Raw genomic sequence first — 106,905 nt, 5'->3', positions numbered from 1 at the left:
CTCGGTCAAACTAAAGTGAGAACGCGCTTGTGCGCCCCCGTGACCGCGTGACAAGGGACATTAGGATGGAGAGAGTAAAGACACTGAAGTAATTCCAACCAAACGCACACCAGCTGCGAAGTTGCTTGTCCTTTTCTTTCTTTTTTTTTTTTTGATCTGGACACGTGGCAGCGTTTATGTGATTGGCTAAAGCCAGCTTTTAGCTGCCTTCTGTAATAATTAGTGGCCTAACACGGGCACACAAGGCCAACCGTAACACAGTCAAAGTTTCGAATCCTATCGAAATGTGTCTTGTCTGAGTGAAACTTGGCCCTAGAAAAGCCAGCGATCTCAAAAGGTGGTAGCGTACGTACCCATCTCCAATATCACTGCAACCCGCCGTGGTTGCTCAGTGGCCATGGTGTTGGGCTGCCGAGCACGAGGTCGCGGGATCGAATCCCGGCCACGGCGGCCGCATTTCGATGGGGGCGAAATGCGGAAACACCCGTGTACTTAGATTTAGGTGCACGTTAAAGAACCCCAGGTGGTCGAAATTTCCGGAGTCCCCCACTACGGCGTGCCTCATAATCAGAAAGTTGTTTTGGCACGTAAAACCCCATAATTTTTTTTTAATATCACTGCACCCCTCCCTTCAAAAAAAAAAAAGAGAGTGGCGCACGAGACCACGTGGTGGTGCCACGGTATTTGTAATGTGATCGTACGCGCAACGCTAATCGTGTAGTTCTTTCTGGAAGCAACGCGGGCACCACCGATTGCACTGGAACCTTCGACGAGTCATGTATAAAAACCGATAACGCTTGTCGCTTGACCGCGGATCAGATTTCCGACCATCACCGACTCTGTTCGCCGCTATCGCTGTGCTTCAGTGCTACTTGTGCGACGCTTGGTTCAGTTAGCAACGTGCCGTACGAGGCAGATTTTCCGCGCCAGCCGATATATCGCGCAATGAAAACATGTATCGAGCTGCGCTCAAACTTCGCATTAGGGAGTATCGTAAATCGTCGGTGAATGTTTTTTTTTTCCACGCCCATGTGTATAGTATTTTCTCCGGCTAAAGCTCTTTGAAACAGCCCGCCCGTTACGACAGAATTAGCCACAATTCATCATCAGCATCGGTACTCGACGGTACTTACGCAACGGTACTCGACGTTGCGTAAGTACCGTCGAGTACCGATGCTGATGATGAATTGTGGCTAATCCTGTCGTAACGGGCGGTACTCAACGCAACGGTACGCAACGGTACTCGACGTTGCGTAAGTGACCAGATGTTTGCGGACAAGCCGAGACCGACCAAAGCTCCCTCACAACCGATCCGCGCACCTCTCCACGCAGGCCATCCTGGTGACGCAGCTGTTCACGTACAAGCCGCTGACGTTCGGCAGCTACGTGTACCCGCGCTGGGCCGAGGCCGTCTCCGTCCTGCTCGTGCTCGGACCCGTTATCGTTGGCGTCGCCATGGCCATCCGTCACCTGCTCAGCTGCGGACTGGTAAGCGCGCGACCTTCGCGCAATTTTCGACGCTCGTAGGCAAATTTTTTTCCCGAGGTTTGAACCTCAGAATGGCCGCTAAGGGAACTTCATTAGGATGACCATTTGGGCTGATTCGTGATCCAGTGCGAGCAGCAGACGTGGCGAGTTGCGAACGAGGGCAGTAAATTCGGGCAGGAACCATCACGGGATAAGCGGCGACGTTAATGGGATTTGCATCGAAGCAATGCCGCGACACACCGTGTGTCATCATCATCATCATCAGCAGCAGCAGCAGCAGCAGCAGCAGCAGCCTGGTTACGCCCACTGCAGGGCAAAGGCCTCTCCCATACTTCTCCAACAACCCCGGTCATGTACTAATTGTGGCCATGCCGTCCCTGCAAACTTCTTAATCTCATCCGCCCACCTAACTTTCTGCCGCCCCCTGCTACGCTTCCCTTCCCTTGGGATCCAGTCCGTAACCCTTAATGACCATCGGTTATCCTCCCTCCTCATTACATGTCCTGCCCATGCCCATTTCTTTTTCTTGATTTCAACTAAGATGTCATTAACTCGCGTTTGTTCCCTCACCCAATCTGCTCTTTTCTTATCCCTTAAAGTTACACCTATCATTCTTCTTTCCATAGCTCGTTGCGTCGTCCTCAATTTGAGTAGAACCCTTTTCTTAAGCCTCCAGGTTTCTGCCCCGTCGGTGAGTACTGGTAAGACACAGCTATTATATACTTTTCTCTTGAGGGATAATGGCAACCTGCTGTTCATGATCTGAGAATGCCTGCCAAACGCACCCCAGCCCATTCTTATTCTTCTGATTATTTCCGTCTCATGATCCGGATCCGCCGTCACTACCTGCCCTAAGTAGATGTATTCCTTTACGACTTCCAGTGCCTCGCTGCCTATTGTAAATTGCTGCTCTCTTCCGAGACTGTTAAACATTACTTTAGTTTTCTGCAGATTAATTTTTAGACCCACTCTTCTGCTTTGCCTCTCCAGGTCAGTGATCATGCATTGCAATTGGTCCCCTGAGTTACTAAGCAAGGCGATATCATCAGCGAATCGCAAGTTGCTAAGGTATTCTCTATCAACTTTTATTCCCAATTCTTCCCACTCCAGGTCTCTGAATACCTCCTGTAAACACGCTGTGAATAGCATTGGAGAGATCGTATCTCCCTGTCTGACGCCTTTCTTTATTGGGATTTTGTTGCTTTCTTTGTGGAGGACTACGGTGGCTGTGGAGCCGCTATAGATATCTTCCAGTATTTTTACATATGGCTCATCTGCACCCTGATTCCGTAATGCCTCCATGACTGCTGAGGTTTCGACAGAATCAAACGCTTTCTCGTAATCAATGAAAGCTATATATAAGGGTCGGTTATATTCCGCACATTTCTCTATCACCTGATTGATAGTGTGAATATGATCTATTGTTGAGTAGCCTTTACGGAATCCTGCCTGGTCCTTTGCTTGACAGAAGTCTAAGGTGTTCCTGATTCTATTTGCGATTACCTTAGTAAATAGTTTGTAGGCAACGGACAGTAAGCTGATCGGTCTATAATTTTTCAAGTCTTTGGCGTCCCCTTTCTTATGGATTAGGATTATGTTAGCGTTCTTCCAATATTCCGGTACGCTCGAGGTCATGAGGCATTGCGTATACAGGGTGGCCAGTTTCTCTAGAACAATCTGTCCACCATCCTTCAACAAATCTGCTGTTACCTGATCCTCCCCAGCTGCCTTCCCCCTTTGCATATCTCCCAAGGCTTTCTTTACTTTTTCCGGCGTTACCTTTGGGATTTCGAATTCCTCTAGACTATTTTCTCTTCCATTATCGTCGTGGGTGCCACTGGTACTGTATAGATCTCTGTAGAACTCCTCAGCCACTTGAACTATCTCATCCATATTAGTAATGATATTGCCGGCTTTGTCTCTTAACGCATACATCTGATTCTTGCCAATTCCTAGTTTCTTCTTCACTGTTTTTAGGCTTCCTCCGTTCCTGAGAGCATGTTCAATTCTATCCATATTATACTTCCTTATGTCAGCTGTCTTACGCTTGTTGATTAACTTCGAAAGTTCTGCCAGTTCTATTCTAGCTGTAGGGTTAGAGGCTTTCATACATTGGCGTTTCTTGATCAGATCTTTCGTTTCCTGCGATAGCTTACTTGCATCCTGTCTAACGGAGTTACCACCGACTTCCATTGCACACTCCTTAATGATGCCCACAAGATCATCGTTCATTGCTTCAACACTAAGGTCCTCTTCCTGAGTTAAAGCCGAATACCTGTTCTGTAGCTTGATCTGGAATTCCTCTATTTTCCCTCTTACCGCTAACTCATTAATCGGCTTCTTATGTACCAGTTTTTTCCGTTCCCTCCTCAGGTCAAGGGTAATTCGAGTTCAGGAGAGCACGTTGTTGGGCGAGTCGGTCGTACATACTTAAAGAAGGGAATTGCGCTAAAAAAGACACGGACGAGTAAGGTCCATGTCCTTACTCGTCCGTGTCTTTTTTAGCGCAATTCCCTTCTTTAACTAATTCGAGTTCTTACCATCCTGTGGTCACTGCAGCGCACCTTGCCGAGCACGTCCACATCTTGTATGATGCCGGGATTAGCGCAGAGTATGAAGTCTATTTCATTTCTAGTCTCGCCGTTCGGGCTCCTCCAAGTCCACTTTCGGCTACCCCGCTTGCGGAAGAAGGTATTCATTATCCTCATATTATTCTGTTCCGCAAACTCTACTAATAACTCTCCCCTGCTATTCCTAGTGTCTATGCCATATTCCCCCACTGCCTTGTCTCCAGCCTTCTTCTTGCCTACCTTGGCATTAAAGTCGCCCATTAGTATAGTGTATTTAGTTTTCACTCTACCCATCGCCGATTCCACGTCTTCATAGAAGCTTTCGACTTCCCGGTCATCATGACTGGATGTAGGGGCGTAGACCTGTACAATCTTCATTTTGTACCTCTTATTAAGTTTCACAACAAGACCTGCCACCCTCTCGTTAATGCTATAGAATTCCTGTATGTTACCAGCTATATTCTTATTAATCAGGAATCCGACTCCTAGTTCTCTCCGCTAAGCCCCGGTAGCACAGGACGTGCCCGCTTTTTAGCACTGTATATGCTTCTCTTGGCCTCCTAACTTCACTAAGCCCTATTATATCCCATTTACTGCCCTCTAATTCCTCCAATAGCACTGCTAGACTCGCCTCACTAGATAACGTTCTAGCGTTAAACGTTGCCAGGTTCATATTCCAATGGCGGCCTGTCCACACCGTGTGTAGCCACCGCCAAAACGCGTCACGTGCGAGGCGTGTGCTTCATCCGGGCTCCTCTCTCGCGCTTCCCTCCGGACACGTTGCGCCATCTAGCGGCCCCTCTGCGAAGTCCGCGCGGGGCTCGTGTCTGCACATATGCCGTATTGGCGCGATTCTAACGCGCACCCTTTCTTTTATAAAAAGGGCTTTGATATTTGCATGCGCATTACAATCGTAGCTAATTATACTCAAAATCTGAAGGGAAGGCGAGTCGTCGTCAATCAACTCTTGCTGATGAGTCGCCTCCCCTTTCTTCCTTTTTCTCTTCCAGCCCGTTGCGTGTAGTATACGTTAGTGCACGTTTAATAACCGTGTTGACGGATGTCAGCGTTGGATCTGGTCCGTGTGTCTCTTGGCGCTGTTTAAAACGAATGATCCGTACCAACTAGCTCGCGATCAAGCCCTTCCAAGTATTGTGTTCGTGTTTGCATCTTCTTTGCGTAACAGAGTGCAGAGTAATTAATTGGTGCGGGGTCTTTTATTGCGGTCGGACCTTGTGCTCCGAAAACAGCTTTATTTCGTCATTAATTGTATTAATCTTTGGCCCATAAACCGCTTTCAACTTTTTTCCCAATCCGTTATTTTTTTTTTAAAAAACGTTGCTTTTTTTGGTGGATAAAGTGGTTAGGGCGTTGCGCTACTAAACTGGAGCTCGCAGAGTCAGCCCAGGCTGCGCAATTCGATGGGGACAAAATGGAAAAACACTTGTCTACCTATCTTTAGGTGCACGTTAAGGAACCCCGTGTGGTGAAAACTAAACTGGGTGACTCAAGGCCGGGGTCCGACCTTCTTCAGAATTTCATCACATTCTGATGAAGGCCGGACCCCGGCCGAAACGTCAATAAATCACTTCATACGTACGTCTACTTCACTGCATATATTTGCCCGGAGTTTGTTTGTTTGTTTGTTTGTGTGTGTGTGTGTGTGTGTGTGTGTGTGTGTGTGTGTGTGTGTGTGTGTGTGTGTGTGTGTGTGTGTGTGTGTGTGTGTGTGTGTGTGTGTGTGTGTGTGTGTGTGTGTGTATGTGTGTGTGTGTGTGTGTGTACATCGATTAGCAGTTGAAGTAAAGCACTATTTCAAGAGTCTACATGCGCAGTTCGTCTCAGCCATTAATCTCCACTATAGAAGGGAGATTCGGTAGAGGCCAGTGGTCTCAGCACCCGCAGTGAAATTACGTTGAACATGCCGCGGAGGAGCGCGTCCCCGCCCCAATCAAGTTCGCCCTCAGCGACCTCGAGAGGTCGTTTAATACGCAAGCATTTCTATGCTTGCGTATTAAACGCAAGCATAGAAATGCTTGCGTTTAATACCAAGCATAGAAGGTAACACCACACTCTAAGAACAGTTTACACCCTTTGGCTTGCCCCTTCTGCCACACAAAAATAATCGTCATCTGCCTTGATGCGTTTCCTTTCTTTATCGCTGCAAGCCCGGAACTTTCCAGTGACGAACGGCACGCGCGTTATCAGAAGGGGCACTCCAAAGGGTGTAAACTGATCTATGCTGATAACGCGCGTGCCGTTCGTTACTGGAAAGTTCCGGGCTCGCAGCGATAAAGAAAGGAAACGCATCAAGACAGATGACGATTATTTTTGTGTGGCAGAAGGGGCAAGCCAAAGGGTGTAAACTGTTCTTAGAGTGCAAGCATGGTCCGGTACCGCAAGCATATAAATACTTGCGGTGCTGACCTTCCTGCTGCCTGTCGCTGCAACACAAACGAAGGGGCGAGAACAGAGAGCTTACGAAGCTCTCTGCACACCCTGTCCGTTTCGTAGATCGCTTTGAAAATACGGTCCGCGCGGCCATGCCATACGCAGCTCCCACCAGAGTACGTTTGATCACGGTTCATAACGGCTCGACGCGGACGGACAAGGCGCTAAAGAGCGATAACGGCGTATAGTGATCGGAGTGACATCAACGCACCTGGCGCCGCAACCTGCAGTACACTTTGCTTGCGTCATCAATGCACCTGGCGCCGCCGTCTGCACCAGTTCGTGTCGCCGCAACGCTGTCGTTCGTGCTGGGCGAATCAAGTTTCATGACATTCGTAACGACACCGCACTTCGTGGAGATAAGCAAGCGACACAATGCTTACGCATACTTAGACAATACCCAGAGGAGTTCGTGCGTTATTATTATTATTTTTTTACGAACGCTGCGCCTCAGCGGAAGAGCACCGTCTTGTCCGTTCAAGCTTATTCTAGTACACTGTAGTCTGAATTTAGCCGCTGTTACAAATGCAGGCGAACCTGGAAACAGAACAACTCGTGTGATCATAGTTTCGGAATTGTGGACGTTTGAATTTATGCTGTGTCCAGAAGTAAAGGCGGACACGCTCCGATTTTCTTCGATGAAGCAACGCCGTTGGATGTTTGTGCAGTTCAAACGAAACGCTCGCTAGTACTCGCGGGATTTTTACGATATAAGAGCTTCCGTCGAGTGACGGAAACGAATCTCGAAGGTTATGCGTCTGCGGCTTGCGTGCATCGGAAGCAACTGCAGGAGCCGAAAGCTTCTCATAGCCGCAGGTCTCGGACACCACTGATTTCCGGAGAGAACGAGAATTCGCCGTTGGCAATCGGTTCCTAGAACCTGCGCAAGAGTACCTTCGTCCACTCCAATTAGTCACATTCGAGCCGGATAGTGAGAAGGAAATTTACAGCATGAAAATAAGTTGGAGCGCAGACTGCAAACATTACCAATTGATGACGGAGAGATTACCGTTATCGTTGAAAAGAAAACATTACAATCATTGCATTACACCGAGCAGCGGAACGAGAAATTATAGGGGTAGCGTTAAGAGGCAAGAAGAGAGCGGTACGGATAAGAGAGCATGTAGTCGTTATTCTAGTCGACGTTAGCAGGAAGAAAGTTGGATTAGGCATAGAGTGGAGGGCGGATAGCCAGCTGTACTGACAGAGTCGCCTGACTCAAGACAGGGGTAATGGAGTTCCCTGCAAGAGGGCTTCGCCTTGGAGTTCAGATAACACAGGTGGACTACGACAATGGCAATGCATTAGTAGTTTATTCAGACATTTACAAAACTGTGCAGCGGCACCGGTACTAAAGGCGCACAGCTTCGTCCGACGAGTTTTCGGGTTCCCGATACGCGCTCGTACAGTCAAAATAAACAATGCAGCTTTCACATACGGCAACGCGAAGCAGGTGCCTCAGAGTCACAGTGGCACACAATAAGAGCATACTTTGTGAATTATCAGCGTAACGTGTGAATGCAGTGATATTGCTTGAATTAGATTTCATTGAACGTTTCAATAGCTTGACACACGTGTCTCATCATTAGGTATACAAAAGCGCAGACAAAACGAAAACGACCGCGATAGGTTGCGACGGCGCGATTTCTGGCTTCTCCTCCTAAACCACGGAGCAAGAAACATTTAGGAGTGGAAACTCCGCAGTTTGCGGCGACCAGAAAAGGTCACAAGCCCGCGGAGCCGTTATCATGCTGGCGGCGCCTGGCGGCCTGGAAAGAAATTACCGCCGTTGAGAGCGCGCCGGAGCTACCGGAGCCGCCTGCCCGAGCGCTGCATTTTTTTTTTTATGCGAAGCATACTAGCCGCACAACCGCGCTCTTCCTTGCTGCGCCGCGCGCGGCCGCGTAGCTACCACATGACGTCATAACAGCTGCAAAAGCGGAGGCTCAACTCGTGCGCTCGCTTGCGGCCGCGTAGCTACATAGCCGGGTCTCAGCTCGCGCGCTCGCCTGCATGAGTTGTAGCCGAACCAAATATAGCCAAGCAACAGCTGTTCACCAGGCTAAACAGTGGTTCAACAACTAAAATAAAGGCTAGTATGCTTCGCATCCTGGGCTTAACCTTACCTAAGCCGCAGCCATTTTTTTTTTCGCTGCAGCTTCTACGACGCGCCGCATGGCGCCGCCACTGTATGCAGCCCCGTCGGCGCATACAACAATTGTAACCTTATCTGGTCGCCCGCTCTCGCTCGCTCTGACGGGAGTTTCACCTCCTAAATGTCCTACTCCGTGTCCCAAACGCAGGACCTGAGCAAGGCGCTGCAGCCGCGGCCGACGTGGGGTCCCCGAGACCCCGAGACCCGTCGCGCGTACGAGAAGTTCCTCGCCGAACGCGGCTACGGTGCGGCCGCGGTGCCGGTGCTGCCGCCCTCGGCCGCGGACACGCTCAACCTGCTGCTGCCCCTGATCCCCCCGGAGGGGGTCCCGCCCCCGCCGCCGCCGGGAGACGCTGCTTTTGGCCAGCCCGGAGCTCCGTGGCCGGGCCAGCCGGGCGTCTAGGAGGCCAGGCCTTGGCGGCGGATCGCACGAACCTACGCCTGAAGAATAAGAAATTGAGAGGCGAAATCCATCTGGGCGCTTTCGAGCAGTCTTCGTTAATTTCCGGCTCCCACGGAGCCAGTAAAACTGTAAAGTATAAGCGCATGTTTACGTGATTTAGTATGCGTGCCACACGGCGTCAAAAAAAAAATAGAAAGGGGGGGGGGAACGAAAAACGAGACAACTTATCAATGTCTTAAGGAACACTAATGAGCGGCACTTAACCCCTTATTCTGAAACGATTTCCAACTAGCCCTTTCTCCTGTTCATGATGATGATGATGATGTTTGTGACGACGTGGTGCCTTTCCCTTTGTAACGGGTCACCGCATTTACAGCGGCTTGGCAATAAAAAAAAATCAAAGAAAGAGGGAGGGAAGGCGGGAGGGCAGGTCACATTATGGGGGAGCCTGCTCACTACGCGTACTTCTGTAGTGTTTATCCGTCTGCGCATGCGCAGTACTGTCGCCCCTAGTTCTTGCCTACGCAAGCCGCCTGTGTCCCCTAAACTAAAACTCTGTACTGTCAATCCTCCGTTGACGCCCCAGCGTGCGCAGTGCCCCAGCTCGTGCCTCGAAGAGCGCAGCTCCCAGGGCCATTCTCAAAGATCGGCACCACGCCAATGGCTTCCTCGTGTCGGCCATATAGAATCTATGTGGTCTTTTCGATCGCTAATCGCTCGCAGCCATAGTGCCTCCTCCTTTTCCTTGATGCGGTCGCGCACCTCCCGGATATTCCGCCTGCGTGGGTGCCGTGAAGAAGCCGTATTTCTTCTCAAGGCGGCACATGCGGTTTGTCCAGTCGGTGCGCATGCGTGTCGCTGCCAAGTATTCGAAGACCTGCCTGGGCCAATCGCTCCTTCCGCATAAAAAGCAGGCGGCCACGGTAGGTATACGCTGGCTTGCCGCCTCACGTGCTTCCGAGTTGACCACGGCGTCGCCCCTTGGCTAATGATGACCGGTGGCGTAGTTAGGTCGTCTGGCACCCGGGGCCCATAGGTCTTCTGTCACGCTCCCCCCCCCCCCCCCCACGGGTGTAGTCGAGGAAGGCGAGGATATCGACAATTTCCGGGTGTATTCAGACGTATATGACACCCCCCCCCCCCCCGCCCACTGGCCCCTTGCACCCGGGGCCCACGGCCCCCCGGCTCCTCCCGTTGCTACGCCACTGATGATGACGCTACGATTGTCGCGGGGTGTCAGTGAAGCGCAACGTTGGTGAAGCGTAAGTGACCACTTCTGTCGAGTATGGAGGCGGCCGCGCGGCCGTTATTCACCTTCTCGAGTCGAGGTGGGATGGGGACTCGTGGAGCGAAGGAGCCTTCTAGAATACGGAGGTAAATTTGTCGTAAAAATAATAAAGCATTAACTTCAAATGCCTATTTTTTCGGTCACTTGAAGGGTAGTTAGGTTCATCACTCGCAGGAGCAAAGAAACGAAGGGTACCCCACTTGGATTTCGTGCCGCTGCGACATTGTGACGCCACGAATTTCTGATGCGCGATCGAAGAGCTGTCAAAATTTCTGGATCGAGTGCTTGACCATATCAGAATGCAGTGTAGTGCACCTTTGGCGGTGAACAACTGCCTGGACTCTAATACAGGCGCTGTCAAAATCCTTGCCCTCGCACCCGTCGCGGTGGCCCATGTGGCTCCATGGCGTTGCGCCGCCGAGCGTGAGGTCGTGGGTTCGGCCCCGACCGCCGCGGTCGCATTTCGAAGGGAGAGAAAGGCAAAAAAAAAAAAAAGAAACGCTCATGTATGCTTAGATATAAGTGAACCACTGAACTGCCGTGACAATATTCGGAAAACAAAAAAAAAAGTGGGGAATTTCTTTAGACCTGTTATTTAGACCTGTTATCATCTATGCTGTTATTTCGCGCTAATTTTTGTTTTAAAAAAATATGCTAACAGGAACGTTTATTGCATTTTTCCACTGGTCTTGTTGAATAGAAGAACAGTAGTAACAGCCATTGTGTATTATTTATGTGTTAAATATACAAGAAATTTCACGTATACAGATGTCCAATAATTGCAGATCGTTCACGAGCTTGGTTTAAGTAACACCAGCTGTAGCCAAATTAATCCGTGTCCGCACAATTGTTTTCGCACTCTGTTCCCTTAGCACAGCAGCCTGATGCACTGCCCATTCGACCATGGACTACCCAGTGACCCAAGTGGGTAGGAAAACAGTTTGATAGAAAGGCAGATAGGCCCCTAAAAGTATGTTAACTTCCCAAAGAATGCTAATCGCATTAAAAAGAATAACCACCACCGCTAACCGGGTGAAGTACCATGTGACTGCATAGGCAATGGCGGGAGACTGTGCGGCAGACGGCAGCTAGATGAAAGATTGGCTTTACTTTGAAACTTCTTTATTCATCGACCTTAACTGTACAAGCTACTGACACAAGTAAAGTGCCACCTGTCAGTGCACATGTAACTATTCTAGCAGTAAAATTTCTCAGTAAATTACAAAATTACTTATTGCCAGGCTAGTTGCATTCAACACCAGTAGGTGGCATTCTAGCATCACTCTACCAATTACTGACACAAGTAGCGCCTGTCAGTGCAGATGCAACCACTGTGGCTATAAAATTTTTCGTTAATAAACAAATAGCATCTTTCTAAACATTTATGTGCACACCAGATTTTACCACAGTCCATATACTCTTTGAAATAGTGAAGGCCTATTTTTTCAACAGAATAGACACAACAGACTAAATTCATTCTAGGGCTTCGAAAAAGCAAATCAAAATAAATAAAATGAAGATTAAATCACAAGGCTGCTGGAGAGGATAACAGGTTTTACAAAACTGGCATGATACCACATGATGTACGTGAAAGTCAATTCCGTAAAGTGTAAAGAGAGTGGCTTCCTCTTATATCGAAGAAACAACTGCATCTTACATTTGCCTAAGTGAACAGAAATCTTTGGGTAATATTGCCATCCTAAGCAAATGCGCAAGAAAGCTTGACCATGGTGCCAATTACCTTAGAGCAAAAACAAAAGTCTTGAGCAAGGGTCATACTGTGCAGAAAGCATTGTCATGAGGACACGCATTTCACAACACAAATGACTCTAAGGACACGCTGAGAAGAGTTGGTCAACATGTCATGTAGGGGGGCATGTATGTAGAGCAGTGCGTACAATCTGTTGTAGTGTTTTTACACAGTCATGAAATGTATGAACTGAATACAGTGTTATGAAACTTGGGAACTACAAGAAAAATTAATCAATGCCTGCTCTACCATTAATAGTTGCTAGATACCTAACTTCAGGCATAATGCACAATGTTCACATTTGCAGCATACCCGAGTAAGTCTCAAACAGAAAAATTTTAAACAGATTAGTTTCCAGGAACTCAGCAAACATTGACACCAACTATCAAGAACAGAACGACACCACATAACTAATTTTCTTCATTTCACTGCTTTCAACATCAATATTACTCTGCTTTGGCCTGAAAATTCAAGGCAATGTAAATAGCGCCTATAAAGCACCAGTAAAAAGACATACACAACAAAATAGGCAGCAAAGAAAGCATTGTAAAAAGCCTTATCATAAATCAAGATAGTCATTACTATAAAAGCTCATATGTCTACTTCAAGCTAAAAGAGCCAACAGGTGCAACACAAGAACAATATAAATATCAACAATGATAAACTAACAGCAGCACAGAAAAATAAAGAGCAAACACAGTTTACCTAGTATAACAAAATAAAAAAGACTAACAAACTAATCTAGCAGAAATCTAAATGAATTGTGCGAAAAAAAAAGTTGTGCAGGGCCGACACTGGTGTTGAAACCGTGAGAATGCGAAGTTTTTGAGGCGTTTGGACAGACATCGTTGCCCGACGCTAATGCCTGACGTCTGCTGCATAGCGTTGATGATATCTTTCGATTTTCCGCTTCTCTGGTAGCTTTGCCTCGCCACCACTCAGATTTATATCACAAAATTGCCCATAAAGACGTGAGCGCGTTGCTTGGCGAGACTGATGTGTTGACGCTAGAGCCTATTGTCTTTGACTAAGCGTTTTGTATGATATAGGCATTGCGCTCGAGAGATGCAAGACTTCCATGTGGGCACATCGCTTAGCATGATCAATGCGTTTATGCTCGAGCGTCTTTGTATGCGTTGTGCTCGAGAGATGCCAGACATGCAATTTCCACGTGAGTGCACTGTGCTCAATATATCGCACACAACGACCATGCAAACACAGTAGAGTGTCTAAAGAAAGCTTTGCTTTAAAAAAAGAAAAACACAGTAGTACACTTTTGCAAAGAGTGAGATCGGACCTTTTCCTTCCCATCAACCACATAAATATAGGCAGCCACAGGGAAATGTGTATATAGCATGCACCAGCAAATGACCTTGTTTGATTCTCTCTACCTTCGCTTTGCCTGCCGCAGTGGTGGCTCAGCAGTGTTCAGAATGCACTACCTTTAAGCCTAACTACATCAACAATGCTGTTTGGCAGTGATGTGTAAAAGCCCCGCACAAAGTCTGGAGTCTTCCTCAGAACATCCCACTCCTTCTTGATGAGGTGCCACAGCTTGTCGGGCGAAGCCTCCGACACGCGCTTGCGGCAGATGCGCTTTTTCACCACTTCCCAGACGCTCTTGATGGGGTTCAGGTCCTCGCTCTTTGGTGGCCAGTCAATCACGGAGATGCCCAGCTCTTCGAGGTGGTCCTGCACTTCCTCTGACGTGTAGGCTGGTGTGGTGTCTTGTTGCAGAATGTAATCACCATCCCTGAATGGCCCATCCAACAGGTACGGCACGAGGGTGTTGCCGATGATGTTGACGACTTTCTCCGGTGTGGCGCTGCCGGTTATCCGAACCAGCGGTCCTAGCCCAGCATGAGTTAGTGTGGCATAGACGTTTATAGATATGTGGCCGCTTGTGGCGAGTTGTAGAATGGATGCAGAGTCATTCCTAGAACAATGAACAGCACGTCATGTAGTTGCATGCTGTCTCATAACAACAGTGCAATGTGCTTAATGTCACCAATTGGCATGTGCATCATTCAGTACATCTTGTGTGCGTTTAAAATGAGCTTGCATATACTGCGTACCAGCCAACCTGAGCACTTCAAAATTTATTAAAGTTTCGCAGATATGACTGGGGGAGGGGGCGGGGATAATAGCAGGCCCTGGAGCACACACCTTTTGTAGAATACATACACATCTTACTAACAATGAACCTGCCATGGTTGCTCAGTGGCTATGGTGTTGGGCTGCTGAGCACGACGTCGTGGGATCGAATCCCAGCCACGGCGGCCGCATTTCGATGCATGCGAAATGAGAAAACACCCATGCACTTAGATTTAGGTGCACGTTAAAGAACCCCAGGTCGTCGAAAATTTCTGGAGTCCTCCGCTACAGCGTGCCTCATAATCAGTGGTTTTGGCATGTTAAACCCCATAATTTTAATCTTACTAACAATGACATACCTTTAGAGGCAATGAACAATTGAAAACTGCAGAGCCGCCAACATTGAACAGCAGAGACAGACAAGCAACACAGTGTGTTTAGATTGCATTGACTTTTTCAGTGATATTGCTGTGCCAACTCCACCTGCTTCAGGAACGTGTCTGAATAAAACTTGCTCGGTGCAAGCCCCCGTCTGTCATCTTGAGCTGTCACAAAAGGGCAGCACATGTAGTTACCAAGACACTTTATTTCTTGTATGTTTTTTCTTTTGAGTTTTGAGCCGTTTTCATCAAGGCTGACAAAATAGACAGGTGCACTTGTTGAAATGCTGGCTCCAGTCTGAGGCATCCTTTATCCGGCCACTCGTTATCATGTCTCCATCTTCCTGCGATCTCCTTGTATGGATTCCGTGAGCACTGGGAGCACTGCAACAGCTATGGTGGCTGTGACCTCAGGTTCTAAACCACCACCTTTTGAATTTCAATGCAATGGTAGAGTGTTAGCCCATCTGTATGCATATTGCCATTTACACAATGCAAGGCTATTAGACACATACAAGTGAGTAACCATGCTGGTGGTGCCATCTTATGGCATAGAATTTAACCAGAGAGGACACAGAACTATATTGCAGTGGTCAACCATATTCTGCTACTTAAATGCTAATGTAAAGTGACAGCAATGACATAGTCGTTACCATACTGTTTTTATTTTTGTTTTGATGAGAACACCCATGTAGCATAAAGGTGTTTTTTAACATACGGTGGTCGGCCAGAGTGTCACGCAATGGCACTACCAGTATTGTAACTGCCACCCAGATTTCTGGTAGCGCAATATATACTGTGAAGGGTGATACGCATATGGACAAGCTAAAACTTGCACCTCAAATTTGGAAAAAAGGAACACGCTCATGTGAATAACAACTTGAAAGTTGTAAGTAAATGGCTCACCAACAATGCACAACCCTCCACGCTCGCCTGTTGGGATCCCACTTGAGACTCATTGCGCTCTCATTAGTGAAAACCACTTTCCGCCACTGCTCAGCAGTCCAGTGAGCGTGCTCTGTGGCAAATGCCAGCCGAATCTCCTTGAGTTTGGGGGTGAGGACGCGCCGCATGCTGCTGCTGAAGCACACTAGGCCGGCTTCCCGAAGTCGCAGCCGGATGATCCTTGGACTTACTTTCAGCCCTGCAAGATGGAGATGGGAGTACTATACATAAAGTTCCAAACTCTCCTGTTTTTCTGCCAGCTTTTTGCCTGTATTGCCAGTTGGACAACCTGACCACCAAGCGTTCACCGATTTTCTAGCACTGTCTGAAACAACAATTTAAAGACTGCTTCTTGGTAACAGGCGCCAGCACTCAATATCAGTTAGAAGACCAAGTCAAATGAGGGAGTTAGAACGTCCGACTCCTCTGACACAAGTTTTTGCTGAAGTGCATGTACATTTCATGTTGTGGTGTTCTCAACTGGCAGGTATGTTACATACAGTCTTTTACAGAAAATGTTCTTCTTTAGTTATGTTGCATCTGCGAGTTGGGAAACACTTACATTTTTTGCTTGAACGTATAGCACCTTTTCATAACAAATCTAGTCACAATCACAACCAGAGTAGGCAGCCTTTTGCATCAACAGAAGTGGCGACCATAGATGCAAGCAAGAGGTTTACACTATACTGTGTACTAGGATACCTGTATGGCTTTGTACATCATACTTACGCTAAACTTCATGCCATCAGGGCCTGAAATATCACAACAGCACAAAACTTAAGCAACAAAAACATAATTATCACTGTTTTCCAATGCTCGGAAATCATGGTAAAAAACAACGTACCGCGCGAAGGACAAGGACTGCGCGAGACAACAGTGCAGCGTTTGTCATCTCTCGCAGCCCTTGTCCTTCGGGCTGTATGTCGTTTTTTACCATGAATTACCAACTAGCCCAAGTAACCACCCTTGCTCAAAAATCAGTATAAGAGACATGCCAACTTTGAACATAGTCGAAGGTAAACAATGTGTAATTCTGGTGAAACATACTAAACATAATTTTGTTACTCGCTGTCTTGGCTGTGCATTAATTTATTCACGGACATTGTTCTGTAGGGTGATGTAAACAGGCGGTAAAAATGAATAAGTATGCCATGCCAGTGATCTTGCGCACGACAGCAACAAGTGATGCGATGGAGGTGGCTGTCACGATTGCTCGTCGCCTTCAAGTCATACATCATGCAAATGACGACTTTAAGCGACGTCTTCCCAGTGTTGCTGGTAAAAGGGCAGCAAATACACTTCGAAACTGGCATGACACGTGCTTTATTACCTTAAGTTGATAAGCTTCACTGTAAAAAGCAGCAGAAAATATTTCTGAAGGTCTGGCAGTCTGTGCTTATCCTTGCACATATAAAAAATTTAATCGTTTGCTCATTCCATGGGACAATACGCAGTATTTGAGTGATGTACATCTAGTTCCGGCTTCACACTATTGGCTAGTCATGAATAGCACTTCGGGGTGACGAGCGATGAATTCTAGATTTCCAGAACCGAACGACGGAGCGACAAGACCGAGCAATCTTTCAAACGACAGTCCCTTTCGTTGCTCGAAGCCGTCGCTCATCGCCGTCGCTTTCATGGGGTTTAGCCTTTATTCCACAAGCAAGACATTATATGTGGCACCAAAATTAGTCTCAGAATATCTATCAGAAACTGTGTCTTTATTTTTTTAAATAATTTTTTTCCGAAATAGACACACACACACAAAGAGAGTAAATTAATTGGAGTCTTCTGATAAATACTAAGCAAACTCTAGAAACGGGCCAATCTTACGATAAAACCGTAAAAGTTAGCAGGCATTAAGGTGTCCCCGTGCAGAGTGCAAAGCGCCAAAGCTAAAGTTGTCTCAACAATTAGAATACAGGGTGGAATCATCTACACATTATCACCTCATGCATATACTGTGTCGTTGCTTTTACTTAAACGACTTGCGTTTGAAGCTGGAAGCACACCAGGTCCGCAGAAATTTAGGCTCTTCAGCCACATTCGGTCCAATGGAAATTAAACAACTGCTGTAAAACGCGCAAAAAAAAAGGGGGGGGGGGGGATCAAGAGAAATTACGCTTGCGTAACCAACCCCTTGCAACATTCTTAAAAAGTCATTCCGACATGCAGATGTCCCCGTGCAGTTTGCGCTGCGCTATTACAGCGTTTGTAAACAAAAACACACAATGCGCATAACACAATCTCAGTTTTATGTTCTGAACTAAGCTTGATACGATGGCTGTGCTACGGACCACACTCGGATATTAAAGTGCGTATATCACAGTTATGCATTTACGCTTTGAAATCGTTGTCACGCGTGCACTTTCCCAGCTACGAACCAAGTTCAACTTTAGAAAACAATGTATAGATCAAAGAAGAGGGCAACGCTGCTTTTAAAGTAAACTCCCAACGTTTGTATCTACTCTGCGCTGATGCGAGCTTAGCGTTGTTACAAATGTGTAGTTTTGTTTGTGTTTGTCCAAGCTGCGCAGGTGCTACGAAAGTGATTGCAGACCTAGTTCTTTGCGAATCTCGTTGGCCGTGAGAAATGGTTCGTCCACCACGGCTGCGACGATGAGCCTGTCCTCTTCCTCGGTGGTCAGTCGTGACCTTTTCTCGCGCGGTCTGTCGTTCACGGTGCCTTCCTCGCGGTAACGCTTTATGGTGCGGTTCACCGTCTGGCATGTCGTGCCCACCAACTTCATGATGGCTCGCTGGGAAAGACCGTCTTTCGAATACTGCACGATCTGGAGGCGCACCTCCTTACTTACACGACGCATGATTCTCTGTTTCTGTACTGCTTACTGTCCGCAACTGATATCTGCATCTAACACATTGTTATGGGTCTACAAGCGCCAGCTGCGCCCGCGTCCGACAGCGTCTGCCATTAAACTTCGGATAGGCTTGGCTAAGTTAGGTCTGATGTGGCTCTCCGTGTGTCTTTGACTCGACTGTGCGAAACTGCCTTTTTAAACTAAAACGCTCTCAAAATAAAATTAAAATTATTAAACTCGCGAACATAAATAATACAAACTGTTAGGATACATCACTAAGCCATTTAAACTTGCACGTTTCCAATTGCAGATCATGCCCACTCCGTGTCCCTTATCGTCTGCTCGTTCCGTTCGGTAAACACGCATACTTTTTTTCCCCTTTCTTTAAATTGAAGTATTTCGAAAACAACGAATATGACAAGCCCGGAAGTAGCACTGCAGTGTGCCACGCGGGTTGCACGGTAATCCTTACACGCTGCATTAACCATAAAAGCGCTCTCCAGGTTTCGCTGAAGAAAAAACAAGGAAAAAAGGAAGAAAAGAATAGTCCCCGACTGCTTCTTGTGACTCCCGGCGACTGCAGCTTATGTAACCGTTATGTTTAGCAGAAAACGCTGGCGGCGAACGCTATACACGCAGGCGAGCTCCCTGGTATAAACGCGGCCTCTTGCGAGAACCAACAGCCGCGTCAAACACACACACACACACACACACACACACACACACACACACACGCACACATTTTTAGGTTTCTGTTTCGCACTTTTAAGTCTGAGAAGATGTAACATAAAAGGCATGCGCTGTCGGCGTTTTGTTTCATGACATTTGTTTGTGGGCTGTCATTCTCAAAATTTTGAAGAATAACTGCCAGGAATGTAACTTATTTAGTGATGAATGGTGTGGAAATATAACTCGCATATACCGCATGTTAGCATATAGATATACTGCCACGATCGTTCGAACATTACGCTCTGAAAAAGGGCTCCGAAGGGCAAGAATTTTTAGAATGGAGCTGTTTGAACCTCGCTGGGTTTCTCATTGTGTCCGCAGCTTCGCGCGAAGAGGGCTGAGACAGAGAGCGAGAGCAGAGTATAAAAATAGCATCGCGCCGCATAGCGATGCGGCGAGGGTGAGTGGAGCCTACTGAGAGAGAAGGAGCGGCGCGCACTCGACGAGCAACGCTGGAACGCGGCCCAGATCCTTTCCTGTGGAGACAACCGCGGCGTCTACTACGGCGTTCGCCACGCGAATCGCGGACGCCGTGGACGCCCTTGGCGGACGTCATAGGGACGCGTTGCCGGCGCTCGTGTGTTTTGTGTGCGGCTTGGTTTGGCACTAAGTTACTGGCCTTCCACCAGCTCCACTAGTCTGGTTTTTGCGATAGTAGAGCCATGCAAAATTTTTTGCATTGTGTATCTATAGTCACATATGTGAATTTTACCTCTGTATCTGCCTTTGCCCCTTCCCTCTGCAATGTACAATGAATATGCCTAATGTGGCCCATCTGAAGAAGGCCAGAGTTCTTCTAATTGTTGTGCAGAAACATTTACAAACCTAGCGCTTATCAATCATGTGAAAATGTGCGAACCCAGTGGGACTCCAGCAAGCAAGCGGTGAGCTCCACACGGACGTGCATGACCACCGCAACAACCCTAACTGCTGATCCCCGAGGCCCTGTGTTGCACCCTCACGACTCCTCTTGCCAGCAATGACTCTGGGCCGCAGCCGGAGTCAGATGATCCTACAGCAGACCGGAGTCCAAAGGCTGACTCTGGAATTTTAACATTTGCAGCACGACGTGAGCATAGCCTTTGAGATTACTTTTCGTTGCTCTGAAGGAGTGCAATGTGAAACTTAGTAGTACACAGGGTCCTTTTGGCCTATTGTCTACGAAAAAGGATTTCGCGCTTACTGCTGCACTGTTCTTACTGAAATTTTGTAGGAGAATCGCATTTTGTTGTCCATAGTGTTCCGTGTAACTCTGGTCAGTTAACTGCCTGGTTTTTAAGAAAAAAGTGCAAATTTGCATTCTCTTATGAAAGTGAAAATCTGCTGCAGCGACGTCGCAAGCGTGAACTTGTTTCACAGCCTGCCGGCAGCTGCAGAAAGCAGCGTTTCAAGGCGGGCTACCACATGTTCTAGGAGTGGACAACACGCAGTTACCCTCGATGACAAGCTGCTTTCTGTAGCTGCCAGCAGGCTGCCACACAAGTTTATGCTTGCACCGTTGTGGCAGCAGTTCACATTCCCATTAGTGAAAGCAAATTTGCACTTTCTTTATTAAAACCAGGCAATTACCTGTGGCAAGTGTTACCCTGAATGCCGTGGACTCCAATATGCAATCCTTTTGCAAGATTTCAGCAAGAACAGTGCAACGGTAAGTGCAAAATCTTTCTTTTTTGAACACACTAAGCAACATATCTAGGAGCCTCTGTATGTGTGTATGTCTCTATATATATATATATATATATATATATATATATATATATATATTGACCCTTGTCATGGCGATACCATAGGTGCTTCCATGTTTGATCACGTGGCGACGCGTCCATTGCGTGCCTCAACTGCCTCCGTTGCCTCCACGTTCACAATGGATGCATAATACGACACTGGTGCAGCTCAGCAAATTTCTGTTTTGGGAGAGATTGCAGGCGGTGACTGGGTGGACGACACGAAGCTTTGGCCACAGCCTCAGAGAACATGCAAAAGCACTTTGGAAGCTGATTAAGCCATGTCCAAACGGCGCAAGCAGTGTATATGTGGTGCTTGTTTTAAAAGCTAGGTTAAATGTATATTCCAAGCTATCCAAGCTTTCTGCTCACAAGTTGCACCAGGATTGGTGTGTTTTGCTCTTCAGTCTTTATTTGGCAAACATATTGAAGCAGCGGCTTGTCACATTTCCGACTCAGTAAATTTCCTTGGTGTGGTCACTATCTGATTACATCTATCTGACTATTGCGATAGATTTGATCTTGCTGTGTGCATGGCTTGAAACATGGCTGTTTTGTGCATTGTAATACCTTGTAGCAAAGATGCATTATCACTAATAACTTGCTTACTCTTGTGGACCATCATGAAAAATTCAACATAGACCCTTCGTGCACTATCGGTGTAGTCCATCATTTATTGTGCATATATGGTGCGCATATATTCAAGTGTGTGACCATTCACTTATTGACACGTTGGCAATAGAGTGGGTGTAAGATTCTATACCGTTTGGGGTAGTTGTGTGCAGATACTGTGTGCAAAACGTACTATGACATGAAGCAACACTACTCCCTTTTTCCGTATCCTCGAAGAAATCTGTACATCTTGAAGTGCCGATAACACCTACGGAGAGTTGCAGCAATGGTCCGCGAACTTGGCTCTACAGATTCATCCCATTCCTTAATATGCCAGTCACTATTTTTGCAGCCAACTATAGTGCACGTCTTCAATTCACATGATTCAATCCAGCATGATTGGAGCACAGTGCGTTAGTGAAAACTCAGTTCCATTTCTGACAGCTGATTACACAGAAGCAAGGTGGAAGCGGTAATGGTTTCGTATTCGTGCACCGTCAATGAGGCGACACGTGCCCTGCCGCCAAAAGCGCCATCCCGTTTCTCTAGAACAAACTGTTCTGCAAAAAGGGTCAATATATTGCCTTCAACATTTGTTTCCATTACTCTGAGGAAATTGAGGCAACAACTTGTAATGGTAGAAAGAGCAGTGCATCCTGAGGTGGTATTCTTGGTCATTCAGGGGATACTGTCACTTTCGCGTTCTTCTCTATGGCTGCGCCAATTGGTGTCCCCGAAAACCCCCCAATTTACAGACCAAAAATACTGCCATACCTACTGGTCAATAAAGCAACAGGCCAACAGGACTTACTTCTTTCATTGCTTCCATGCCTGGACCACTGAGGTAAAACCACGCATTAGCCTTCTGCGTGATAACAAATCATACATTCTCCTTACTTATGCTATAAATAACACAAATAATAGCCAAGTATGGTAGACTTTCACAAGAATATCAATGCTTTCCCACAATTTAATAAAAATATGACTTAGGTACAAGAGGAAAAGTGTGAAAGAGGGTAATAATAATCAGTCTCTTGCAAACTTTCCAGTCTTCATGTTACTCTTGAAAGATGTCACAAGAGTATATCCTCATGTCTTTCACCAGGCATACACATGCACAGCTGCATTTGCAGCTATCCTCAACAGTAACAAAGAAACCCCATCAGCATGTTAATACGCATGGAATTCTTTGGATCATGTCAGAACATAACTACCATTCTGACGAGTTAAAATGTGTGTCCGTATGAACATTCTTTGGTCAAACTTGAAAGCGACCACAGAGAGCTTGTTTTCGCATTTATATAACAAAGGCATGACAGCTTGCAAGCTAACTCATCCCAGCAGTGTTCACTTTCACTGGGCCAGCGTGCCTCAAATAATTCACTATAATTCATAAAATGGGTGAAGTACTAAGGGCTCCTCATCCAAGTACTTGCACACTCAGCTGGTCACTCACACGGTCAGCTTGAAAACAGAAGAAACAAAAGTACTGTTCTCTATTCTGGATTTCAAGTTTTGTCTTCATAGATGCAATCATATGGATCAAGTGATATAAGGTGATGCTCTCCTGCCTCCACAGAGCCTTTAGAAGCATCTGCGTCTGCCGGACTTCTGTCTGGCGAACGTATGTCAAAATTTTCTGAACTCATACCTATCACTTCAGCGCTGGAATCCACATTTGGCAAACCAAGTAGGGACTCATCGGTGGCAACAGGCTCCTTCTGTGATATGGCACCACCTTTAAGGTCAAGGACTTCCTGAATTTTCTCGGGAATCGTCACGTAGAAGCTGCGGACTAGGTTTGGCATGGCCCTAATCTTGTTCCACTCTTTCTCAATGAGAGCCCACATGTTGTCGGGCGACGGGTCGCGCAGGCGTCGGCGCCACAGACGTTCTTTCACAAGCCCCCAGGCACTCCTAATGGCATTGAGGTCTTCGCACTTGGGATGCCAGTGAAGCTGCTGAATGTCGTGCGCTTCCAAGTGTTTAAGCACAGGTGACGAGGTGTACGTAGATGTCGCATCTTGCTGGAGGATGAAGCTGCCGTCGCGGAACGGCCCATCGAGAAGGAAAGGAACCATGACGTGATCCATCAGTTTTATGTACTCTTCAGGCGTGAGTGATCCATTTCGAACACGGATAATGGGGCCCAAGCCCTGGTATGTGACCATGGCCCAAACATTGATAAATGGCCGATTGCTCACAGTCAACTGCCGGACAAAGATGGGGTCATTCCTAGAAAAAAAGAAGGTATGTGGACATAAGTCTGCAATGCACTGCTCACTTGGTCACTATATGCTGACAGGTTGCATGCTAAAATTGCTTTGTATGTTTCTACAGTTATGACATTCCAAAACTGCTCAGCAGAGACAAACCAAACAATGTTCAGAATGATTCTGCACATTTCCTACAATGTAAAGCTATTCCAATCTGGTGTTATTCCAGATTAGCCATTTGCCCTCCCTGATGGGTCAGAATGGCTTGGGTCCAGCACATATGGGCGGGTGCCACACCCATGTAGGCGAAGCCCGAGCCATTCTGACCTATCACGGAGGGCTAATGGCCGATTTGGAATAAAAACAGATTGGAATAGATGTATGTTATACCAGCCTCGTTGACTATTTTTTTTACCATGGGTACATTTCAATTGTCATGGCGAGGTGCACTAGCATGGCTATTCAGGAAACTGACTGGTTAGCACTGCTTTAAAGAGAGAGAAGTGGTTCTTGTGGGGAAGGAGGAAAGGCTAGCACTATTTTCTGCAACCCATGCAGGAGCACGGCTCAGCGCCAGCAGGGTGCGGAGATGGGATTAAAAGAGAGAGAGGGTAGGAGGGGAGAAAGGTAGAAGGTCGTCCTAGCAGATCAGAGCAGCCCGGCAGGGAGAGCCCAGTGGTTTCACAGGGAACTGATTAAACTTTTCAGCTCTCACAAGGTAACATTCAAAAGTCTGCCATACCTACTGCCATACCTACTGATAATAGCCAGATTTTTCATTGCATTAGCTGACCATTCAGTACAAGAGCACAATCAATGGCTATTAATGCTGTTTAGTAACAAATTTCAGGATGAAAAATAATAATGATGATGGTGAATTGAAGGTGACGTATAGAGTCGGAGTACGGAAGAAATGCCAGGAATATTGAATGTAATGCTGTTTAGAGTATTCCTATTAGCATAGCGTATGCCTATGTTGCATATTCCTATTGTCATGCATAATTATTTTATAGCAAAGCTGTTAGCCTATTGGTGGCCGGCATTATTCATGTCTGCCCGTGAACAAAAATTATCAGCAATGGCTCATACCCTCTAAGCAAGCAAAAATGCAATGGTTCCTCACCCTCGTAATGCAGAAGCTACAAGTACTCAGCAAAGTGAAGTGAACAGTGCATACATTCATTGGAATCACGCATAAAATGTGCAGAACAGTGTACGTTTCAATAAATAGCAAGCTCAAAACAAGTATGCAAACTATCAGTAATGCATTGCCTAGCCCCCTCAGCAGTTGTAGTGGTGGTTTCACAAGAGCTTCGCTGGGCTACCACTTTCGCAGGGCCTAGATGGTGAGTAATTTATATTTTATTCATTACATGTCTGGTTTTTTTTTTGTTTTTCTGGTTACATTTGTGGTTCTTCATTTTTTTTATTTTCCAGCTATACTCTATTTGCATTCATTAAAAAAAAAAAATATTCTGAGGTTCTTACGTGCCAAACTCATGATTTGATTATGAGGCACTCCGCAGTGAACGACTATGGATTAATTTTGGTCACCTGAGGTTCTTTATTGTGCACCCGATGCACAGTAGAAGGGAATTTTCGCATTTCACCCCCATCGAAACGCAGCTACTGTAGGACTGCAGCCATGTTTCATAATGATGTAATGCAAAATAAGTGTGATTTGCTTAGCATTGTTGTAGCTTGTCACGTGGCTAACCTAGACGCAACAAAAAGCCAAAAAAGGATGAAAGCAGGATGAAATTCTTCCACTCGCAATTATTTTCAGTATGGGAGTTATCCTGTTAGGCATATATGAGATATGCTTGATACTAACATCACAAATACAAGCTTTTTGTATCTTTTGCTACCACTTAGATCAAACTTATGATAAACTGAATACTTTATTTCCCTTTAACATGCTAGGTAAACAGTGTCAACTGCATTTAGGAGGTACTCGAATGGCAGTCACAAGTTCAAGGGTGACTATTCCATAGCATCGGAAGCACATGAAGATGCGTAAAGGCACTGATGATTACCAGTTCTGCAGGACTCTCCATGATTTCTTGCTTTTGTCCCACTTGCAACATACTGTCGACTCGTTGGTGAACACAACTCGTTGCCACTGCTCTGCAGTCCAGCCTTTGTGTTCGTTGGCAAACTTCAGCCGCATGGCCTTGAACTCTGGAGTGAGGGTCAACCTGGTGTTGCCATTCCAGCATGCCAATCCAGCTTCCTGCAGCCGGAGTCGGATGACATTTTCACTGGCCTTCAGCTTTAGTTCCCGCTTGATGTCGGCAGTGCTGAGGAAGGGCTCGTCCACCAGAGCAGCCACAATCATGAGATCCTCAAAATCTGTGGTCACCCGCTGCCGACCTGAACGGAATGCGTCACCTATGCGCCCTTCTTCGACATAAGCATGGACAATGCGGAGTGTCGAAGACCTAGTGCAGCCAACAGTGGCGGCAATGGCACGGTGAGAATAGCCCTGCTCATGTAGGCTGATGATCTGACGTCTCCTTTCTTCACTAATGCGTGGCATGGCTTGTTGCACTCTTGTGCAGTTGTTTAAATAGCCAAGTCAAGGACTAGAGCACACATTCGGGAGTCGGGATATAAATATTCTGCACAGCCATTACGCGCAAGTGACTTAAATGATGGCCACGTATTGCAGCTTGTCAGTGCACGGTCATTCCACCGATGCACCTGCATTCCCCACTGCAGTTTCTTATGCAGTCTTGCACGGAGGGCAGCTGTTCATTCATATGTCAAGTTTTCCAATGTGTCCTTCATGCAGTAGGACATTTTTGTATGACTGGACCACTTATCAGCCAAGTCATGGAATTGAAAACCTGCTGTGGAAAGGAAAGAAAGAAAAGGTGAGTATAGCAGAATGCACAGAATCTGCATGAATGCATTGTGTGTAGTGTATTTACTATGGTAGGATGTCCAGGAAGGCGGGCCCGATATTGCTGCTATCTTTAACTTGCAGATAGTACGCGATCTTATGTTTCTGTGCAGTCAAATACACGAATCAACCACTCCTGCCTGCACAAGCTATGCCTCCAAAGCTAAGTCGAACGCCAAAACTAATCGGAACAGCCAGCGCACATATGACTGCGAAGAAAAACGAAACCAATAACAGAAAGAAGGCCTCGCAGGTAACACCATCACCGTAAGATAATCTAGCGACAAATACGGCTTGACATACTGTTGATTAATTACCGTTGCCGATTTATGACAGATTTTTGGATACCAGTACGTGATTGCGCAAACACTTGATACCATGCATAAGCAGTTCGTGATTGCGCTTGATCGCATGCGCCTTCCACGAAACTTACTTAAATCACAGTTGCAACTTAAGATCGCTTCACCTCGCATTAACACCAAAAAACTTTAACGTCCTCCTCTGAGAGTAGCTGTTGACACTCAGGTCGACGCGATGCGTCTCGGCATCGCAATATGATCGCAACATGAAGCTACGCCGGAACTCGATGTAGTGAAGTATGTATATATTTTTCTAAAGAGACAGGTATCTTACCGAACCGCCTTCCGAGTTGCCACCGATTGTAGGATTAAAAACGCAAAACGAAACAAGCGATGCGATAAACAGGAACCAATGTACTTCCGAAAGTGTTTCACTACAAGCGGGATCGAACCGAAGCAGTGAAGTCGTGTAAAGTGCAGTCTGAGACACCAAACTTCCGGTCATGTGAACCCCCAATTCCGGCTTTCTTTCTTTTCTTCCTCGCGCGCTCGCGTTTTGCAAGAACTGCAAAAGCGCGGCCTTTTCAACTTTCTGTGCTTGTTATGGGACGCATTATCTGCGATTCCAGTTCGTAATTGCGCAAACGACTGCAATGCGCGGTATTACACAGCTTCGGTAAGTTTCCAGATGCACTGCTGTCGTAGATTCCAACTCGGAACAAGTTTAATACAGGCGTCACGTGAGCACTTCCAATCGCGATTGGCTCATTTGCGCAAGAGAAATTCGGTCATTTCGGTTCACGACCTCCTCTTGGTTCAGTTCCGTGCTTAAAAATCGCCTACACAGCAATTACACGCCGCATATCTGTGCAATCAAATTACGTGTAACACGCATTCCGATCATCTATTTCCTCTTTGCGTTTCAGTTTATGCTGGCGGTACGTGGAGCATTATGTCGTGCCATTACAGAGGTGACCAGATGAAATGGCAGTTGTACTTAATGTACTTCAGCGTCGTGTTTGTGCTGCCCCTAAATTCTTACGAGCACTGTACTCATGTTGTAAAGAGCCTGTTTTGTTTTATGGCAAGCTTGGAGATATATACACCCACATTGACCCAAGCACAGTGTAATCGTCTCTTGCAGTTTATACAAGCAAACCTGATTTTTTTTTTTTTATGCTTGAGCTGCTACGTGGCATAACTGCTTCTTGTATATTATTATGTTGCCATTGCCAGACTCCATTCAGGATACAACACTCTGAAAGTGTAAAGCAATTCGTGAATTTTCCAATAGCTGACTGCGCTTGCATTGTATCCCAACTCGGAGCCTGTAAGGGTTGCTGCACATGGAACTCATTTACTGTAACACACATGAGGAGTGCTGTTTACCTCACAGATCCCAACCACAGTATTGTTTCTGTCACCCTGCTTCCACTGAATTTGATAGACGATGACGTGGACGTAAACTGCCAAAATGTCAGGCTATGCACATTAGAATCAAGTAGCACTGTCCTTTGCTTTAATATGTTTGAGTCAAAAGGTGAAGTGCAGTGGATGAAAATGCTGAAACTACTTAGAGCTAGAGCTGCTACTGCCAAAGAATCACTGTTTCCGTTGGCATTGCTTTCTTGTGGGCTCAAAGCAGTATTAGAGCAGTCCTTCTCATATTGCCGGGTTATTCGGATCACTGTGGGCATTAAGCATCTGAGATACCCTGCAATGTGTCACTGTGAGTGGCCATCCTTGTGCATATTGATGATCTTCTGCTTTGTTTCAAGTGAGAGGCGTGCCTTTGCACTGCTCCGCCACTGTTTTTTGGGCTGCAATTCTAGAGGCTCAGATTTAGCTTTCAGTGTGCGCCGGGTCATGGTGCCAGTTCTGTGCTTTTTCTTTGGCTTCAAACCATCAGGCTTCACATTCACTATTCATGCACCATCCTGAAAGAAAACATCATCACTATCATAGTGAGCTTATTTAATACCCGTGCACGTGAGCATAAAGAAGTTACAGTAACTACACATTGCCGCTTGCAGCATAGTACTGACAGTTCCTCACATTGAGCCATTTCCAATGACTTCTATCTCAACCAAACCTCAACATGAGGCAGTGAGCAAAAGCAAACAAAATTACCTCTTTTGGCTACTGTGTTACGCAAGTCCTGAAGACGCAATTTTATAAAGATATGCTCCACACATTTGTAGCGTGTATATCCAGGGAATGTTTTTAAACCATAATTAGGAACGTCACTGGAGATATTCAGAGCATTAGCTAGGTGTACACATTCATACCTTTAAACAAGAATGCTTGGTTTATTGACATTATTTTGCACAGCTTGCAAAACAAAAACAGGAGGAGTAACCTTTACAAAACAACACAAACTACCAATAAATGTTTATAGATAGTTTAGATTTGGGCTTGTTCAGTACCTCTGGAAGAAACTCACAGCCCAGCCTATCACTGCATCTTTTGTCTTACAAACACAGTAAAGATGCCATGCACTTTCATGAGGCTGAAACCCATAACTTGGCCAAAAATATAAGAAATAAATTGTCTTCATGATTTCAAAACCACATGAAAAAAAAAAGAAGAAGCAATTTCGTTTCTTGATGCCTGCAACTTCTCTTCACAGGGACACTATGTCCACAAACAGTGGGCCTTTAGTATACAAATGGTCCTGCTTCATTTGCAGTAGCACCACATTCAACATTCGCACTGTCACTGTCATCACTCTCACCATATAACTCAACGTCCTTCAACAGAAGCCTTTTCTCCGCACTATCACAGTGATTTCGAAGTTTCTGTAGTTGGCTGCTGGCAACCGGCTCTTTCGCTGTGATGAGCGCTCCTTTGCTGGTGACAACCTCTCGCATCTTTTCCGGAAGCGAAGCGTAAAATGCACACGCCAGGTTCGGCATGTCTCTCAACTTGTCCCACTCCTTTTTGATGAGAGCCCACAGGTTGTCGGGGGACGGGTCCGCCAGCCTTCGGCGGCAGAGGCGTTCCTTCAGCAGTGCCCAGGCATTTCGGATGGGGTTGAGGTCTTCGCACTTGGGTGGCCAGAGCAACTGGGTGATACCATGGGCCTCGAGATGCCCTCGGACACGGTCCGACAAATAGGTGGGTGTGGGGTCGTGCTGCAGCAAAAATCCGCCGTCACGAAACGGCCCGTCGAGGAGGAACGGCAGGAGCACACTGTCAACAACATCAAGGTAGTCGTCGGGCGTTAATGAGCCTCTTTCAACCCTGTGGATGGGGCCAAGACCCTCGTATGTGACAGCAGTCCAGACGTTGATGAACGGGTGGCTGCTGGCACCGAGCTGACGCACAAATAATGGGTCATTCCTGTGCAGAGGTTTCAAGATAAGTAACTGGAATGTCTGTCATGTGTCTACAATAAAATGATTGAGAAGGCCAAGCTTTCTAAGTTACAGTAAAGGCCAGCTAAAAATCAAGTCAGTGAATGATTTTAATAAAAATACCCATGCATGAAATATTGTTGTGAAATATATTGTTTCCCATCTATTCTATTATGAAACCCTTTGCATAGTTGAAAGTACTATGAAGTATGCTTGAGCTGAATGAAACTGAAAACTTTCTTGAGTTGAGTGAATGCCACGTGTGAAGAAAATTGCACGTTGCCAAATTTCTCTTCAGAACACAGTTCTGTAAATGCATACTACGCATACTCTGTCAGTAGTGATTTGTTAGATTTCTCTGTTGTCATCACATGGCCGATTACAGAACGTTGAAATGCATTGTCCGATAGATGCTACCTACTGCTGTCAAAGCTTCTGTACCACATATTGTCATTCAAAGCAGCACGTCAGATAAAATGATTAATTTTATAACAATGCTCACGATTCATAAAATACATCATGCAATTCTGCAATTTCTCAGTTTTCTGTATAAGGGTCACCACTTCATCAGCTTTATCAAACACCCAAAAATCAAGAAGGTGCAAAGAGGCAAATGCACCAGATGCACTTTAAACATGTTCTGGACTTGGTGCTTAAACCTTTTGTGGGAGAAGGTCTGATGGTGGCAGCTATGTCGATCATTAAGTTCCTGCACCTTATAGCCCCACCCCTTTTCTAACCCATCAACTCCAGATGGCTAGAGCTTAGAAGGCAGCCACAAAATTTCTTGCCAGCACCATGAAGGCTCACATCCACAAACAAAAGTAAATGTAGCATGCGTCACTGTAAGTGTGATAATGCTTATCATTGCAGGACCAAAAGTCACAATGAGCTTACTTGCATAAGCCAAATGCTCTTCTACATGAGCACATAAGGCATGCAATTTGATTTTGAGAATGCGACAGCTTAAAAGCACGACAAGAATAACCGAAGCAGACCCTCAGGTTTACAGGAAAACGTTATTTATGCAACTTTTTAGCAGAGCACAGACCAGTGGAAGTAGAATGCTTGAGTGTGCTCCATTTGCCCCTGCCAATGAATGTGTAACATTAGAATCAAAAACAAAAGTTAGCTCTCACTTGTAACTGCAGTGACATTCAATAGACTAATTTCACCACATTCTGAGAGCACCCGGCCACATGGTGACAGTAGCCATCTCTTGCTGTACTTAGCTTTAAACAATGATGAGAGGAATGCCGAGGAGAATGCCATAGTGAATTTTTCCTCAGGATATTGGGGGGAGATAAGTCTTATCAACCCCACTCCAACTGTACATTTTTCTTATTTTGACCTTTTTGTTTCTTGATGTAGAGGGCTCAGCAGGTTTCTTATGTCACATCAAGCTGCTTATCCTAGTACCTCTTCAGCCCAATAAAAAAAATTCCTATTAGCATGCTCTGCAGCAGTGTTAATGTAGCAAAACTCGTCCTGAAGCGAGTTTATTTAGTGGAAATCGTAAGGTACAGTGTTTTTGATGCAAGTGCAGGACAGACAAATGTATTTAAATAATTCGAGTTCACAAGTCGAAGCACCACAACTTGAAAACCTTTCCCACAAGCTTACTATATTTAAGCATTTAGAAAGCAAGCAAGAAATTGTTACCAATTTTGAAGAGGTCTCCAGGACCGTTTGCTCTTGTCCCACTTGCAGCAGATTGTGGATTCGTTGGTGAACACCACAGACTGCCACTGGTCAGCAGTCCAGCTGCTGTACTCGCTGGCGAAATTGAGCCGGGCATTTCTAAATTCGGGCTTCAGTGATCGCCTTGTGTTGCTGTTGATACAGCTCAGGCCTGCTTCATGTAACCTGTGACAAGAATCATATGCACACATAAGGCAGCGGTTGGCTATAAATGGCAAGTAGACCACTCGAATAATAATCATCTTCATCAGCAGCAGCAGCAGCAGCCTAATTTATGTCAACTGCAGGACGAAGACCTTCTACAGCGATCTGCGATTACCCCTGCTGTGCGTCGGCTGACTACATGCTACGCCTGAAAATTCCCTAATCTCATCACGCCACTGAATTTTCTATTGTCGTTGGTTGCACTTCCCTTTCATCATTATGCCATTACGCCACCCCATTACTTTATTACTAATAACCTACCACAGTGGCCATGTCATTGTGCTGCTGAGAACACGGTCATGAGTTCGAATCCCGGCTGTCGTGGCCATTTAAATGGCGACACTATGCAAAAACATTTGTGCAATTAAATGTAGGTGCACATTCTGCAAGTAGTGGCAGTTATACCAGAACCCAGCACTACGGGATCTCTCATTGTCCCTGTGTTGGACGTTAAACCCCATGGACCATCAATCACTCCAGTAGACGAACAGTTCACTGCTTAACAATGAGACAGCTCCAGCTATACTTATACCATGTGCACGACCAAGCGTCTTCAGCGCGCAGAAACCACGGACACAAGAGGGATAGGACAAGCACTAACTTCCAACTGAGAACACACGGGTCCTCGGACCCGAAACTAAAACGAAGCGCCGCATCATACCATGTGCAGAAACCACGGACACAAGAGGGATAGGACAAGCACTAACTTCCAACTGACAACATACGGGTCCTCAGGCCCGAAACTAAACCGAAGCGCCGCGTACAAACACAATTCCGTCTTGCCTGTGGCGAATGGTCTGCTCGCTGACCGGAATGCCCAGCTCTTGCTTGATGTCGCCGGCGCTGAGGAACGGCTCGTCGACTACGGCCGCTATGATCATCAAGTCTTGGAAGTCGTCGGTCACACGCGGTCGGCTCGAACGCGACGCGTCGGCGATGCGGCCTTCGTCGCGGTACGCGTGGACGACGCGAAGCACGGTGGTGACAGCGCAGCCGATCTCGGCGGCGATGGCGCGCACGGGCTTGCCCTGCTTGGACAGCTCGACGATGCGCAGTCTGTTTTCTCTGCTCACGCGCGGTGGCATTTTCGGCCCCCGGTCGACGTCTCGGCTGGACGAACCTCGCCGGACCGCATTGGACGAGCGGCCGACAACTGTTGGATCTACCACGGTCGAAGAACACAGCGCCGGTGAAACTCCAGGGGCAGCTGGTTTCGAGAAGTGTGATTGGCATCAAGATCATGTAAACAAAGCCAAGGCGTCTTGTCTTGCGCCGACTTGCGTTTGGCTAAATTGTTTGGCATCCCAAAAAAGTTTGTCACAACATGGCGACGATGACGTAATAGCGCCCAGAGTAATCAAAAGCATGGCCTTCAAGATCAATTTGTGTTACCTTTGACGTGCAAACCAGCACAAAAAGTTCCTAAAACTTATAACCACCAACTTTATTAACTTAGGCATACCTAAACTTATAAGTGGGACTATAAAGAGAGAATTCTGACTTCAAATTTTTAAATTAATAACGTGGTCACGTGGTTTCGTAGTAAGAGCGGGTGATTTAAATCTCACCAGCATAGTCTACATTGAGACAGAAAGGTTTGACGAACACAACGAGGTGAACTGCCCATGAGTGAGTATAGCTCGACACATCACTCATTAGCAAGAATAAGGAGTACTGAGACCCGGGCATCTCGATTTGTTTTCCGTTAGTTGCAACCATATGGAGCAGTCATAAATGCATGCGGCTTCATGCAGTTGCATTCAGTCATTAGGTATTTCCTTTCGTTTTTTAAAGCAAAACTTCCTTTGCGTATACATGATACAACGCCTTCGTCCACGTGACATCGCTTCGTCGACGTCTCGCACTGCATCCGCTTTACTTAGTGGCTGCATTTCCGTATACCTTGTGAAAGGTGTAGTCCGTAAGCACTTGCATCGCATTACATGTTGTGGAGCAGGAAAGAAAATACAATTATACGCAAGTCGCATTTAGCTACACAACACTTAATTAAACGCTTCACGAAGGCTCCGCTTCACATAGATTTCAACGTGCGCGTTGCATCTGCGTTATTATTTTCTCGTTCCTAGTCACTCTCAGTCCCTCGTCAACTGCTTTCTTTTCTTGTTTTCTATTGTTATTTATCACTAGAAGACCAATCTTGTGTTCTTACGGTGTATTCGACACCCCTCTTTGATGTGTGCCAAATAATCCAGGGCGCAAACAAGTAACAAAAAAAAGGAGACCGATGTTTTGGGCACAACTCGGCACGGACATTATGATTGAAGTCCCTGCGCTTCTTTTTAATTATTTTTTATGCGAAGCATATTACGAGAGCTCAACCCAGCTCCTCAGGCGCGGCGGTGTCGCCTTGAAACCACGTGACACCGTGACGTCACGACAGAGGAGAAGTGGCTTTGGCTCAACTCTTGCAAGACGGGCTGGGTGCGAATCGAACCAGGGTCTCCGGAGTGTGGGACAGAGACGCTACCACTGAGCCACGAGTACGATGCTTCAAAGCGGTACAAAAGCGCCTCTAGTGAATGCGGTGTTGCCTTAGAAACGAGCTGTTTCTAAGGCGTGCGTCTCTTGCTCAGGCGCACATTTCGTTGCCGCGCCGAACGCTGCTTTGCTCGACGTTCACCGCGTCCAATGCGGGGCGCGTAGTCGCTGCCCTGTAGCCCATTGTCTTACACCCCTTGGCGGGTCGACGGGAACGCTGTCGCGTTCCACTCTTGAAGGCGAAGCAGTAATGCATGAGTTGTTTCTTCGTCTAGCCGAACCAAATATAGCCAAGCAACAGCAGTTCACCAGGCTAAACAGTGGTTCAACAACTAAAATAAAGGCTAGTATGCTTCGCATCCTGGGCTTAACCTTACCTAAGCCACAGCCATTTTTTTTAAAGCTAAGTAGTACGGATGCGCGAATATTCGAAACTTTCGAATAAGTAATCGAATATAGTCCTATTCGACTCGGTCTCCGAAACGAATAGTCTGTCACTATTCGAAAACGCGAGTATTTTTCGAATATTTCAAAATGCCTACTACGCCCAATTAAACACAATATTGGAGCAGAAGTACGGTAAATGTTCACCCCCGCAGGCATAGTATTGACATAAAACATGAGAGCTTGAGTAGTGGAGCACGCTACGTCGCTTAGATACTTTACAGGCTATACAGTGATAATTAGAACTCTCTAAAGAGTCATGCACACGCAACAACAAAAAAAAATTGCTTGTTTACTCTTAGTGTTCCGTTTATGCTTTTAATAAACAACGCTTCATAACGTACTATGTAATGACAGAAAACTTGCCAACCATAAGAATACTAGGATGTGAACATCGCATTATATCAATTGTGATAATAGCTGTTCATTATTCGAAATCTATTGGATTCGACTCGCTTCTGGCACTATTAGATTTGTATTCGATTCGGTTTAAAGAAATCACTATTCTTACACCCCTACAAGTAGTGAGAACATTTGAACTCGCTGTCGACGCATCCTATTCATCAGCTCTAGAGGAGCTGTTTCCTTTCCTCCCTCCAGGAAATGAACTGTCAAATTAATGCAAACACGCATTTTCACCAGGGGACGGTCGAAAACTCTTTTCGTCCGCTAAGTTGTTCCTAAAATGGTCCGATACTGTTGACACCGAAGTGGGCGGTCATGTCTAATAACGTGTCTCAAATACAGGTGGCCTAAAATGATGCCGTGAGATATCGGACACGAACCGTGTACTTCGCTGACCACCGCTAGCACAAAAAGCGGTTCTCTGTTTTGGCACCACAGTGCTACGCTTCTCCCGATGTATTTCGTAGCTTTCTAAATTTTTCTACAGCGAAGCTGTATATGGCTAGCCACTTCGCCCGTACGTCCATCTGTCTGTCGCCTGTGCACCGAAAACTCCTCCGACGCAACCTCATGCGCATGCGCGAGAAAAAAAGAGAGAAGGAGACGTGCGATTGGCTGCTACAGTAATGACGTCGTTGCCCTCCGTTGCAGCCGAGCGCGCGCGCAGCAGTTTCTCTCCGGCACCGAAACGGGCAAGTTGCGCGTCATACGTACTCCTGAGGAGCAGGCAGCTTTCGATCAGCAACGCCGCGAGCAGCACTGGGAACGAGCTCGTCTGTGTCGTACCGATGCCGCAGCCCGGGCACAAGGACAGGCTCGTGCAGCCGAGCGCAAGCAGCAACTGCGTACCGAGAATCTGGCAGCCTATCAAGCCGTCGTTTAATGAACCGTCAGGATTAACCCAGTGATAAACACTGGGGCCGCACGTTTCAGCTCCGCTGGTTAACCGTCTGTAAGGAGTACTTGGGCGGTAATATTTTTTTATTATTATTTCTTGCTCCGCATTATCTACCGTGATATAGAAACGGCTGTCAACCACCCAAAGCTGTGTACTCCGCCGCTCTGTGAACATGCAAATTAGGAAGAACATGGCGGACGACACTGCCTCCGAGGGGAGGACGAAGACGTCGCTACTTACCAAAGAAAGGAAACCATATCCAGAGATTTTAATTACGATGGTTATTATTATGACTCTCAAATATTTCATGCGCCCACAGTGGGATACAGGCAGTGAGCAAAACATGGCGGCCACGACGCGTTTCCATCTCTCGCAATCGCTTCCTGCGCATGCAAGAAACGATTGTACAGACATCGTGTACATGGGCGCACTTGTTTGTGAGAAATAAATGAAATCAAAAGCATAGCCTTCCGAATTCGCTCCTGCTACTCATAGTGAGCCTTCGCTGGGGTGTACAGTACTGGGGCGTTGCTTTGAACACCACCTGAGTATAGAGGCGGAAATTTCGCATAGGAAGAAAAAGAAGCAGACGTTGCGTTCTCGTGGGATGCGTTGACGGCCGGGAAGCACCGTCTGGTCTCGGGAAGTCCGGTCTGATCCCGGACAGCGTTCAAAGGCAGCGTCGTCAAGCGACTTCAGCAGGTGTCTGCAAAGAAAAAGGTTAGCAAGAACGCGAGACAGAAGTGCGGGTGGCAACGCCCACTAACCCAATCACTCGCGCTTCTGGCCTTTGGCGTCGTGAATTTTTACAGCGCCAACTCTGCATGGTCTTGTTGTTGTTGTTGTTGTAAAGAAAGGATTACAGCGCATTCTGAAGCTGGTCCCAAGCAAACAACTTTTGAGAACTGTTCCCGCGCGCAGAGGTACCGCAAGTACGAGAAAATATAATTGCAAATCCGCCGCGTCTCACTGATCATGTACCGCTGCTGAGATCGCGACACGAAATTCAAGAAAGGGATGTTTGGCCATCCGCTTTCTCCGATAGTAGTCATTCCTTTTCCGTCACTTCACTAAACAAAAAATAAATGAACGGATACAGAGTTTGGAAGGAATATTCTTGACTGGTTTAGTGTAGCGCGTGTATATATATATATATATATATATATATATATATATATATATATATGTATAGTTCCACAACCGTCTCGCGGTGGCTCAGATGACTGTGCCGCTCTTCTGCCGAGCCCGAGGACCTGGGTTCGATCCCTTACCGCGGCAGCCGCATTTCGATGGAGGCAAAATGCAAAAAAGATAAAAGAATCTCGTATACTTAGATTTAGGTTCACGTTAAACAATCAGAAAAAAAAGAGTAAAAAAAAAACTCAGGTGGTCAAAATAATTCTGGCGTCCTCCTCCACTGCGGTTGTTCCTCACAACCTACTGAGCAGTTTCGTTTCGTCTCCCCCTACTTTCATTCCCTACCCCCTGTGCAGCGCGGTTGAGGTGTCCTCTGCTGAGAGACAAGTTACTGCGCTGCACTTTACCCCAACCTTTCCTTCCCATCATTAAGAATCTCCTTCTCTCTCTCTCTGAGCATCTTCGTGTAGATATCGTTATTGAATTTAAACGGCGCGCCCTCGCGCTATGTTCAGCGCTGAAAAAAAAATTGAAACGTGAACAGCAAGGAACGCTTTTTACGCGTAATCACACGGAGGTGTGACGCGTAATCTCTCAGTCGCCGGTTCCTAAGTACGGGCTAGTCGTCTCTAAAGTGTGCGCTTTGGAGCCTGTGTTAATTAGCCACCGTTACGAACACAGGTGAACCCGGAAACGGAACGAAGCATCGCAGTAGAGTTTCCGAGCGTTTGAATTGACGAGAACTGCACACTGCGTGAGCGTGTGGTGGTATTGAACTTTCTGTCGAGGTCAGACTCGTCGTCGAAAGCCTTGGCCGTCGTCTGTACGCAAACGTGTACAGTATCCTGCCACTGATAACGCTGGGATCGCAGCTGAAACCATGATTTGTGAACGCTATAATATTCTGCCTGCACACAGTAGTATTGTAGTAAAACAACCTATTGGGCTACTTGGTGCATTGTGTTAAGGAATAAACCAGCCAAAAAAAAAGGGATGCACACAACAGACATACAAGACCTCTTTCCTGTATTCTTGTATGTTTCCTGCGTGCGTCTTTCTTTTTGTTTTTTTTTTAATACCACAGTAGTATGTTAGGCTGTTAGGCGTTTCAGTTTTTTATCACACACTCTAAAAACAGTTTGCACCTTTTGGGGTGTGTATTTGTCCCACAACAATAATCGTCATCTGCCTAGCTTGCGTTTCCTTTCTTGAAAACCCGGCGCTCGCTACTTTCCTGTCGAGAATGCTGCGTCACACTGATAACGCTCATGCCGTTCGTGACTGGGAAGTACCGGGCTCGCAGCGTTAGAGAAAGGAAACGCGGGCAAGACAGACGACGATTATCGTTGTGGGACAGATATACACCCCAAAGGGTGCAACTGTTTTTACACTCTTAGAAAAATTTACACCCTTTGGGGCGTATCTTGTCCCACAACAATAATCGTCATCTGTCTGGCCCGCGTTTCCTTTCTTTAACGCTGCGAGCCTGGTACTTCCCAGTCACGAACGGCATGCGCCTTATCAGTGTGACGCAGCTTCTCGACAGGAAAGTAGCGAGCGCCGAGCTTTCAAGAAAGGAAACGCAAGCAAGGCAGATGATGATTATCGTTGTGGGACAGATATACACCCCAAAGGGTGCAACTGTTTTAGAGTGCAGCACACACGGTGTGATTCTGGCAGGTGCACATGTCTCGGAAGAAAGAGCTCGCCGTCGACGACAGCGAATGCGAAGACCTCGGCTTGACGGTGGTCTACGTCTTCTGCGGCTTCCTCGTCATCTTGGCGCTGCGAAAGCTGGTGCTGCTCATCGTGACCTACGCAGAGGCGATCGTGATGATGGTGGCCGAGCACCTGCTGGAAGAGCAACTGGACAGGATGGCGATGAACTTCGCGCGCCCTTCCCGTGTCGTGGGTCGCAAGAACGTCGCCTGCGATGCCGACGAGAAGGACGTCGACGAAATCGACGGTGGTCGCGGCAAGTATTGCGAAGGTATTGCGGTTAATTGCAGCCACGCCCCAGAGAGACGACTCCCTCTGGGCGAAGACCAAGCGGATCTCGGAGGCCGTACTTTCGCTTAATGCGGGCACCGAAAGCGATTGCGGAGCCGGAATGACGTCATAGACGCCATATTTTGAGCATTGTGGCGGGATTTTTGAAGCGCGAGGCACTGTAGTGCGAAAAAGAAAAGAAAAAAGTACGAAGGATTAACAAAAGAAGGACAAACATTGCTAACCCTTCGCTCTTTCTCTTCGGCTTCGTGCTGCAAAAATTATGCCGTGAGCTGGACCAACGCCAGCCCCAAATTTATATTCCTATCCACTATATTATCTATCGTTATTGACGCATGCGGTCAAAAAAAAAAAAGCGTGGCCGTCGAGATTGAATTGTGTTGACCAGAGAGAGTCGTTGCAGGCGCGTGTATTTGACCCTACGCCTTTAACTATACATCGGGCTTGCGGTGCTGATACGTGTGATGACGCTTGTGCGCTTGTGACTTAGTTTTGTCCTTCTGGCCTCCTCTCTCTCTCTTTTTTTTTCTAGCTGTTGCTTTCACGCTCCTAGCTTGATTATATGTTTTCTTGTTTATAGTTTGTTTTGTTATAGCTCCTTGTCCAACAGCGTCGGTTGTTGTAGCTTACGCATCGTTTAAACTGCTCGTTTTCATTGTTCGCGCGACTGTGAGCTTACGTTTAGGTGCATTTAAAAAAAACCCAGGGTGGTTAAATCTAATCCTGGGTCCCACACGTGCCTCACGGTCAGATCGTGCTTTGGGAACATTAAACTACAGAATTTAATTTTTTGTTATTATTGACTTATATTTACGTCTGCAATGTGCCAAAAATAGAGGTCATTATGAATGAATGAATGAATGAATGAATGAATGAATGAATGAATGAATGAATGAATGAATGAATGAATGAATGAATGAATGAATGAATGAATGAATTATATTACTGTTGCCTCGGGAATTGTTTCTAAGGTGCCTTGAATGACCACGGTGCTGGTTGTAGGCCCCATGAAAAGCGAACACGCGTGGAATTCCGGCGAGAGGCGACCCACGCTTGACGAGACCTTCGGCAGGCCCGTGCAAGGGAACGACGACAGTAGCGACGACAACTTGGACGAAGACGCGCTAAGTGACCGGGAAGGATCGACGCTCGTAAGTCCAGCTCGGTTCCGCTAAGCTTTCAGCGATTCGTTATGTGCCATATTCGACTGGTCGGCTTTCGAGCGCTCTCGTGATGCGCTTTGCATCCGGCTATAGTCGAAATCAATCGTTCGGAACAAATTCGCCTGGTTCGTTCAGGACACTCCAGAGTGCACCGCTCCAGCTGGGAGCGCTCGGAGGCGATTTCGTTACCCCCAACCTGTAAGTGTGTGAGAGCCTACAGAAATACGACACAAACTCGATCACGGGGCTTACCCCGGTTGCTCTGGGAGCAGCCGTAGCGCATTCGGCCGGGGCAGGCGTTCTCTGGCTCCGATCTCGAGAGAGCTTCGCATTAGGTCCGCACCCCTGCAGACCGAGTAGGAGCGCGATAGCAACCAGTCGAATGTACCATTAGAGTGTCGTGCGTCTTGTGTGTTGGCGATTGTGTACGTTTGTGTGCGTGTGCACGTAGTTGGCGTTTGCATTGTCGTTTTCATTTCCTTATTTTTGCCCGTCTATCCTGCCCCCGCGTGCATTTTTTTCACTAATAAAGACTTGCCAATTGGGTCCTTGTTATGCTGGTGTGGTTCCGGGCTTGCACACGTGCGCCAGATACTTTTCAGCGTTGAAGGAAAGTAACACGTAAAGCTGGCTCCTCCTCATAAACCGTAGCGTGGAGGAGAAGCCAGAGTTTAAGAAACGCGGGTGCGCGCTTTTAAAAGCGAGTAGCTTTCTCTGGCTGTTTCGCCCATTTTGGTCGTGGTCGGCGGTGGTCCGCGCATTCGCCGTCAGCACAAAGGCGCCGACGCAAAGGGCGCATGCGCAACTGATCTGCGAGGGTGGTGTCCAAAACCGGACGTCTATGACGTGCAAAGGCGTAGCGTTTAATATCCCCATTTCAAAATCAAGAGGGCGCCTGAAGACAGCACACATATGTCGGGTTGGCCTATTTGTATAGAAACCTATACAACAGCTACAAGTGGGCTGGTTAACGGCTCTCTTTTCTCCCTGTGGAAATACGCGATGAAACAACTAACGATACCTAAAATAGTCTCACTACGACAAATACTGGCTACGGCGACCTTTCCTTTAAAAATCTATTCCCCGTTTGCTCCCCCCCCCTTTTTTTTTTCGTCCGAAGGACGGCTTATCCAACATCGTGAAGGTCGTGCTGGACTCGTTCGCCGAGAGCCTGCAGGCGTCCCACCCGGCTCTCGACACGCGCGACACCTCGCGGCTGTTCGGCGAACTGCTCGGAGCCTGCGGCCAGTTGGTGGCGGCCACGTTTGCCGACGTCCTAGACCGCACGTGAGTTCGTCGTGCGTGGGTCACGAGAGTTTCGGTTGTTCGTGTTCTCTGTGTCCCGTAGACAAAGGCTGCAGAGCGCGACGTCACGAAGATAGATGCGGTGATGCCTTTGTCACATATTCAGTGCAAAAGAAAGGTTCGACAAGCTTTATACTGCCCTGTATTTTCTCTCTAAGGTCAACATAAGCACACGCTGCTCCAACAATGTAAATCCAACTGTGGCCACCAACGGGGCTTGCGACGCGATGCCCCACGGCGTCGCGTCACCGTATATGCTCCGTCGAGGCGCGTTGGTGACGTGGCGTCGAGGCGCGCTGGTGACGTGGCGCCGTGGCGAAAGGGAATTTAGGTGTCGTTTCGCTGCTACAGACGCCGCCGGAGTTCCTCGCTCAATGGGTCATTTGACGCTTTCGCAGCAAAAATGTTATGCGTGAAGTTCACGAACATGAACAGGGCAGTAAAGATTAGAGATTTGTGGAAACGACGAGGTCAGGTAGGTCGTCTACAGTTTATTGAGGGCTTCCGAACCAGGGCACGGCGTCCGAGGAGGAGTGGAAGAAGGCGCTGTCTGTGTTGCGGCCGCATCGTACCGGAGTTGGATTCGTTCTCTATCCCCCTGTGCCTCGCGTTCTGCCTCGAGCTGGTGGCAGTGGGGTTACCACGTTCATAACTCCGCCGCCCAGCGCGAACGCATAGTAAACCCTGATTGTGTATATATATATATATATATATATATATATATATATATATATATATATATATATATATATATATATATAAAGGCTGAGTCACTATTTGTCGCCGCCCTGTTTTCGAAGGTGATGCCAATAAAAATCATAAAAATCATCATCATCTAACGAGCCCTCCCGAACTACTACTTAGTGAACGCGGAGTCATCAGAAAGCACATGGTTATAAATACAGAGATGGTAAATTGGACGCGAAGATTGGAAAGCAAAAAAAAAAGTTCGCAGAGTTTTACAAAGACGCCAACCAAGAAATCAGGAAATAAAATGTAGGATCATGAACACTAATGCCAGTGCCTTGCTTTTTGAGTCCCGAGATAGCTGCTTGAGGAGAGGAACACACAAGAACAAGTATTCGTAACAGGGTGAGCATGTCTCTGTTGCAGAAAAAAAAAATTCGGAGATCACTCAGCACATTGTAATGGAATGCAAAAATGTACACGCAGCCCGAACCGTACACTGTAAAATAATTTACACCCTTAAAAGTGAAAAAAAGGTGCAAATGTGTCTATACAGGTAACTCACATCATTAGAGGGTCGGTTATTTGAACAACACCCTAAGGGTGTGAGTTATAGGCGCAATTACACCCTTTCTTATTTTAAGAGTGTAAATTATTTTACAGTGTAAGGATCGTGCACCTGCCAAAAAGCGCTGGTATTCAAAGCGGATGGGAGCATTAGCTGGCCAGTGGTCAAGATAAGCAAGATAAGTTTAGAGTGTTGTTGGAAGAAAGGCAGGGAAGAGATGGTGGTGATATTGTTAGAGGCATAGGTATAACTTCACAAGATAAATGTAGAGGTAGAAAAAAAATGTTAGGCTGAAATCGATATAGTAAAACCTTATTAGCTCAGGCGGGCTAAGTGGCTACTTGTAGTCACGCTGTTTCAAAGGGTGTTTGATTAGAAATCATCGTCGTCGGAGCACAGCGTAGAGAACGTCCGCATACCAGAAGCGCTGGGCTTAGAAGGTGATGACGGCGTTAACTGGTCGATGGTGGATGTCAGCAAGGGATGATTAGAGTGAAGAAAAAAAAACGCAGGGTAGAGATGGGGATCTTCACAGGCCAGTGTTACGCAGGCCTGCGTATAGCATTACGAGGGAAGGGAGAGATACGTAAAATACTACAATACGACAGGGTGACGCGTAAGTGACTCACACAAGCTAAGCGACTGTCGCCACCGCGATGAAGAGGGGATGCCATTAGCGAATATCATCATGATCATCATCATGATAATCATCGTCGTTGTCGTCGCGGAGTCTAGATAGAAGTTGAATTGATGCTCGCTCGTGAACGCTTGGCTAAGGCTATACCACTGCGGCGGCCGCAGGGGTGCGCGCAGCGTCTCCAAGATGAGCGAGGGAAAACACTCCGACGTGTTTCGGGTCAGAACGCCGGGCGGAATCGCCGTGCTCAAGGTCCTGCACGTCGAGTACATTGACCGTTACGCAAAGCAGCTCTGCAACCACTTGGTGGTCTCCAGGTGAGCACGCAATAACTCACGCGCCCTCTGTGTGGGGGAAGAAAAGCAAACCACATGTGCGCGTTCAGGCTTTGGTCATTGTATAATATACAACGTAGTTCATCTTTACCGTTAAAATAAATGTCGCGGTTTCTCCCGAAAGGTGAAGCATTCAATCTCATAGAAAATTAGTGGACAGTTATACGAAGTATGGATAGTTGTTTCATCAGCCGTATAAACTTGTAAACATAGGCATACTACCTAAATTAACAAGCATGGCGTCACGCTTGCACAAGCAAGCATCAACACATCTCACTCGATGACCGCAGAAACTCGCTGTCCAAACGCTGGAGCGAGTAAGCGCGGCAGCAGCAGCGAGCGAATTTACCTTCGTGCTGCACATCAAGGCGAAATAAGCCGCGGAAACACATTGGGCGTTAACGCGAAACAGATCTGCAACCACTTGCTGGTCGCCAGGTGAGCACGCAATAACTCACGTGCCCTCTGTGTGACAAAGAAAAAAAAATCAAACCACATGTGCGCATTCAGGCTTTGGTCATTGTATAATATACAGTGTAGTTAATCCTTACCGTTAAAATAAAGCTCGCGGTTTTTCGCGAAAGGCGAAGCATCCATTGCGTTAGCAAATTAGTGGACAGTTGTACGAAGTGAGGATAGTAGTTTTATCAGCCGTATAAACTTCTATACATATGTATACACTAACTAAATTAACAAGCACAGCGTCACGCACGCAACAAGCAAGCATGAGCACATCCCACTCGATGACCGCAGAAACGCGCTATCAAAACGCTGGAGCTAGGAATCGCGGCAGCAGCAGCGAGCGAGTTTACCTTCGTGCTGCCCATCAAGGCGAACTAAGCCGCGGAAACACATTGACCGTTAACGCGAAGCAGCTCTGCAACGACTTGCTGGTCGCCAGGTGAGCACGCAATAATTCACGCGCCCTCTCTGTGGCAAAGAAAAAAAAACGCAAACCGCATGCGCGTGTTCAGGCTTTGGTCATTGTATAATATACAATGTAGTTCATATTTACCGTTAAAATAAATGTCGCGGTTTCTCCCGGAAGGCCAAGCATCCAATGCGATAGCAAATTAGTGGACAGCTGTACGAAGTATGGATAGTTGTCATCGTATAAAATTGTAAACATACGCATACTAAATAAATTAACAAGCATGGCGTCACGCACGCAACAAGCAAGCATGAGCACATCTCTCTCGATGACCGCACAAACTCGCTGTCCAAACGCTCGAGCGAGTAAGCGCGGCAGCAGCAGCGAGCGAATTTACCTTCGTGCTGCCCATCAAGGCGAAATAAACCGCAGAAACACATTGAGCGTTACCGCGAAGCAGCTCTGCAACCACTTGCTGGTCGCCAGGTGAGCACGCAATAACTCACACGCCCTCTGTGTGGCAAAGAAAAAGAATCAAAGCACATGTGCGCGTTCAGGCTTTGGTCATAGTATAATATACAATGTAGTTCATCTTTACCGTTAAAATAAAGCTCGCGGTTTTTCCCGAAAGGCGAAGCATCGAATTCGATAGCAAATTAGTGGACAGCTATACGAAGTATGGATAGTTCTCATCGTATAAAATTGTAAACGTAGGCATACTAACTAAATTAACAAGCATGACGTCACGCGCGCACAAGCAAGCATGAGCACATCTCACTCGATGACCGCACAAACTCGCTGTTCAAACGCTCGAGCGAGTAAGCGCGGCAGCAGCAGCGAGCGAATTTACCTTCGTGCTGCCCATCAACGCGAAATAAGCCGCGGGAACACGTTGAGCGTTAACGCGAAGCAGCTCTGCAACCACTTGCTAGTCGCCATGGCGAGCACGCAAAAACTCACACGCTCTGGGTCATCTCTGTTTAATTTGTGGGTGTATTGCTCGTTCGCAAGATAAATCAATTCGTTGTTCCAGCCTTTAATGAAACGACCTCGATCGACTTGTGTGAAAACCCCTCTCTCCCCTCTTCCCTTACCCCAAACCTGCTGATCCGGTTTCCTTCTCCGTCGTCACTGGCATGGCATTCTGTAAATCGTGCGCAAACATCACTCGCCTGACAATTCTTGACATAATGACAAATGTCATAATTTTTTGACACAAGGGAACCACTTTCATTTTTTTTTCAGGGCTCTCGAACGCCTAACCGATGACAGAGGACACAATTTCACCACGGGATTCGTTCTTTTCACGAGGTAAGTACGTGGCATCTGCTGTTGAATCTGAAGAAAGACTGCGCACGTTCCCTCTTCACCGACAATAAGAATTGTTATCGCCAGACTAAACACTCATTTCGTAAGAAAGACACCACGTCGAACTTTGAACGTTAGCACAAAGCCGCGATGGGTAGGCGGAGGTACAGGCATCACAGGAGATAGAATGGAATGCACTGTAAGATGTTGGGTGGTGGTGTGAGATGGAAGGATGGATGAGGGCAAATACACGCCAATCTCACGGCAGCTTCGGTGGGTGCTCCGTATCAAATCGTACGTGTGACCGCAACACTGTCGCAGAGGGCTCGTCGTATCAAAGCTTTTGAGAATTGTCCGCTGCTTAAAAAATAATACTGTCATTTGGTTGCAACGTAATAATTCCGTCGTCTCAAGGAATCACGTCGCTGCACACATTTGAACGAACTTCGTACGAAACCTTTTCGTGCATAAAGAATAAGAACGTACGCGTGGACATCGTATAACGCTTGCGCGATGGATGCTGATTTCCGACTCCCCGTTTTCTGGACAAATAGGGCTCTGTGCGTATGGGACGGCTACCCGCGAGAATTGAGCGATGCCTGCCTCAAGTTCGCCGCAGTCCGCCAGGACGCCAGACCGAGGAGCGCCGACCCCATAATCGGTGAGGGAATTAACCGAGGATTGGGGACGAAACTGGCCACTGCCTCCGAGAGTCCTCTTCCCGCGATCCCTTCGTTCCCGTCACTCCATCCCCAAGCACTTCCGGTCCCGTCCCATCTTTCGTTCATTCTTCCGTTATCATTTCTATCCCCAAATTCATCCCTCCATTCGCTCTGTTAACGCATATCTCAAACGTGGAGAATAGACGGCGTGGCGCACTAAGGTATACAAGCACTCTCTCTCTCTGTAATTGACAAGCACTCTCTCACTGTAATTGACTGTGCGTGAAACGCTTGAATGCAGGGCTAGTTACCAACTGATCCGTACCATGAATGTGGGAGCAATGACACCGTCACCAAAGGTTGGGGGTGGGGGGTGGGGGTGATGACTTCTCGCGCCATTTTGTGAGGTCCAAATGCCTATATGGCAAAGGACCCACAATAGCAAGCACAATCCAGGCGGTGTGTGACGTGCGCGGAGAAGGTGCCAACGATTCCCCAAAGGGGAGCAGCCCAGTTGTCGAAAGCCCACAGAGGCCAGCGCAGTGACAGCGTATAGAATTCGACAAAACACGCTTCTCCGACGGAGCGCTTGTAAATTGCCGGTGTAGTACCACTTCTGGTATCCTATGAGAGCGGGCCTGCGGGCAAAATCCCGCGAGAACGTGACGACCGAAATTAGAGCCACCCAGGCTGCGAAGAATCGCTAAGAGCGTGGGAATGCTGGGAAAGAGTGCTGAATGCTTGCTTAAAGTCTAACAACTCTGCTAACCAGATTAGACACAACCCAGTAGGTGGTGGCTTAAATTAAGTTGTAACCTCGTTGACTTGGGGAATGCCGAGGCAGGCCAGCGCTTGCCACATCCTCTTTTAATTGTTTTACTGAAATGTATTTAAAGGCTGTATGGAACCCATTCTTTTCAGTCTAGGCTGTAGTCGCTAAACTGATAGATCAGTAAGACTCCGTACGTTGCCATGCTAGTCTGGGCTGTAACCACTTGGTGTTCGAACAGTGAGACTCGGTTGGTCGTGTGTAGGGACAGTTGTCCTATGCTCTAACTTAGGAAAGGCAGAAGAGTAAGACGCTGTTCACTTCTGTGTTTATCGTCAGCGTTCATCTGCAAACTCTGTATTTGACTGTGTAAATATTTTCGCTGCAATGTATCTCCAAGTTTGTTACCTCGAACCTGCCTCCTGCTTCATCAACGCCGATTAGCATCTTGGAGAGACTTGATCAACTTCAATGAGAAAGAACGAACTTTGCTCTCTCTTCTTCGCTTCCCTATTTGATCGTCCCGTTATAATTTTTATCGCTAGTTTCATACGTACATTCGCTCGCATTCACTCTTCGGTTGTTCTTCTCTTCCATCCATAAATGCATTGATTCCCACAGTGCGTAGGATCTGCATATCATTTTATTGCCTTTCGTATTGTTTCCTGCGACCTCCTTTCCCTGACTCTCTCCTCCTGTCTTGCTTTCTCTCCCTTGCGTCCTTCTTAACTTCCTTCTCGTGTAAAAGAAGGTACGTTCAAATGTCAAAGGCGAAAGATGGGATGTTCACTTACGTCATCTCCGACGCAATTTCCGAATTATAATTTTTATTGGGAAGAAGGAGTTGGATTGTCACATACCATTTTTTTCTCAGCTAATAATCATTTTCTGATTTTCCTTAAAGCAAACGTCAAGATGGTTGCAAAAAAGGCTAACTTAGCATTCCAGCCTCGTTATTTTAACGTTTGCCTTATAATGCACATTGGTTTGGCTACTTTATTAATGTATTCAATTGCTGTATACCTACATCTCCTTTCAGCCTATCGTCAAGTACCTCAGCCTTACCTAGTGCTGCAGATGGACTACGCCGGAATTCCACTATCGTCAATGAAGGTACGTCGCACTGACTAAGACGCGCTCATCACGTGACCCTCTCTGTTTAGCCAATGAGTCATGACAGGTGCTGACAAGGAACAGTACGTTCCTTAGCTGAAACGGGCAAAAAAACAAATTTCTTATTGAAACAGCAAATAAATAGCAAACCTTCCTTACAGTCAGGTCACGACTACAACTAACGGCACTCATCATACGTCGTATTTCAAAAATTTAGTAGCTGGAAGAGCTGATTGGTAAGGCAAAAAAACGAAGCTAACAGACATTAACATGAATCGATGTACAGTCACGTGAAATATGAGCTGGAACTAGGTGCACGTTTTGGAAAGCGCCCCAAGACTGCGCAGCGATGCCGGCATACGAAAAATTGGGTGTAACAAATACCGGTAATTGTAAAGCGTGGCTTCCGAGACAGCGCGCCCTCGCGAATCTCGGAGGCCACGTGTTAAGGTGTTTACTTCGATTATTCGTTTGTCGGCACCGCCGTGCGGTATTGTTACAATGAACTTGGGGCCATTTTAATCACGCGCACCGTGCTGCAGCTCACATTCCATGCGACTGTTTACTGCCGGGCAACATTGCTTTTCTGCATATGCTGTAGTGTATGTTACCATTGTATAACAACATTTTTAAAAATATTTTTTTTTTCGTATAAGGCCGCTCGTGCCTCGGTAAAAAAACATTTTAAGCTTGTAATTGTTCAGGCTTTGGTCATTCTATAGTATACAATATTTTTACCGTTAAAATAAAGTCGCGGTTTCGCCCCAAAAGCGAAGCACCCATTGCGATAGCAAATTAGTGGACAGCTATACGAAATAACAATAGTAATTTACGTATAAACTTGTAAACATAGGCATAATAACTAAATTGACAAGCATGGCGTCACGCTTACACAAGCAAACATGAACACGCCTCGCTCGATGACCACGGAAACTCGCTGTCAAAACGCTGGAGCGAGGAAGCGCGGCAGCAGCGGCGAGCGAATCGACCTTCGTGCTGCACATCAAGGCGAACTAAGTCGCGGTAGCACAGCGCACGGCGGACTGTGTCCCCGTCGAAGATAGTTATCGAGATACAGCGGCCCAGGCGGGCGCGCGCGGCCGCCCGGCTCGCTATCTATCTATCTATCTATCTATCTATCTATCTATCTATCTATCTATCTATCTATCTATCTATCTATCTATCTATCTATCTATCTATCTATCTATCTATCTATCTATCTATCTATCTATCTATCTATCTATCTCTGCCAGGCGCAGGTGTTGAGCACTGGGCAGGCGGTCAGCATCTTCCGGCAGGTCATACTCACTCTGGCGGCGGCCGAAGCCGGACTCAACTTCGAGCACCGACACCTCAGCCTCGACAGCGTTTACGTCGCGACTACGCAGAGGGAATCGGTACAGTGGAAGGTAGACGGGCAGTGGTTCGACGTCCCAACCCGAGGAGTCGTCGCGTACGTCGCCGATTTCAGCGCAGCCCGCGTGGATATAGGTGAATTTTTCTTCTTTTTAGAATAGCCTCCGAGATCGAGCAACGCGCGATTGGGTGTGTCACCCGGTTTCGGAGGTCACGCTGTCATTGGGTTTCAGCTTTCTTCTTGAGGAGTTTCTTCTGCTCGAGTGGGAAGCGCGAAACACGTACGCGCGCGTAAGAATACAAAACAAACACAAGAAAAAGAAGAAAAAAACACTCCGACCCATCGCATGACAAAAATACCGACATCCAACATGTTTTCTGACATACTGTTCCAACATACATGTTTTCCGACATACATACCGACATGTTTTCAACAAGCTCCAGCAGTCGGAGCAGCCTTCTTGCCACGTCGCCTGAGTGGTTCGATGACGATTATGATTGATGTGTTCACCATTGCTAACACATTCGCGCATGCGGCTTTGACGTAAATGTGCCTACGGTGGGAAACACATGTGGTCTCTTTGCTTACCGCTGTTAACACATTTCGATCGCACGCTGAGATCGGACACGTGAGATTGCAGAAGCAGAAGCCGTAATAAAATTTGGAGAGATATGCGTGAGTTCTCACCGTCTGTCTTTTTTGTCGTGCGTGGAATATGCAAATTTCTTCGTCTTCTGTAGGCACGTGTTGAATGAGCTGCGTTTTTTGTCGTCCTGTTCGCTGAAGTATAAAAGCAATTCACAGGTGTCACTTCAGGTGGAATTAAGTGCTGCCTGTCTCCTAGCAACTGTTTCTTGTTTCTTTACGTTTTTAAGTATTTTTCCTTCACCTATTCCTAGTGGCACTACTGTCAAGAAAACGTCATGGAATATCATCTCGCCCAAATCGCCACCATTGTGGAGTGTGTGAATCGTACCCTTGCTGGACTGCAAGATTTGGTCGAATTATCCGAAAGGTCGAATTAACAAACGCCGGAAATTGAACGAATTCATGTCTATTAAGATCAAAAAGGAGTCCTGAAGAATTTAGTTCTTGACCTCGATGGGAAGCAGCGCTGTGCGATTGCCACGCTACACCACGCTAAGCAGACAAAGCAGTCTGCTGAATATGGGGTCATGACGCGACATTAAAGGGACACTAAAGAGAAAAATGATTTCTTCTTCATCATTAAATTACCCTTCTACAACACCAAGAACACCACTCTTACAACGATAAGACGCTTAGTAAGCAAGAAAAAGCGCAAATGCCAAATATAGGTGGCCACACCTCCTTGAAGTGCCCGCAACAAGTCGCTGCGACGTCATGAATTTTTTATAGCGTCTTCTAGGGCCTACTTACTTACATAGCAGTGCAGATTGACTGCGTTATGTTCTAAAGGAACCAAATATTAAACATGGCAAGTTTGGAGAACCTTTACTTAGCCAACGCGGCCCAAATACGATAACATACCTTGAAATCCCTGACGTCACACTGACGTACTGGTGTCGGGCTTTCGGCGCGAAATTCAAGTACTGATACTTTGACCTTCAACTTTCTCATGAAATATTCTAACCATTAATTTTAAATGTCCGCCTGCAGAGTTCTCAAACAATGCTTTATCAGTATAAACTGGCTTATTGTTTTGGTTTAGTGTCTCTTTAAGCAAGTAGCAACGGATGGCTTCGTGGGGTGAAGGAGTGCCAGCTTCACCTCTAGGGAAACAACGTCAACGCTAGGGAAGGAGTATCGCGGTCTGCTGAGTTTTTTGGGTTTTTAAGCCTTCAGTAACCGCTTCCCGCATGAGAGCGGGGGTCTAATTAACCGAAACGGCATGCTTTCGCGTTCGAAGTAGACGAGTTTTCCTTCAATAGCGATGCATAGTTTCTCGCCAGGACTTTCCACTGTATTCGAATTAACCGAGGTCGTATTAACCGGATACTGTAATACTTATTTTGCTTTTACAAACCAGTTTCGGTGTGCACGAGGCGGGTTCGTCATGGCGCCACGATACAGTGACTTGCTCCGGCTGTCACGCATGAGCAAAGCTAAAAGAACCGCGAGCAGCACTCTTGCTATTTTTTTTTATGAGCAACGGCATAAATATCTAGCCTTATTGCTACACGACGTCAGCAAATTTTACATTGTGTCATGACGTCACGATATGTGGATGACCTAAGGTGCGACATTTCGAGACCAACCTTAGTATCCAATTAAAATATCTTATAGCTGCTTCCGAGCCTTCAAACCTGGTAAGTGTCTTCCTTTCGCTTGTGAGAAGCGTTTGTTAGAGTGTCTACAACTTTAAAATATGTGTCAGTGCTCCTTAAACGTTCGAAACGAGAGCGGAGCGATTATACCGTTTGTCTCTTCGTGTAACGGGCGTCCTCTTTCCACAGACGGAGAAACCGAGTTTACCGATCCGCTGCCGCTTTGGCAAGACTGCGACAACGACGCCGCGCTGAAGGACATTCACAGGATGATCGGGGAAGACATGAGGTAGGCCAGTGTCCTGAACGTGGCCATTGCATTTGCTGATGCGTTTGCATCTCTAAGCAGCGCATACCGCTTCCAAATAAAGAGTTGGTAATATTTAGATCATTCTAGCCTGTCGTCGCGGTTTCGTGACGTAACGAGTGTGAGTTGCCACAAATCTGAACGCGACGACGCTTGTATGCGGCTGTGAAGGCATTACCCGTTTCAGTTTTTCATAACGAGCCTGAAGAGGTCACCCTCGGCTTGGCGTTAAAGTGATTTCTGACGTTCTAACTTCACTAAAAGTATTTCTAAGCGCAAGTGAGATGTTTTTCTTTTCAGCCGCCTATAAATCCAGGCTATGAGAGTTTTAAATGACAATAATATATTCATGTTTAATCCCCTTGCGGTGGTGGACCGACCTATCTTCACGACAGCACCTTTGTATCATTTAGGTAGAGAAAGAAAAACACGCAAGAAGAACGAAAAGACAGCAAAAAAGAAAGGAGAAAGAAAAACAAGGGACAAGACAGGGCAAGAAAAAAGAAAAAAAAAGAAAGTTGACCTGTCTTTCTTGTTTGTTTGTTTTTTCTCTTCTTTTTTTCTGTCGTTTCGTTCTTTTTTGCGCGTTTCCTGGCTTCAATTTTGTTGCGCAATGCTCCACCTTAGCGCTTTCCTTTCTTCTTGCTTCGTAAATAATGACGGTTGCCGCGACGAGCATGTGATGCCCCCTCGACGTGACCTTCGTTGGCCCGCCAGGCTCGGTGGGCCAACGAAGGTTATGCCGAGGGGGGCGTCACATGCTCGTCACAATGGTGACGGCGCGTGTTGACAGCCAGGGCATTACCAGAGTGCAAAGGTTGAAGAGCGGGCGATCTGGATAAGGTTGCATCTAGAATACGTTACCAGCACACACATACCTATATAGGAACACGAACAAGAACAGTGAAAGGGGGCTCGCGGCCCGTCTCTTTTCCTACGTACAGTCACCCGCAAAAGTTTACGAGACGCAGGATTTGCGAAAGGGCCAGATTTTCCGCGAAGCCTGTGCACGTGGCCTCTTAAATTAAACGATTTGATCCGTAGCAATTCTTGCGAACTACAATGCGATCCACTAGATTAGAAGCGCTACGCCTTAACAGATACTAAATCTGAATTTGTCGTGAAACCCGTGCCCCGTAAACTTTTGCCGGTGACTGTACTACATGTGTGCTATGTATACATATTCAAGATGCAATCCCGGAATGTGTTGGGACGTTGTCCCGGACATACACAAACCCCCGTACATCATGCGGGGTGCGAACTGACGTCATGCCCCAGACACATATACACCCCATACAGCATGGGGGTGGGGGTGGTAACAATTTTATTGAGACTCTGCTCAGTTACGATCTGGCAGGCCCGAGTCCTAGGATGGCCCCTCACGAGGAGCGACCCTTTCGGCCCAGGCAACGAGGGTTTTTTTGTCGTTTTTCATCCGGCGTTCTGAGCAGCTACTCCCACGTCTGTTGTGAGGGAGCTGGCAGGAGCGACCTGGGAGGGGGTAAGCCCTCGCTCCCCCAAAGAATGTGATTTTGGGTAGCCAATGTGTGATTTGTGCAATTTTGACATATTGGGTTCCATTGCCCGTTGCTAATTAAGGCCAGCCACTGTGGGCTGGGGCACGACTTAGTTTGGATTCGACGCAGGATTGAGGCTTGCGCTCGCGTGAGGCTTGCGTGGGGGGGGGGGGGGGGCCGAACTGACGTCACGCGCTCTTACCGCTTGCTGCGCGACCCTCGCAGCGACGGCTGGGGCTCCCACTGTCCGAGGACGAACGTGCTGTTCGCCTACCACGTGACCCGCGAGCTGGCCGAGCGTGTCGCGGTGGACCGCCACCGCAGCGGCTACGAGGAGGAGGAGGCGGAGTGGAACGCGTTCCTGGAGTGGAAGTTCCGGCTCCCGTGGTTCCCCAGCGTCGCCCTCTTTGCGTGCACCGCGTTCGCAAGCCGGGACGACACTTCGCGAACGCGGTGTTATTCTACAGTCGTAGCGAAGCTGGGACGCTTCGTGACGAGGTCGCTGTCGTCTCTCGTGGGCGAGAACGGATAGATAGACGCACGAGCCTGACCTTGCTGAATGTGTATGCTTGAAAGTGTCCGGCATCATAAAACCAGTTTCGTTTCTCTCGCTCTCTCGTGCACCCATTTAGAATAAGTGCACGTGATGTCGACCCCTGTAGCCACCCGTCTGTCGACACGCCAGGGCGCGGGTTCGGTGTTATTCTGCAGTCGTAGCGAAGCTGGGACGCTTCGTGACGAGGTCGCTGTCGTCTCTCGTGGGCTAGGACAGATAGATAGACGCACGAGCCTGACCTTGCTGAATGTGTATGCTTGAAAGTGTCCGGCATCATAAAACCAGTTTCGTTTCTCTCGCTCTCTCGTGCACCCATTTAGAATAAGTGCACGTGATGTCGACCCCTGTAGCCACCCGTCTGTCGACACGCCAGGGCGCGGGTTCGGTGTTATTCTGCAGTCGTAGCGAAGCTGGGACGCTTCGTGACGAGGTCGCTGTCGTCTCTCGTGGGCTAGGACAGATAGATAGACGCACGAGCCTGACCTTGCTGAATGTGTATGCTTGAAAGTGTCCGGCATCATAAAACCAGTTTCGTTTCTCTCGCTCTCTCGTGCACCCATTTAGAATAAGTGCACGTGATGTCGACCCCTGTAGCCACCCGTCTGTCGACACGCCAGGGCGCGGGTTCGGTGTTATTCTGCAGTCGTAGCGAAGCTGGGACGCTTCGTGACGAGGTCGCTGTCGTCTCTCGTGGGCTAGGACAGATAGATAGACGCACGAGCCTGACCTTGCTGAATGTGTATGCTTGAAAGTGTCCGGCATCATAAAACCAGTTTCGTTTCTCTCGCTCTCTCGTGCACCCATTTAGAATAAGTGCACGTGATGTCGACCCCTGTAGCCACCCGTCTGTCGACACGCCAGGGCGCGGGTTCGGTGTTATTCTGCAGTCGTAGCGAAGCTGGGACGCTTCGTGACGAGGTCGCTGTCGTCTCTCGTGGGCGAGGACAGATAGATAGACGCACGAGCCTGACCTTGCTGAATGTGTATGCTTGAAAGTGTCCGGCATCATAAAACTAGATTCGTTTCTCTCGCTCTCTCGTGCACCCATTTAGAATATGTGCACGTGATGTCGACCCCTGTAGCCACCCGTCTGTCGACACGCCAGGGCGCGGGTTCGACCACGTGACCGCTGACGACAAAGCTGCGACGAGCGAAGAATACTGGCGGCGAGCACGCGATGCGAACAGGCTGACCGTTATTGTGGTCGTTCTGTGGTTGCCTTTTTTTTCTCTTTTTTTTTTCGCCAGTTCTCGCACCCCCCCCCCCTCCCCTCCCGGGGAAAAGATGGCTGCACCATAGAAGCACTACGATTCTGGTTTTCTGGGGTTTTACGTGCCAAAAGCACGATTTAATTACGAGACACGCCTTAGTGGGGGGGAGGGGGGGAACTCCGGATAAATTTTGGTCACTAAGGGATCTTCTAACTTGCCCCCACTGGGGCTATACATGGCTTCCACGTTTAGTTCTGACCGCTGACTATCTAAAGCTTGATAATGGCGAGCCGAGAAAAACAAGTCGTCCTTATACTGCAAGCCTGCTCGGCATAGGGCTGGGCATCGATTTAAAATTTTACCCTCATTATTAACAGCGGCGTTTCAAGGTATTTTTGCCGAACCGGGCAAAGCCAGATGATAGATTCCTCCTTCCCATTCTACCAGATTTACCTGTATATTATCGAACATTCTTAAACGTCGCTTTGCGAGGCGTAATGCAATTGCCAAGGAAAAAAAAAGGCGAACAGGTTTTTCGAGTATCAGCTCATTGTGCTGTGCGTTACTACGGACCGTAAAAGAGGGAGTGAATAAGAATGCCAAATGGAATCCCGTTTGCATTAAACGAAATGTAACGTTCTCTGTGACCTGCTGTTGAAGCTGGGTAGCCAAGTGTACGCCGAGCCCTCCTCGAAGTGCCGCTCCAGGCGGCAGTCTACTTTGCCTGGAAGAAGAGACAATCACTCTTTTTATCGGTTGCTGTAGTATTTGCATGCGAGAGTTAAAAGAACTGATTATTATATATTTTTTTCTTGGTGCATGCAGGTACTTTGAAGAAAGAAACAACCGTGCTTTTCGTATGAACATTTTCCTTAAAAAAAAAAACTGTTTGCTTGACTGATAATACCGAGTATACATTTTTCCCAGGCGCAATCGTACAAGCCCAGCCGTAGTGACAATAGAGATGGCTTGCTACTGACGATATCGTAAGCCGCCATGCTGGCGCTCTGGCACGATGATAAGCAGGGTCCGTGCACGTATACGTAACGATGAAACTTACAATTATTCGCCTGACCACTTGTCCCGCTAGCTTGAAGCGCAGCCCGCATGGACGGCTTGTGTTCAGACTCCCAGTGATGCATAGAGGGTGCCTCGATGCGCTAGGAGGTCGCGCGCATCGAGGCACCCTATTGATGCGCGTGCACGAAGGTGCCGCCCGATAGTCATTATAATCTGTTGTAACAGACTAGTGCTTAATTACAGTCTATGATGTCCATTCCGTTAAGTGAAGCAAGAACGTCGGTGCCGACGCTCGCGTGTTCTTTTGCTCATTTGTATGAGGATGTGCGAATATTCGAAGCTTCAGAATAAAGAAACCGCCCAATTCGATTAGGCCTTCGAATTGAATAGCCGCTATCCGAAAGTTGGCACGTTTAAATATTTTTTTTTCGAATCGCCTACTAACGCTAAATATTGCCACCGGTGCGTGATCAAACATGAAATAGGAAAGAAATTACCACGAATTTTATCCCGGCGACCGTAGTCGACAGAAAAATGCGACAAGTTACGTAGTGAATGACGCCACGTCGGTTAGAGCCAGAGGGAGTGTAAACTTCTATTTTCAAATCAACGAGGTTTGAGTCCGGCGTCTTTTCAGTGCGGCTGAACACTCGCCGCGGTTCCGAGACCTTGTCAGATTTTTTTTTTAGACGAAACCGCTATCATTCGCAATCGCGGCAGTGTCTAGAGTATGCGTACAAGCCGCTTTTTTTTTTCGTAGCGTTACGTTTGTGCTTTTGAAAGCCCTTTATAACGTGCTGTGTAACGACAACGTTACGAATGTGACGATCGTTTTGTATTAATGATGAAATTGGCGTTTGATAATTCGATATTCCATTCGCTTTCGAAGGTGATACCATACTCGCACACATGCAGTGCGTGAGACCATGCACCTCCGAAGCAGCTTTATGTTTTGGCATTGAAATAAAGGTTTATTACAATTGCACTACTACTGGGGTTTGTTTTCTGGCCGCAGTGTCTAGGCAACAGATTTTAAATGCCCGCAAATCAGTCCGTCTGCAAAGGTTTTTTCACGCGGGCCACAAAAGCGATAGCCTTCATGGGTTGTGCACAGGCAGCTGTACCGGAAAAAACCTTCGTTCTCGCTTTGTGTCACGTTTCGCTGCGACGAAGAGGCATTAACTCAGCAGCACCGCACATTTGCGAAGATCTACGCGAAAGAAAAAGCAAGACAGCGCGGATAAAACATTTTATTTCATGAAAAAAAAAAACGAGTAAAACGCCTGCGATAAAGCGTAGGCCCATTTTATATTTAGACGCGTGAAAGTATATTAACCGTCACAGTATTAAGATCAGCGAGTGTATGTAATGAGTGGACGCAAGCTCGCACGCGTGCGGTTGAAGGTGTCACGTGTCCGTCACGTGGTTGAAGAAGTAGGCCTAATGCTGGGTTCGGACCGGCACACCGTGCACGCAGCGTCGGGAGCAGCCGACCAGGCAGCAGAGGTGGTTGGCGCTCTCGCAGTCACTGCTGTGGCGGCACTGGTCTACCTCGTGCTTGTAAGGGGGCATGCAGGGGGCGTTGATCCGGGGACAGGTGAGGTCTGCAGGGAGAAAGCATTACGTTTACAAACTTGCTTCCAAGCCGTCGGCAGTAGTCAGAGGCTCGGCATAGTGTAGGAGCGTTGGGTCGCAGTATGGCATAGTAATCATGCACTACAAGAAAATGGAGGAAGTTAAACTGCCGGTCGGTAGCAACCGCCTGCAGAACGCGCCACAGGCACAGCTACCGTGGTCAGTAAAAGGAAAAAAAAATGGCTGTGGCTTAGCTAAGGTTAAGCCCAGGATGCGAAGCATACTAGCCTTTATTTTAGTTGTTGAACCACTGTTTAGCCTGGTGAACTGCTGTTGCTTGGCTATATTTGGTTCGGCTAGACGAAGAAACAACAGGAATGGCCAGGCTCTTAGCTTGGTTAAGCCAAGAATGCGTTGCATATTGCGCGAGTTGGGGCCCAGCTTTTCCTCCGCGGCTGTCGTGACGTCACGTCACGTGGTTGCGCTAAAGGTCAGTGCTGGCTGCCCGGCCGCGCCCAAGGGCTGAACTGAGTGATTGCAATATGCAACGCATAAAAATAGAAGCAACTTAATAACAAACATAGCAAGCTTAAAAGAGAATATACCCACATATGAGACGCGCAGCAATGAACGATGACTCATACCCTCAATGGTGGCTGCGCGGTCGCGGCCAATGGCTGAACTGAGTGATTGCAAATATGCTTCGCATAAAAAAATAGCTCAACTAGCTTGGTAACGTACAGACGTGCCATTGATGAAGCAGGCTTTCCCGAACGCAGCCTCACCTGCATTCGTCTCTGCCTCGCAGCTGTGATGCACGAAGCACTTCTGCACGCAGTAGTGGAGCCTGCGCTGGCACCTGCCGCACTGGCTCCGACGCACTTCGTCGTGGTCCTCCATGTGGCCGGGCTGGCCGTGGTAGAAGTAATCCTCAACGTCTCGGTGGCGCTGAGGCACGAACTCGTGCACGCCGTGTTGAGTGATCGGTCTGACGTAAGCGTCGGCCGTAACCGGGGGCCTCGTGGTCTTCGGAGGGCCGACAGGGGGCGGAGGGGGAAGAGTTTGTTTGAACCCCGCGTTCCTCGCTGGCGTTGCTTGTGCCACCGGAGCTTCGGCTTTAGGTACGGTTGGAAAGCCTCGCGTCGGCTCCGCGGTTGTGGGGCTCGAGGTGGTGGTCGTTTGTCGGCGCACGCCAGCGGTTGCCGCTGGGAAAGTTTGGCGTAACGTTGAAGACTCGACGGGCCGCGTGGAAGTCCCATTGCCGTCTTCTACCGGAGCTCGCGTCAAAGACGCAGTGGTGCCGTTTTGCAATTGCCTGCCGAGGGCAGTGTTGGTGGTGGCAGGCGAAGTGGTCGTCTCGAGGCGGTCAGACAGGAGTCCGGCGATTTCAGAGACTGCAGACGAATTCGTAGTAGCCTGTGTAGTCGTCAAGTCCGAAGATTCGTTTCTGAAGACCACATGTTGAACCGGGCTTAGCGTCTCTCGCGGGGACGTCGCAAGCTTGGGCGTTTCGGTGCTTTCAGGAAGTCTGGAAGGTAAAGTCTGCGACGCGTTGTCCGGAGGCGTGATTTTAGAGGCAGACTGCGTAGCTGGAGTCTCCGTTTCGTTCGTGGACGTCTCGGGGTGTGCAGGACGGCTTGCGGTTGTTGCGTGCGTGAAGACACGTCCAGTTGTGGTCTCCACGATTTTGTCAGCACCACCGCCTGCTTCGGTCGGAGTGGCAAGCTGCGCAAAGCCGCCGGCGGGCTTCGAAGTCGAAGCAACCGTTTCTGCGGCGGCCTGGCGCGGGACGAAGTCCTCGGGCGCAGGAGCTGGGACAGTCGAAGACGTGGCTTCAGCGCTAGCGCCGGCGGCTGTTGACGTCACACCTCGAGTAGTGCGGGCAGCTTCGTCTCCGTCGACGAAATTCGAATCAGCATCCGCGAAACTGGGCTCTCTTAACGCAGCGGTTGTCCTCGAAACGTCCGGGACGGCTGCTGCACCCCGAGTAGAGTCCGTCCCTCTCGGCAAGTCGGGTCGAGTAGGCGTTTCCGAAGAGTCTTTAGCGACGCCCATTGCGGTTGACGTGGTCCGAAGGAAGGTGCCAGTCTCCCGACGTCTACCCAGTCTACCAGTCTCCCGAGTTTGAGTAAACTCATTACCGACAGTCGGCGAGCCTGGGTTAGGAGTCTCGGTGCCACCGTCGCGGTGTTGCACCAGAGACGTACTCAGGTCTGGCGGATAGTTTCCGGCCGCCTTGCCGCCCACGTGGACCCCGTACGATTCGCGTCGAACAGACGTCGAAACGGCGTGCGCGTCTTCTCCGGGCGCGGTGGTCGCGTTTCGCGAGCCCTTGTCGACGGAAGAGCCGACGGCTTCGGGCGGGGAAGCCGCGGGCGGAGAGGACTTGCTACCGTCACCGGTGTCCGGCGAAACCGTGAACATACTCCCGAAAAACGAGTGGGTGGGGTGGAACTCGGAGAGGTCGACGGTCTGCCTGCCGGCATCTGTCGAGAGCGCGCTCGCGGGTCGCTTCGTCACCGTCTCCTCGCCGTACGCCTGCCAGAACGACGGTGCCGCGTCGACGTCGTGAAAGGATTGAGGCTGGTGCCATTGGGGGTAGTTCCGATCGTGCGGCGCGTAGTCGTAACTGCCGAACGCCGAACCCGGGTGTGGCTCGGGCGGGAAGACGGCGCTAGGATCGCCGCCGTCGCCGCCGTGGCGGTGCACCTTCGAGGGGGAACCCTCGTCGAACTCGAGGTGCGTCAGGGCCGGAGAACTGTCGAAGTTCGCGAACGTTCTGCCGTGGCTCGAGGAGACTTCCGCAGCGCTGGCGCCTTTGGCGAGACCGCGTTCGGCGCGACGGCCGCAGACGACGGAATCCGACAGGAGCGTCGCTAAAAGTAGGGATAAAATCTTCGACGCGCCCATATCTTCGAACTCCCCCGGTTACCGGCGCCCGTGCGTTCCACGTGCGATGACAGCGGTGATGGGTACCCGCGCGCTGCGGTTATATAAAACGCTTCGCGAGCGGAGAGGAGGAAAGGCGGCAGCTTGACCTTAATTCCACTACTTTTTTTTATTCTTCCCCGCTGTCACGATTGGCGCTAGCGACGAGCCAGTACGTGCTGTGTGTCCCGCCAAGTTTGCCAGCCGTACGGGATGGTGAAGCGGGCAAATTAAAAAAAAAAAAAAACGCTGTGTGCGTGCGTCTGAACTTTATCTTTATTTATCTTTTTTTAAACCTTGAGCTTAACTGTGCCATCGCGTCATCCAACATTTTTATTTTCTTTGTTTATCTGATTTCTTCGGTAAAAAAAAATATGAAATAGCTGGAGTGGCACGAAGCGCGTGGCTTTCAACCTCACCACCTGATATATCCGCCAGATAAATTTATCTGTAGATCGAACAGGTTTGTGTTTCTAGAGGCTTGCCGCAAGGCATATGTAACAAATAATCTTTGCAACTCTAATAATACCGTGCAGACATCTGTGACGTAGGCGCCACAGCAGTGACTGTGCGAAATTTCTGACCGCTAATCGGTGAGCATACTGCACTGAAAGAGTATAGGCTCGAGCCTCCGAGCGTCTTGTGCCGGATTTGTTTAGTTTTCGTTATCCATGACTTCTTGACGTGGGTACGATTTCTTTTTGAGCACGCGATAAGCGTTCAGTGGGTAGACAACGTGCATTTCCTCGTCCCTGTGCTTGATCCTGTCAAGGTGTCAGTACCCCTCTGTTCGGCGCTGAACAGAGAGGGGTACTTTCATCTAAGGGAGGCGACTTCATGATAGGTTGTTGTTCAGGTGCGTGCTCTTTACAGACGGTTTTCTGTTCGCACTTTTTGTGTCCTCAATCTCACGTAAATAAATCATTTGGTCCACCATTTCTTTTGATGCGTTGGCACTAGGAGTGTCAAAGTGGAAAAAAAAGTGTACGCATGTGAAATGTTGGAAGCCGGTCACGTGGGTGAAGTAGAGAGGAAATGGCAGAGCTCAGACGAGCGTGTATATATACTTAAAGCAGGCAGTGAATCCAAGGAAAGCATATGGAGTAATTAGAGGGGCAATTAGGTGTGGTTGAAATAGAAATGTATGAAATAATTAAGAAAATTACAAGGAAATGAACGTGGACGAAGAGATCAGTTGTCGCCGACACACACACATCCGCCGTGGTTGCTCAGTGGCTATGGTGTTAGGCTGCTGAGCACGAGGTTGCGGGATCGAATCCCGACCACGGCGGCCGCATTTCGATGGGGGCGAAATGCGAAAACACCCGCGTACTTAGATTTAGGTGCACGTTAAAGAACCCCAGGTGGTCGAAATTTCCGGAGTCCTCCACTACGGTGTGCCTCATAATCAGAAAGTGGTTTTGGCACGTAAAACCCCATAATTTAATTTTTTTTTTTCGCCGACACACATCCCGGATTCATGATTTTGACATCGTTCACCACATTGCGGAGTGTCGTTCAGGAGCTCACTCGACACACGCCCTGTCGCTTCGAGGAGCAAGTTGCAACTGTGTGTGTGTGACACACACACATACACACGCACACACACACACACACACACACACACAGACACACACACACACACACACACACACACACACACACACACACACACACACTTCGCAATGTGGTGAACGAGGTTAAAGTCACGGATCACGAATGGCTGGGCGCCATTACGAGCACGATCCACGCTCTTTGAATGCAGAGGTTATTAAATATATACATGGTGAGCGCGATGTTTAACTGTAGTGGTGACATTGGCGCCACATCTGAAATATTGCAGCGAAATCAACATTTTTTGTAGTGACGTCGCCGCTGACGGCGCACAATTTAAGTTTGTTGCGAACGGAACAGGCAATTAATGTATGCACCCTTGGCAATCAACTGTACTCACCGTAAAATATTACCTCTGTGGGAAGTTTCAGCGCGAACCAACCGGCAGTTAGTTGGAAGAGACGTATGTATACTTGGCGCTCTTTTTTATGTTACAACCCAGAAGCGTGCTTCTCCACACGTAGACTCTTGCAGCGGAGAAGCCAACTTACAAGCGCGCCACGGACAAAGTTTCATAGAAGGCACAGTAAGTTGCCGCGAAGGAAGCCACTTAGTGAGAAAGATAACGGCTCGCATATTTTGCTCCTCATCGTTCAGTTTAATCCCCAGCTTCTTGACTCACCTGACGTGTCCTCCAGCCCCCCCCCCCCCCCCCCCCAAAAAAAAAAAATAACGAAGAAAGAAAAGCTGCCGGTGGCACGAGCACCCTGACCACGGTCGGAGAAGCAAGGTAGCTGTTGCAGAGACGTGAACTGACTAAGCTGTCACCAACTGAAAGCCCGAGAGGACCCAGACAAATAACGATGCCAAGCGAGTCCCTCTTTTTCATTTCTTTCTTTTTTTTTCTTTTGCGCAGTTCTGAAAATTTAATCTTGATGGAGCGAAAACAAAGGAATTAGCGCATAATCTTCTGTTATCATAAAACGCTTGATTATATACTATGCAACACCACACTGTGACTATTGAAGTGCGCCTTACTGGGAATTTTTTATTTGTGGTTAAATTCGACACGGGTAAAATGGTTCATGCAGCCGGTAACTTGATTAAGTGACGTACGCAGTACAGCGTGTGCAGAATACTCTATCCGCCTGTGTTAGTAAACATATATTGCTGGCCTTTTTTTCTTTTTTTATTAAGATAGGTTACTGCAGCGCCCTCATAATAATCATTGAGTCAAGCGGGACCGAAAATCAGGCGAGTTGGTATTTGTTCACACTTAACAAATTAAAATAGCTGGACAGATTTTAGCTCTGTTACATTGCAGCAGTCGTCCTCTGTTATCGCATGTGTGACGTCCTTGTATAATTAGAGTCGTGCAAAATAACTTTCAAAGCATTCCAGAACTTTCGTTGCTTAAAGGCAGCTACCATGTGGGGAGACTAAAACCCAAACCGGAACTGAAAACCTAATGAGGTTTAACCAATATGTTAACGTACTGATAATCTGAATTCACCACAAATATGCTTGGCTGTAAGCGAGTGCAGTTATTGCGTTAACCTCCTATGTTTTCTTTTCTTTCTTTATTTACTGAAAGAAATGAATGTTTCGAAGTTGGTTTGCGCAGCGCTCACGAGGGGGCCAAATCCGACGTCATGGATACCAAGACGCCGCTTTGAAAACAAGTGTGGGCCCGTGAGCGGTGCCTGCGCGATGAGGCGCTTTTCTCTTAAATTTCTAAGTTGTAGGAAAAGATGACTCGCCCAACAGCCCCTAGATGCATTTCCTCTTGTGTAGAACTCAAATTGCCTCGCTTCGGCGTCCGATAGTTATGGAGGACGGCTAGCGCAACAACCCCTCCTCCGTTTCTCCAGCATCCGCCTTTTGAGTTTCGTTTTGCTTGGCTTCCGTCGCTGTGGGGGGCTGTCTTCGGCGGCATTTTAGCCCAGCGATAAGTTTTCAGCATGACGTTTAAGTGGGACGACTTCGCCAGGGAGTACTATTGGGTAAGCTCAGCGATTGCGGTGGCACTGAATTGCACCCAACTACGGGCGCCAGTGCGCTTAATGCACGGCACCCATATCACTAATCTTCTTCGAGTTCAAAAGTTTAAGCGTCCGACAGTTTCCTTGCAAAGCTAAAAGAAAGAAAGTTTGCAGACTTAGCACACGTCTTTCTGCAAACTGTTTGTCCGACAAGAGATTGCCACACTCGCTTCGCGGAGTCGAAATATCAAAGTGTGGCCGCGGTGGCCACGCGCACCGGCTTACGAGGGCAGCTCGCGGGATAGTTGCACCGTGCTACTGCTAACTGCGCTTGGTAAAACAACTCCTCTCGCGGAAGATAGTTGTGTGCAACAGAACGTGCCCGTGTTGGCTATCTAGTGCGCTGAAATGCAGGCTGGTTAACTAAATTCTCGAGAACGTGTTATGTCTCGCTCGATCCTGTTGCGGAACCTGTTGCACGCAATTCGAATCCGCCCGCTACCTGAACGTGCGTGATTACGAAACGAATCTACGTATCTCGTGGTATCTCAGATCCAATATGGTATAATGAACGCTGCTACGCGCAGTTTCAAGACAGGGAAAGAGAAGACACCGACACATAAGACACACAAAGACACCTATATACACACGTACGGGACACATGTGTTACCCGTGTGTCGGTGTCTTCATTTGTCCCGTCTTTGAAACTGCGCTTACCAGTATTCATTTATTAGCGTGAAGCAACTAGCCCGGCAACGAATTTTGTTAACCAATATAATAGGTTGCATCACTTAAACCTCTGGTTGCTGCTTCCGGTGAACTTCGCAAGTACGAAATATGCAATCCCCTCCCCCTCCCCCCTGTTTTTTATTCTCTATCTGACGCAGGTCATTCTTCTAGCGATATTTGCTGTAATGGCACTAGCTGCCATAGCGATTTGGGCAATACTTCGGTGCAGGTACGTGAATATTCGCATAATTGCTCTGTTGTAGGCATGCTGTAGTCTGCATTCATGATCAGGATTTTCATGTGCAGTCGAAGTAGAGAAAATCAGCTAAGCAGATCAATGACCAGCACTTCGGGTGCAATCACGTAATTGTTATCCAGTATACTGCAGTCTCCGTTGACAAAATTCCCATGCTTACACCAGTTAAAGTGCAGCAAAATTGGCTGAGCAGGTTAATTATCAGCTCTTTGGGAACATTTGTGTACTATTCCCCAGCACACCATATGCACTCCGTTGGCAGGGGTCCTGCGTTCATATCAAAGTAAATTAACTGAGCATGTTAATGACCACACGCCTGAAAATGTGTTGCCTTGGTATGCAGATATCCTCGACACGAGTACCTGGCACTCGACAACGAAAGCAGCTTCATCTTGGATCGGCTTGAACTAAGCCGGAAACTACGTGGTGATATCGATCGCAGTAAGCGTCCATCATAAATCACTGCACGTGGTAGTAACTGTAATGCTGCTGTGAAACTAGGATCATTTAGTTAGCAGCACGTAGCTGATTGCTTACTTATCTTATTGTAACACATATCACGGCGACAATCAGTGTTATTGATATTGGATACTTTGCATGGAAACTTACTCGTTGCCGTGATGACGACATTTGTCAGAAGTGTAGTGGGGATTTCTCTTCTTTATGAACTTTCAGAAAAAGAACTTGAACTAACTTTTAAGCAGAGATTCTCGCCAAATAATGTGACTTAATTTGCTGACCAAGCAGCAATATTGTTTTTTGAGTGTTCCAGGTTCTTTACTTGACCTTGTTTAATTATTGTGAAGAGCTTCATATTTTGACTCACTCAATCTGCTTTCAAAACTCGTTATAGCTTTCACATGACCAAACACTGTTCTAGTGTGCACTTGGAACATAAAATTGAGAATGTAAGTGTCTGAATTTGAAAGTTTGTAATAGGATGATATGAAAACTTGTAATGTGAGGTCAACAATTGAAAGCAGAAAATATCTTACATAAACTAACCATGACCAGGAGGTTTAACTGTGCCAAAGTGTCCTGTAAAGACTTAATGGAATCAGCAGACAAAAGCTGATTTCATCTGAGAATGAATGGATAAAGCTTTATTCCAAGCATACCTCTGTTTAGCCAGGAGTGTCACTAAAGATATGTTTAGCTGGTTCATAATATCTTCATTTGAGCAATGCATGCTGTTCTGCATTGCAACATTTAGTAATGTAGTAATGTTAAATAATGTATGAGTTGGTGACAGTAAAGCTGTGTCTCAATATGATCTTCTCCTTGCCTTTCTCTTCGCATAGTGTACAGTTGGCCATAAGCGTTTGCTGGATACGGTTTCCACAACAAATGGAAACTTTCACTCTGTTAAAGTTGGGTGCATCTAATTTAGCAGATAACTGTGTAGGTTGCAAAAACTATTACAGATTGAGACTTTGAATTAGTGGCCGCATGCCCAGGGTTCATGGTTATTCGTTTCTTTAGGAAATCTCATGTTCCATAAAGTTTTGTGTCCAACTGGGCACTATAGGCTAAACTTAGAGAGAATACAGTTTTCAAGCAATATTTACTTCTTTCATCAGTTTTACTGAGCACGCAGAAAAAGCTCATTATTATTCATCAGGCAGTCATCTGATAAGAAATATCTTAGTTACACACCTTTATATCTTTCCTGAATTGTAGTCCACACTGAAATGCTAATGGGTAGGTTTTTGACAGGCAACTCCAGCACTTTTTCTCTGTAAATAGATCTCAACAAAGCTTCTACTGCATGTTCTCTTTGGCACTCTAATCGTGTGTGCCAAATACTATGACTGAAAGCTATGTAGTTTCGCTGAAAATGAACTTAGAGGTTTTCATAGATGATCCTTACTTGTGCCCGTAAATGTATGTTTTTTTTGCTGACCGCCCTGTGCTTGCTGACATTTACCTCTTCGCGAGCGGATGGTGACGACCAAAAAGTGGGCGCCTGTGCAGTAGTGCAGCTAAATGCCCTGCTGTTCTGCATAATCAAAGAATGAATCAAGACACAAAACCTGTACATATAATGTCAGTTCATAGTTATCTCTAAAGCGCACATACCCTTTTATGGAATTGCCTATGATGATGACCGGCTTCATTGGCTTTCCTAAATTTCTTATAATTGGTCTTGATAGAAGCTTTCAGGCTAGGCTCACAAAACCTGGCTATAGTAGGCGCTTGAAAGAGGACACTGTATTGATGCTCTTTGCATTTGCCAAAGGCAAGTGTCAACATTACCACTCAACATTACCACACAAAGTAGTTCTCCAAGCTACTCACTTTACTGTTAGTATTGATATTTTGTTTTCTTGATTATTGAAATTATTTCCAAGTTTCTACGTGAATCTATCTACCCAACATGTGACAGGAGGATCTATGCAGTTTGAAAAACCTCTTATTATAACATGGTAAAAAGAAAAATGCTAGTATTGCCCTTTAAGTATGGGCCATATTGCTTGTTACTAAGCTTATGTATTCTGCTTTTCCAGATGAGGCCTTGATCAATTGCCAGTACTACCTTCGGGGCTCAACAAGGTACTTCCTGCGTTACCAGCTCTGCAACATAGGTGAGTTGGGCACATATGAGAAGTTCAGCTCTCGTGGCGAGCTACTACTCTTTCTGTTCTTTGTCTGCCATCTTGTTCAGTCGAAGTGTACCAAAAAATGGGTGCTAAGTCTGCATGTCCATGCTCTCATGAAAAAAATATTTGAGAACAGAACAATATGTTTCTGCACAAACTCCAGTACATTCAGAATGACAGCTGCAGTCTTAATCACCGAAAACATTTTCCTTAATTACCAGTTTGACTTGAAATCACCTGATTTTTTATATATGGGATGAGTTAGGTGATTTACAAGGGGCCAGTCAAGGAGAAAGAAAGGTTGAATTTGCTTTAGCAGTGAATCATAGCCACAGATTCATCTTTCACAACGAAGCTGTAATTGCAACCAGAACAAACCCAGCCAAGGACAAGGAAAGTGTGATATTTAAAGACGTCAATACTTATCTGAGGAAGAACTAAGAGATGTAGTGTGCTGAAAAGAGAGAGAGAAAAAAGGGAAGAAAGACAAGGAGAGATTAGCCACCATAATGTGTGTAGTGTGCTGAAAATGAGGCATTGGAGTGACAGGGATGACGGTTGGGAAAAGTTTGGAAAAGTTTGAATGAATTGGGCGCATCATGGGAAGTTAAGTTTTATTAATAGCTTGCTCATGCCATTTCCCAGTGTTCAAGGAAGGTTTTGTGGGGGAGCTATCGTCAGAGTGCAGTAATTGCCACTGCATTTTACATGTGAGGGAGCAGTATGGCCTAGAGCATGCCTGCTATGTTGGGATGCGTCCTACCAAAACTTCTGCGTACACTTTGAGCATGGGACGTCTTTCTAGGAGGGCGGGATGTTGGGCCTTGCACAATGCGGAAGAGTAAAGCCACAAGGGCACTGCTGTGGTTTCTAACGTGAACCGATTGGACTGTGCGATTGTCTATGAAGCAGTACAGAACAGGACTGTTCTGCCCAAGAGAACGCTAGTTAATTTACACTTTCAGCATGCCTGAACTCTGTGCTATCTCCTCGTTATCTCCCTGTCCCCTTTCCGTCTCAACCAGTGCAGGGTAGCCATCTGGGGTTTGTCCTAGTTAACCTTCCTGCTTTCTTGTATCTGTGCGTCTTATCTACTCCAAATGAATGAGCATGGGTCATGTGAAACAGTGCATATCATCGAGCATCTGCAGCACATGAGCAGCCAACTTGAAAGGCCACATAGGACTGTCATTGTAAAGGAAGTGGTGATGCTTGTGGACTGCAGGCAGCCGCATGGACCGGCACTGGTTCGTGGTGCGCGACAGTGCGACGCGCACTGAGCGCCTGCTGACGGTGACAGCGCTTCCAGATGCGTGTCCACTACGCCACTCGCCCTGTCAGGTCCGACCGGGTCTTCAGGAGATCTTCCTCGACCTCCAGCACCCATACGTCCACCCAGTGCTCGACATCGACATCAAGGTACTTTGTCCACAGGCTTCGGCAAGAACTGTGATTGCTTTCTGTTTGAATATTCATCATCATCATCATCATCATCATCATCAGCCTGGTTGCGCCCACTGCAGGGCAAAGGCCTCTCCCATACTTCTCCAACAACCCTGGTCATTTACTAATTGTGGCCATGCCGTGCCTGCAAACTTCTTAATCTCATCCGCCCACCTAACTTTCTGTCGCCCCCTGCTACGCTTCCCTTCCCTTGGGATCCAGTCCGTAACCCTTAATGACCATCGGTTATCTTCCTTCCTCATTACATGTCCTGTCCATGCCCATTTCTTTTTCTTGATTTCAACTAAGATGTCATTAACTCGCGTTTGTTCCCTCACCCAATCTGCTCTTTTCTTATCCCTTAACGTTACACCTATCATTCTTCTTTCCATAGCTCGTTGCGTCGTCCTCAATTTGAGTAGAACCCTTTTTGTAAGCCTCCAGGTTTCTGCCCCGTAGGTGAGTACTGGTAAGACACAGCTGTTATATACTTTTCTCTTGAGGGATAATGGCAACCTGCTGTTCATGATCTGAGAATGCCTGCCAAATGCTCCCCAGCCCATTCTTATTCTTCTGATTATTTCCTTCTCATGATCCGGATCCGCCGTCACTACCTGCCCTAAGTAGATGTATTCTCTTACGACTTCCAGTGCCTCGCTGCCTATTGTAAATTGCTGTTCTCTACCGAGACTGTTAAGCATTACTTTAGTTTTCTGCAGATTAATTTTTAGACCCACTCTTCTGCTTTGCCTCTCCAGGTCAGTGAGCATGCATTGCAATTGGTCCCCTGAGTTACTCAGCAAGGCAATATCATCCGCGAATCGCAAGTTACTAAGGTATTCTCCATTAACTTTTATCCCCAATTCTTCCCAATCCAGGTCTCTGAATACCTCCTGTAAGCACGCTGTGAATAGCATTGGAGATATCGTATCTCCCTGCCTGACGCCTTTCTTTATTGGGATTTTGTTGCTTGCTTTATGGAGGACTATGGTGGCTGTGGGGCCGCTATAGATATCTTTCTTTTTTGACCCATCATTGAATATTCAATGATGGGTCAAAGGTCATGGTGACAGTGTTCTGCTGTTGAGCTTGAGGTTGCAAGTAAAATGCTGCTATACCAAGGTTTGAGTGAACCTTAAAGAATCATAGTTGTCAGAATTCAGATGGAGCCACTGTGGCATCTCTCATGACCAGTTTGTGTCTTTCAGATGTGAAACCATATCATTTAGTTTTAACAATGACCTGGCCACGTGTCATCTGTGAAGAATGTCTCGGGAGAACTGTTCTCTTTATTTATATAGAGCCCGGTATTGAATGGTATTTATGCGCACATACAGATACAAGTGTCTAAAAACAAGAAATAAAAATCCAGCAGCTAACCACATGCAACGATTCTGAAATAGTCGTGATCTATTGTCATTACAAAGAAAAGCCTCAAAGAATCTTGTTCTTTAGTTATGCCCAGTCATCACAGCTCTCACTACTGCTCTCCGGTAAAGAGCGCTGCTGCTTCATGGCAATGCTTGCCGCATTGATGTGAAGCTGCACTGGAAGATGAACTTACATATGGTTTGCATCCCCACTTTGTACTAGTGCTTCTTGAATTTTAGATGCAGATAATATGCAGTAAAATTCAGTATCTGCCTTGTGCTTGGCTGGGTGCTTTATTTTGTGCATATCACTCTTGGGAATCATCCTTGCTGCATACAAGAAACTTGTGGCCTGGGGCATTCAATTCCTGTCAGTGTCGTTTTTATGTAACGCATTTGTTGAGCACATTCTATAATTCGTGACATTTTGGTTTTTCATTCACAGATAAAAGTTGAGGCTGAGGTCAAAAGCTGCAATGAGTGCCTTGAGAGGTCTCCAGTCCCATGCCATGTGCCTGAGGCACTACTAGAATGGGCCCCATAAGTATCGGTGAATGCCTATTGCTACATTGATTCATGGTGCCTGATGTTACACCGTGTAGAAAGTAAAAGTATCAGTGAAAGTCATGTATTGGTAATACAATCCCTGCACCCTTGCTGGGCTGCACTGCAATACACGTTGTGGTTGCATGGTGAAACGAAACAATGTAATTGTGAGCCTGAATTCTTTCTAGAATTATTTTGCCAAGACAGTGCATGATGCTACATGGATATGTCAATTCCAAGCTTAAGAATCGTGCAAAAAGGTTACGGAAGAGGCGGGCATTACAGGTTCTAACTTCAAGCTCAATTTATTACAGGAAACGATGCCAAAGTAAATTACGGATACATGCACATGCAGACACACAAAAGCAGCAGCTACACAAGCTTCAGTTTTCATATCGTTATTTGGACAGCCACATCTACCTTATAGACTCGTGTAAATGCTGCACTTTCTTTCCCCAATTTTGGCGTGGTGCAGCCCTTCCGGGGTACTGAACCTTTTGGTCAAAATGGTGTTAGTGCAGCCTTGACTTTGCACACCCCGGATCCCTGGATGTGCCATTACATTAGAGGTCAATGCGCAGCTCTCGCCATCTAGTACTGGCACGTGGAAGTACGCAGCATGCAAAAATTTGTCGATGTAGGCTCACGGCATCGGGGCATCAAACGCGATTGCTTCTGGGCTGGAACTGTTTTTTTTTTCTCCGAATTGTGGGCTGCCAAGTTGGGGGTGCGACCCTTACATGTGTATATACGGTAAGTTTGATTGTTTGCTGTTATTGTCTGTGCATGCTTCCAAAGTTTACACTGATGTAAGTTTCCTGTAATAAATTCAGTTGGAAGTTAGTGCCTGCCCAGTCCTTGTCATCCATGTTTTAACTGTGCTATTCTTAAGCTTAAATCATGGATCAACTAGCCCAGCAGCACGTATTAGTCATGTATATCTTAACATGACTTTGAAGACTTCTAACTTGCAGGTCTTGGCTGAGCGCCCACACGTGGTGGTCGTGTCTCCGCTGAATGATGTTGGGTCACTCAAAGATCTCATATACCACGTGAGTGCAGTTTTGCTTGTTCTTAAGTGTCGGAAGGAGTTATGAAGAAACAGTGGAGGAAAATGTTAGCTAGTAGCTAGTTATGCAGAGCTTTGACTATTGCATGATGCAAAAGGATGTACTCGCATTAGAAGGGGCAGCGCCATCTATGTTGCGGACCATGCATCTCGACCCGACCAGTGCTGCTTCCTGGCCACGCGCAGAGCAAGTACAACGAGGACTGGCAGGAGAAGTATCGTCCGCAAGGGACGGGCCTCCCACAGGACCAGGTGCAGCGTCTGGCCAAGCAGATTGTTGAGGGCCTGCTTTTTCTACACGAGAAGGACTTCCCGGCATTCTACAACCTACACCTGGGCAACGTCATCCTCCAGAATGGTGTGGCCAGGTGTGTGTTGCCGCTCCATCTGTTCTTCTTTTCTTTTCTCTCCAAGTTGCCAGAAGTTAGAGCTATTCAATGGCGAAATAAATGTGGTTCACTACAAGATCGTGGTGCATTGCAGCTACTCAAGTGTTACGTAGTAGGAGCGCGAGCTATACATGAACCTTTGAGGTAAACTGTTGACTGACTTCAGCTCAAATTTTGCAAAGCGGTTTTACTCTTACACAACATTTGTGAGCATTATTGCCTGTTTCGTACACAATAGAATGTAAGTGTACATCATTTTGTGGAGCTGGCACTAAAAAAACACGACAGCTTTTCTGCAGTGGAACAGCAGCGCCGTCTGTGACTGCTACAGTGAAAGGAGTGTTCCACACGGCACTACTGTTGCGGAAAAAGTAGTGATTTCTTGATGGTATTGCCACAGATAACATGCACTTTGGCTTTTTTATGAATGAAACAGGCAGATAACACTAGCAAATGTGGTATTGAACTGAATCCACTACAAAGCACAAGTCTCTGTGTGAAATATAAGCAATGAATCGGCACATGGTTTAGCTGGAAAGGTCATGTATACCTTACTCTCCTGCTTACGCAACACTCACTATAATATTCTCCTCAAACACGAAGACAGCTCAGAGACGTAATTGCTTTTATAGCCAGTTCTTATTGTCGCTTGGTACATTACAGATGTGGAAACCCAATCTTTTCATCTAAGTACTCTGTTTAGACACTGAAGGCGATATTTCCATGAATGCAGGAAAAAATACAAAACCATCTTCTCATGTTGCTTCTGGCAAAGCCCACTGTTCTAAGCCTGAACACAGAGATGAATGTGTGACATCTTGTCATAGGTTGGCGTGTTGATGCAACGTCCTGGATTTTTGTGCAATCTTTATACACCAGTCAGACGGGCAAACTTAGTGGCACTTCAAGCGAGTGCACTGGGCCGTTAGTGTCACTCGCAGGCTGTCAGACGGAAAGGTCTAGTGACAGTTGCTGCTGAGTGCACTTGTCAGTGAGCGTGCTCGACAAACTCGCTTCGCTGCACTGAAGTGTGTGTGGTCTTGATAGCAGTGCTTCCGGAAAATATAAATAGATGCTCACAGCAGAGTCAGCACTAATTCTAACACTGCTTTTTCGTTGTTTCGGATTGTATGAGCACCTCTACCCCATCAGTGAAGCCAAAACAAGCTTGAAACGTTCATTTTCAGCGGGCTCTGCCATTTTGACACGTGTTCCTTGCTTGTATTGGCTCAAAACAAGTAGACGTGTTAATGGGATTACGGCATTTTAACTTTTGATTGTGAAGGTTCTTGTAAATAAGCGTTCTTTTTTTTGTTACAAAAGAAAAAGCGTTCTAAAACTCAAAATACCAAGAATAATATCAACTCCTATGGCTTCAGAGGTCATCATTGTCATCAATTCCAAATGACACTTCATTTTGCCATCTAGCACCACACCACTGAAGTGACACTCAGTGGGATGAAGTACGCCTGCTTGAAGTGTCACTGAATTTGCTACTCTAACTGGGGTATTACAGTGCTCGAAATGCACTTCGCAAGTCCTTTTCATCACCTGCAGCAACGCATTAGTCCAGATCAAATTTTTTTAAACCATTTTCACGAAAGCTGACGGCAGGAATTAAACCACTTCCACACAGTTTCGCTTGCGTCTGACTTCGTAACCAGAATGAATATGTTAAGTAGTTGCTCCTAAGTTAACTTTGAAAGAGATTAGATGTAATGTGTATCTTAATGTACAACGGGTCACACAAAATGTATGGTCGTGTTCAAACACATGTCACCTGAACAAGTGCACAAACAGATATATGTACGACTAATCATGGCCTCCGAGATTGCGTGCGCCAGCAGGTTATGCTCCTGCCGTCCCATTCGCATGGAAACAGCGCAAGTTCATTGGTGAACATGGCGAGGCTCCTTTTTTGTACTGCGGCGCACGCACTCGAGGGCTTTTCACGCATTGAGGAGGCTTTCGGACGGTCCACTACAGTTGCTGCCACTTGGATGAGGCGAGAAAAAAATTACGTTGTGCTGGTTAAAGCAGTGAGGCGGGCTAGTTGGTTGCTGTATCTCGCATTCATGTTAGCAGCGCAGAATTAAAAAAAACTTATACAGAAGACAAGTTTTTCTTGTCTATTTGTTTCCTTCTTTGTCAGTGTTCAATTCCACACTTCTAACATGAATACGACATTTTGTGCTGCTAGATATGATCCCTTACAATTTGGAAATGACGGCTAAATATCTACGTGAGGAAAAGTGTGTGCTGGTGCCTATTTATTTTCGAGTGCATTTATTTTCTGCGCACATACCCCCACTACATTTGCATGGGAATATAGAAGTGAATATCTATGTGAAACATTATCATGTGCGGGAAACGCGCTGTGCTTCTAATTTTGTGAATTATATGTATGTTTATTGTTTTGTGAGGTGGTTTCAAAGCTTTGAACAAGTCACCTGCTGGTGTTGGCGCTTGTTTTCGTCTGTTAATTTCACCATCATCATAGGGCGTAAATTGAGGAAGGCGTAGCATGGTCCGCCTGCATTACACTTTTTTTGCCTGGGAGCAGGCCGAACGAGACGACCGGAGCAGGACCTCCCAGCGTGCGAAATCTCGAAGGCCGTGGACCAAGTCACTTTCATCTCTGTCGTTTGGTTTTGCCAATTTATAACAGCACCTGCCAACATACACAGCAGTCTGCTTATCAGATTTTACTCTGTGTTTTGCAGGCTCACAGGCCTGGAGAATGTCCTGCTGGGTTATGTGCCCAGGGTCTCGGCATTCATCCGCAAGCGAATTTGCGAAGACAAGGAGGTCGTCGACGCCGTCTGCTTTGGTAAGCATTGTGACACTAGCTATCTTCCTGAAATGTTGAAGCGCTGGCTTCAACATCCGTCTGCTTTGTGGAGCATTGGGACACCAGCTGTTCTCCTGAAATGTTGAAGTACTGGCACATATGTTTGATGCCGTAGAAACATTTTGACATGCTTCTCACTTGTATAAGGGAAAAGCACTTAGCAAGTATGAAGGTTGGGAAACATAAAATATTTTATTTTGATATTTTAAGTTGGTCTCAAAAGGCCACGCCAGATGTCATCCACTTTATAACGACGTCATGACACAGAGCAAAATTTGCTGACGTTGTGTAGCAATGATGTTAGGCACCTGTCATGTTGGCATAATGGCTTTGGTGTTCTGTTGCCATGCACGGGATCAAATCCCGGACTTGGCGGCCCTGTTTTGATGAAGGCAAAATGCAAAAAAGCCTGTGTACCATGCATTGGGTGCACATTACAGAACATAATGATCATAAGGTGGGGTCTCCCAATATGGTGTGCCTTATGAAGAGATCATGGTTTTGGCTCATAAAACTCCGAAGGTTACAAATAAATTTTTTTATAAGGTTAAGTATAATGGTGTTTCTCATAAAAAAATATCAACAAGAGATGCTGCATGTGTTTCTTCCAGCTGCACTTGTGTACAGCAGCCACAGCGATCGCGGGAATGAAGTGAGCAAGCATACCGTGATATCATGACCTGCCCACCTCCTGTGTACCGAAAATAAAACTATTTAGTGAAAATAGGTGTCATAGTAAATTATTTAGGACGCTCTTATGCTTGCCAGTAACTTTTTCTAGGGTTTGAAGTGCTTAAACATCTATGTAATTCAATAAGAGGTGTAGTCAAAAATGTCGTGTCAGCACTCATTTAAGGCTTAGGACGGAGCCAGATATCGGCTTGGAACTTCAGGTTTTGTCGACTCATCTAGCACACTGGCAGACGAGTAATTCACCCTTGTACACTTGTGCTGCTGATGTAGGTGCGAACGTTCCTTTATGCTAGTTTGCAGTGTAGTTGAAGCTCGATATAACAAAGTAGCATTTTGAGCAAAATTTTGTTTGTTATATCCGATAGTGAGTAAAAAAATAATGAATGTCGCCAGCAGATCTGCAGTTTGGGCCGTACAACAGAATTAAGCAAACCAAGCCAGAGTGAGCCGAGTTTTTGGCCAACACAATCTCTGTGCTCTTTTCATTGACGGTACCAATGACTAAAGCACGTCTTTTTTGCTTAAACGTACTGAGGAGCACATTTGCAAGGGTTTTAGTTTTTTATACTGTTGGCTTGCCTAGTAACATTTTGAGCTATGTGCCAACAAAAGGTTTCTTTGCTATGACTGATACCACTTCATATTGTGCATTTTTGGGTTTTGTTGTCGTAGTCAAGTACTCATTGAAATAAACCGCAGCCAGCTAAATTCTAGATTTACGTGTATACTTATGCAAAGACCGGACTTAGTTTTCACAATTTTGGTGAAGCGTGGACCATACACAAAGGCAGGCTATCTTGGTCCTAGTTTCCCGGTCATATGAGATACCTGTGATCTCTCTGTACCAAAAGAGCGGGCACTATTGTTTCCATAACGAATTTATTTGTTCCTGGGAGGTCCTATTTCTGTATGGGCTGCCGAAGTATGCAGTTTTTCTCAACGCCAAAGTTGTGCTCGACTGCACACTTGCCGTGCCGCTCGGCACACACCACAAAGTTTAGCTTGACTGCAGCACCTTACGCCATCAGGCACTTTCTTCTGGCAGCTTCGCATAAAAATACGGCTGGCTGGACTAGCTCTAATCGAAATCTGTCCTTCTCTTTTTTATTGTTCTTTTCCACTTTTCTTTTTTGGAATTTTGGGCTGAGAAGTTGGGGATGCGGCTCTTACTCAAGTATATACAATGCCCGTTATATCTGGCAAGTCATTATATTTGTATGCGTTGTGTTGAGGTTCAGCTGTCGTATGTATGAAGGGCTGGTGACATGTGAAGCAGGCTTTAACATCAAGGTCAAGAAACTAAAGGAACTGAACACAGTACACAGATTACTTAAATTAGGCAAGCACCCTCTCTGTGTACACGTATGCTGCAGCGAACTAACATCCTGTATCCTCCCGGAGAAAAATCTGCGCATTGTGTGAATGAAACCTCGACTTGCATCTTGCACATGAAACTCACTCACGTTTTGAGAAGCAAGCAAAAAGAAAAAAGATATCGTGTGCTTTTTCTTAACTGCGTTTTTGTGCACTTTCAAAAACCAGGTCATGCTCTGTTTGAAATGGCTGCCGGCTACGAAATGTCCACAACGAAGCCTACAGACAAAAACTATGCCGATGTTGAACACTGCCCCGAAGTGTATCAGGTTTGTGCAACCTTTTTGTCATTTCACCTTTCTTAAAGGCTTCAGACCTGCTCAGTTTGTTTCTGGTCAAAGCCGTGTTGGTATTCACTTTTGACGAGCCTGCCTCATAGAGTATATTAGAACACTGTTTCCAAGGTATCTGATGAACCAAGTGCGTATAAAAGTCTCATATTTACCATTGTATGCAACAGATTGCAGTGCAGAGCTGTACTAGAGGTGTGAGAATGTTCGAAATGTAAGTATAGCAAATTGAATATTACCCTATTTGATTTGTTCTTCAAATCAAGTTGTCATTAAATTCATAAATACGAATATCTGTAGTTCAAGTAGTTCTCAAATGTTTCAAATCACATTCGTGTTTTAATAGACAATGCTTCGTAATGTGCAGTGTAATGGCTGAAACTTGCTAGCGCTGTGAATGTACTAGGACGTAAAAATCGTTTTATAATGGTGAGAACAGTTGTTCATTATGCTACAATTATTCAAAAAGCATTCAGTATCTTATTTGAATGCCATTAGGCCTCAAACAATTACTATATTTGCATGCTACTAGTTTATACCTATTGAACTTGAAACGGTCTGTAGAGGAAACTTAGGGAGGCATAAATTATATAGCTTGAAGTCATAAACACCGATGATATTTTGGCGCTGTTTTTGTTGGCCATTACAAGGTTTGCATTTTAGCTTTAATCCTCTTCAGTCCAAGAGTGAGAGAAGCTCTTTAGCAAAAACTGGAGAGATTTGCCTGCCTTCACGCCAAGCATGCTTCTCCAGGCGAATGCACCTAAATGAAATGATACACGCAGGACACACGGCAGACATCCAACATGCACAAAACATGTAACGCACGACATACAGGACGGGGAATCTCGGAGTAATGTGCGCGCTTGCTTTTCGTGGGAGGTGTTGCCCAGCTGTAGCACCATCTGCAATGAAACCATCACTGTCGGCATCCGTGGCAGTCAGCATACCAAATGGGGGAGGGAGAAATGTTCATTAAAAATAAATAAGAAGCAACCTCTGTGGTGCTTCAGTTGAAGGGCCTAGAGTTTAAATAGGTTGTATTGCTCCTCAGTAGGTATAACAGCACACTAGGGCAAGCAAGTAATGCATATATGACGGTATGCTTAATATTGTGTGATAACGATGGAGCGCATGTTTCAGTGATAAACTTAAAGCACAAGCCGTTGATCAGCCAGAACATCCTTGGTGGTGATTATTAAGTGCATATCAGTGCCACACAATGGAGCTGAAATTATCAAGTGTTTCAGTGTGATACATCTAATAGATAAAATATTACTCGTTCATGTTCAACTCGTATCAGCCATGTATCATCGCTGTGACATGTAGATTAGCTGTTTTCAATTAGCTTCTTTCATTTTGCCGACTTTCACATTCCTTCCTTAGTTTTGTTAACATCTTTCTTATCATGTAATACTGTTGTTAAAGAGAAGAAATGCGGCTTCTTATGTCAAGGTGTTGATAATAAATGACCTGTGCTTCTCAATTAAAAAGTTCAAATTATGTTTGTCTAACTTCATGCACTCTGCTCCAATGCATTGTTTTAACTGTTTTGCTTGTATGCTGAATCATCTGCTGAGATTGTACTTTAACATGCCATTCTCCTTATCTTCTCATTTAACATATAGGTTTTGAGGTTCATCTTTGAGAATGAAAATCACCACTATCCAACTCTAGAAGAGGTAAGTTTCTGCATTTTTTCTGTGACAACTGTGTTACAAACTGCGAACATTAGTTTGTAATGTTCACAGTTTTTACTATCATGTTAACCTCAGGAATATATATGGACAGAGAATCCTGTCATGTGACGCTTATGCTAACATGGAATGGTGAAAACATGAGTAGTAGGCAGCTGTAGTGGGAGGGAATAAAAGGCTGTTATGGCTTCATCTATGGGAACATTCCTGTGGAAGACAGTGGATAAGTGGTTTTGTGCGGCCCATTATGTGTTACTTTTTTTTTAATAAGGACTAAGCATGAATGAAATCTGGATGCAACATCGTGTTGTCAGGCTCCTTTGATAACTTTGTATGTGGTCACGAAACTTCTGCGAGATGACTCATTATGCCATCCAAAGTAGCCACAACATGGTTGTACCATGTTGTTTAGAGGACACTGGCCGTCAGGAGAGGAGGTTTAGTTGCACGGTTATTTGTACTAGCTGCGTAATGTTTCTATACAGTAGTGTTAAAGAAGGAAAAAAAAAAGCATTTTGTTCGGTCAGTGATCATAAGTAGCACAATTACTTAAATCCAAGACTGCTAGAACTTCATTAAATATGTAGATTTTACTTCAATCATAAGTACCGCTGTGTTGGTGCCATGTTGCTAGAGCTTTTCAATTATGGTAACTGTGTCAGTTAAAGGATGGGCCACATATGCATATGTTTGATAACTACAAATAGTAACTGAATTGAAACCTTTGCCTGTAGTGCAGTTTTTTATTTCAAAAACGCTAGGCCACTTGTGGCCATTGCTTGAATGCAACACTTTTTTTGTGCCGACTTTTAAAGGGGCACTGAGCCACTTTTTTACTGAAGTGGAGGAAGGCATCTGAAGTGAAAATAGGCTATTTCAGAAATACTTTGCCGCAAAAAGTACTTCAATGTGTTCAGCAGAAGCGGAGTTATTGGCAATCAAACACGGTCTCCGCTGTGCTCCCGTTTGTTCTTCAATGCCTTGCACTGCGAAGGCTGCAGCGCAGTGGGGCATGCCCACAACACCCCACCTTCTAAATATTACCGTGGCGCACAGTTCAAATTTCATTTTGGATGTTGACGTAGACGCCACGACTTCCGCCTTTGGTGCCTACGACGCACTAATAAGCCAAACGCAGTTGTCCTCAGCAAGCCGCAGTGCACTTAGCCAATGGACTCGTGGCGGGACCCCACGGTGGCTGTGGTATCTACACCGTGTAGCCGATCATGGCAGCTTTATATCAGCTATCGGCCAATAGAAGTTGTTTAAGGGAATGAAGAAATAAAGCGGCCAGAAGAGAGTGAGGACAGGGCCTTCTGTTGAAGTTGGAGCATTTGAGACAAAGGTGACTTCACGATCCACTTGCGAGTTCCACGCACCGTGTACGACAGCAAAACTTGGCCGAGATGTTCACAGCAGCGTAGCAACCCGCGGACTGTGTTGTTTCACCAAGCCTGAGGGGTGGTTCAGGGCCCCTTTAACACAGCAGTATTGAAACATTACATAGCTTGCATAAGTGGGTGTGCATCGTCACCTCCTCATGCTGACATCTAGTTCCTTCTGAAACGCTACTTTCAGAAGGAACATGGCTACTTTTGGCAGCATAGTTAACTATCACACAGATGTTTTATGAATAGCAGAAAAAAAAATGTTGTCAGAGGACTCTGGTGTTGTGTTGGCATATAAATCAAGCACTCCTGTTCTTTTGCAGGTTGCCACGCTGGATTTTTTTCGCAATATCGACCTGCGCGAGCTCACATCTCACACTGTGCCTGTGAGTAATGGGATAATGTTTTTACACTCGACCAGTGCTTCTAGGCACTGTTATGGTACTCATAGCAAGACTGAGACAATGCCATTTCTCTTTCACGTTTAGCAGGCAGCACCATGGAAGCTGTGCAAATAGTGCAGTCTCGAAAGTCTTGCTATACACATTTCGCAATGCAGTTACTTTTGATCTGCAATGGTTACAATGGAATACTTGATATATTAAATCTAAGTCTTGTGGGTGTGAGGATGTCTCAAATTGGTTTGAAACAGGTCCTTGAAAGCCTTGAATACCCATCAAATTGCAAATTGTGTTTTCAAAACCCTGAGGTACCAGATTTTCTAGAAAATGAGTGACTTTATTTCACACGGGACCAAAAAGGGTATGCCTTATTGCCGGATCGGCACTTTCGAGGATTCCTTCAATTACGCACGGCTGGCGCAAGACGCATCGGCATCTATGAGCAGCAGTATTCTTGGCACAGTGCAAAGCACGCTATTTTATAACAGTGCAGGAGTGCAGCCGCCTGTCAACGAATCCGGTGCTAATCATACGGGAAGCAAAAGTATCTTTGGAAGCAATGGCTGGAAAACATGGCCCAAGTTTGTCAGCACTTGCACGGACATGTGCGCTTCCCTTTGACCCAAGTAGTCCGTGATTTCCTGGCGATGCATATTGTGCTATTCTTTTTCACACTTTTCGTGACTCATCAGTGGTCAGAGCAACACTCCACCCTCGTTATCAGCAGGATCAGCCGGCCATGAATGGTGGATGATAAGAGTGGAATGGAACTCGCACACAAATCAGGCAAATTGCGAATGCAGCTTTTACAACTTCGTGGCTTGACCTTTACTCTGGTTTGAGCGAAGTCAGCGACTACTACATCGTCTATGCCTTTATTTTTGGCTCCCCCTTGGGCTAGCAACCCATTAAGTCCCTTCGATTTGCCTGCGCCAATGTGAAGTAGCTCACGGCGGTGCACGACAACTTCAGAAATTGCGGAACTCGATTTCTGCGGTGCAGGCACAATGGGACACTCAAAACAAATGCCAAGGTGCACAGAAGGTGCTAGCATTATCTTTGGCTTGTTTTACTAATGTTTTGTCCTACTAATGTTCGCCGTGTGCATAAGTTTGAGTGGTCCTAAACCACAGGTATGGTCAGCTTCTGAAGTGTAAGCGAAGTTTGAATGACGCATACGCTCGTGTGCAGCGTCATCTGTCGCGCTGCTGCTTAGCACATGCAACTCTGCACCAAGTCGACATCGACAATAGAGAGGGTGTAGCAAAATCGTTAACCAGCCCAGCACGTTTACTGCACCTTTTGAAACGAATGGCGTGGATCAGAGGGCGCCATTGCTGTGCCGTTGAAGTGACTGGCAGGTTGTAGCACCTCGCAAACTGGTTCAGGTGGTGCAAGAAAATCGAACAGACCTGTTAAAAAAGATAAAATCTTAACAGCATTAGCATCAGCTGCTGGCCACATTGTGCATATCCGATCCAGGTTGTAGGTGTTTTTTTCCTCGCGTGTTGGCTATGGTGTTGCAGCGCACATAGTTAGCAAGTGATGTGCACAGCCTTTTCTTCCATTCATACAGCTGGCAGGCTTCAGAAAAGTAGTAATATAAAAATTTTACGTGTGCGCTGCCGCGGTATTCGCAAAATTTCTTCAAAGGTTCAGCACAATGCGTTGGCGGGCTAGTTGGTGGGGTCATGGGCTAGTCATTAGGGTCACAGTGCATTAGTGTGCCTTCCGTAACCTTGTACAGCGCTGAATTTGCTTTTTTGGATTCTGTCACATGAGTGCGCTCTTGGGATCGGATGTTGTTGGTGGATCCACCGCATGGTGCTCACTGCGCATGTTCCTCTGGTTTGAGCGGTCTACAAAGGAGTGACGCAATAAAATGATGTCAGTTGAGAGTAGCGCCTTGTCCTGTCGTCTTTCTTGTGTGTGTCGTTTTGCGCTAAACAACGTATTCATCTTCAAAGGTCCTTGAAAAGTCCTTGAATTTTGTCTCGGGAACCTGCACGATCCCTGACATTATTTGTGCAGCTATGAGATTCTAGTATGTGACATGCCATGTTTCGGTTGTAGGCTCTAATGGTGCACTGTAGCCTCTGGTTGCAGAGACATGTCACTTCAAACATAGAGCAACACATTAAATCAATCAGTCACACATTAAATGTGTGACTGATTGATTGACTGACTGAAAAGTGGCTTAGTAAGAGGATGTTTTAAGACGTGAATTTGTGAGAACATGACAGCATTTAATGCGCCGCACCTATATCTTTTTATTTTTTCCTGATGTATATTTTTCAGTAGATTCTCACTGTCATTAGTTTATCACTTGGTGCAACCTACTGCATCTGAAATTTCTTGGATCTTGTCACTAATTCACTAGCAAAACAGTGTTGTCTAATCATATTAAGCCTGCAACATAAATAATGTTGCACATTTTCACATGTGCATACGCGAGCACCAGTGATTACTTTGGAATATTCAGTGCAACTTGCACAAATAGTGTTCATACTTAAGCTGCCAGTTTAATTTTGATGATCATGCTCGCTGCTATCATTGTACTTTGAGTGTAGGTTGTTTTTGAAATCACGAGTCAACGCAATAAAAAGTTAGAGTCTGAACTAACAGTTTTGGCTCTGTTCACTTCTTCATCGTCCCTGACGGGACATAAGGTGGAGGTGCCATGCTCAACAACATAATGACAATGTGACACTATCAAAGTCATTGTGTTAGCCAACAGGCACTAGTATGAGCAGGAGCTGCACATTTAGTCATACGCATGCAGCTCTAATGTCCTGGTTGTGAATGTATAAAGTTATTTTTTCAGATTGCTTTTGAATAGGACGGCCAGTCGCTCACTTTATTACATGTCCCTAATTTAAAACAAACACCTGCATCCCTTTGCATTTCGAATCAACGCAGTGAAATGTACATACGAGTTCAAATTTCAACTTTATTTTCCTTGATTGTTACGACGGTATTGCATGTTGTTACTATAAGCCCCTTTTGTCCGGTGACTACATTTCAGCCCATCCTAAGGACCAACCTGAGCTCAACTGCCAAACACCTCCTACGAGATGTTCAAAAGTTCTATCGCAATAAAGGGTATGTTAATAGTTTTTGTGCACTTGCAAATCCGTGCTGAAAATTGCTGTGACATTCACTGAAGAACGAAATTTCCGTGAAGGACACCACGCGTCTTGCACACAATGCCATGGCTTGTCACAGAAAGTCTACGGCAGCTTACTGTTCTAGGAGATGCTCCTCTGCTACTGAGAGTTTTCTGAACTTCAGGGATCATTATATGCGGGGACATTTTGAGGAGATGAAAAAATTATTATTATTGTTGTTATTGTTGTTGTGGTAACAAAAACTAACACTGTTTTATGCAGCTGTAACTTAACACCATCATCATTGAAAAGCCCTTATAAAATATGGTGTGCCTTATGGACAAGGAGCGAGAGAAGCGCACATTCCTGTCTGTAAGGTCTTGAGAAAGTAAGGTGGCTTGAGAAATGTGTGGTCACTGGTGTAAACAGTTTCAATTAACTTACTTATGAAGGGAGGAGGTTTTCTTCATGAAAAGAAAATGACACATAGAAAATTCTTGCCCTCGAGTTCTGCTGCATATTTTGTGAAGAGATATTGATCTCTTTTCTGAACATACTAATTTTTCTGTACTTCAAGCTGCAGGTGTATTCTCCCGAGGATGTCGAGAGGTTGGCTTTTTTGCTAGTATCAATCGCATAGTGGCAGAGCATGCCTTATATTGAAGTGAGAAAAGAAGGACACATTATAACTGGAGCCTGGTTCCAAATGTAATGCTATGTGCTTTCCCAAGTTGGTAATTATAGTAAATGGTAAGTTCATGTTATATTTGTGAAATTAAACTGTAATAAATGGCAAGTGGCCATACTGACAAAACATTACTCAAGTTTAAAGGCAGTGGGCTCATTTATTGGGCAGCTATAACAACCGTTATTTATGAAAGTTTCGTTAATAAAATATGAGATTAAACCAGCCTGCATACGTTTTGTATGTTACAAACAGTCAGCCCACAGCATTTATGTTTTTATGAATTTCAAGGAAAGCTTGTGTGCTTATCAGAAGCATAAAAACAGATATTTATACCAAACTAGAATGTTTCGAAAACCGAGAAAAAAATAAAAAGGTTGTTGATGATTCATTGTCTTTCAGGCACACTCCTCACACATGGTCGTTTTATTTTTCAGGAAACTCAAGACGTCACGATCTATATCGGTGTCTTCGTGTGATGGTGGAGAGTCTTCTGACAGCGAAAAAGTGTAAGCCTGCGACATTCTTTTTCTTTTCCATCTGCCTCTCTAGTACCATTCTAAAAGGAAAAAGAAAGGAAAGGAGCCGAGTTGAACTAGCTTTAGCTAATTTGCTGCACTTCTAGAGTATGTTACCGTTTCCAGCAACACCTAGACTCACCTTGTTGCAGTGGTTTGTGTTTTGCCTAGCAGGGTCACCATAGAGCAATGTAAATGTGCGCATTACGTGTCTGGCTGTGTTTGGCACATCACTGCAGAGGCCTGTTGCCGCGTGGCATTCGGGCGAAGCGGCGACCGCCGATGAGCCCCAGCCAGGCACCACTGGTGCTCAAGAAACCGTGTCCGCCGCCACTGTGTTCTTCAGAGCTGCTGTCTCCGCCTGCCGGCTCCTCTTCTTCTCCACCTCCCGAGTTTTCCTCATCCCCTCCGCAAGCGGAGACTCCGCCTCCCGAGGGCACGTCAACGTGCCCGCCCTCGAAAGCCTCGGACACGTCCCCTGTCGACACCGAGGCCACGTCTCCTCTCGGCCCTGTGGCCACGACCCTTCATGAGCCTGAGGCAACGCCTTCTCAGAACGGCGTCGGCGATGCGGGTGTCGCGGTCACCACCTTCATGACGCCTCTTGTTGACACCCTGCCTCCCAAGGTTCCGCCACGTCCACCTGTATGGGTCCAGTCACAGTCCAGCGTGAGCACTTGCGGCTCGCTCGAATTTTGCACGCCACCGTCCAGTCCGCACATCGACAGTGCCGAGTGGTGTAGTTCGGAGTGCATTACATGATCCTCTGTGCCATAACTACATAGTGAAAGCAATTCAAAGCAGTTTTCTAATTCTTCTTGCACACTGAGGTCGCATCTGCGAATGATGGCGCTTAGTTACTCTTGCAGGGAAGTATATATATGCAGTGTTCACGTTGGCCTTGCTGTCAGATAGTGGCACGTTGAGTGCAATTAACAATTAACCTTGGTTTCAGTGTAGACGTGAGCTGGCATTCATTCATCCCAGAAGTACACATGGGATGAGCACGGGCCAAATATGGTGCACTTATCTGTACAGTGATCACCAGTCCAATGCCACAGCTGAATGACACTCACACACAACACACATGCGCACACACACACACTCTCTCTCTTGTGCCTCTGCTGTTCGCTATTACTGTGGTCTGAACTTTCTGCATCAATTAGAGGGTCCCTGCAACATGTTTTATGAAAGGCACAGAAAGTGTGCGGAATCAAAAGGTATCTTCTAATGAACCGTTTTGAACAAAGGGTTCTTTAGTGTACCTTGTATGAGCAGTGTTGTCGGCAGTCACGATGATGCCACTACCACACACTCATGATCTATTCCTCCCTTTTTCCTCATTCGAACTGTATTCAAGTTGAGCCATTATGCCATTGTAGAATGATGCCCGCTGTGCTTCGCCCATGAACATTCCAAGCATTTGTATCAGCGTGACCTCGAGATTGTGTCGCACAGCCCTACACAGCTTGCACTGTCTTGGAGGACAAAGTGTCAACGTGGCGGTATCGTTCTTCACCAGATGATGCCACTGCTACATCGGTGGTGTGATTTTTCTGCTTTTGCCTCTGCCAGAGGTAGTGCAGATTCGTGATGTAACAAAATCTAGCCAATTAACATCACTTCTAAATTTGTGTAGGAATACACATGAAGAGTACTAGAGAATTTAGGAAGTTGGAGGAAATAGTAGGTGGAGGTCATTTGGACCAAATGGTAGACTCTTTGTTGCACTTACAGGAACAATGCACTTGAATGTGATTTAACAAAGTTGCTTCCAACACAAAAATACCTTCGTTATATCTGATATGTGTTATAATTATATATTTCTTACATGCTAATATCTGCGATAAACATTTTAGATAATTCATTATATTCATGTTTATTATGTTGATGTTCTACTGTACTGTACAGGCCCAGATATTCATGGTAGTATTGTCCAGTGAACAAGATCACTGGGTTCAAAAAGTATTGCAGACCCTTTCAAACAGCCGAAATGCTAACGAAAATTCCTCCACTTGCTCTCTTCAGAGACACTGGCATTATCCGTTTCTTCTTCAAAGTACGTTACATACTGGCAACACAAAGCAAGCTTTCCTTGTCACCAAGCTTTCAGCTTTGCCGTTGACCGTTGCGGGCGACTTTTGCGTACAGGAAAACTTGTATGAATATTGAACGTCTGTACAGTAGCAAAGTTACATTTAAGATGAAGGTAGGGCTTCTCTCGCACTCTGGAGGTAGTATCACACTTTGGATTAACGTTAATAGAAATTCCAATGTTTTGACTGGAACCTTGTCTGAATGTTGATGCCAGTCACACTTCTGTGCCTGTAATTTTGAGAGAGCCAGCTAGTCTGGTCGGCAGCCCCTGCACGGTCCCCTGATTTCGCTGTTGGCCAGCTCAGATGCCTGGCAATTAGCAGAGGGATGTAGCTAAGAGGCAACCTTATTCAGGTTTCTTATACGCCCTTATACAAAGTAATTAGAAGTTGGCATCTTTCTCAGAGGGTCTGCAGTGTTGCTGACATACACAGAGGGTTCACTGGAAAATGACTTGAAGTGGCCAATAGTGAGCGAACAGTGGAAGCCTCAGCCTGGAGCCAACATTTCAACAGAGAAATTTGCCTTTGTAGGTCGGCAGGTTAAGCGGATACTCGCACTCACTCAGAAATATTTTTGCAGGCTATGTGCTCACTCAAGTTTCTGCTCACACCTGCTCGCCAATGCTCACACTTGTTCAGAGTCACTTCCATTCATATCAACACTCACTCACACTCATGCTAGCAACCACTCCCCGACAGTAACTCAGATTCATACTTACGTCCACTCAAAGTCACTGTCACTGACTTTTTTTTTTCTACTCTCGTTATCCAGCACTCACCCTTCTTCATGCTCATGTACACTCAATGTCGCCGACACTCAGTTCTGTTCATTGCTCACTTTCACCCACACCCTTCATCCCTCACTAATGCTCATTTTTTTCGCCTGTGAAAAGAGTGTGGAGCAAGTATGAATCATTGTGCTCGTGACTGAGCGTGCTCACCTAAGCTTGTCTTCGCCGGGACCCTAACTAAAGCAGGTGTCTCTTGTAAAAGATGTTGGCTCTGGGCTGAAGCTTCCCTTGTTGTCCTGCTGTTGATCATGACTGCACATGTGCCATTGACTCCTTCTTTATTGTCACTTTAGGTGTCAATCTGTGGACTTGCACCCGCATTTATTGAGCATTGAATTGTTCGTCGAATGTAGTAACTTTCCTGCGCAATGCTAGGTATCGCACTATTGTGTGAGAAGGCCTTCTGTTCTTTCAGTGCACGTAATCTAGCAGACGCAAATTGTGGGAATTTTCTATTTCTTTGGAAAGTAGGACTTGTAATGTTTCTGATGTCGTCGGAGTGGATGTTAACAATCTCATCGTGGGTGGCTAATCGAACGACCTGCCTTGATGTCCCCAAGTGCCCGTGAACACTTCAGCCAGGGAATTGAAATTGTTATGGGTGTCAGGGCCAATCTGCTTTTCCACTGGCATGGAAACAACGGTAAAGTGTGCTGTGACTTTCCAGAAAGTTCGAATTAATTGTGGTATCTATACAGTAATCTCTCTCTCTTGCTTGTTTCTTTGTGTTTTGGCATTTATATCACTGTCACTGAAAGGTGCAAAATTTTTCACTCCTTACTTGGCAAGTCCTTTGAAAGGAAAGCACACTTAAGTCCAGACCACACATATGTTTGCAGAAGCGTGCCAGCTTACGTCTATGCGCCTGCCGTGCCGTCGACGCAAGGGACACACGACATCACACGCTTACTGGGCTCACTCATAGATATCCTGGCAAGCGCCACTTCATACTTCATTACTGATTGCGTTTCAAAGCGCTTCAAATATCTTTAAATGTTTTTGTTATATTTTTAGAGCTGTTAGAGAAGCACAAAGAAAAGTAAAGAAAAAGCAATTTCTCACATGATATAACTCTGCCTCACTGAGAGTTGATAGTACCACGCCATAGATGCATAGCCAGACGTGAGGCAGCCCAAGCGTGCGATAACAGAGAGGCTCTGTTCACTGGGATTGTGCTGCATTTTGATGTTTTTGATATGTACGAGCCGGGCCGCACCATCTTTGCATGCGTGGCTGCACGGACGCGAGCTTGTATGCATCCGCAACCATACGTGTGGTCTGGGCTTTATTCAATCCATAACTCTGGAGGCAGCAGAATGAGTGCCAAAATAAAGTTATGTGAGCTTTTCCAGCACTCACATTTGATTATGAACATTTGGTGATTATGCACAGTGCTTTGTCTCTTATGCTAACACTTGGGCTGAGTCATGCTAGTCTGATATTCTGTCCTTGGTCGAGGTGAGTCTGAACTGCTGACACTTCTAAATGCTTTTTTTTCTAAGAGCCATTATTAAGCTTAAAAATTGAGAGAAGCTGGGCTGCACCCCTCAATGGTCCACTTCACAGGAAGTAGCCAAAGTGTTGAGCAAATAACACGCTTGTAGTAGTATTGTAATATGTCAAGGCTCTGCATCGATAGAAGACACTTCAAGATGGATTGTAGCTAGCCAACATGTTTTGCCAATGCAATAAGGCTTGCATGCACTTTGATGATAGCAGGATTCACTCATACAGTCTTCTTGTTTGGCCATGCTTCAATAGAACAGGAACTTCTCAGTGGACTTGCAATTGGTGGCTGGTGGAAGGGTAAAGCAGTGTGCTTGAGTAGAAGCTGTAGTTGGGCTAGATGGAGCACATCTGCTTCCAATGAGTTTAGTGCAAAGCAGACCACACATACAAAGGCACACAAGATGAGCACTCATAGGTCTCATCTCGTGCTTTTGTATATGTGCTCCTCAGCTTCACATGAAATAGCTATTGTAGATAAAGCAGGGGTGAAGCATGTCTAAAAATTGTTGTAGTTTTTCTGACCTCTATCTCATTATAATGAAGTCACATCTGACATAATAGTGCCTTCATAATATCCACTATTCATTTTAAGTGTACATGCTGATAAAATGATAAAAATTCACTACATTGGGTCCATGCGAAGTAGATGCAAAGGTGATCCCTCCCACTGGCCAAGATTTTCACAATTCGTCAGCAACCTGCCAGGCCAGTGTGTAGCATGTGAACAGCGTTAAATTACAGATGCGTGCTTTGCACCATCATTAATATGCAAATGTGCAATAACATCTTATTGGCTTGCGAGCTGCAGGCCAGTCATGCCAAGCTGCTAGCTAAAACATTCACGCATATTTAGAATTTGCAGTTTCAAGTTTCCCTTGCTCATTATTTGACATTTTCACTACCAGAATAAATGTATTTAGCTGCAAGAGAACAAATATTTTCTTTGTTGTAACGAGTATTATCTCGGATTTTGCGTTTGCGCTTTTGTTTTTGGCAGTAGGATACTCATTGAAATAAGGCTAGGCCAGCCAAATTTTGGATTTACTTCATATCTACGTTCGTTACATCAAAGTTCACCCTAAAGGTGAATGGCAGCTAGGCATACCAAAAGCAATGCAGAGGCTTTTGTAAATAGCAAGCTAAAGGCAGTAAGAGGTAAGCAGAAGCTTGTTGAATACATTCAAAGAGTACATTCTGTGGCCAGGTTACAGAAAGTTTTGAAGTGCTGTTGGCTATTGTCTGTCCATTGTATCGCACAGCGCTGATAAGAAGCTGCAAGTGCGTTTCCCGGGGGTGCACAGAGAAGCGCTCCGCTTTCCAAAGTAGAATTATCGGTGGCACACCTTTGCAAGCGTGGGTTACATCCGTAAGTGAAGAACAACTCCATCCTCCATAAGCACAGGAAAGGTCTTCTTGTTTTTCAACCTCCCCGCAGAAGTATATGGACTATAACCGCAACGAAAGATGTCCTCTGGAGTGTCATTTCATGGCTGTAGAAAACTGATGAGATTCTTTGGTGCTAAACCTGTGGCTTTCCTTAACACCGGCCACAGAAGCTGAAGATAAGTATGTGCAGTGTGGTCCAATATTAAAGGGAACACATGAGCTTAAAACACATGCGAATTCATCCTTCTGCCAAGTGTACAATTGCCCGACTTTGCAGAAGATTACTTGCGGCTAGCTGACACGGGCAACTTTCGACACACCATGCAGTGCGTGTGTCATGGCTTCAGCTGGCATTCGCAGCTAGAGGGCCGGTGATAGCCACACACTAGAATGTTCCTTTTACCAGTGGACTGCACTGTACAGTGTATGTTATTTCTAGAGGTAGTGCCGTAGAACCATCTCTAAGCATTCACAGTTTTGTGTGACTTTCCTTGTTTAAACACTTGCACCCTGTGAACATTTAAAACGACCGATTCTGATTGTGAAGTTTCCCAGACTGTTGCTTTCTTTCTGTCAATATTTTTCTTCTGCTTAACGTATCGACATTTGTACGACGTATATTCAAGCCACATTTCCGCTTTTTTTTTCTACAGAGGTCAAGGTGGCCTGTTAGCCAAGCATCTATCAAAGACTAGTTGGCAGACTTTTGTATCTAGTCCTAGCTATGGTCAGTGCTGGAAGACTATTCAAGGTGCCTCCCCCCTTAAGATACATTGTGTGTTGTTGACTTTCCAGAAGCTTAAGAGCTCAGATTGGAGATTTTGGGAGCTGCTGTCCCCACATTCCATCCTTACTGAGCAAGTGAATCAATCTGGAGCTGTTGTTGGAGGTCACTCCATGTGGGTGTGTTTTATTAATGAGCAGCCGTTTTCTTCTTAATCCAGAACCCCCAAACACTTTTTCGTGGTGCAAGATTACTGGTATGTGATAGCGATGTGTGCTTGCCATCACAAGTGGCACGGTTTCATGTTCTAATGTCTGTAGGCGCAGAGATTGCTAAAAAAATTTCTATAGGGAACTCTGGGCACTGCCATTGTTCGCCTACCATCAGAATGATGGTTAGTACACGTATTTGTCTAATCATCATACTTTTGGCTTCTGACATTCTTTTGGCATCATCTGTTGCAGCTGTATCCTTTTTAAATTTCCAGACGGTCATATTTTTCTTTAAATGCACGAAGGTTTCTGCGCACGGGTATGATCATTACAAAGTGTTGCATTTATAATGCAATATGAAAATGATCGATTTGCAAAGTCATGAACCATTTTAAGCCAGAAAGATTAAATTTAGGCAAATCCATGTACTACTCGTATTCCCTTGCTGACTGAACCACCGTTCTTGCAGCTTCCAGACACACAGTGCCAGAATGCTCTCTAGCAATTTTAGTAGTAAAGTCGATGTCTGTATGTTCCACTCAACACGCTTAGTTTGCCATGTACACTTTGCAATTGTGTGGAAGTTTACTTTCTCCCATACTTTTGCTGGTCATATGTTCAGTGTTAAAGGAGTCCTGATGAGAAATATCATAGTCAAGCTGACCTTAAGATTCAGTTTCCTCATTTCAGTCTACGCTGTTGCCTTAAAACGCGCTTATTTGGTATTGTAGATTGTGTGACTGGTCAGCGTGAGAATCCATGTCGTGACGTAATGACTTGGGCGGAAGTCTGTGAAATGGTGGGACATGCACATTTTGATTGACATCTTCAATTAGTGGAAGTAGCTGACAAAAAACTATGCACTGATCTTGGGCACTAATGGGCTGTAAGATTGCAAAAGCACCCTGTGCCTCCAGTATCATAATTGTCAGCAGACATGCAACATATAAAACATGCCAAGCAAGATGCCATTACAGTGAAAAAGACAGCTCAACCAAGAACGTGACACCACATGGCATCACACTCTCCTGGCAATCAGAACTGAAACCTATTTTTTGAAAAGTGTCAGAATCGCCATAGTGATGTTTCTTGTGCCGCATTAATTTGGTGGTGAGGATTTTGTGTCGCAATGACATCTGACAAATTGAAAAGGCGCCTCAGGAGTAACTGTCAGGGCTCCTTTAACATAAACCAGTTTGTTGCGCTGGCATTGCTGTGCTTGCCATACCACAAGTGATCTTAGAACTATTTTATGCATGGCTGCATATTGCCGGGTCGCAGCTGTAGGCAAAGACATGTACCAGTAGCAGCATAAATTCAAATGCAGACAACTCTGAAACTACTCCATTGTGTTGTTTTGTTTCCAGGTTTTGAGGCTTAATTCAGGTTTCAAATTGTACATTTGCAGCTACTGTTGGCTTAGAAATCTTCTACAAAGCAATTAGACGTCACTCTTTCATATAGTTATGCTTAACAGGCATTCTGATCAGTTATTTTGAGTTTGCATTTCAATATATGCTGATGGTCCAGTACTAGTCCTGTTTAAAGTGAATGTCCAGCAGGTATTGAAACTAATATAACAGATACACTTCTAGTTCATCGAGAGAAAAAAGAAACGCCTATGCACTAAAATATAGTCTGCATACCTTCATGTTATAATTCAACTGTAGTTTGCAGCCAAGTACTAAGTTGTTCCCTTTAACAACGGACCATACTGTACAGCTGTACTTTGAAACCACAGAGTTCAAGGGAGCCACGAGTTAGTGCCCCCTTGATAACTATCAGTGGATTAATTGCAATCTTGCTTTTTTTTTCGTTTTTTCCAAGCAGTTCACAAGTTCAGGCTTTATTCAGTTAAAAGCTTGGCTGTATCCCCTGCACACATTTGCCTTTTACACAAAGGAGCTCTTTGTGTATTGCTGTAGAACATTGTGCACGGAAGGTTACAAAAGACAGTGTTAGGTTGGGATAAAATAGTAGACTGTGCTTGTGAGATAGTGAATTGGATACTTTCACTGTGGTCCTGCTACATAGCATGGCGTCACGGTTTCTGTTCCCAGACATCACTGCTGTATTCTAGTGGGTACGAAATGCAGAAACGCTCACGCAATTATGCAGATTTAGAAAAAAGAAATCCTGACTTGTCTGAATGGATCTAGCGCACTTCACTGCACTGTGTCTCATAGCCCCATTGTTGCTTCTGAATTTCAAATGCCACAATATAATCAACTACTTTTAGTGAGAGCGGAAGCTTGACATGCCAGAATAAGGTGGTATAGTGAAACACTGACGGCAATATTACTTTCCAACTCCCGAGGAAACTTTCTGAATTGTCATAAATTCTGGAAATGGTTGTTCAAGGTGATTTAATTTGCTGATGCTGAAGCTTGATTAAAGCAACTTGATTGTTTAATACTCTAAACCTTTATTAGCATTTTGTGGTTTTATTGAAAAGCCAAACAATTAATCAGCTGAGACGCATGCTGTGGTAAGGAGCCTTAAGATACACTGTAAACACAGAGCGGCAGCCAAAATCTTGAGGTTAGCTTGAATTATATTGAAAGACTGGTAGCAGCCTATCAGTTTACCCTCACTTAGCAAGCACTTGTCCTTTGTGACTCTTAAAGATTTGAATGCCTTGCTGTGCAACACACATTGCATTCCTTTAGGCTTGAGCATGGATGTGATATTTTACCACACAAAATCTTGTGGTGGTTTAAGTGGCAGAGAAAGGTGCTGGTTTAAGTGATCAACTGGATGTGTTAACCTTGCATAGTACAGCCAATTTCTCGTGCATTGCTGTGTGGAGCTGATCTTCAAAGGCTATGCACCTTTATAGTAAACCGCTTGGGCCGAGCCTTTTGTAGTGCAACTCTGGTTGTAACGAGTACCACTTGAAAACTGTTGCAAACGACATTGTTTTCTCCGAGGTTTGAAACACGAGTTTACACATTGTTGACAAATGGCGTAGATTCATGAGTATTGATAGCTTGACTAATATGAGTCAAATGTGCCTGTTGATGTATGCGTATTCGGAAATCAACAAAGTGCGCAACCTGAAGCTGAATTTTGTAAGAATTATTTTTCTTCTGTTCTAGCATATTATTCATTGTCCAAAGTGACTGACCCCCATGACAGCAGGAGCAAAACCTTGTATAAAATAATGATAAAGGGCAGGTAGAATGGAAAACGGATATAATTGTTGTAGAATGCTGCCCCTGGAGATGTCAGCTTTCTGCAACATCTGAAATGTTGTGAAGTTTCCCCGCAGTAATGTTGTGATGCATATTATTGGTGCACCAGCAGCTAGTGCTTATAATCTGGGTGCTGACAGCACAGTTGCTTCATGGGTGGTGCATTTCTGTTGTGTAATAGACCCGCCAAAGCCGGTCATGTACGCTGTGATTGGGCAATGGATTTGTGAGGCTTGGCTGATCAATTTGTCAAGCTTCTTGCTGTGGATGTTGCAGGAACTCAATCAAGACTTGCCGCATGCTGTGTTTACTCTAAGCGGAGTCACTGTGATGAGTTTCAATAGTGGACTGTGATGCTCTGTAAGGAACACTGCACTGAAATTATTGTCACAGAACAATACCAGTAGCTGTTGTTATGTAAATGTTTTTTTCCTTTAATTACGCACACTGCAAGCTCGTTCTTTTTGCATTGGTGGCACAGTCCAAATAAGGGTGTGATTGCAATGCAATGAGATTGCTGTTAATAGCCACCAAAACGAAATTTGTCTGGGATCCAACGACGTTTCTAGGCTTGTGATAGAAGTGGACCAACACATTTGCTTTGATGTCGGAAAAAATCTGAGAGAAACGTTCGTGGAGTAAATAGAAATGTCTATCTTTTAGATTGAACCGCAGTTTCAGCATGTCGTGGCTTGGAGGCTACAACAGCAGAGCATCGTCACTTGTACAGACACTCTCTGGTTTTAGAATACTCAAGGACTAAACTAGTTCACTTCGCCCATTGCCCAGAGCACGCCATTTCTACAGTTCCCTACGAGCTCTCAAGTTCCGTGTGTACAGACTTGCTTGCTCCGCCCGTAGTGTAGTTGAGTTGAACGCCTCTTCTATGACATGAGCTCTTTACGATGTCTCAATGTGCTCACCTTGCCTTGTCAGACACAGTAGGGAATTTCCTTCCCTAATGAAGTGACCTCTATAACAAGCTCTTGCTGCTTTTTTGCTAGTGTTTTGTTATAGTACAAGCATTTAACTGCGCAATGCAGAAAAAGAAGTTGCTCCAAGATGGGTGTGTTGCTGGCACCAGCCAGTTTGTGCTAAGCTTTTTTTTTTTTTTTCGTCCGATGTAGTTGTGCATTCATACTATGTAGTACAGTGGGATATAATGCCGCACTATTTCATTTGCAAGTGCCATGCAGTGATCGAGATGCCTCTCTCACATGCTTGGTGTGCCCTGCAGAATGCAATAGTTCATGGAAATTGGCGATTGGCATTGATCAGGGGCAGTATTCTCAAGCAGTTTCTTTCGGGGATACGACCATCATCGCGAGATTTCACGTGATTTGGCATTGAACACGTTGAAATACAAGTCGCGTAAACTCATGCAGAAGGTATTGTATCCCTGACAATGATTGCTTGTGACACAGCTCTTAGAATGGGTGCATTCCAGCGAATAGCATAACAGCATGCCGCTGCTTCAGCCATGGAAAATGGGTGGTCTTTCGTTTTGTTCACCACCAGCCGAGTCCGTGTCTCTTTCTCGCAGTGCATTTTCATTTATTTTTGGCTTGTTTACGTATGCAGTTAAAAATGGAACCTCATTACAACAAAGTCGCATCCGACAAGGAAATACCTTCGTTATGTACAATTTTCATTGTAAGCATACACACTGATAGTAAATTTTAGACTTTGTTATACCTGTAATGAAGAAACCAGAGGCCGTCCCTCCGAACGCCTGGATTGGTTTTTCTCCCTCACTCCCACATGCTGCCATGCAGATTTTGTTTCTACATAACTGATAATTTGTTGTGTCCATGTTTGTTATGTTATCGAGGTATGAGTGTGCTGCAAACCCTTGATAAGTTTTCCAACCGTCACAGCATGTGCCTCTCACAGAAAAATTCACACAAGTGCTAGTTATGCTCATGAGAAAGTTTTATCATTAAGCAAATAAATTCCGTGGAAGTCCATAAGGTAGAAAAAGTTTCACATAGTGGGCAAGGGGGTCCACCCAAAGGTAGTGCAATGTTATAAAGGTTAAAAACACCGTGTTTTCCTTCCGAGAAACCTGTATGGATTTCTCTGTAGGTTTGTGCTATCCTAGCGTGGATGACTTTATAAGAGATGATGGCATCCTTGGGCTCACTTGCACATCGAGTCGAACAACCTTTTCCTAGCCAGAATCTGTAATCAGCAATAGACAGATGCAAAGTCTCGAAAGCCCAGGAGTTGGATAAAGGATGCGCATGTCTTGCTGCAATCCTGGACTGCCCACAACAGTCCTTTTACACTTGATGCAATACAGTGGAGTGCGTTAACCGTCTTAAACAGAGAGCTGCATCAAGCTTGGCAAGCAGCTGTTTGTGACGGAGCTACACCTATTTTGGTGTAACAATTCCTTGTAGGATAGTGTACTGATGCCTCTCCTCACTGCCTTTACTTGCACAGCATGGATCATCAATATGGCATGGAAAACCTAATTATTTATTCAAGCAATGATTTTTTATTACTGCTAATGGCATTTATGCACTCAGAAATGGCTTGACTGTGTTCAACATTTATTCCGTACACATTGGTTGAGGCTTGCCTTCACATAACATAATAAATTATGTCTGAGCAGGTGTATGTCTGATTGTGAACCAGCGATGATGTGGTTTCGAGCCTAGCGTTGCCAACACTGCGATGCAGCTGTAGGCAAACAGGTGATACCTGTTTTGTTAAATCACTCTTCGTTGTTGTAAATTACCAGAAACAGTGAAGTTAACAGTGTTTTGAAATTCGGCTTGCCTATACAGTTTGTGTGAATGAAATTGTGTGGATGGCACAGCCATGAAGAAATCTGCTTGGAAAACAAAAACTTGCACTCGGTATCATATAGATTTAAGGCATTGCTCAGTAAAAAAGGAATAACGTGGGTAGAAGTTTGAAAAAGCTTTGTGTGTAACCGTTCGTTGTACTAATCGAGGCATCAAAGAGTCTCTACAGTCTTGGGCTTCTTTTTTTCTCCAGAACGATGCAACTATTGCTTGGTTATGCACATGTGTAGCTTTCTCACGTAAAAAGTAACTCACGCGGTCGTCTCTTCAAGTTCAAAGCAGCACCAGGGAGCTTTTGAATTCTAACCTCAGCATTGCCCGTCATATTGCACCTCACTGTACAGTGCTTTCAAGGGAGAATGCCCGTCCATGAACCAACGTAACTTGCATTTTATCTAGTCATAATATATATATATGCCACCTTGGAACAGCCATTTGCATCACCCTACTACTGCTAGGCTCTCCTTTTTCTTCGCAGTTTTTCACATTGTACAACAAAACTCTATTGCCTTAGTGGCTCACTTTTTGCCCGAGTCATGCTAGTCATGTTTTTCCACCTCTTGTACAAGTTTCTTTTTTTGCTAATAAAAATGTTTCAAAAGAAAAGGAATCGGGTTTCCATTGTTTCATGAACCTTGGCTGCTTGGGTTTAAATATTTTGTTGCTAAAATGATTTTGCCTTTGTAATACCATAATCATCATCATCATCAGCCTGTCATACCATATTAGGCCACGTATCAGCATGAAATCAAGTGTTAAGCTTTATGCTTTTCAGAAATTTGGCAACATATAATTGACACTGGCCTTTCCGATGTCGTACCATTTTAGGTTGCATATCGGTGCTAAAGTGTGCTCCAAATTTAATGCTTTTCAGAATTATGCGACAAATTATTGACACGTAGTTTGGTCATGTCGTACCATGCAAGGTGGTTTCCATTGACTTTCTTTTTTTTACTGTGATGCCCACCTTACCCACTGCCTCATAGGAGGCCTGTAAGGAATTTTAAACAAGTAATAAATAGCGTTAAACTGGATACTAAATTCAGTACTATTCAGAAATTAGGTGATACAATTTGTTTGAAGCTTGCTCTCGTAATTCCCTATTAGGTTGCATATCTGCTGCATCCAATAGGGCACTACGTCTGCTGGAACATGAAGAAGGCATGTACGCCAGCTTTATCCAGTACGCAGATGTTGAGCAGGCATCAGTAAATTACGACAGCTGCCAGCATGATTGTGCTCTTCAAAATGAGCATTCTCCATTGCCGCAGAATCGGCAGAGTGGCCAAAAGGTAGAATTCTGAGTTGCCTGTCTTTGGTCATTAAGTTTGAATCCTCACAAATCCTCGCAACACAAGGAGAGTTTTTTTCGTTCTCCGTAATTTTCTCGCGAAGGATTTTGGGGATTCCAGTGACAGCACTGATGGACATAAAGATGACCGGAAGCACGAGCCAATAACAGCTACTGCTGCAAAACAAACAAAAGGAAACCCCAGTGGTGCTAGTGGCAAATTGCCTAAATTATGCCGATTGCTTCACTCCTCAACAGCAGCAAGCTATGGTATACAGCTTTCTAGTGGTCGGGGGTTCCTCTTGTAAAGATCCAGTCATCTAACGTAACAACCGGGCATTGCAGCCCAGCAAGGCGCGCTTTTCACAGTGCAAATAGGCCGGCTTGTCCATGGCAGTTGGTGCTCTGTGGCTGGGTTCACCTGTGACGAAAATATGCCAATTTCTACAGTAGGAGCAGAGTTAAAAACATTCATTTCCACTTATGCACTTGAAAACACATTGGCATTCTTATTTATCTTTATTGATCAGTACCTCAGATTCCCCGGAAACGGGGTCCTGCATGAGGGATGGGCCATTATTTAATGATAGAATGATTCAATGGCAACGTTATGGCAGTCGTGAAAGCATGTGGGTCGAGGTGGAGCACAGCGTCTTGGGGAGGAGTGCTCCAGTCAACTGCAGTCTTCAAAAAAAAAAAAAAAAAAAGGAGTGCAGGCGAGCTGTAGTCTGCGTCAGCAGGGGGTAGACTGCCTTTGCATGGTTCACGCAACAGGAGGGATGGTCAACTAGTATAATTAACGAGGGGCTAGATTCATTTTGTTTAGAAATGAGAAGATATTTGGTAATTTATTCTATATTCAAAGTCTAGGTTAGGAAGATCCGTCTCACCCGCCGTGGTTGCTCAGTGGCTATGGTGTTGGGCTGCTGAGCACGAGGTCGCGGGATCGAATCCCGGCCACGGCGGCCGCATTTCGACGGGGGCGAAATGCGAAAACACCCGTGTGCTTATATTTAGGTGCACGTTAAAGAACCCCAGGTGGTCAAAATTTCCGGAGTCCTCCACTACGGCGTGCCTCATAATCAGAAAGTGGTTTTGGCACGTAAAACCCCAAATATTATTATTATTAAGATCTGCCTCCATTTTGATTTAGCGACGCTGGTGTGATGGGAGTAACCAGAAAAAATGTAGGGAGCTGCGGGATTTAGGACCGATTCAAGTGAATTAGGTTAGATTGGTGTGAGCACCAAACAAAGCATGCATATTCCATCTTGAAGGGGAAGCGCAAGACGACGAAGACAAAAGGCAGGAAACACAGGACAGTGCTGTCCTGTGGGTTTCCTGCCTTTAATGAGTACCAACTCTTGGATTAACGAGTACGAACTTGCCCAAATGTCGATTCTATACGCATATTCCAATTTGGTCCGGACAGGTTGATAACCGAGTAGTTTTACGGAGCGAGGAGCAAGATGCAAGTACCATCAAAGGTATGCAAGGGTGCAGTTGGCTTCGTTAGAGATATTTGCTATACAAGAGGACCAAGACAGATTACTTGAAGGGTCGACACCAAGGTACTTGCATGTGTTGACAGAAGATATCTGTGTTCCGGATGACATACTTTGGTTGATGGAAATCCTTTCTGAAGGGAAAAGAAACTAGTAATGTTTTAGTAGCGCTCAGTGACATTAGCCATTGACTGCACCAAGCAGTTAACTTATTGAGATCCTCTCGAGTGATTGGGAGTCATTGTCATTGTTGATGGGACACTAAATCACACAATTGTCTGCGAACAAAGGTATGTTAGAAGAGATGTCAGTAAGATTGTTATTGTAAATTAGAAAAAGGAGGAGTCCCATGCCAGTGCCTTGAGGTACTCTGAAGAGAACAGGACTTCTAACAGAGGAATAATCGTTAGCATAAACAAACTGCTCCCTATTAGTCAGAAAATTATGGATCCAGTCTAAGACAAAAGGGCTAAGGTTTAAATGAGAAAGGTTTAGGTGAAGCCGTTGATGTAGGACTTTGTCAAACGCTTTTTCGAAATAGGAGAACAGGGCGTCGATTGGAATGCTTAGGTCAAGGTTGGAGGGAGCTTATGTTGTTAATGAACAGCACTGTGGGTCACAACATAAACATTGCGAAAAACACGCAGAGATTAGGAGCAAAAAAGTTAACAATGAAGATTTTATAGTGTGAGTAAATTATATGTTCCACTATTTAAAACACATGCTGCTTAGGGAGAAAGGGCAGTAACTACAGCACGATGACCGTGCATTCTTCTTTTGTACTGTAATAATCTTGCACACCTTTTGATCCTCTGGCACCACTCCTAATGACAATGACTGCTGAAACAGATGACATAGGATTCCGCTGCACGTGTTTTGTTTCTTACAATTCTTTAATTAATGCCTCTGATGAAACTGATGATGAACATGATTAGCTTTATGGAATCATTTATATTTGCGATGCTTGCAGGGATAAAGGTGATGTCGGGCATAATGTGATCGTCATTATAAGGGAAAATTAGACAGATGGTCAGGTTCATTAGTAAAAACGTGCAAATGAACGGTTAAGTGCTTTGGAAGTTTGACAGACTCAAAAATGCACTGGTTTTGGTCATCATATTGGACCTGTGGTTGCAAGCGACTGAGATCAAAAGCTTCTAAAAACTGTTTTGGGTGAAGAAGCATGTCTGGAAGAGTCAACGAGAAAAATAAAGTGCGTTTAGTTACCCTGGAAAGCTATTCGAATGTTTTTTCCATAGCGTAATATTTTTGCCACGCGCTCTCGTCGTTAAAGCGTTCAGCAGCGCAGAATGGTCTTTTCTCTTTTGTTATTCGACCACTTTGTTCACCTCGGCACTGCCCTCAAGTTGCCATGAAACCGAAACCAAAAATATGGTTGGCTTCCACAAGGCAAGTGCATACATGCCTGGAACGTAGAGCGATCCTATCCTTGCTCATAGTGTGGAGCTTGTATCAGATGCATAAAGATGAGCGGTGCACAAATTTTTCACATTCGAATAAGAAGCGAATAGTACCATGAATTCACTGCGGTTCGAATATATAACTTGTAACGAAATCACATAAACATGAAGATACAATTACATCCTATATCTGTGGTACACGTTTTCGTTACATGCTTGAACCAGCGAGAAACATTTTAGAATTACTTTGTTATATCAGAGTTATAACTATGTTCGAATGTGTAAGGAAAAACATGTACTGGAGTCTACCGTGAGAAATCCAGATGCAAATGGCGACCGTTTCCAACAATTCTGCTGCAGGGAAATAATGGTTCTTGGGAAAAGGCACCAGTTTCTGAGTAAACGAATACAGTAGCTAACCGTCGCTCAATAATTTCTGGCAATTCGGTGGGGTTGCCTTTAGGCAAGCCTGAAATTTTTTAAAATTTTTTAGGCAATGCAATTTGTTATTTCTACATCTCGCCATGTTTGCATCACATTAAGGCAACATGCAGTGCTGTAGTGCTGCTGGTTATTTGCTGTTCCTGCGTTTTATTACTGTCATCATCATGGTGCACTAGGGTTGATCATGTTTTTAGTTTCTCATTCACAAGTTCCTCCGTTGACCCAAAGTTTTGGTGTGAACGTCAGTACATGCATCAAATAACGTAAATAAAAGCTTATATATACTTTTTTCCCCAGGTGTACTTTGTGCAACCTTAAATTCACCTTGTTTAGAAATGAGAAGATATTTGGTAATTGATTCCATATTCAAAGGTTGTTTTTCTCTTATAATCGTATTTGATCTGATTTGAAATTTTCACTACAATCGAACCCACTTATAACGATGCTGGTTTTAACTATATATCAGTTACAACAATGAGAAGCTGCTGCACTCTCCAAAAAAGATAACCCGCTTACTACAATGCTCTGGTGCCGCATTATCGCTTATAACTATGAATTCTGGCTCCTGGGTGTCCATGCCGAAGGGTAGTGAAATGTGGAATCCATGAAAAGAAAGGAAATGAGAAATTCTAGCCTCTGAATGATGACCCGCTGCCCGAACAACCGCCGTGCGCTCGTTTTCCAGCCTTCTCAACGCGCCCCTTCCCATTGCCCTTCCACCTCCCTGAACACGAATGGGCTTACTAAGCGCAGTTCAGCAAACAGCTTAATTGCTAGCGTTCGTCTTTGTTGGTTGCGTCGAAATCGTTCCTGACCATGTGATCTATCAGCCTCGTCTGACTTGCCGCTGAAGTGGAAAATGGCTGATCTGCCCACCGATCATCAGCAATGCACAATGTTGCTGGTGAAAAGAAAGTGCATGGCTATAGATTTGGAAAGTAAGTGCTTCTAACCGATGAGGCAATCGTCGCAAATGTGCCTGCATCGAGTAGCAACGGCAAAGACGGCAGCAATGACACAGTAGGACAGGCTGCCTCAACTTTGTCCTCGGTGGAGGCCCAGCAGATGATTCAGTCCCTCCAGTGCTTCGTTTCCGTAAGGAACCTATCGCTGCACTACGGGGAGCACCTGGATGCCTTGGAGAAGGTTGTCAGCAAGCTTCGTGTAAAGCCTGCAAGGCTGACGGACATAGGGTTTTCTACAAGCCAGTGAGAAGTATGTGGCGAGATGCTTGTGCCGATCTTGCCTCAGCATTTCTTTTGGATTTTTCAAGCTGACAGGCTGTCGCGGCTACCTTCTCGCATTTTTTAAAAGGCCCCTTTTAGGGCTACCAACGCGATGCCTTGGCAGAGCTCGCATAGCACTTGCCGTCCGTGACCCCTCTTTGCAGTTGTCATAGCAGTGCCATTCTTTAAAGGGCCCCTCACCAGGTCTGGCCATTTTGAGCTGACAAGCGCAGAGCACACATTGCGCGATAACAGTCGTGTCTGCAAAGTATTACATCGCTACGAGTCATGGAAAGATCTGAAATTTCAAACCGAACGTCATTTTTCCTCCTCCTCATGCCCGCTGCGCTCCAAGCCGGAGGATGACGTACTCGTGTACCTGCACCTATGTAGTGATGTCCACAGTGTGACATCGCTGGAGGTGACACGCGACTTCGAGAATTGTGCAAGATATCTGCTATCTGTGTGGTCTATTGCTTGAATTGACGAATTCAAGTTTAGCAAAATAATAAAACACACTCACGGAATGTCTGCGCGTTTTTTGCTTTACTTCGCACCGAAGCAAGAGAGATCTACTTCTGCTTCATCTGCTTGTTTCCACGGTCATGCGCGCAGGTACCGAAACTGTGCCACTTTCTACCGTGTTCCAGCGCACGTGATCATGCTCTGCAATCCTCTTGTTCTGCCCACGCATTCGTGTAGCACTGAATTACACCACTAGTCATGTGTCCTTGTGCACAGCGAAACGATATCAGCTTGCACACAATGTTGCCAGCAGAAGTGTGCATCGCCTAAAAAAAAGCAAGGAGAAAAAAAGAAGGTGAAGGCGGGGCCCGTGACGTATGTGTCATGCGATCCTCGAGGTCCAGCATGGGAGAACACAGGGAAGGAATTTCGCTTGTGGAGTCTAGACGGGGCGAGTGGAGAGAGAGACTCGCTATACAGTGGAGCTCACCTACTAAATAATGGGTTCGCAGCACTGAAATATTTATATCTCGGCTATTAGTGAGCAGATTTGAAAAATTTTGCGGCAGAACGCTCTTTAGAGGACATGTCACAACTTCCAGCATATAACCAAAATTTGCAATGGGGACTAGTGAGGGGCCCTTTAACGCTGACAGCCGCAGCTTGTTACGAGCGATCAGAGTGCCCAAGTAGCAAGCAGTTAAATGAATTAACACAGTCAGCAGCCAGATGGAGGAAGGTGGTGGGGAGGGGCAATGGCCTCCCCACCATTATAGTTTTCTCACAACAGCTGTGCCATTCCCCTATTATGATTTTTTTCACGCAACCCAGCAATAACAATTGTTGGTTACGACAATTGCAATTTTCGTGGCACTTGAATATTGTTACAAGTGGGTCCGACTGTATTTGAACACCCCCGACCAAATTAAAGAAACTTCAGCTGTTGTGGACTTCACAGTGCATATCTGTGTACCATTTCACACATGAACGGACAAGAATTCCAGAGCGTGCAAGTTCCAAAAGGAGCGAGACATCTTTCCTTGCACCTAACTCTTTTACAGCACACAAATTTCTATTTACACTGCGGAGTTGCATGGTATTTTCCGAATGCTGTGAGCGACTGCAAAGACCACATTTCTTTTCCAAGTTCTTTTGTTTTAGCAGCTGTTCTTGCACACTTGCACACATTCCAACACAACGTATGCTATCATCTAAGAGCTCCAGTTGCATAAGTTAACACCATATCGCTGTTATCGTCCCAAATGT

General features: G+C 45.9%; 4 protein-coding genes across 7 annotated transcripts in view; 3 read left to right on the top strand and 1 right to left on the bottom strand.

Moving 5' to 3' along the window:
• The window catches only part of LOC139046802 (sodium-dependent proline transporter-like), a 29,196-nt gene extending 20,013 nt beyond the window's left edge, over nucleotides 1–9,183 (top strand). The window contains exons 14-15 of the mRNA XM_070520713.1: nucleotides 1,333–1,488; nucleotides 8,813–9,183. Coding sequence (XP_070376814.1) covers nucleotides 1,333–1,488; nucleotides 8,813–9,067 — 411 coding nt within the window. The 3' untranslated portion in view covers nucleotides 9,068–9,183. The remainder of the gene's footprint in view (nucleotides 1–1,332; nucleotides 1,489–8,812) is intronic.
• A 17,080-nt stretch (nucleotides 9,184–26,263) lies between these two features.
• On the top strand, nucleotides 26,264–54,937 carry LOC139060872 (serine/threonine-protein kinase haspin-like). Of its 4 annotated transcripts, none has more exons than XM_070540125.1 (11): nucleotides 26,264–26,500; nucleotides 39,153–39,447; nucleotides 40,485–40,633; nucleotides 41,766–41,932; nucleotides 44,007–44,159; nucleotides 46,294–46,359; nucleotides 46,911–47,017; nucleotides 48,827–48,900; nucleotides 50,154–50,391; nucleotides 52,693–52,792; nucleotides 54,553–54,937. In XM_070540125.1, the coding sequence occupies exons 1-11, from the start codon at nucleotides 26,276–26,278 to the stop codon at nucleotides 54,857–54,859; spliced, it is 1,881 nt and encodes a 626-aa protein (XP_070396226.1). In that variant the 5' UTR covers nucleotides 26,264–26,275; the 3' UTR covers nucleotides 54,860–54,937. The 4 variants fall into 4 exon arrangements, with proteins under 4 accessions (XP_070396226.1, XP_070396225.1, XP_070396228.1 ...); XM_070540124.1 differs by having other exon boundaries at nucleotides 39,153–39,462; XM_070540126.1 differs by lacking the exon at nucleotides 26,264–26,500 and adding an exon at nucleotides 36,902–37,055 and having other exon boundaries at nucleotides 39,153–39,462.
• A 3,411-nt stretch (nucleotides 54,938–58,348) lies between these two features.
• Nucleotides 58,349–61,668, bottom strand: LOC139060871 (mucin-5AC-like). The gene is made up of 2 exons (XM_070540123.1): nucleotides 59,475–61,668; nucleotides 58,349–58,718 (listed from the first exon to the last, which is right to left on the bottom strand). Exons 1-2 carry the CDS (start codon nucleotides 61,597–61,599, stop codon nucleotides 58,555–58,557), a joined length of 2,289 nt encoding a protein of 762 aa, XP_070396224.1. The 5' UTR covers nucleotides 61,600–61,668; the 3' UTR covers nucleotides 58,349–58,554.
• A 3,146-nt stretch (nucleotides 61,669–64,814) lies between these two features.
• Slob (Slowpoke binding protein) lies at nucleotides 64,815–98,350 on the top strand. The gene is made up of 14 exons (XM_070540122.1): nucleotides 64,815–65,174; nucleotides 66,041–66,111; nucleotides 66,482–66,579; nucleotides 68,646–68,723; nucleotides 69,964–70,157; nucleotides 73,072–73,149; nucleotides 73,353–73,534; nucleotides 76,279–76,385; nucleotides 78,642–78,742; nucleotides 80,392–80,445; nucleotides 82,172–82,234; nucleotides 85,275–85,351; nucleotides 86,479–86,550; nucleotides 86,799–98,350. The coding sequence occupies exons 1-14, from the start codon at nucleotides 65,133–65,135 to the stop codon at nucleotides 87,319–87,321; spliced, it is 1,740 nt and encodes a 579-aa protein (XP_070396223.1). The 5' UTR covers nucleotides 64,815–65,132; the 3' UTR covers nucleotides 87,322–98,350.
• The last annotated feature ends 8,555 nt before the right edge of the window (nucleotides 98,351–106,905 follow it).

This window comes from Dermacentor albipictus, chromosome 6 (assembly GCF_038994185.2).
Source record: "Dermacentor albipictus isolate Rhodes 1998 colony chromosome 6, USDA_Dalb.pri_finalv2, whole genome shotgun sequence".
In the NCBI taxonomy this organism is placed as follows: Eukaryota; Metazoa; Arthropoda; class Arachnida; order Ixodida; family Ixodidae; genus Dermacentor; species Dermacentor albipictus.
This window is presented reverse-complemented; position numbering and strand designations above follow the sequence as displayed.

Coding starts and splice junctions, on each gene's coding strand:
- LOC139060872 (XM_070540124.1), top strand. CDS start 26,276: ATGATGGCCACGTATTGCAGCTTGTCAGTGCACGGTCATTCCACCGAT. Junction 44,160..46,293: donor AACCACTTGGTGGTCTCCAG/GTGAGCACGCAA, acceptor TTTTTTTTTCAG/GGCTCTCGAACGCCTAACCG. Junction 46,360..46,910: donor GGATTCGTTCTTTTCACGAG/GTAAGTACGTGG, acceptor CTGGACAAATAG/GGCTCTGTGCGTATGGGACG.
- Slob (XM_070540122.1), top strand. CDS start 65,133: ATGACGTTTAAGTGGGACGACTTCGCCAGGGAGTACTATTGG. Junction 70,158..73,071: donor TGCTCGACATCGACATCAAG/GTACTTTGTCCA, acceptor TCTAACTTGCAG/GTCTTGGCTGAGCGCCCACA. Junction 85,352..86,478: donor AAGTTCTATCGCAATAAAGG/GTATGTTAATAG, acceptor TTTATTTTTCAG/GAAACTCAAGACGTCACGAT.
- LOC139060871 (XM_070540123.1), bottom strand. CDS start 61,599: ATGGGCGCGTCGAAGATTTTATCCCTACTTTTAGCGACGCTCCTGTCG. Junction 58,719..59,474: donor CGAGGCAGAGACGAATGCAG/GTGAGGCTGCGT, acceptor TTCTCCCTGCAG/ACCTCACCTGTCCCCGGATC.